Raw genomic sequence first — 144,179 nt, forward strand, 5'->3', positions numbered from 1 at the left:
GAAGAAGTCCATGAGGGTATTTGTGGGACGCACGCTAGTGGTTTCACGATGGCCAGACAGATCATGAGATTTGGGTACTATTGGCCCACCATGGAAGGAGATTGTATTGATCATGCCAGGAAGTGCCACAAATGCCAAATTTACGGAGACAAAATACACGCGCCTCCTTCACCTCTTCACGTCATGACCTCTCCTTGGCCGTTTTCCATGTGGGGTATGGATGTTATTGGGCCAATATCACCAAAGGCTTCTAATGGGCATCGCTTCATCTTCGTAATAATTGATTACTTTACCAAGTGGGTGGAGGCTGCTTCATATGCAAATGTCACGAAAGCAGTAGTCAGCAAATTCTTGAAGAAGGAGATCATTTGTCGATATGGAATGCCTGAGAGGATCATATCCGACAATGCGATGAACTTGAATAATAGCACAATAGCTGAAGTTTGTAGCAAATTTAAAATTAAGCATCATAACTCATCGCCGTATCGTCCCAAAATGAATGGTGCAGTGGAGGCGGCCAATAAAAACATTAAAAGGATTGTGGGGAAAATGACTGAAACCTACAAGGATTGGCATGAGAAATTATCATTTGCTCTCCTTGCCTATCGAACATCTGTTAGAACTTCTACTGGGGCAACGCCTTTTTCTCTGGTTTATGGAATGGAGGCAGTATTACCCATTGAAATTGAAATCTCTTCTCTACGGGTGTTATCTGAGCTACAGTTGGATGAAGCCGATTGGATCCAATCTCGGTACGATCAGTTGAACCTAATAGAAGAAAAGAGGCTAAGAGCTATTCACCATGGGCAAATGTACCAGAAACGAATGATGCGAGCCTACAATAAAAAGGTTCGCCCCGAGAATTTCGTGAAGGGGACTTGGTACTAAAAAAGATTCTTCTTATGCAAAAAGATTTTAGAGGAAAATGGATGCCAAATTGGGAAGGCCCTTATGTTGTAAAGAAGGCCTTTTCCGGTGGAGCTTTGATCCTATGCGAGATGGATGGCAAAAGTTTACCAAATCCTGTAAACACAGACTCCGTCAAGAAATACTTCACTTGAAAGAAAGGGGAACAAAAGTGAAAACCCGTAAAGGGCGCTTTGCTTCCTAAAAAAAAAAAGGGAGACTTTGGAGAGGCTAAGGTGAAAACCCGTAAAGGGCACTTTGAGACCAAAGAGGGCTTGAGTCGAAAACCCGAAAAGGGCGACTCAAGTATTGGGCAGGATTGGAACATCAAGACTTGAGCGGATCAAATTTTGATCAGGGGCATATGATGATCTTGCTTTACCAATAAGAAATGATATGCAACGTCTTGGAACATTGACAGAGTATTGCAGATCTCCTGAACACATGTCAAACTTAGAAGGGTCTTCGGAAAGTTTGTACAGAGAAACTCAAGCGGCGATAACTGGGGCACCTAGTTCTTATGTGTATTCTTGAAAATACATTTTTTTATTTTCTTTCTTTCTTCCTTTCCTTTTGTGAAAACGCACATTCTCAATCCACTTCTTTGTTACCTTTCTTTCGCCACCTTTGATGTTTTATTCGAGTTATGATCAGAACTAGCTTTATTCTTATCCATTGTTATGATCTTTTTGCAAACATGTTGCATAGGAATATTGATTAACGAACCAATAAAACTTTCAGGAAAGAAGTTTTGCATATTACTCTGAAAAGTTCTAAATAATATAGGAACCTGAAACAGGACTAATGTTTAGAACACGCCAATTTTAAAGGTTGGAAATCTAAGAAGGAAGAGTCTAAGTTAAAGACTATCCTTTCAGATTTTGTCGTCTAAACATTGATTGAACAAAATGACAAGCTGTCGTGTTAATTACAAAGCTTAAATGAACAAGCAAGCAATGATCATCAGGCAATAGGAAGAGGTTACCTCGGAGAAGAGAGCCTTCACTTGCGCATAAGACTTTGGTACGACACCTTGAGAATGGTGTAGGAAACCAGAACGGTTCAGATCCTATATCCCCGAATTGTGATAAAAGAGGACAGAGGAAAAGCCACATATTTCTACCCTTAGATTACTGTGAGAGAATGATGGTACAAATTTTGGCGTCCCAGTGGATATAACTTTGAGGTTTACAATGGGGACAGTCTGGCTAAATGTTTCTTCAGAAAAATCAGTCAAGCGAGAAGGCGTTGTAGCACATCAGTCACAAAACCTTGATAAACTTCGAGTAGTGATAACCTAAGCGAGCGAGATCATTCTCAGAAAATAAAATTCTGCATTCATGCAAACACTATTCACATATGTCTAGTTAGGAGCATTTGTTTCATTTTGATCATGTCATCCTAATCATTAGGCATAATTAGGTTTATTATACAGGTCTTATCTCCCTGAGAATACAGTGGAACAGACCAAAGAATTTCAGATCTTATCTCCCTGAGATTACAGCGGAGCAGATCAAAGATAGTAATCCTATCTCCTTGAGATTACAATGGAGCGGATTAAAGGATCTTATCTCTCTGAAGTTACAGTAGAGAAGATCACATCATGTCTTATCTCCCTGAGATTACAGTGGAATAGACCAAAGAATTTCGGATCTTATCTCCCTGAGGTTACAGTGGAGCAGATTGAAGCCAGAGATCTTATCTCCCTGAGATTACAGCGGAGCAGATCGAAGACACTATCCTATCTCCCTGAAGTTACAGTGGAGCGGATTAAAATAAAGGATCTTATCTCTCTGAGGTTACAGCAGAGTAGATCGCATCAAGTCTTATTTCCCTGAAGATGCAGTGGAACAGACTGAAAACAATAAGGCGTGTCTCCCTAAAGTTATAGCGAAGCGGACAGAAGATAGTGATTCTTATCATGTCTAATCTTATTCCCCTAAAGTTGTAGTAGAATAGATGGAAGCGAATCACAAACCTTGTCTCTCTGAAGTTGCAGTAAAGCAGGTTGAAGTCACGAATCTTATCCCCCTGAAGTTGTAGTGGGGCAAGTTGAGGATATGAGTCCGATCTCCCCGAAGTTGCAGTGGAGCGGGTCAAAATGATGGACCTTACCCCCTGAAGCTACAATAGAGTGGATTGAAGCTACAAGTTTTGTCTTTTGGAAGTTACAGTGGAGTGGGTCGACGCAACAAGACACAGTGGACTAGAATAAAGTTACTTGAAAAGAAGCGTTAAGAGAAGTCAATACTCGGCAAAGACTGGGCAAAAATTGGTCTTTCTTAGTCTTTGCTCTGTTATCGTCACACGACAACGAGCAAAGAGGGGCAGCTGTACAGCCCAATTAACAGAGCCCAAGCACCAACCCACAAGCCCAAATACAACCCAAACCCGATGCCCAAATTCGGAGCTCAAATAAAAAAAAAAAGAAACCTAATCCCCCTAACCCTAGCCTAGCGCCGCACGTCCCTAGCATCGCCACCCACCTGCTCCACCGCCTTGCAAACGTTGCCCACACGCCACCACCAACTCCTCTGGCACCTGTAATCAAAAGAAAAAGAACAGAGCAGAGCAAGGCAGCAAGCAACAGTAGCCACATTTTCTTAATATTGTAATCGGCTATAAAGCCTAAAGGAGATCAGTTTGAAAAAAGGAAGAAAAAACCGGATCAATACAGAAGCAAATATAAAAAAAAACAACAAAAAACAAAAAGGTTGACTTCAAATTTTTCTGTCCTTGCATTTTTTAGTGTTTGTTTTCTACCTTTCCTGTTCTTGCATTCTTGATTATTTCATTCTATTTTGTTGTTTGCTTGCTACTCTTTTAACAAAATGGAAAAAGAAGGGAAAGGAAGCACTTACCGGTCTCGAAAGTCGTCGCCGGAGACTTTCGGCGTTGGAATCGGACCGAAAAGGAAGTGAAAGATCCCTCCTTTCTTGGCTTTTTCGATCAAGAGAATAGGGCCTCTGATCTAGATCTAAAGAGGGGTCCAAAAGGCTGATCTTTGCCTAGATCCGACTACCGCCTGCGACGGCGCGGCCGTTCGCCGGTGGTGACCACGGCCGGAGGAGGGAAAGGTCTTTAAAAAGGGGGAAGGGTTCTGTTTTTTTTTTGTTTTAAAACAGTGACAGAAATGATTTTTAAAAAAGGATTTGAGTTTTAATAACCATTGCAAAACGGCGCCGTTTAGGCCCCATGACCCGCGCGCGATCCGACCCGCTCCAGGGGGATCCGCGTGCTTTCATGAAATGGGCTATTTGTGCAATAGGTCCCTCCGCTTTTGCAATTTGCTTCAATGTGGTCTTTTGTTTTTCTCAGATTTTGGCCAGTGGATTTTGCTTCTATTCCGATTTGGTCCTTAGACCAATTGCTGCCCATGGTTGAAACGCAGCGTTTCAGGACGGGGAAATATTTCCCCACAAGTCCCTCACGCTTTAAGCGTGTTTCACTTTGATCCTGTATTATTCCTTTTGTTTATTCCATATTCAAGCCCCGAAGTTCGTTTAAAGTTTTAATTTAGCCCTTTGTATTTTGTTTGTTTTCTTATTAAATAATAAATTTGATGTCATACTGTTATCATTAATTATTATTGCTGTTATTTGTTTATTTATATCTTTAAAATTTCAAATTTTATCATATATATATATGTATATACTTATTTTTGTATTTGTTTTATATTTCATAATTTGAATCTATATATCTATATACATATTTTTTTCTAAATATATACGCATACTTGTATGTTTTTACATCTTCATATAGTTTTATATACATACATATTCCTACGTACGCATACACACATTTTTATACTTTAAAATTTTAACTTACCTATATATGTATTATATGATAATTTTAAAATACGTACATGCATATATTTTTCATATTTTCATAATTTTATGTATATACACTCATGTATATGTTTTATATTTTATAGTTTATATATTTTCTTTGTTTGTTTTTATTATTTATTTATTTATTTCATTTCCATTATTATTTTGAGTGAATGTTTAACTTTATTCGTTTATATACATGGTTATTTTAGTATGTTATAGATCTGACTTTTTATTTATTTTTTTATTGTTGCTATTGCTCATATCATTTTTATATTTTTGTATTCATTTTAATTTTGCCATGCATAACAACAATGCAATTTGCTTTCACATTTTTTACTTGAAATAATATTTCGCGTTTAGATTCGAAAGGATCGCACCCTAACTTACTGGGTTTCGATTTTCATAATAAATCTAAATACACGAATCTTTTCAAACTCAAATTTTTAAACGATCTCGGAAATCAAGAAAAGATCGTGCCTTAACTTACTGGGCCTGATTTATTTCTAAAACCAAGATAATAAAATATCTTTTAAATAAGCATTTTTTATCCGCGTATCAGGAATTTGAGACATTGTGTCCTAACTTACTGGATATGATTCTCTTTCTCGAATAACGTGAAATACCCTCCTTTTCTTGGAAAATTTTCAACGTTTTAATACAAGGATCGTATTTTTAAAATTCTTCAAAGTTTTCAACATTCGACATTAAGACATTAACTAATCAACTAGGTACCAATTTTGGGCGTTACGAGGGTGCTAATCCTTCCTCGTACGTAACTGACTCCCGAACCCGTTTTTAAATTTCGTGGACCAAACTTGTTGTTTTAATAAAATCAAATCGTTTATTAAAAACAACCACTTTTCGAGGTGATCCAATCACACCTCATAAAAAAGGATTGGTGGCGACTCCCGTTTCATTTTTCAAAACCCAAGTTGACCCCGTTTTCATTAAAAAATGGTGCCAACACCAACTAAACACACAACTTATTTTCTTTCCACTTTTCCATTCTCTATTCTCATCCCTCCACTTTTCCACCCAACCAATCGCACCTATAATATTCAATTTTTTAGATTTATAATATTTTGTATATATTTTTGAAGCTATTTAAAACTTTGAATTTGTTTAAAGTAATGGAAAATGTTTTTAAAAAAATTATAAAATATATAAAATATATATTTTTTAAAATATCAAACAATGAAATTATAATCAGTAAACAGATTTTATAATTAAACAATTAATTTTTCTATTTATGAAACAAAATCTAATTATATCAAATTAAATAAAAAGATTAAAGCTCGGGACTAAAACTAAAATAACCCAAAAATCCCTTTATAAAAAATAATTCTCCTTATCGCCATTGGTGGACAGTGAAGGAGGCGCCAAAACCAGTAACCTAATCTTCCGAAGTACCCACCGGATAAGGAACAACTCCGAGTTGAGCTTTAAGGAATTCACCGTTAAATCTTGTACCTTTTTGCAGTGCCTAAAGCCAGAAACAAAAAAGAAAAGAATAGTGTGAGCTTGTTATGGCAATAACAGTGGCTAACTGCTGCTTCTCCGCACTCAGCTCTACCTTCAAATCCCGTTATTGCCACCTACGTTTCGCCACTTCCCCTTCCCATTCGTACTTTGACGCCCGCTCTCTTAAAGCCACCAATAATAAGAAACGAGCTCTCAAAGGAAGCTCCTCGTCAGCATCTCCGCGTAAATCCAATGCCGAGGTAAGTCAAGTGATTTATCAAAGCTTGCAGCAAGGAAAGTAATTAACCATTTTGTATGTCATTGTGAAGTAGGATTTGGGAAGTTTTATCATTTAGGAGAATATATGGGTAACAATTTCAAATTATGGGAACAACTGGTGTTAGTATGGACCTTTTGTGTATCTTCTGTAGATTTCAAAGGAAATTTATACAGCGGGTCAAGTAGATCCTCTTTTAACTAATCTACTGGTGTATTATGTTTCATATTAAGAAAGATTATGTTTTTACAGAAGAAACTTCCGGGAAGATTGAAAGATGACAAGTCCGGTTTATATGCTGATGGAATTAGTGGTCAGGGGGACATGGGGCGTCCTCAATCAACAGGTTTTAAATCATTTGGTACGCAAAGAAAAGACAAGAAGGAGTTTCAGCTCGATTCAAGGGAGCAACAGGTACACTTGCAAAACCTATAGTTTGAAGGGAATTTGTTTTTGCTTTTAATAGTTGAACGTGAAGGCCTTTGACAGTTACAAGATTGGGTTATTTTATATTCATCCATTGCTTGGCTATTTACTAAAGCAGCAACCCCAAGGTTAAGCTAAACTTTCGCAGATGCAAAAACCCCATTTCCAACCATTTATGACACTCGGGGTCTAATTGGTTAGCTTAACTTACTTCTCAAGAAACTTGGACTTCATTATGACTCTCACTTTTAATTGTTCATGAGGCAGTATACAAAGTCACTTGACTCATACATGACACCCCAATATCTACAATGAACAATGTGCTAATCTCAATAATGTTGGAAGCCCGTGAAACTTTCTGTGGACTTTTTAATTCTTTATCTGGGATTGTTGTCATTTTTTTTTTCAAAATTTCTAGAAGTGTGCTTGCTAAAATTCTTAGCAAACTTTTCATAATATAAAAAATACTACTACATTAGTTTTCCTCATCATTTGCCCACTCTTGTTTCTTGTGTACACTCAATTTGCTTTTGTGCAACACTCTATTTGTTATTCTCTGTTTCCATTTCATTTTCAGGTTGAACCAGGGAGTCTTCAGGATGCTAACTTTCTCAATGCTGTTGTGAAGGTTCGGAAATGATTAAAGCAAATATATATATGTTATGTTGGGAATGTTCAATCTGTTTAGTTTGTTAAACAGTAGAGTGCTGTATTGCCTCTATCATACTTGACATTTCTAATTGTTGCATATTTGAGTGCCTGCTGTGCATATCTAAACAGCATTTGTGTCTGTCCTTTTTTTAATGTAGATTCTGGTCATGTTTATTCTCTAGATGTATTAGAAACATTTCTTGGTAAGTCATTATTTACAGAATCTATCTGCTATTTGTTTATGATAAGTCTCATATCTGATCTAGGTTTACTGCACTCATACCGCACCTGATTATTCCCTTCCTTGGCAAAAGCAACGACAATATACAAGCACCGGAAGGCAAGATTCTAACCTGTTTCTGGCTCTGAGGCAGATAGACAGCTTTTAAGAAAAAAATCTTAGCTGGTTCTCAAGCTTTTCTTATTCCAATCAAGTGGTTTTTCGTCTGTCATTCATCTTGTGTTGTATATTAGGTATTAAATTTCAATTTAGAGTTATATTCCCTTTTTGTAATCATGCAGCGCTTTCATGATTGGGGATGGGAAGCTCTTAACAAATGCACATTGCGTGGAACATGATACACAGGTATTCTATTCAAGTTCTGGAGTACATAATAGATGCTAAATTATCTATAAAACTTAGGGGATGCAGTTGAATCATCACACAGCTGAATAATATAGCTTTTGAATTTGCTGGAGATATTATTACCAATTGTCAAAGTTTTTACTGTTTATGTGATCCTAGAAAGCCACATCTATCATTTCTTATTGATGAAATTAGAGATGAATACTCTAATGTATTGAGGAAAAAACTCTCTCAAAGTATGTATTTCTTAGAAATATGTACAACTATATATACATAAAAATTGAATCAACTTAAGGAAAGAATATCTCTTAATGAGAATCTCTAAAAACCAGTTGTAATCTCTAAAGATACTACTTAATGCTATCAAATAATCAAAAGATTCTCAACACTTATCCAACTTCAACATGTAAATGAGGCTACTATTTAATTTTAAGGGATATTTAGAATGATATTTGTTTGAAGATTCCAGATTTTAGGTTCTGAATTTACCAACCAGAAACAGGTCAGCTTTGGTTCCCTACCGCTAAGAATATAAGCCATTTAGACACCATCTTTGGCATCCTTTCTGCTTTTGTGTTCTTATTTAAAATGTGAAAGAAGAATGGCATATAAAGGAAAGTGAAGATCATGTCTGGATTGATGTTCAGAGTTAATAATTTAGAACTCATTTATTTTTAGCTCCCAATTTGTTGGATTTGCATTGTGCTTTCATTCCGTGGATTTAGATGCATTTAATTTGGGATTTTTAAGCTATATTTGTTCAGATAAGTTGTGTCATATGGACATCTTGACCTTGGTTGTCAGTTGAAGTACATAAAGTCATCAGGACTTGCATATTAGCCATATCAGTTTTCTTTCAAATAACTTGGAGCTGGATCTTTTTTTTCATTATTTCTAGCCTGCTTTGATCGCATTTTACCATTCTCTTCAGTTGATTATTCATTCTCTTTGTTTTTATCTTTTGTGACAACAGGTTAAAGTAAAGAGAAGAGGAGATGATACCAAATATGTAGCTAAGGTATTATTCCTAATAATTTTTTCATGATGTTTGATCAACAGCGGTGTCTTATATTTTATTAGTGCCTTATTAGACATAAAATTTTGAGAGAAAGTAATTGACTTATTTAGTTTTCTCATTGAATAATAATATCCTACTTCAAATTAATATTTATTTAGGATACCTATTAGCGGGATAAGTATATCAAATGAATATTTCTGCATGGTAATGCACATCATTGGCAAGCAAGGTATCAGTTGAAAATATGACAAGGAATCATAAGATGTTCAAGTCATGAGTTGTGCTGCTTGTTCAACATTATTAAAGTCTTGCAGCTTAATATCGTCTCATGATTTACTGAACAGGTTTTAGCCAGAGGTGTTGATTGTGATATAGCTTTGCTTTCAGTAGAGAGTGAGGAATTCTGGAAAGGAGCTAAGCCACTCCACTTGGGACACTTGCCGCGTCTTCAGGTTTTGAATAGCCCTTCTACCTTTTTTGATCATAGATTATTCTCTCAATGCATTTTGCAATACCTCATGCTTCATCATGAATCTTAAAGACATTCCAATTGATTAATTGCCTTGATGAAATTAGCAATTTTCAGATTCAGCAGAGGAACCATGATAAAATAATTCCAGTAGTCTTCGGTTTTTGTCTATTTTAATTTTTTTTGGGGGGGTGGGGGTTGGGGGATTCAGTGATATGATTTGCTATCAATACAAAATGATTATAGCTCAATAATGAAAAGCCTAACGCCACACTAAGTAGTTACTCCATGTTTGATGGTCATGTAAGGTCATAATAAGCTGTGTGTACCTGTAATGTCTTTGTGAGAAATTCTACAGACCTGCCTGATCTGTATGAGGCATGAGATGACTTAGACACATGAAATCTTAGTAGCTTAAACTGATCTTCAAATAGAAACACACAATGTGCTCCACATGTCCTTCTTTCAACGTGACATTCAAAGTCCTTCATTGTTCAGCTTTATCCTAGTTAGATGAAAGAGTTTGAAGCTTTAATGACTCATGCTAGGATGGTTATGACAAATTTCTTTTTCAAGTTTTTTGAGCTGTTTCTGTTTTGTTTTGTTTATGGGCAGGATGCAGTAACTGTTGTGGGATATCCCCTAGGAGGAGACACCATTTCAGTGACAAAGGGTGTTGTTTCACGTATAGAGGTTTGGTTCACCCCTTCAAAGTGATAATGACAAGCATCCATCAGATCTTGCCTTGCCATATAATAACTTTGATGTCCATATCCATTTATTCCTTTTTCTTGACAATATGTTAAATAGATTACTGTATATAATTTGCTTTCTGAAATTCTTATACTTCAGGTCACATCATATGCCCATGGCTCATCTGATTTGTTGGGCATTCAAATTGATGCAGCAATAAATCCTGGTCAGTAAGTCAATGAAATTTGTATACCTAAGCCTTTCATCATCTCCCTTTTTGAAAGGTGTTATCCATATCATTGTGATAGTCATTGCTTATACTTGGTAGATTTTAGGTAATAGTGGTGGTCCTGCATTCAATGAGCAGGGAGAGTGCATTGGGGTTGCATTTCAGGTACATCTTCTGTGTCAATTTTGATTGACTTTCAAAATTTTGGAATTATGCCAAAATATGTTATCAAATGCTTCTTTTTAAAAAAAAAAATGGTTTAGTACTATTTATGTTTTCTTTGTTTTCATGATGCCACTGCCTTCCATTTTTCCCTTTTGAGTTGTCTCAAAATGTTTTTCATGACTAGAACAAGAATTAACTGTTTGTTTATGGTGTTGTACTCTTAGTTGAATTAGTTATTAAGGTAACTGACAATAGTTAGTGACAAAATGTATAGACTATGTAAAAGCAAAAAGCACTCCTTAAAACTGTAAATATGTCAGAGGAATAACATTATGTGACAAGGGGTGATAGTACTTCTATTACTTGCGTCCTTTAAAATTTTTAACATGTTTGACCCTATTTTAATTTACCAACTTTTGTTCTTTTCTTCACATGTTTTTGCTTCTGCTATGTTTAGTCCCTCATAATCTTTCAGACCCCCCTAGCTACCATTTATTAAATTATGCATTAACGGGAGACTTCCTTTAGGTTTACAGATCCGAGGAAGCTGAAAATATTGGCTATGTCATACCAACTACAGTTGTATCTCATTTTCTAAATGACTATGAGAGAAATGGAAAATATACAGGTTAGAGTCTGGTCATAACTTATACTTTTGGTGCTTTCATGAGTATGTGAAATATGTATTATGCTTGCATGTAAATCTGTGTGAATATATTTTGAGTTTGATAACTAGTGCATTAGGTACCCTCTTCTCTTTCACAGTATTGCACAGGGTTCATCATTTTTGTTATTGTTAATTTATGATACAAATTCATTCCTGTAGCTTCACCATATCTGTTCATATCCTTCAAGTTGATACATAAAGTTCTTAGTGTAAGTCCAATGGTTCATGTTATTTCCTTCCAAAGTACACTACTTGGAGCTACAATTAGATTTTTGCAACAGTTTCTATATCCTCATCACATAACTGCATGATGAACAAAGTATATCTTAACAGAGTGCAATGCTTTAAAATGAATCTAGCCACTTGCTCTGAACAAGCCATATCTTGTAGCCTGCCAGTTGCTTGAATTAACCATTATGCTAAATATTATTTTTCAATCGTTGACTATCATTCTGTTACTGATTTGTGATTCACACCTAGTAATTAATGATGAATATCAAAGCTACGTGGTATTTTCTTCAAAAGTAAAATAAACAAATGAAGCCATTCATTGAGTTCCAGGTTTCCCTTGCCTTGGTGTATTGCTGCAGAAGTTGGAGAATCCAGCACTACGTGCGTGCTTACAAGTACAGTCTAATGAGGTACTTATGCTACAATTGACTCAGCATATACAGCATAATGCACAAATGCACTTGTACACATATTTCTAGTGTTTTTCCAATATAAAATTTGACTTCCACAGGGGGTGCTTGTTCGAAGAGTTGAACCTACTTCAGATGCAAATAATGTTTTAAAGCAGGTATGCTGACAATGTTCACAAGTATGAAAGCATGTTGCACCTTTAGTTCTATTTTATTGTTCATCTCAGTTTTTTGTGCTCAAACCATGAATGGCTGAGAATTTGATTGTTATTTGTTTCAAGTTGTTGTCATGAGAGTCCGATTTCCTCACAGATTGATGAAACTAAAGATGAATACTCTAATATATTGAAGAAAATCTCACTCAAAAACTATATATTTCTCAAAAATTTGTACGGATATATATACATGAAGCATTGAATCATGTAAGGAAAGAATATCTCTAATTAGAATCTCTAAAAATCAGCTATAATCCCTAAAGATTAGCTATTCAATGCTGTCAAATAAACCAAAGATTCTCAATACTTCCCCTGAAGTTGGTGAGTAGATGTCTTGCGTGCCCAACTAGCAAAGAAGATTATGGTAAGTCTTACAGCTAAGCCTTTTAGTAAAAACATCAACCAACTGTTTTTCGGATACTAGATAAGATAGACTTAAGACACCACTGGTTACTTTTTCCTTGATAAAATGACAATCTATTTCGATGTGCTTGGTCCTATTGTGCTGCACTGGATTTTGAGTTATGCTGATGGTCGCTTTGTTGTCACAGTACAGGGTTGATCCATTTTCATTCAACAACTTTAGCTCTTCCAATACCTTTTGCAACCATAAAAGCTCACAAACACCTTGAGCCATGACCTTATATTCAACCTCTGCACTTGATAGAGCAACAACACTTTGTTTCTAGTGACTAAGTTTCCTCCCACAAGAGTATAATAACCCGTTATAGACCTTCTATTATCAAGAGAGCCAACCCGATTTGCATTTGTAAATACTTCTATCTTGAGATGACTATTTTTGGAGAAGAGAATACCTTTGCACGGTGCAGACTTCAAATAAGACAAAAGTCTCAATAGTGCCTGCATATGGGCTTCACGAGGATCATGCATAAATTGACTTACCAAACTAACTGCATAGGCTATATCAGGTCAAGTATGAGCGAGATAAATCAATCGTCTGACGAGTCTTTGATATCTCCCTTTATCCACCATTGCATCGGTCCTTGCTTGTAACTTGTGATTACTCTCAATAGGTGATTTTGTTGGTTTGCAACCCAACATGTCAGTCTCTGTCAGAAGATCTAAGACATACTTTCTTTGAGAAATAAAGATTTCCTCTTTCGATCTGGCCGCTTCTATTCCAAGGAAATATTGTAACTTTACCAAGTCTTTGATTTTGAATTCTTGAGCCAATTGTTTCTTAAGCCAGACCATTTCTTTCCTGACGCCTCCTGTCATAATTATGTTATCAACATAGACTATAAGAAGAGTAATCTTACCCTTGTGATGTTTTATAAAGAGGGTATAATCAACATTACTTTGTCGATAGTCAAACAACACCATAGCCTTACCAAATTTGTCAAACCAGGTTTTGGGAGATTGTTTTAGTCCATATAGGGCCTTTTTCAGTCTTCAAACCTTCCATTTTGTATCTTTAGCCTCGAATCTTGGAGAAACTTTCATATACACTTTTTTTTCCAGGTCTCCATGTAAGAAGGCATTCTTTACATCAAACTACTGCAAGTCCCAGTCGAGATTTGCTGCACATGATAAAAGGATCCTAATCGTGTTCAATTTAGCAACCGGAGCAAATGTTTCTTGATAATTCATTCCATATGTCTAAGTGAATCATTGCGTTACTAATTTGACTTTTGAGTCTTTCAATTGAACCATCAGCCTTATACTTAATTGAAAACACTTATTTGCAACCAACCATTTTCTGCCGCTCAAAAGAATAAGGCAGTTCCCATGTTTCATTTTTTTGCTAAAGCTCACATGTCTATCATAGCCTTCTTTCATCTTTGATCAGTGATAGCTTATCTCCAATCCTGTGGAATAAATAGAGAGAACAAGGACAAAGCAAAAACTCTATAGGATGGGGATAATGAATCATAAGAGATAAAGTTAAAGATAGGATATAAAGTGCAAGTTCTAACACCTTTTCGTTGGGTTATTGGTAATTTTAAATTAGTAGCAAATTTAGGTAAAAAAGGACTGATTTGACAGTGAAGAGTAGGGGTGTGCAAATTTCGGGTAAAATCGAATTTATTCGGTTAACCGACCGAATTCGGTTAATCGGTCGGTTAACCGAATTTAATAAATAATATTATAATATATAAGTATTCGGTCGGTTCGGTTAATTTTTTGGAAATATAATTTAATCGGTCGGTTAAGTCGGTTAATTTTTGATATGTTTTATACTTGTTTTAACCAAAAATAAAAAAATATATATATAAATTTCGGTTAATTCGGTTAATCAACCGAATTAATCGAAAAAGTTTGGTTCGGTTAGTTTTTTTTGAAAAAATTTTGATTCGGTTAACGGTTAAGGGTTTAAAAGGGTCGGTCAATTTGGTTAATAGTAGTTCAGGTCGGTTAACCGGTCAGTTAATTGATTGAACACCCTTAGTGAAGAGTCAGGGCACAGAGTAGATTGTATGATGACATCTTTTTTCTTGCCTTTTCTAGTGTATGTCCTTAAATTAGGCCTATCCAACAACCATCCACTATTCTTTTCTTGAACCAAAGTCTCTGTTGGAACTCAAATCTCCCTCGGAAGAGTAACAGAGCAAGGTGACATCTTTTCATTTTCAATAGCTTACTCCTGAAGAGATGGTTGTGATAAAAAAAGAAGGTTCATCCTCACGACATGTTACATCCATACATAATATTTTCTGGATGGCGGATGATAACATTTGTAACCTTTTTGTGTGGGAGAGTATTAAATGAAAACACATTTGACTGCTAGAGGATCCAGTTTGCTCCCATGTCGAAGATAGATAAAGCAAACACAACCAAATACCTTCGGTGAAACCGGGTAATTCGTCTTGCCCTGTAAAATTTCTATGGGACTTTTAAAATTAAGGACTCGAAGAGGCATCCGATTAATGAGATAAGCAGCAATCAAAATCGCATCCCCCCAATAAGGCTTTGGGAGGTTCATAGTAAACATAAGTGATCTAGCATCCTCCAAGCGATGTTGATTTTTCCTTTCGGCAACACCATTCCGAGCACTTGTATCGGGACAACTGGTCTGATGTAGAATCCTATATGATTCTAAATGATCATTAAAGTTATACTCAATTGCATTATCAGTTCGCAAAATTTTAACCTTAGCGTCAAACTGAGTAGCAATCAATTTATGAAAAGAACGGAAACATGAGAAAACATTACTTTTGGATTTTAATAAAAGAATCCATGTCACCTGAGTACAACAGTCAATAAATGTAACAAACCAACGATTACTATATAAATAAGTAAAGCGAGTAGGGCCCCAAACATCAGAATGAATAATCTCAAAAGGAGTAGTTCTTTATTATTACGTAAATGATAACTTTTTCTTGTTTTCTTAGCAAACTCACATGCATCACAAACTAAATAATCCATCTTAGTTCTTGAAAACAAAGTAGGAAACATCTTGGCCAGAACAGTAAAAGATGGATGTCCTAATCGACTATGCCATTGAATTATCTCTCGGTTGACATTTTTATTCTCTCCGAATAAGACTTGAGACATACTGGACGATCGATCCAGAAGAATAAACCATCACACAATTTACCACTGCCAATCGTCTTCCTTGTTTGGAGGTTCTAAAAGACACAATGATCGGGAAAGAATTCAAGTTTATAATTTAAGATTTTAGTGATAGAACTAACAAATAAAAGGTTAACTGAAAATTTAAGGACATGGAAGACAGAGGATAAAATGATATTAGGAGTACAAACAACAGAACATGTTCCAGAGACGAAGGTAAGGGAGCCATCGGCTATTCGCACATTATCTTTAGATGGACAACTAGTATAGTTAAATAAGTTTTTGTTTGACCCTGTCATCTCTATTTGCACCGGAATCAATAATCCAAGATTCAAAAGTAGATGGAGCATTTAAAATAGTACCTGATTTCGCATGATTAGACTTAGCACCCGAGGTAGAGTCCAATTGAGAAAAGAAATGCTGGAGATGTTGAATCTTGTTCGAGGAAAAACTCTCAGTAAAAGTGGACTTGTCCTTTGTTGTCACAGAGTTTGACAAATTTGCCTGAGACTAAGAATTACCCCCTCGCTTTCCAGCACGAATTTTTAGTGTGCCAAGGCTTACCACAATAGTCACATGTCAAGTGATCCTTGTCAGACTTACCACCCGATGAACCATCCTGATTAGCAATGAGACCAGCTTTCCCAATAGGTGGATTATAGAGCATAACATGTCGACTCTCCTTCTGTTGTACATAAGAGTATGCCTCATGGAGAGAAGGGAATGGAGTCTTGCCAATAACTTGAACCCGAATCTAATCATACTCAGTATTCAACCCAGCCAAGAAATCAAAAACTCTCTCCTCCATCTTCTGAAATTTCCCAGTATCACTGGTACAAGTCACTTGAAAATTTTAATAATAATCAAATTCCTTCCACAAGCCACTTAATTCAGCAAAATATTGAGAAATCGTTAGCTCCCCTTGTTTTGTACCAGGGACTTTATAACGAATCTAAAAAATTTGCGCATCATTCCCAATACGAGAGTAGATAAGAGCGGCAACATTCCAAATCTTTTTCGCAGTATCAAGTGGCAAATAAGTTTTGGAAATATAGGGTTGCATAGAATTGATAAGTCATGCCATAACAAGAGAGTTCGTTGAATCCCACTGACTAAAAGTTGAATCAGTGAGTTCAAGTTTCGATCTGGTACCGGTAATATATCCCTGCAATCCACAAGCCTTGATAAACAAGAAGCAGGACCTTGACCAAGCAAAGTTATTATGTCCATTAAGCTTCACAGGACTAATTTGCAACTAGGGATTATCGGTTGGGATCACGAGCTTTTCGTCATTCGACATAATGTTGAAAAAAACAACTAATACCCAAAAAAATCTGCTTGGAAAATTTATAACAAAAACTACTCTAAAAAACACAAAAGAGATCCCACATAAAAAACTTAGTTGAAATACACCACCAATTAGAGGAGAATGACCGGGAGGGAGCAGAGAGCATTGCGACGGTGTTGGAAAAACACAACTGCAGTAGGTGAGGCTACGCACGGCGCGTGAAACAAAGAGGTAGAACCTTGTGACGACACGTGAGGCCCACGCATGGGTCTTTTGGTCATCGGACTCTGGTGTTTCGCTAGCAAGTGGATTCCGACTCCAATGGTAGGGGCGGTGAGAGAGAAAATAAAAGCTAGGGTGGAAAGTACCAATTTAGTGTTTCTAGGGTTTTTGGAACAAAACTTTGAAAATTAGAAAAAAAAATTTATCCAAAAAACTCACTCAAACTATATATTTCTCAGAAATATGTAGAGATATATATATACATGAAGCATTGAATCATGTAAAGAAAAAATATCTCTAATTTGAATCTCTAAAAATCAGCTAACCCCTAAAGATTAGCCATTCAATGCTGTCAAATAAATCAAAGATTTTCAACACAGAAATATGTACAGATATATTAGAAGCTTAATGATAAGGATTTCTTTGGCCTTTTATAGACATTGTGTGTACTTGTATGTTATGAAGATAAATTTTATTTTACATCCATCTTTCCAGGGCGACGTGATTGTCAGTTTTGATGATGTTCATGTGGGTTCTGAAGGAACAGTTCCTTTCAGATCAAATGAGCGCATTGCATTCCGCTATCTCATCAGTCAGAAGTAATGGTCCCTTGTTCTCTATAAAATATCTCATAAAAAGCTGCATGTCATGTTTTCTACTCATTTTAGCAGTTTAAGCAATATATTGCAGAATAAACATTCTTATATCATCTTATCCCTTCTTTTCTTTAAGCATTCATTCTATATTCCTGTAATATAAGCTAGTCTGGTATCCAATTTAAGCTCTCTTACAGATTTGCAGGTGATGTAGCAGAGCTTGGTATTATTAGAGCAGGCAAATTAATGAAAGTTCAAGTAGCGTTAAATCCAAGAGTACATTTGGTATGCAATAAAAGTTTTGGCTCTGAACTGAAATGTACAGCTCCAGAATATCGGTTACATTTGCTTTCATTTTAGAGCTAATGATTTAGATCCTTTTGTGTTTGGTATTCTAGGTTCCCTATCATATTGATGGAGGTCAACCTTCATATCTAATTATTGCTGGTTTGGTGTTTACCCCACTTTCAGAACCATTAATAGAGTAAGTGTGGAATAACTCGGACTGTTTATTCAATTTTTTGATGATTGGATTTAAAAGGATATTAAGACTGCACGTGAATTTCATGTCCAATTTTCAGGGAGGAGTGCGAAGAGTCAATAGGAGTAAGTTAGGGAACTTGTGAAGCATGATACTAAATACAGTGCATGTTGATATCAGTGTTTTTGAGGTTTGACATTTAATTTTTGTCATTCTTCTTCTTAGTTGAAACTGCTAGCTAAGGCACGATACTCTCTGGCAAGATTCAAAGAGGAACAGATTGTAATCTTATCACAGGTATGCTGCTTATAATAATATTTCGTTTGATATTGATAGCTAAGGCAAACTCTCCTACATGTGTTATAAAGATCAAAGGTTTTCTCAGTGGTTAGAAATTGGAGGTTCTAGTTCAAATTTGGAATACGGGGTTCAGATTTAAAAATTGAAAGAGGGCTATCTCTTGTCATAACCATACTTCTAGATTAACCTTCTAATCTGGGAGTAACCAAACTGCTATTTGAAACCATTGACTTCATCTTCGTATCATAAAGCATGGCTTTTCTTTAAAGGAAAGTTCAAAACGGTATTTTGGCGCATGGGATCTCACTTGTTTATCTTGTCTTCAATAGGTCTTGGCAAATGAAGTGAACATTGGATATGAGGACATGAGCAACCAGCAGGTTCGGTTTTTTATATCCTCCTACCATTTATATCTTCCAATTTATTTGCATGTGCTAAATGTAAAAGTTTCAGGTTTTGAAGTTTAATGGAACTCGAATAAAAAACATTCGTCACCTGGCACACCTTGTTGCTTGTAAGTCCTAACATCCAACCAATTGTCGTCATCATCATCATCATCATCATTCATCTTTTTGTTAAATAATTCTCATGGCAACCTGTATTCTTGGTCAGGTTGCCAAGACAAGTATCTGGTTTTCGAATTTGAAGACAATTACCTAGCTGTTCTGGAGAGGGAAGCAGCAATGGCCACCTCATCTCGCATTCTCAAAGATTACGGTATTCCATCTGAAAGATCTGATGACCTTTTAGAACCGTATGTTGAATCACTTGGAGACAACCAAGCGATAGAGCAGGACTTTGGGGAGAGTCCCGTTTCGAATTTGGAGATAGGCTTTGATGGACTCCTTTGGGCTTAATTATTAACGTTTGCGAATTCAGTTCGACAAAAGGTCAGGGGATAAACGAAAATCATCGCTCGGAAATTATGGTCGGTTTTGCGAGCAGCTTCAGTTGGCCTTTGCCAAGTCAAAGTTTCAGAGTAGCTTATGATGCTGATTTCCATGGAGCCCTTAGCAGAATAACAGAGTGCCATATCTTCCTTCCTTTAACCCTGTACTTTGGGTTATCCCATTTTTCTAAAAAAAAAGAAAAAGAAAAGAATTTGGTTGTAACAGTTTTCCAGAATTCTTGAATGATTAAAGGGAGAATAATAGCATGGTAGCATGCACAAAATCAGAATTAGGCTGCATTTAAACTTCGAGAGAGCATTTGATGTAAAATTTTTAAACAATATAGGTGAATGGTTCGGCTAAATGGTTAATACATTCTATCATTATTTACTGATGCTTCTTCACTGAATTGGGATTAGCAAAAATAACTTGGAATAAGCATTTCTTACTAGATCCGTACATGAATCGAATTTGAGCAATTTTTTCTTTTATATCTCGAGTCTGCTTTGCTTAAATTCAACAAATTCATCAGGTGCCAATTGCAGAACATATAGCAACCGAAGAATTAGAAACTCAATACTTGGAGAAATTTTCTACAAGGATTTTTTATTATTGAAAATAAAATACTCAAACTAGAAAGCTATTACAATATTATTATTGAAAGAGTTTTTTCAAGAGCATGCAAAAACTCCTCTCAGCCTATGAACTCAAGACCAAATTAGGCTATTCACATGAATACATATAAAGACAAGTAAAACTAGGCATGAAAAGCTTATGAGTTTCCAACAAAAGTGACGGGTGTCTAGAAACTCTTGACAGATGGGGAAATACATAAAAAGACAAAATGTGACGGAATACACAAGAAGACGAAAATTTCAAAAATAATATGGAGTCTCAAAAATGACATAGTGGTCGTGCCTGGTCCAATCCTCATTTAACAGGATTTCCTGTTTCTTCTACAACTTGTGAGAAGCTTTTATTGTTCACAATGTTCTCATTTGTTTGGTATCTGTCAATTCTGCACAGGAGGTAGGCTTGTCTAACCCAGTTGATTAAACTTGAACGGGTCGAATCCATAGTTTCCTTGGTTTATCCAATATAAGTTGCGCGGGAAGATATAATATTAATAATTTAAATTTAATTTATAAAACTATATTAATATATGAATAGTTAATTGGACTGTCAAAGTTGGATCGAATTTAAGGGGTACACAGGGGTCTTAGAACCTCAAAATTGGAAAAATTAGAAATTATAAATTAATATATGTAAATTTTGGAATTCAGCCCTAAAAAAATAAAAAAATAATGAAACTATAAATTAATAAATGAAAAAAATATATTTTAATCTCTAAAAATTTTATAATTCAATTCTGACCCACTAAAAGATTTTCTGGATTCCTCCATGCAACCAACTCTGTGCGTGGTATCAGGAAGGCTACTGGATTCCATGGGGAGCAGAAGAACGAGGCACGAAAACAACAAAACAGGGTGAAGCTAAATATATTTTTCTAAAATCAAATGCAACACAAAAATCCCAAAAAATGAAAAACAAGAGAGGTAGGAAGGAAGTTGAAGATGAAAAAAGAATGTTTTAGAAGTATGGAAGTAGTTTGTTATAGTTTATATGCAGAACATTTAATGGTTTACATTTTCCTGTCTGTCTGGGTAGAAAAAGAATGAACATATTCCTAGTAAGTTTTGAGTTGAAACATCATAAAGCTACCTTAATCCCTAATTCTGAATCCAGAACCAGTACAAAATGTACCATCATCTCCCTACTCATCTCTTCCACTACTCTTTTACATCTCTAATCAGTAATATACTAATATTTACACCAGCCATGTTGATTTTATCCCATATATATACACTCACACTTAAGGCCGATCCTTAAATCCCCAGATATATTTTATTAGTGGAAAACTCATTCAGTGTATGGTAAGTGTCATCAGTGAAGAAGTGGTTCTGTTGGTGAACCAGGAACATGTGGCATGAAACCTCTCCCACCAAACATGGGACGCATGACACTATCATCAAACTTCCGCCAGTAGTAGTGGACGGTTCTAGTTGGTGTGGCTAAGAGCATACGTAGGCTGGTTGGACGGGGAATATTATTGCCGCCCACTTCAGCATCCCCATTGGCGATAAGTGGCAGATCTGTCATCAGCTTTGAGGGAAAAGAATCAAAAGATCCAGAGGACACACCTCCGCAAAGGTGCTTGCTTGGTAGCAGCAGCCTTATTAGAGGCTTTGTCATTAATCCAAACACCTGAAACGAAGAATATCAAACTTGTAAGATATGAACGTTAATAGTTACATGTGATGCATGGAACATTTTTGTAGAGCTTTCTTCTAACATATGGCAAAGTAAGCTGAGTCTATTGATATTTTTTTCCTCATCTTTTTACCACAATCAATCAAAAAATACCTTTAAACTCTTGCTTTGACCTCACTCGCAGTTTTCTTGGCCTAATTTGCTCTTTTATATCCAGAGCTCAATATGTCTATTTTTTCTTGCTTTTATAACAATTTTTTTTCCTTAATAGCCGTCTTTGCTTGCTTGTTCCACCATGATATGTCCTTACATGAAGATGTTAAGCCCTTTGGTTCATCAAGTTCTTCCTTTACCATTTAATTCTGGTGTTTATGACGGGTCTTGCTTTTCTATATGCATTCCAAAATGAACATCTAATGTAGAATGTTATACAAAGATCCCTAATACAGTTGTAAGATATCTACGCATGCTAGTAAAAGGATGGTTATTGACTTGATGTCAAGGAAATAATATACTATGGAGGAAAACACTTTACAATGATTCACTACAAAGAAAGCTTTTTTTAACAAAATTATGCAGAGATCATCTTTATCGATCTTATCATTGCTGAAAAACAGTCCCGACTAAGGATAAGTCCTTACCACAGTACTGAAAAGAACAACAGTGATGGTGCTGGTTATCATTATGGAATTTCCACGCAATTGTGTATGCCCCGATCTAGTAAACTGCATACGTCCAAATAAATAAAATAAGTTACAACATAGGTGGCAAGAACCAATCTAGTAAACATGCCAAAGCAAATGCACCTCTGAATAACTGCAGTAAATGGAAGTTTGTTGCCCAACAATTCACAATTTTTTGGTACAAATTTCTTAATTTATAGAAAAGCATGAAGAAACATTCATCTTACCATACATCATTGTTTGATCAGGCATTTAGATGCCAAAATTTTAACTATATTCACTGCAAAAAACCATCTTACTACTATTATCATATGCAGAGGTTTTGAAATCTAAATCCTATGACCTAAATTTACCTGATTATAAGCAAGTGCCACAGACACAGAACCTCGCATGAGCCCTGCCCACCATATTGTAACCTGTTTGACTTGAATATTTCAGTACATCAAGTATGTCAGAGGGAAGAAATCCTCAAATGCAACTCTAAATACCAAACTGTTGCTTCAAAGTAAATTTGTCACTCTCAGACCTTTTGAATAAATTGGATATAAAAGATAGAGGGAATACAGAAGCTGCCCTTCCAACTAGAACTAAGCCAAGAAGTATTGAGCTCACCCCGGCAGATGTTCCAGGACTACAGAAACACACAATATATCCAAATGAACAGTCATTCAATTGCTATTGAGAGACATTTCTTTGATATTCAAGTTAGATACAATTTGAAGAAAACAAGAAGCACACAATGATAACTGATGCACGTACTATATTGTTTCTATCACTTCATATGACACAATCAATTTCTTGAGATGGTTAAAGGCAATGGTAGAAAGATTTGATGCGAAAAATTATTTATACAACACGACAAGATCTAATGAAACCACAATTTTTGGCCAAAATATGGGAAATACCTTTTGCTAACAACTTTCCACTGCTCTATATCCAAAGCATCCATACCAACATACAGAAAGATAAAAATCTCTGATATGAATGATAATGTTGCAAAAGCATGCCTGCAATGATCAATAATCAGCATAGGAATGCCAAAACATGTCTAATTCAGTTTGACAAATAATACCTAAATAGAATTGGAGGGAGGGGGGGGGGAGTGGTAAAGAAGACAGTTTACAAGCAGCAAAAATTTTCAACATTTGGGAAATAAATTCCAGACTAACATACTTGGTGGTGATTCTTGAACTTTCAGTCACATTATGCCACGTGTAGTGTGACATAACAATGCCACAAAAGAACACTGTAAGAATGCTGCTCAAATTGAACAACTGAAAAACAAAATCATTATCAGAGAAAACAAGAATAAGACAAAGCAATGTAAAAACAGTACCTGAATTTTTACAAAGATAGATATTTAGGCACGCGAGTCATTAAAAAGAATACTTACTTCAGCCATCATATATGAGAGGTAAGCCATGAGAATCATGAGAGCAACTTCACGATCAGTAGAGTGCCTGAAATTTGGAAAAGCTTAGCTACTTAGTCAAACATGAAATTAGATGTTATTTGTAAAGAGTTGTAGGATTTTCATGTCATGCAGGAAGATAAGATGACAACAGTAAGCCATTTAGAGAGAGAAACAAATTTTAATGAGAGTCCTTAGAGGTTAGAGCTAGCATTGTGGTAAGATTCTTAGTATTTTTTAACCATCCAGAGCTCAGCCTAACATTATAATAAACAAGTACAACCTAAATTTACTGTCCTCAAGTTAATGATCTGTGACTATCATGTGAAATCTAGGTTGATGATAAGAAGTTGAATAAGTCTACAGTTCTATATGATTCCCAACATCAATAAATTCATAAGCACTTGACAATCAACACTACTAGATCTTGTTAAAGCTCTGAACAGAAAATGCCAAATAAAAGAGTTGTGGAACACCAATCCACACATTCAAACACTGTAACATAGAGCTTTAATGCTGCCTACAAAATTTTGCTTGCACTTTTAACACAAGTTTGAGCATATAAACATGGATAGTTAAGTTACTATATTTAGCATCATAAAAGATGAGACAACAAGAAAAGGTAATCGTTTGCCCTTAACATACCTGCCAATATACAATTTTTTTATGATGTACGCACTTATTAGTCCAACCTGCAAGTGAAATCGGAGTGATGTTATATGGATATATAAAATTAATGCATGTCTTTAATCTCAGATACCCAAACACCCTTGAAAAAGGGCAGACTCAACATGCAAAGTTAATTATCAATATGGCGCAAGTTCTGTTGGAGAAAAACCAAGGAGGACCTCTTTATGGTTCAAGTCAACATCAAGCAAAAAAGCCTAGAGTTTCTAAAACTAACTTAAAGCCAACAGCTATATCGTTAATAATCAAAGAATAAAGTGCTCATGTGATAGTAATTGCCATTATTTATACGAGTAAACACCAAGTATGTGTATTACATGCTATCAATGATAATAAAAAAGAACAATCCTATCTTATAATAAGTCTGGATTGTATTGAACACTGATTTAATCATCTCTTTAGGTCTTCCTTTGGAGAGACTAAAAGCTTAAACGAGAACTTCCTTTGACACTATGGCTTTGAATTTCTGGCAATAAATGGAATATAAAGATGTTCACTGCACTTATTTTTTCAGTTAATTATGATAAAAGTTTTAGCTGAGGTGAAGATATAATGTGCAAATACCAGATAGATGATTTAGAAGATTTTATGTAATGCAAACTTGAATATATAGCGTGGGTTTTACAAACAAAGAATATAAGATCAAATAATGATGAAACAAATTTAGCAACCATACAAGAAATGCAGATGCACATGGGAAAGCTGCAAAAAATTAAAAAAAGGACTCACCCCTACTCCAAGCAATGTGCTTGTAATAAAGAAGTATAAGAAGTTCCCAATGAATTCGATAAAAATTCTTAAGGTGATGTGAGAGAGGTCAAATTTCTGAATTGCATTGAAAAGTACAATTGACGTGGCATCATTTACCACACCTTCACCGAAGACTATACTGTACAGAAGAGGTGTCTCATCCTGATTAAGCACCTGTACAGAAAATACAAGATTTATAATAGAATAGATATTCAACTATTCTTTTCACTTCACTTCACTGTATAAATATTTTTACCTGCAAAGTGCAAACAGAATCTGTGGCCGAAAAGATTGCTCCAATTGCTAAAAGAAAAAAGCAACGTAAGAGCCAAGATAGAAATAGAGAACTAACCTGAAGAAACTAGTTTAACTACACAATAAATTGTGATCCTCTAATGAATGTATAACAAATCATTATGGAAAAAAGAAAATAATATAAGAATAAGACCTGGTTCCATGAAAAGCATACGCATCTGTAAGTATGTATGTATGTGGCTGTTTGTGTGTGTGTATGCATGTATTGGGCATAAAATATAATTTGTTCATGATTTTCATTAATGCAAGGATGAATGATCTGGCACATCTTTAAATGCTAGTTTCCTACGCAGAACTGTAATTAGTTAAAAGTAAGCTTTTAAATAACATCGGCAAACTATTAATGAGAGACATAGTTTACCAAGATAATCTCCAATGTCCAGGAAACCAATATCTAACTTCTTAAATAACTGCATGGTACCTGAAAAATATGGGTAAACATAAAGGTTACAACACAATTAGCCTCAAACACTTCCCTGGTACTAATCAGGGAAAAGATAAATTTACTAACAAAAGGTGGTATCTACAATCCAAAGGAACTTGCAGTAACCAAAGTCAATCTCTGTTTTGAACTATTCATCATTTTCAACAGTGTATCATGCTAAGATGCTGATTATAACTTAAACAAGCAACTGGATTTTTAGAGTAAGAGTTAACCTTAGCTTATTTAAGTAAAGATTATCTATGAACACTAAGAGCATCAGACATGTTACATTCCATGAAAATCCTGACAATATAAATTTAATACAGGACAATCTAACAATATGCATAAAAATGTCAGATAAGTTTTAATCTTCAACTTTACTTAGAAGCTTGTTATACTTGTGTGCTTTTGGGGTGTTCAGAGTGAAGAAAAAAACTTCAAAATTTTCGTTATCAACAAATCTTAAAGATGGTTATTCTTTTACTAAAAGAAAAATTACAGCAATCAAAAAGTAAGGTTCTATGCCACTTTTTTTGTAGTAGGTTAAATTATCTTTAAACTATCTTTGTTTGGTAAAAAAAAATTGGAGAATAAAGCTTAAACAACAGCCTAGCATTATGCATAAACAGTATAAACACTGAACAGATATATCCCAATAAATGCAACAAGCAAAAACGATCTGTCAGAAGAGCCTGAATATGTCAGTTGTCTTTGTGTATGCCTGGAACTGAACAATTGTAAAGAGAATCGGTTGAAGGCTAGAAAGTTCGAAGAAATTTGAATATACCTATGGATACGATGACAAATGATATCAAGTTCCAACAGCACCAAACAAAATTATCATCGCAAAGTTACGGAAAAATTGCTTCTTTTTTACCTGGAATCTGGTAAATTGAAATATGTAAGATTATCAGACATGTGATTCCAAAAGAAATAAAGATTAAAAAAAGGGGTTGTGTCAATTTTCAAGGAATACAGGTTGAAATAAAAGTATAAACAAGCCAGGCAATTAGTTTTCACGCTCTGCAAGATATTTAAAATAAAAAAAGAGTTGGGGGGGGGGGCGGCTGAGGAAGATGATGCATCATATTCAAATGAAATGACATTTATAATATCAATTATCAAAATGCTGAAGGCAATAAAAACCAAAGATTTGATAGCTTGATATAAGTCAGTCTTACCCGGCATTGAATATGATGGGAGGCAGAAGATATATAAAAAACAGCTCTTCATTAAATACTAGAATGTGTGATCTCTTTCCTTCAGTGGTCAACAGAATGATAATTCCGCTACAAAGCCCCTGTTAATCACACCCAAAATCATCACCAAACAAAAACTATTTCCCTGTTACAAAACAACAATCGAAACAAGACCAAGTGAAGCCTAACAGCATAACAAGGTTAATTAGTTAGGGAGTGACTGAACAACTCACAATGGCAAGGGCAGTTGTTGACTCATTAAACCATCGGTTTTTCTCCAGAAGATGACCAATCACAATGCAGGAGAAGAGAAGTGCCACAAATAGGGTAATAGAGTCCACCGAAGTTTGGTCGGGATCTAGTGCCATCCCTAAATGCTTGGGAAGAAAAGAAAAAGCCCTCAAACCCAGTCTAGCTGCCTCAGTCTAAATAATTCCACTGCTCGAAAAACAAAGATATAACTTAGGTATTCAGTTATTAAAATCGATCGCATATCACACAAGTAATAAATTCAAACATAAAAACAGAACTTCATTAAAGAAGTAAAGATAAATAATACCTTAGTGATAATTTATTTGCTATCAAATTATTAGCATAAATTAAGCGTTAAACTAAAGATACAGTTACCTTTTTCTGTTGCAGTAAACTTTAAACTGTTGAGAATTCTTAAAACAATCGAAGAGTCAATTCAAAAGTTTGATCTAAAACGGAGTTCATTTTACAGTACAACACGTTAAGATGAAATACATTAAAAATTTAAAATATTATTTTACACTATAATCACTCACCAGGTAAAGCCTAAAAGAATCCCTTAATGTAAAAACATAAAAAACTTGATTTTATATAAACTACTTTTCCCCATTGCGCTTTATTCTTTAATTTAAGAAGAAACTAAAAAAAGAAAGAAATAGAAATCAACGAAACTTAACGACCAAGTATCCATTCGGTCCTTCACTTTTCTCAGCATCCAAACAAAACAAAACAAAACAAAACAATAAAACAAAATAAAATAATAAATAAATTACCACGAAATTACTCTGAAACTTCGGAGGAACCAGAAACTAGAGATTATTACTAATTTTCTTTTCTTTTTTTTTCTAGGATTTAATGCGAAAATGTGTATTTTAAAGAAAAAAGAAGCAAAGAATAAGTGGGAAAATCAGGTGAAGAATCCGAATGTCTGTAGGAAACGTTGCAAATGCAAAGACCGCGAAAGGAATGAATGTGTAATGGCACTTTTATAACGTGTAGTGGCGGACACGCGAGACGGTTGTGTTTCATTGATTTCTAACCGTAAGATCATTGAAATCAAACCTCATGATTGATGATGGAATTGTGTAGAATCTGAGGTTTTTTTTTATGTGGGATGTTACACAATCTTAGTGTGGACTCTAAGCGAACTTTCGCTATTCAGTAAAGAAAATTATTATTTTAGGAAAATAAAAGGTTTTATTCTTAATTGGCTCTTGTGAACTATATCCAAATTCTAGATTGATCCTTAAATTTTTTATAAAACGATGCTTAAACTATTAATTTTATCTCATTTTTTTCAAAAAGCGTTTGAACTTAAATAAAAATATGTCATAGATCACATTTTTATTGATTGCTATTATTTTTGGTAAAATAGAATAAATTTTATAGTTTAGGTATTCAGGGACTAATTTACAAATTAAAGTATAATTTAAAGGTTAATTTACTAATAAATCCAAAAGAAAAAAGCCGGTAAAGATTTGAAGTTGAATTGTGTCGATCGTTGAAATTACTAATAACCGTTTATTTTGGGAGGTAGCCACGTGGCAATTCGCGCTGTTGGACAGTTATATTTTCCCTTTCCTCTGCTTCACTTAACTTTTTTTTTTCACTTATTTTTCTATTTGCTTTATAGTTTTATTAGTGATAATATCGAATGTTTGGATCAATTAGCTTCTTTTTACCCACAAAATTGACGAAATGATTTTATTTTTAATAATAAACTAATAATATTTTTATTTTCTAAAATTTAATTAGTTAATTTTAAAAAAATATTATTTATTCTTCTTATTTAGTTGACTTTATTTAAATTTTAATTATATTAATTAAGATTATCAATATCATACCGGTCCAAATACTTCTTTTTGCTATTAACATTTATATTGTATCAATGTCTTTCCATATGAATTTGAGTTTATTAGTATTCTTTAAATATTTTTAATATATATATATATTTATAATAGGTTGCTTATATTTAATTTCATTTGTCTTTTAATTTAATTTCACATTTTAAATAAATTATCATTTGTTTTACCCTTTAATTTAGCCATAATTTACCATTTTAAAACATAATTTATGAGGCATTAATACAAAATAATAAATTATCTTATTCTATTATTCAGATATGTTTCATCAATTAATTAAAGATGTAACTGATATTACTAACTACAACTAACATATTAATTATTATCTTTAAAAAATAGATGAATTATTTACATAAGTAAATAAATATTTTATTTAGCTATTATTAAAATTAAATAATTTATTACACATTTTTCATAATTCATATTTTTGAAAGATTTGACCATCTTAAAAATTCACACAAATTGATGGCTCCTAATTTTTTTTCTGCACGTCATTAGAGCAGGTTAGATTAATCTTTATTTTTATATAAACCTTTATTTGTAAACTTTAATTTTAGAGTAAATTCCACTCAAGATCACTTTAAAATAGGGTGCCTCCTATTTTAGTTATTATATTTTTTTTTCAATTTAATTAATTTAATTAAGATAATCATTCGAACTGTTCACTGCCATTAAAAATTTTAGTAATTCACTAACAGATTATTGACATAAACATTAGCCAATTGAATAATGACACGTGACACTTTTTTTTTACTTTTGAATAAAGTTTAGGGACCTCTTTATAATTATTCCAAAAACACTTTGTTTTTTTTGTTTCTTTCTCCTCTATAAATGGGGAAACCAGAATGCCCACCACCATTTTCTCTTCTTCCTTGTTCCATCACTGTTGCTGGCATCCACGAAAACAATGACCAATATATTTGTGTTGTTATCACCCGCACAAGGTAAAGACCCCAGATTTGTGAAAAGGTTGAAGACTTTGCGGAATCGATGTATAATTATGATTTTCTTTTCTTTTGAAGAGAATCTTCATTATTCATCATTTTCTTTTGTTTTGAAGACTTTTGTAGGCATGCAAAGAATCCTCACTATTCACCCCTTGTATTTTCTTTTGAAGTTTTTTTGAAGATTCTTGTAGGCAATCATTTCAAAAACTTTTCAGAGAATCTCATTATTCATCATTTTTTTCACTTCTTGGTTTTAGTGATTATCATCGTTATAATATTATCTGCAAGATCCATCATTTTCATTAACGATATTGAGGAATTGTCGTCTTCTAAATCGAAGTTCATTGAGCTGATCATTTCAGTCATGAATATTTTTCTATTCCTTTTTTGTATTGGCCTGAGGTAACAATGCATCGATAGTAGAGCTGTCCATGGACTAGGCCGAGCCTAAACAAGGGGTTTATAGATATTCTTTATGCCCAAGCCTGACCTGACCCAAAATATGAGCTTGATATTTTTCCAAACCTGACCCTATATAAAATATGGTAATTCAATCCTAATCGGCCCAACTTGTCAAAAGATTAATTGTATTTTTTGAACATTTCACTAACAATAAACAAAACAAGATTGAAGTACAATATGATTGTCTAGATACACAGGTATCTTCGTTACACCAGTTGCTCGTCCAAGCTAAGTATACTCGTATCAAGTTACCAATCCATGCTAAATATTTATAACGAAACATTCAATTCCTTGTCCAAGCTAAAAAATATACATGTCAGGTTACCTGTCCGAGCTAAACCTTTAAAATGGTATTAGGTTACTAATCCAGGCTAACCTTATGTCACATGTATCTTCAAGCCTGCAACAAATGTTGGATCTCGGTAATCATCTGTAATTAATCCATATAAGTGTGCACAAGACCCTATTGGCATGCCAATCATATTTTAACATTTACTAAGTTCAAACAAGCATCTATTATACAAATTAACATTTCTTTACAATTTAGTCCAAATCTTACCTTTCATACTAATTTACCACCAATTAGTTCACAATCAATTATAAATATACAAATAAAAAACATAATTCTTTAAACATGTAAATATCGTATGAACTTACTTGGTCAAAACAACTAGCAAATTGAATCCTTAAGGACTATTCGACAATTTTAGCTTTTCTCTTATTATCTCTAGTTTGATTCTATTATTGATCTAAACAATTATTTTAGACAATTCATCAATATCAAACATGTTTATATCATTCCATGATATGCATTAATCTATTTAATTCAATTTTTTTAGTGTCCCTTTAGTTTTGCATTTGATTCAGTTTAGTCCCTAAAATCGAAATAACAATATATTTCAAATTTGAGCTTTGGTTTCAAAATCAATCTCAATCACATTCATTATAGTCCCTTTACTATCTATTATTATCAATTTTTTACATCAATTTCACATTTTATTCACTTTAGTCCTTTTGTACAAAACTAACAATTTAGACATTACAATCTAGTCCTTTTTCACATCTAAGCTTAAAATATATTAATTTAACACCAATTTCTTCAAGAAATCATCAATGGAAATTTTCAAAAACTTTAAAAATTTTGCAAATTGGTACATGGGCTAGCTAAATTAAGCTTTTATGACCTAAAAAACATAAGAATTACAAGAAAAACATACCTGTTGAAACCACTTTTTAAAAATAAAAATTTTAGTTATCGACTTATTAAAAATGAAAATTTGGGAGTCGCCACCGATCTTGTATTGAGGTGTGATCGGATCACCTTGAAAATAATTTTAGGTCTGCGGATTTTGAGAAAACAGGTTCGGGAGTCGGTTACGCACGAGGAAGGGTTAGCACCCTCGTGACGCCCAAAATTGGTACCGAATTGATTGTTTAATGTCTTAATGTCGAAACTTTGAAAAGATTTTAAAATACGATCCTTTGAAAAGAAAATTTGAGTAAAATGAATTGGACGATGAGATTCACTTATTTCAAAGAAATAGATTGCCACACTTAGTTAGTTAGAGTGCAACATTTTAAATCCTCAAAATTAAAATTATCTTTCGTCTTTCAAAACTTATGCATTTTGAAAAGGATATCCGATTATTTGAGTCAAATGAGAAAATCAAAACCCAGCAAGTTAGGGTTCAATTTCACAAAATTCCTAAATATCGAACATTGCCTTTATTTTTAAAATCCTCGTCTCGAGAAAATAACATGTCATATCCAATGCGTTAGGACACAACGTGTCGAATTCCCGAGGGGTTTTTATTTGAAATTTGTATTTTTTTAAAAAAAAATTTGATTATTTAGATTCGACGAGGAAAATTGGAACCCAATACGTTAGGGCTCAATTCTCTCGAGGATTCCAAACTTCGAGTATTTTAAAGATTTTTTGAATAAATTGGTTTTAATACTTAAATGATATGAAACATAACCTTTTAAGCGAATAAAATGCAATAGAATAATAATGTACAATGCGAATTGATAATTCGTAAATTGAAATGTACACCAATGAATACAAACAATCCATAGATAAATACAAACAAACATAGTAACAATAGTCTCAATTATGCCAATTTCAACATCAACATTCAAAATAAACACTAAAAAAATAAATCAAAATGCATTAAATCATATACATATATTAATTTAAAGGAAGTAATACATAGGGAGTGAAAAACTTCATAATAATATACAATAGTATGTAAAAGGTTGGAATGAGTAAAATAAAATTGAGACTTTTTAAAGAAATGAAATATATATATATATATAATAGGTAAAAAATGAAATTAATAGCATATTATGTATATACATGTGTATAATAAAAATAATTAAATATAAATTGTATATATGCATGAAATGGAATTATGAAAATGTTATTGTATAAATAAAATTACAAATATATAAAAATGGAATTTATGAATATATTGTAAAAATAAAATTATAGAAATGTGTACAAATTAGTCATAAAGAATATTTAAAATAATATATTATGTAATTGAATAAATAATAATACATGACAAAGGAATAAAATACATAATGAAATAAAAGTAAATAAATATACAAACTAATAAGATAATAACATTTATAATAATAGTAGTAATAATAGTAATAATAATAATAGTATTATAATTAAAAATAAGAATAAAAAAACAAGGACAATTTCAAAAATAAAACAAAATATCAGGGTCTACTTTGAAATAAATATGGAGACGATCAAATTGAAAACCATTGCACACCAAAGGGACCAAAACATAAATTAAACACAAGGTTCTGGCATTCAAGTCCAAACAAAGGAAACGAAACAGGGGGCTTAAATGCAATCAAAGTTAAATGCACATTATAAATTAACAAAACAGAAGAAAACTGAATCGAAACGACACTGAATACAGAGGGGCCTATTGCGCAAATAGACCGTTGTGCAAAAACGCGCGGATCCTTCCCTTGGGTCAAGTCACTGCACAGGTCGAAGACCACCGGAACGATACTGTTTGGAAGCTACTGATACAAGCTTCAAACGGCGTCGTTTCCAAAATCAGCATAAAAAAATAAAAACATAAAACTAAACCTAATCTGCTATTTGAATCAAAAACCTAAGCAGACTCTTTTCCTCGCTGCGTCGTTTCGTGCCTTTGACCTCATTCCGGCTCCGATTGTGACGGAGTAGAAGGCAAGTCGGCCACCAGGTAAGTGTATCCTCCTCCTCTTCATCTTTTCTTTTTGTTTTAGCACATAAAACCATGGAAAGAGAAAGGAAAAGAAAAGAAAAAAAATAAAATAAAATAAAAACATGAAATCACCTTCAAAGACTGCTTTTTATTCCTTTTTTCAATCATTTTTAATATTCGAAATACATCTATTTTCTCTGCTCTTTTCTATTTTCCTTTTTCTATTGCCTTTTGTTTGCTATTCGTTCTTGTTTTTTCCCTGGGTACTGTTTGTTTCTGTTGCGTTGCTCGTTTTTGTCCTTTGCAGGTGTCGTACGAAGCAGTGGACGTGTGCGTATGGAGGCTCGCGCGAGTGGAAGTGGCGCACATGCGTGGCCAGAAATTGATTGCGGCTTGATGGCTTGCTGGAGCGGTAGCTGAGGCGTATGAAGGCTCGTGGGGCCGAGGGAAAGCCCTGGTGGCTGCGGCGCATGGGGCATTTAGGAAACCCTAGGGATTTCTAAAAATCATTCAAATCGGGCCATAATGTATTGGGCCTGGGGTTTTGGGTATTTTAGGTTAGAACGGTTTGGGCCACTATAATTGGATCTGGTGAATTTTTGTTTATTGGACTGTTTAATTGTTTTTTTCATTTGGTTTTATTTTATTAACGGGCCGGGCAAAAATGGGCTCTTACAATACCAATTAGGGGTCGAATGTTTGAAACTTTTTTAAGGGTTTTATTTCTTTCTTGTTTGGTGGAGAAAAAGATAAATGGAAAAATTGTTGTCTTTCTTTCATTTTTAACTTATATACTTTGATTAAACTTAATTAAATATTAATTAATTAAAATTTAATTAACCAAACCTTAAACTTAATTAGTCAAATTTAGTGGATTTTAATATCATCCTCCACCATTTGATGAAACAAAATGTTTTATTTACCATATTGAGCCTTTAGCTATTTAAAAATTCATAGCGATAAGACTTTTACAATTTAGTCATTGTACCTTACTTAAACAATTAATAAATAAAATTGAAGGACACAAATTTAATATTCTTTTATACTAAATCTATAAATATTCTAATTTAATATTTATGGACTCAGTTTATGAAAATGGGGTTCTAAAATGGCCTTTTTAGACACCACTAAAAATCAGGTTGTTACAAATATAATTAAAATTGCTTGTCATTTAGCAAAAAAATATTTTGAAGCAATATTTTGAACACCTTTTTGTAAAACTATTTTTGAAGATATGTGATCAATTCGTGAAAGAAACTTTTTGATTTAACAAATCACTTTGAAATTTTGTAATACACAAAAAAATCGATAAAATTTCTTATTCTTTTTTTATCGTACTATAATTTTGCTGAGTTGGATTTTAATGCCTAGAAGTAAACTAGGCTTCAATTCCCCGACACATCTCTCGGTACAATGTAGCCCAGGACAATTGATCCCAAACTAAGTCACCTGACTTCTTAAATGTAAGAGCCACCTTAAATGTATTAGATTTCGAGATTTATCTGACATTAGAAAACCCCCGATCAACCTTAGCATGAATGCTCGAGTGAATTGTTGTCTTTCAACCGCACTAGAAGAGTTGTTGAGATGTAAGTAATTATCTTCAAACCATTTCATATATATTCGGTTACTACTAAACTTGTTCGACATCTTGCCTAATAGTTGGTGGCAAATTGCGCTCCAATCACCAATGCGCACTACCCCCGTAACGATTGACCCATCAACTGGTAGACCAAATTGTAAAGCCACATCCTCGGGTGTAATCGTAGACTCACCGCACGGAAGATGAAATGTGTGTATTTTAGGTCTCCATCTTTCTAGCAAATCATTGATAAGTGCGAGCTCCAATTTAGTCCCGCTAAGCATACAGGACATGTGCAAGAATCTTGCCTCTTCCAAGTATTGTTCAATAACACATGATTCTCTCGTACTTAAATTATGTATATATGTTTCGATAATCTGACCTTCGCCCTGATTATATAAACATAAAAATTTAAAATATATATATTAACAACTTAATAATGATATTACTTAAAATAAAAAATATAATTATATTTTCTTACCATTTGTAATTGGATGTCGGAAATGTGTTTGTGGTCCAAACGAATTAGAGACGTTGACATTTTTAAAATCTTTAAGATGATGAAAGTCGAATAAAGTCCAAGAAATTACAAATGATTAGGATAAAAAATTGAGAGAAGAAGAATTTGAGAGAAAATTAAGATATTAGGATGGACAATTAAGAATAAAAGAGTTGAAAAAGTTGGGAGAATAGATGAATAAGATTGAATGAAAAAAATTGAAAGTGTAGAGGGTATATATAGGAAAAAACTTTTAGTCGTTAGGGATTCTTTTCAATAGTCGTTGGTCCCAACGTTTAGAAAATCAATGTCCCTTATTATCTAACCGTTGGCAATCCAACGATTAACATATAATTTTTTTTAAATAAATGTTGTGCAAGGCGTGCTTTTGTCACATGGCACACCTGACTTCTCAAAAAATGATCTATTTTCCTAAATTTTAAAAAAATTGGCCTAAAACCCTAAATATTTTTTTAAAGTGGCATATATGTCTAATTTTTCCCTTTTGATTTTCATATTTATTAATTTTTAAATTTATACATTTGTGACTGGTTAGGAATATTTTTTTTGGCTCGTCTTTTAATAAATATTTTAATTTCAGAAGATATTCTTAAGTTCTGACTGTTGGATTTTATCAATGACTTCAATTATAAATTCTTGGTCTTTGGTTAAGACACTTATTACATGTTCATCTTTAGCATAGAATTGGGATGTTGTATGTAATTCACCTATTTGCAATTCATCTGATTTAGTAGATGTATCTTTTTCACAGGAAGAGCTTTCTAGAATAATTTCATTGATCTTTTTGTTCTATTTCTTCATCTAGGTTTAAATTATTAATATTTCTTTTAATCTTACAATATTTTGAGACGTGTCCTAATTTTCCACATCTATAAAATTTTATTGTTTTATGCTTCTTCTTCTTTTTTTGATGCCTTTTTATCTTTTGTATATCTCCTATATTTTGATCTTTTATAATACTTATGATTTAGTATAGATGTGTTGTTATGATAAATTTGAACTCTAGTCTAGTGATCAACCTAAGAGCATGCAATTGTCTTTCATAACCTCTCAATAATCCATCTATTTGTGCTTCTAAAATGTGAACTTTAGAGCTCTTTCCCAACACCTGTTAAAGTTAAGTGCTAAACAGCTTAACATATATCAAACAAAGTTTTGGATTCAAATCAGAATTTTACCTTTCCATTTAAGGATATAACTCGACTCAACTTTAGATTTAGTTAGAACCCAGTTTAGCTACAGTTTGAAAGGCATGTGCACGGCCCTGGACCAAATTCACTTATTCCATCTTCAATCTTCACCACTTACCACCACTAGCAACACGATGCCAAACAGGTAAGTTGTAGTCTTGATAAGATATTCGCTAAAATCTTCAAACTATAGGTTGCATTGCATTATGTAGAAACATGGGAGTTTACTTGAGGGACAAGGTTTAAATTGCACTAGTTTATTAAGGAAGGAACCTACCAGTCAATTAAGCAAGTAGTTACTATTTTTCCATGGAAAAGGTTAACCAATACAATTAGGCATAAATTTAGGTGAAAGAAAGAGGTAATTAAAGGAAATGTTTTCTTTTCTTTTTTGAGTAATTTATAATTACTCTTAAAAAAAATTCAAATTTGAAATTTAGATATAATATTATTAAAAAACAACCACAACCATCAAAAAAATGAATATTTGCTAGCTATTACGTGGTTGCTTTGTAGCTAGAAGTTTTTGGGTGGGTTTTATTTACTAACAAATGATATTGACGTGAGTGGTTTGTATAATTTTCAAAGTGATAAGTAAGATATGTTTCACCATTTCTCATATTTAATGTACTAATTAATTAGATATTGTTTTTTTTTTAAATTTCTTAAGGTATCTATCAGAGCAAACCTGATAATTAATCTTTTACATTCTGTAGGGCTATTAAGGGGTAGATGTTGGTTACGAGTTTTAAAGCTGCTCCATACCAGGGTGAGGATTAAACCCTCGACCACTGATTAAGGTAGTAGAGACTCTTACCGTCTCACTTAACTCTCGTGATTAATTAAATATTATTTTTAATCCAAAGTCATATAGCTTTTGGAAAATTAAATATTGTTAGTTCTTTCCAATAAGATTAGTCAAGATTTTGATGCTAACGACCTCCTTTTACCATAAAAATTTCCACACCCGACTTGACTTTAAACAAATGCATTCTATTTTGAAGTAATTCCTTCCTTCCTTCTTCTTCTTCTTCTTCTTCTTCATTGGGGCATCAACAGGTTTTTTTCTTCATAGCGTTGGAGATGGGGGAGTTCTGCATAAACCTAGACGTGGATATCATGGGACTTGTCCTTGCACTTGTTATTGCCATCGCCCTCATGCTCACCTGTGTCAACCAACCTCCACGCGCACGCCCCCGCCCAGCTATGGTTGTCACTCATCGTATAGCTTGGTAAGGGCTCAAGCAAGGGCTCTTCTTCATCATCATCATCATCATCAATAGGCTTGTTTCTTTTCGAGTTTGTTTTTTTTTTCAAGTTTCATGGGATAGTTTTTCATGTTTTTGAGAATTGGGATTGTGCCAATGAACTGATAAAAGGGTTTAAAAAGTTGATCTAAATTTTGTAATAGAGTTTGCAAACTCCTTTAATGTTATTGTATTCTCAGATTAAAGTGAGTGTTTGTTGATGTAATGTAAGACAGAAATAAAAGAGGCAAAACAGTAAAAGCAAATTTGTAGTGAATAAAATTATTTGATGTCAAACATTTGTAACAAAAATCAACCAAATTTCCAATACACATATACTTTCAATACTTACAAAATCCCTCAATTTCAGTTCTCCCAACAGAGGTGGATGACTGCTTCTGGATCAAAATCCAAGACAATCAACTAAATTTTGAAATATTTATTGTTTATATATATAACCCAATTAAAAAAAAAATTCATTTAACAATTCTAAAATTTAAATTAATGGTTGGCCACCCGTCTAGGCCCGAAAGCCTATCCGAATAATGGGAGAGTTTGGATAAAAATATAGACTCGAAAAATGGGCTTGAACAAAAAATAAGGCTCATTTTTTGAATGGGCCAAACCTCGAATAAGATTTTTTTTTATCTTGGGTCTGGCCCGACCCGAATCTGCCTAAATTTTTTTTTCCTCTTGCTGTTGTTTTAATGTCATTTTGCTATTATATTGCTACTATTTTGTTGTTATTGTTTGGATATTGTATAACTCTTGTTTTATTGTTAATTTTGCTACTATTTTAGAGACATTTGCTTGCTAAGTTGCAACTATCTTAGTGTTATTTAAGTAAAGAATTTTTTTAATATATTTTCAATTTGTTGGGAAACATTTATTTTAATATTTTTAGTGTATTTGATGTATTATATTTTTTAAATTTATTTTTATATAAAAAATTTTAATATAGGCAGGCTGGGTCGGGCTCAGATTTAATATTTTTTATTTGGACCGAACTTGGGCAAAACTTTAGTCCATTTTTCAGGCCGAGTTCAAGCCTAAAAAATGAGCCTAAATTTGACATTGGTCCGACTCGACTTATGATCAGATCTAATACAATCTTTTTCAAAAGATTCAGCCATATATGTAATTCTCTTTATTTTATTTTTTAATCATTTTGACTTTAAAACTTTAAAATTTTATTTTATTTTTTTATTTTTGGACAAAAAAAGTTAACTGAACTGTGCACTGAATTGCAGCCTGCATGGCATGAATTATTTTTGAAAATAATTATGAACTTTTCTTTATAATTTATTGAATTTTTTTAATAATTTTTAATTTTTATAAAATATTATGTTAAACTGATTAAAACTTTAATGGTTTAGTTAATTTTTCGTCTAAAAAATTTCTAAAATTTAAATGATTAAAAAAGAAAAATTAGAACCATAAAAAGGTTAAACGCTAGGGACTAACAAAATTTATTTAAGCCACAAGTTTTAGGATTTTACATACGTAACTGATAATTTTGACAAAAATAGCTAAATTTAATGGTTGTAGGTACTAAGCCGATAAAGGTGCTATGTTATCTGAGTACTATTTGCTTATAGGTTGACACTTTTCCATGGCCACCCCCATTGAAGCCATTGGTTTCTTTTCTATTCACTACCCTGTAGACTGTAGTTATGGAAATTCCACATTTCACATCTAACCTATACTTTGAAGCTTCTTTCCAACCCAATGACACTGCACTTCGAATTAAAAGTTTTCTTTCTAAGAACCATTAACGTCCATGGAGTTTGCATCCCTTCCCTCCAACTCTTCTTACCAGAGATGGGAAAAGTTATTTGCTACAAACTAAACAAATACCAAGGCAACGGTTCATATGCATCCCACCACCTCCTCGGCGAGCTATGGTGGTCGCACCGCGTATAGCCTAAGAAGGTCTTTGTTCATTACTTGCTTCCCAAGTTAGCTGTCCTAGAAAAGCTTTACATAAGTTATGTTTAGTTGTTCACTTTAATGCCGAATTAATTAACCATCTATCATGTAGAGTTAAATACTTGTGAAGGGGGTTTTAAAGTTCATGGGGCTGCTCCTTACGTTGGTAGCACCAGACTCTGACGGCTGTTGACAAAGAGACAGACTTTTTCTGTTGGTTTTTTCGAAAACCATGCTCTCCTTGCATGTCCCTGTTACTGCTAAGTGGCACTACATGTCTTTCCCATGGTGTATGTGTTCTTATCTTTCAGTTCCGTTCAACATTACAAGTTACTAGTACTTTCTTGTTTTGCTTTAATGGCTTGGTCTGCATGGTTGGCTCCCACCCTCTTTTACACGTATAGTAAGCAAGTTTTAAACCCTGGATCTATCTGTCAATTAAGAGGTGAACAGGACCAGAGATATTTTGTGTCTGTAGATGTAGACAAAAACAATGACAAATGAAATGACGTCATGTTTTAGTTGTTTTACTCTTCAAATGCTCTCTAATTAGAGTGAACTCGTCCTACATCCTATTTAGCTTAAATGTTAATTGCAGATGAGTTTGACTTAATGGCAATGAAGACATTCTGAAAATTTTCAGTGACAGAATCAGGAATTTTATGCAACTGCATATCTTTTGTACCATTATAGTTTCACCATGATGAAAAACATAGGTGATTCATTTCAAATGCAATAGCAATTGTATCCACAGTTAGAATGTATTTTATTTTTTTATTTAAAAAATAAATAAATTTAATTTCGTACATTACATAAAATAGTAAATAGATCTTTTTTATTAAAAAATTCATTCATTTATATAATTAAAAAATATTATTGTTTAAATCGAACTGAACCTATCGGTTAGACTGAAAATTAGATAGAGCACCGATTTGGAGAAAGGTATTGAACCAATTGAATCATAAATCGATATGAATTGGCAATTGATTAGGTGAAACCGGGTTATTATTATTTTTTATCGAATCGATTGGATCGGTTGAACTAATCGGACTAATAAACTGGTGATCTAATCAATTCGATAACCAATCTGATTTTAAAAACATGATTAAAAATTGTATGATTGACGGAATAACCAAACAGTGATACATGAGATGGCACATATATGTAAGGTTGACATACAAGACCAATTTATTAAATTGTCTATTTTTAATAGAGAGTAAAATGAAATCCTCGAAATAAAGGTGCTTCCATGGCATTTTAATAAACAACAGCATGACTAGTAGTACCATTGTCGGTCAAAACTTCCAGAAACAAGACCGCAATATTTCTCGTCATCCTAGACGTCACCACAGGGCAGCAATCGCTGTCAGGATCTTAGGCCAAGATGGTAACTCGCATGTCCAATCGAAGAAAGACGGAATTTGTTTTATATGGTTGTTGGGGTCGTTGGTTTTGCATTTGGCTAATAGCACACGCCATATTCAACCTTCACAACAAGTCAAGGTTGATGAGCAGTTAAGAAGGTTGATGGGTAGTCATTAGGGGGCTATTAATGGTAGTGTCTAGTGTTGGTGAAATAGCAAAAAGTAGGTTCGGTGTCGTAATGAGTATTTAATGAACTTCCCAATGGTGTTAAATTTGTAGCCAAGCTGGTTGTAGAATCTCATTACAGTAAAAAATGGAATATTCTCAACATAGAACTCAAATTTCACTAACCATCGTTTTATTTTGCATGACATGATTGTAAAAAGTCCAAGATTCCAAATAAGGGCTTTCACTGCTGTGGCCAATAATCAGCATTTCAGTGCACAAACCATCAGCTTAAAGGTTAAAAAATAGCCTACATGATGTAATTATAGGTATTACAATTCAATATTTTACAAGAAACCTTGCATCTTACTAAGATTTTAGCTTCAAAGGAACAAAGAATGAACAAAGGAAAACATTATCTAGTTACAAAAATGATCCCTGCTCATAGCAATTCCAGTCTCAAAAGTAGTTCACCAGTAATCTCAATGCTCCAACTTCGCAAAACGTCCTTTAATTCTTGCCCTGCTTTCGGCTCTGACCTTTCTTGATTCGTACCTGATGTGCTTATCGAATCTGTCATGATTCAATGAAACATTGCTCAGCAAAATGCAGAAAGGAATATTTAATGTGTTAAAAGAACTTCCTGATCTATAATGTTTAATATGTACAAAACAAAGTCAAGCAATACCTCCTTGTTTTCCTTTTCTCCTTGTAGCGCGAGATCGCTGAGTCTCTTTCCTGGCTATTTAACTCGTGGACAGCGACCTTTGGAAGTGCTGACACGGTTCCAGCATCAATTTGATGTTGTTGGTTCCCAAGACTATCACTCACAGGTATAGTCCTACTTGAACCTAGATGTTTATCAGGAACCACAGCACATTCCTCAGTATGACCCCTTAATTCCGAGAAAGGCACAAAAACTTTGTCGGTCATCTCAACGTTGTCGCCGAAGAACCGTAGTGCACTTGACTGCATGAAGAGAAAAAAGATTAGCCCTCTATTTCTGGTAAACAAGCCAAAACTTTTAGATGCTCCACAAACACCAAAGAAATCTATTGGAAGCCATTCAAACCATATCAAAGGCTGTAATCTATCATCAACATAAACTGTAAGCCATATCAGACTTTACAGCCAAACAACAATATGCCTCTTTGCTGACCTAATTGTCAATTTAACCTCACCCAAATGACAACGAAGGCCAATAAACAAGCCTCTCAATTGTGCTACATATCCATGGCTAATTTGCAGCTGCTTCCGTTTCCAAAATAGCATCTAAAAGTGGTATATTTATCAATCAACATCCCATACAAAACTCAATGTATTATATTTCAAAAAGGATTATACAAATCTCTTGGAGAAAACAAGAAAAGGACATGCTCATACCTCATAAGCAGGAAATGAAATTGGAGCTGTATCATTTGTGCAACTTGTATGCACAGTTCCTGTCTGCAAATCATCAGTATTATCAAAGCTGAGGGTAGGTTCAGATTTTGCTAGTTCACGTAGTTGATGAAGTACTTCCTCTTTATGTTGTCCACAATTAGCATTACGATTCTGAATCAGAAAAAAACAAGGGTACAGTTATCCATGTTATTATGAACTTGAAGCCTCAATAAGCAGAACCCTAACGGGCATCAATGTCAAACAACTAATTCAAGACCTTTTCACAAGCATAGCAGTAGCATTCATAAAAAGGAACAACCTTTTTAGCTTCTTTACATGTCCTAGCCAACCAACATAGACCCAAAATAAATGCAAAAAAGGTGGAAAAGGTTCAGCTCGAAACCTACCTTGGGCAAAGGAAGAACATCAGTTGGCTTAAACCCATGATCAGAATCACTCGAAACAAGCAAATCATCAAAGCTAGAGATCACCGGATTTTCCCAGCTCAACAAATCCAACCACCCATCATCATATCCACAATCATCACCACCTTTCTTTTCACCCACATCCTCGATCCCAACAAAACTCACCAACTCATTCACCGAAGGACACCCAGTAAACCCTTCTATTGGCCTCCTATTATGCAACGAAGACGACGAAAACTTGTGGCTTTCCCAATCACAGTTGGAGCAAAACACCGATTGCTCTGTTTCGCAAAAGATGGAAGCAGGGGAACCATCACAAGCGTCACAGAGCTGTGACCGAGAGTGCTTAGAGAATAGTTGGTTAGCCGAGTGAACTTCCCTGTCACACGAAAAACATAGCTTGGCGGAGTCAGCTCTGCAATATAAAAGAGCTTTGGATTGGTTGCAATAATCACAGAGTCTCCCCTGTTTTTGGTTACTTCTTCTCTGATCAGTCATGTGTAATTGATATAGGTTGGGTTTTTTTAGGAAGGATTGGTTAAGAAGAAAAGAGAAGAATATATAGCATTTGAATGGCGCCAAGCTTTGGGTGCTTTGTCTGAAGAAAAATGGTGGAAATGGATAGAGGGGAGGGGTATAGAGTCTAGTAAGTTAAGGCTTTTCTTGGTGCGCAAGTTGTCTTTCAATGTGTTGTTGAATTTTTTGTTCTTTGCTCCTTTTTAATGGGAGAAAGTGATATTTATATTGTAGACATGTATACCCATAAATACTATTCGGTTTGGAAGTGACAGGCTGACAGCACAGGTTTTATTATATTATTATCAGTTATTCACGTAAAAGACCTTAAAAAATTTTGGCGTAAACTCAGCCAACATTATTGAATTATTAGTAGATTTATATTTTATTCATTTAACTTTTATAAATTATAAAATAGCCATTAAACTATTTAACCCTAGTTGAAGTATCATTTAAAATTTATTAGTCAGATATTTTTTAAAAATATTAATAGTTTAGTAATTTAAATAAAAAAATTTTAAATAGTTTAATGAATTAAATATAAATTTTCAAATAATTCAGCGAACATTTTGTAACATTTTAAAGTTTAGTAACCAAAATCTAAACTTACTGCTAATTTAATGACTTTGAGTGTAGTTTATCAAAAAATATTATACATAAAAGAATAAATATATGGTTAATCGAAAAACTTGTTGGCATTATCATGTTAGTTCAGATTTGATGTGATACATATTTAAAACATGTGAATTGAAATTTAAATATATATATATACTTGTCATATTAACAATTTAGATTTGACATTTAAAAAAATAATAATTTTCCTAAAACTTAATGAGTGCTTTTTTTCTTAAACATATTAGTTTCAAACTGTCATGTTTACCATTTGATCAATATGTTTTAAATATGTTACATGTCAAATTTGAACTGAATTTAATGCTCTTGTTGAAATGAATCAATTTGCTCAGTATCAAAATTTAAAAAAAATAACATTTCACCAAAACAAATTAAAAAAGATCAAATTTTGTTTACCAAATTTGGGAAATTATACACTACTTACAAAAGAAAAATATGGAAAATTTTGTAAAATCAAAGCATTCATGAAGTTGGAGGGAAAAAATTCCTTATAAAGAAGATATTGAATTAAGGAACAACTCCCAATGCCTTTTATATACATATAGTAGAACCATTACCTTAACCTTTTTTCCCATTCAATATATAATTATAGTGAAAATTTTTAAAATTATAAATTGTTCAATTTTTTTGTATTTTCCATCTATTTGGAATTTAATAATTTTATTTATATTTTTAAAATTTTAATTTCTCTATTTTTTTAATTTAAAAATTTAGGTTTATTTGTTAACATTGTTAGAATTCTTTGCTGTTGGTGTGACATTTTGAAAAAAAAATTGGTATCAACATAACAAAAAAAAAACATTATAAGGAACCAGTATTAAATAAAGAATTTTAACGGTGATAACAATTCTTAAAATTTCAAACATCATTTTAATTAGATTTAGACTAACTAATGGCATTATAAAAGTTGAGGCAACAAATTATATCAAATTTAAAGTATATATATTAAATCTCAAATTTAAACAAAATGTAAGAATCAAATTGAAATTTAACCATTCTTATAATCTAAAAAATAAACAGATTCATAATGTAAGGCTTTCATTATATATATATAGTTGTATAAATTATGAATGCATTTTCCTAAAATAAAAGCTAATTAAGAGGTCCAAAATTACAACAAAAGTCAAAATTCTATAATCAGAGTAAACTTCTTTAACTTCTTGTTTTATTATAATATTATCCTAAAGCTAATTTCTATTTACAAAAGAAAAGAAATAAATAAAAGGATTAATATAGCATTTAATATAAGTTTAATTTTTTAATATGACACTTGTGTTATTTATTGGTTCAATTTGATACTTATTTTTGACAAATGTTATATATTTTGATATTAAAAAATAACGGTATTAATACAATCTGATCATGGATATGATAAATTTTCATCAAATCAGCTCTAAAATTTAAATTAAACACTAAAAAATTAACATTGATATCTTTATATATTAAAATATATAACTTTTGTCAAATATAAATACCATATTAAATAAAAATAATAATGTCAAATTTAAGTACCAATTTATATATTTAAGCCTAATAAATTAATGAAAGCCAGATTCAATGAATGGTTTATGATAAGATTCGCACAACGAATTTCACGATTGATCACGAGAAATTGCTGTGAAGTATGTTGACTGATCAATTTGAGAAAAGTTAATATTGGATAAGGCTTAGGTCGATCAGTCGTATCAATGGCATACTTCATGCTAGAAAGTTTTGAGTTTAAAAAAGGACAAATCTCACATAATTCTAATGTGCAACTCGTGACTCATACTCAATAGTAGGTCCGACATCAACATTAATGATGGGGATTTATGTGCTAACAACAACCAACCCGACATGTCAAGTCTGTTGAATTTGAAAACTAAACTCAAGTTTTCCGTATCCAAATCCGATTCAATTTTGTCATATAGAAGGAGGTAATGACACCTACCTCACAATTCTAGCTTAAATCTAAAAATTTAACTCAATTAATCCGAATTCTTGAATTCAAATATGACCTAATTCAATGCTATTATAAAAAATCAACAACCTAAATTTAAAGATGACTCGAATTAAAAATTATCAAAACTTGAAATAATTCGAATAAGAAAATGATCAAAATTCAAAATGATCTAAACTTATAATGACTTGACCAGAAAAATCCAAGTCTCATACCTGAATGACTAGAAAAAAAATTCAAAATAACCCAAAGTTTAAACAACCCAAACACCCAAAATTTGTAAAGCCCGAATTGATCCGATAACCCGACTTGCTCAATTAATATATACTAGGCTGATTGCATGATTAACCAGCCCATCACTTCTAAAATTCTAAACCTTAACATGCTAGCTACTCAATAATGGAGCAATTAGTTATGGATACATAAAAAATGCCAAAAGGTAATTTGCTCAAACCTTGACATGACCATCTCTATCTGTCTCTGTCTGAAAATGCATTTGATTCATCTGTACAATCGTAGCTTTTACAAAATGTACTTCTGAATAGCCTAATTTTACTGATAAGAGGATGGTTACAGAACTCCGTAACCTGAGTAATCACAGTAACAAAGCAGCCACTATACAGATGATAAGTTGAAAAACTAGTGGGAAACATGTTTATGGATTAATTAAAGGATAACACACCGGCATGAATTCAGCTTCTGCATATCCTTCTTGCTCTTTTCTGCATGCAGAGCACCAAAACAAAAGGGCAAAACCAAGTGAAATTAGAGGAAGTTTAGAACTCATGACTTTTTTTCTTATCAAATTTTGATAATGGAACAAAGGAATTTAATTAGAATGCAAAAAGTATTCAACATGGTTAGATGAAATTCCATTGATGACAAACTGATGATGATAAAAGTTTATATTAACCAGGAATTGTTTTCAATTTTTAATTATGAACACAGCAACTAAAAGATTAAGATCAATAATGCATCCTTAAAGACAATTCAAAGTTAGAATCCTTTAACCTCCACTCCCCTTTAGGAAAAAAAACGACAACATAGATGTGGTGAGGGAAAAAGGCAAAAGGCAAAATAAGCCTTTGGGGCCTTGTTACTTAGGTGGGCAAGAAAACAAAACTTCAGCCTAACTCAGTTTCTTGCTTCTCCAGTAGCCTCACAACTACTTCATGAGGTTTATTAAAGGGATTGCTTTTTTATAGATTCCTTACTTAAAGTAGATAAATTAAAGAGATTCTTCATTTTGTTCCCCTTTTGTTTATTTATTTTCCTTGAGAAATATGTAACAATAAAGGGATTGGGGGGGGTGTTTAAATGACCAATATATGTACTATAGACTACATGTTATGAAGAAAATATAAACCTTTTGATTCTCGGTAATCTTAAATACCAACGAGATTTCATGAGATACAGTCTCCCAAACATTTTTCTTTTATAAGAAAGTGAACTTAACAAACCTGTTTTATTTTTTGCTATAGTGGGCTGCACCACCACGTGCATGGTGATAACACCAACAGGAAGGTCACCAAAGGTTATCCTGGAATCAGCGAGTGATTTGTTGTTTTCCAGAACTCTACCAGCATGTATGAGCTTCAAATCATTTATTGACTTTGGTATGACGGTTTTGTCTGAAAATACACAAAAGAATCCATTAACTCAGACAGCTGTTGCACGGGAGCAGCATCATCAAAGACATTTTAGATTCAAATTTGCTCCTTACGGACATGCCCCATATATGAGTTTGTAGACATGGCCAACATCACACCTTTTCTTCAAGCAGACCGGCATCATCAAATGAAAATAAAGGCCAATTCTGTTCACATGCATGAACACTGTGGCTAAACTATTTTCATTCAAATGAATATAAGCTATTACAATAATTTGTTTTTAAACATACCATGAAGCAATGTTATCACTATACTGAGACTAATCAATGATAATGCCAGCAACAGGAAACAGAGAAAAGAAACTCGCTAAAGTAGGGAGCAAGTGATCCTCAAACATGCTTAGTTCAAAAGTGATCAGATGAAAGATAGAAAGAAACATAAACAAAGACAATGAAACTGAGCACCAATGATGTTTAATCCAATTATGTAGATTTCGGAAAGGAATAAGTTAAGAGGAGGAAATATGTAAGCAGAAGCATATTAATAACCTTGTGGCCACTCAGCAACAATCTTTTGTTTAAGGGTTGCAACAGTCATAGAGGATGCGTAAGTACTATGTGCTATATCTGTTCCATCATAAATGCGGAACTTAAGCTCAATAAGCTCCTTGCCCTCAGCCATAGTAGTCTTTGTTCTCTATTTTCCAGCACACAGGTCGAATGTGATAGCAACCAAACAGTTTTAGTCTCAGAATTCAGTCTCCCTTCACCCACCTGCACAATAACTCCCCCGTCACATCGCTTAAAATTTAAACTTGCAATATTTCATAATCAGCTAAATTACCTATCCTAGTTTACCTAGGCAAACGCACAAAGAATTATACGTTATCAATGATATCAACTAGAAAGCGGAAAATGCAGAACTTGTTGTTACCTTTTTTTCTAAGATTGCTCTCGTACTCAAGTGGAGTTATGCATAAATCTAATTCAAATTGCAAAATATTAAACTAACCTCAATTAATCCTCGGCGAAGTTTGTTTAGTAAGAGTGCAAGTGAAACAACTTCAAGACAACGTCTCAAACAGAGTGAGCACTTCATATGTTCTGATAACTGATAAAGTTCCCGGTCAGTATCTCTCAACCAATGTTCCTTTAACAAAAATGCAGAACTCAACCTCAAAAAGAGAACAAAAATATTAATAAAATCTAAATATTCTGCTATCTTCTGATTGGAGAAGAAAATCGAAATCAACAACAAGGCTTCTATTAAATATCTAATTAGCTAACAAGAAAAGAGTAATTAAAACCTAATAGAAATTAATTCGGGTAAGATTTCCTTTTCATTTTCGTTTTATCAATTCAGAAAACTGAAATCACGACTAACATCACTTTTCCTTTTTTTTTTCCTATCTAATTGTTTCCGCTTTATTTTTATTTTTTCAATTTTTCTCACTCACCAAAGAATATGATAGAATCAAGGAAATTAATCGGAAATAATACATAAAAATAGGCAAAAAAAGTAATCAAGAAAGGAAATAGGAAAAAAAAACCTGAGCAAGAAGCCATTGATGAAAGATCGGCGAGATACAGATAGAATCGAATCGAGCAAAAGACTTTTTCTGGCCACACTGTCGGTGTTTGATCGAGAAAAAGAAGGGTGAGAAGTAGAAGTTTCCGTTCCTTTCTTTGGTAAATTAAAAAATAAAATTCATTTTAATTAATTTCCCCAAAATCTGTGATAAGATGTCGAAAATCGATATAAGATAGCATGGTGGATCCAATCCCCAAACTTATACTATTACCCCTTCTTTAAATCATTATCTTTTTTTTAAGTAATATTTCGGATTTAAATTTTAAAAATAAAAAAAATTAATCTATTTTAAAATTAGCTCAAATTTATCTCTTAAATTTTGAATTTAATCAACCAAAATAATTGTTTTTAAAAAGAAGGAACCTTTTTTTATCCTTAGGAGACAATATGTTAAAGCTCAAAATTTTTCCATTCTCTGTTTGCCATGTGGACTCAGAGATTTCTCGGAATGACTAATTTAACCTAACTTTACACTTGGCATTTAACAATTGGCTTCTTCTATAATTAAGGGGGATAACTATCCTTAGAGAAAAAGAGGTGGCCGTTACTGTTAGTTATTTTGCCTGAAGACCTGAAAACTTCAAAATTCATTCAACTTCTTAAAATTTCGTTTATTAGAAAAAAACATATTTTTATAGCAAAACAAATGGGCTGTGCAGCCAATTATATACATATAGTTTTTTCCTTATATATGTAGTAATTGAAATGTTTGGTCCATTAGTACAGCTTGGTCATTCCTGTAAAGCTAAGACAAAAGAGAGAAATATAATGCAGAAGATGGTGACTGTGACAACCACGATGCTATTGGTAGTTGTAACCCCACCAAGGCAAGTGAAAGTGGGTGGGCAGATCAAAGAGGGTGAAGTGGAGATGTCCATCATTGGTTGAGAGTCAAACTCGAGTATGGCATTATTGAAGGGTTAACTTTTTTAGAAGAAGTTTTTAAAATGTTAATTATTGGACAATCAATTGGTATTGTTAAAGTTAGTGTTTTTTGACGAGGGTTCTGTCTTTTGTACTCTATCATAAGACAACATAGCTCAAGTGGTATCATGATTGCAAGTAAATGACATATATGCCTCAAATTAATAGTTTGAGTCCCTGCATGCCCAAATGAATTCTATAATTACTACACACACTTGATACTGATACCTTTCCCATTGAATCTTATAGGTCCACCAACTGAGGTACTCTCCGCTTTGTGAACCAAGTCAACCGGGCTGCCACTCTTTGTATGCTAGCTCTCGACAGAGTACGGGAGACAAAACTCTCCACTTGGAGACAATACTTTCAGTTGCTAAAAGATTGATTGACTGCTTAATTTATTCTCAATGTAAAATTAGGCTTGAAGGCAACTTTTGAGGTAAATGGACTAGATTTGGAAGTTCAAAGTTAGAACAAGATGAACATGGGTTAAGGGGCATCGTACATGTGTTCCAAAACGTATCCTCATACTTAGTTAATAAAATGTGTAATCAGAGTAAAGAAACAAGAAAGCTTAAGCTAGTATAGTAAAGTTGAGAGTGTAGATATTGAAAAAGAAGATCTTACCATTCATTGGTTGATCGTCTAGTCATGTTTGCATGTTGCTTTGTCTAGTCACTAGTTACTCCAAGCTTTTTAACAAATTTGCTAATCCGTCTTAGAAACAAGGTTGTTGAAACTAGATCAAATTAGTAGGTTGGAATGACAAGATCACAACCGATCGAGAACACCAATCCAGAGTAAGGGAAAAAAACATGTTGACATGTGAACTTGTATGAACCAATTGAAATGAGATAAAAATTGATTGAAGTGATAATTAGAAGTGTTTTGTAATTTATAATTTTTAATAAATTATTTAATTAAAATCGGACCGGCAATCAAACTAATCAAATCGATTATTAGTGATCTAACTGGTTCGACCACTATTCCGATTCTGAAAATATTATGTAGAAGACAAGCTCAAACTAAGGGATTGGGCTGTATAAGATTAGATTTGTTTCTTTTGGACGGTAACCAGTTTCAAAGTTGGGCTTATAAGCTGGTACAACATATCTAACTATGTAGAAAAAAAGATTCAAAAACAGTGGAAAGGTTTGAGAGTCCCCCACACGGCATGATTAACAAGGCGGAGTATTAGAAAGTTGATGCGTTCCCAATGCTTTGTTTCCATTTACAATGGAGGAATCTGATTTACAATGGAGGAATCTGTTGAAGACACTATTGACAGCATAATTTATTATTATTATTTTTCTTTCATTTTCTTTCGTCTTTTGGATCCATTTAATAATATGCAATAATTAAAACATTTTATGAACATGTAAATGAACTATCTGTTCACTCAGGAAGATACCTTTTCCATATGTTATGCAAAGTGGGAGAATGGGGGGACCAGTCCCTATAAACCTAATTTCAGCTAAGGTTGCATACAACGAGGTTCAAATTGAATTAATTCTATTTATCAATTGGTCATTAAAATTAATTTGATTAAATATTTATCAATTGATTTAATTTAAAAACAATTAATTAATCGGAATTAATTATAAATAAATATTTTATATATAAAAGCCTAATAAAATAGATCCAAAAAGCTAATGGTAACATGTTATGGAGAAAAAGCAAAATAAAATTAAAATATGACAAAAACAAAAGCCATAACTCAAAAAATTGTTAGAAATTTTGTTTAATTTGAAAATTGATAGAACTAAATTCAATTAATTATTTTCATGAAAAGTATAATTCAATTAACGATTAAACATTTTAAACTTTCGATTAATTTAATTAATGATAGCTCAAATCAACTATTTAAACACCCTAATTTTAATGACTGAGGAACTTTGAGCTGATATTGTCCTAATCTTATAGCCTTCATGGTTAATATATATATGTGTATCTGTAAGGGGGACAATATAAAACAACAATCATCAAGTTCTCTTAAGGTGAGTTTGGATGGACGGTGCGTTTACTTACGGTTAGTGTAAAAATAACAGTGGCGGTGAGATTAAATACTGTAACGATACTGTAGCGTGAGACAAAAAGTAAGCTAAACGCACCGCACCGCACTGCACCGCATCACAATTGCCCATCCAAATCCACCCTTATTAACGCTTCAAAAATGTCACAATTCAAAGCCTATGGTTATAAGCCCTCCCTGTAAAATATACCAAAAAAAGAATTGTCCATCTTTTTCACCTTTAGAAAGAAGGGTGTTTACACATGTCAAGAATTTGTTTACAATACATTTCTGAAATAATTGAACCAATGCTGTAACTATTATTCCATTCATCCAATAAAGTAGAGGTGAGTGTTGGATCGAAATGAGTGAAAAGATTTTGAGTTAATCGAGTTAATGAGTCATATTTTATTATTCTAATTTGATTTGAATTTTATTTTTAAATCGAATCAAGTAAAGTGAAATTTGAGTCGAATCGAATCGAGTGAAATTATTTGAGTTAAAATTAGAAAAAGTAAACATATCAAATTAAAATCTTGTTACTGTATAACTAATTCCATATTGGAGCACATAAATTTGAAACCATATATATTTGAAAACTTTTTTAAGGCAAAAAAAAAACATCATTGATTAACTTATTTAGATTCCCAAAATTATTGTTTTAGAAATTTTTAAAATTTTTAACTTTTTTACATATTCTTTAGAATTTTTATTATAATTTTTAAAAAATATAAGTTTTAGAATTTTTAAAAATTATTTAGAATTTTTTTTTGTAATTTTTGTTGAGAGAGACCAATTTACTCATTTTCAAAATTGACAACGATCAAAGGGGTATTTACACCAATCTATTATTCGAATTATTTGAGTTATTCGAATTGTAAAATTAAACTTGATTCGAACTCGAATTACTTATTCCAGTTGACTCGAATAACTCAAATCAATTAACTTGAAATCCAAATTTTCTTTTAATTTTTTTAAAATCGAATCGAGTTCTGTTCACCCCTACAATTAAGTAACTTTTCTTTCCAAGACGTTAGCAATGTTGTCTCATTTGAGCTAAATAGAGCTCTGCTATTCAATGTGCTAAAGGTAAGGAATACATATATATATATATATATATATCACTTTTTACTTGTTAATGCCTAAGTCCAAAAAATTCGGAAGTGAAAACCATCTTTACAGTTTTGTTGTTTCGAAAAAGTTGCCTCGTAAAGAAAAATGGCCCTTACTATATATAATCAGAGTCCAATCTTTTACCAGTGGATGTAAAATCAAAGTAAACTAAACTAAAGAATAAAAAGGCAAAGGAATGTAATACCTTTCTTTATATGAGATAAAGTTTTCAGAATTTCTTTTTGCATGTGTGGAGGAATGTAATAGGGGTTTCCAAAGTTGAGGAACTCAATGAGAAACTTCTGGTATTTTGGGAGTTTTCTTTTTTGTCTATTTTCGGACAACCATTAGTGTTTGGTTTTTTTACATTCAGAACTTTACGTAACTCCTTGTCAATTGTTCATAGGATGCGACTATGGAAGGATTAATATATATCATGAGGGGGGCGGGGGGAATTTATGTAAAAAGCCAATCACTGAGGTGGTATAATTTGGTGGATGGACCATTAAAATAAAATAAAAAAAGATGACTTTTTGCATGGCATATTGCTTTTGCAGAAACCATACATCAAAGTTTATTCAAAAAGTTTTATGGGGTTCATAATTGAAACACACACACACCCACTCACAACCACAAATTATATTAAGTTAAACTTCATTAAGAAATAGGAAGTGATTACATGGTAGAGACTTGGGAGCTAATCCAAAGCTGTTACAGGTACACATAGAACATAGATGATTACATACAGAGTAATACAATCACAGCTCATGACTAGTATTGAGCCAATTTTATTCTTACAATGTGATATTTTTGAAGTTTTACTTTTTTATTTAACATAAAGTCTGATAAGGTTTCAGCATAGGTAAGAGCCCTCCACTTAGATGGAGGGACATAACTTCATTGGTGGAACCCACTAGCTTCCCACCAATGAAGATGGCTGGAACGGGACCATTACACCCTAACCTCTTGAGTGCTTTCTCCATTTCCCAGCCTTCAGGGTCTTGATCTATCTCATGAACCATAGGGGTTACCCTAAGCTCTTGGAATAGGATTTTGACCGCATAACACATGCAACATGAGCTCTTGCTGAATAGCACTACCCCTTTCTCTGAGGCCAAACTTGTCACCTTTTCCATGCTGAAAAATCCTGGTTCACAATGTTCTCTGTATTGAACACTGTTAGTAACAGGAGAAACTCCCTTGATTACCTGTAGATATTTCATGTTAAGAAATGGCTTAAAATTGGTAGTGGATTGTTGTTGTTGGTAGTGGGTTGTTGGTGGTAGTGGATTAGTGGATGGTTGTTGGTGTCCATTTTCAACCACAAATCTTTGCCAAAGTTTTGGACAATTATGTCCTTGAACTCTCTTATAAATAGAGAGGTTCATTAGCCATATTCATCATCCCAAACCAAGAGAGAGCAAAGCTTGTTCTTTGAAAGCTAGGATTTTAGCTTTCGGGTTTTCTATAGGGGTTGAGAGTTGTGAGGTTCTCGGGTTGTGTCTTGAGTGTAAAACACTTGTAATCTTCATCTTGTTATAGTGAAATTTCTTTTCGCCTCTGCCCGTGGACGTAGGCATTAAAGCCGAACCACGTAAATCCTTGTGTTCACTTTATTTTTCGTTCCGGTCAATTTACTTGTAGTCATATCGGAGTTCTCGAATCGATCCTTTCCGCAACAAATTGGTATCAGAGCGTAGTTGAAGGAGTGATAATATTTTCTGAATTGCCCTGTGACTGCAGCTTTGTCTGATCTTTCACATCAGGAAGAAAATATTATCATTCATTCAAAGGTTCCAAATTATGGCTACAAGTGTTTCATCGACTAAGTATGATGTCGAGAAATTTACCGGGAAAAATAGTTTCAGTTTATGGCGCATCAAGATGCGGGCAGTGCTGGTTCAACAAGGATTGCTAAAAGCATTGTCTGGTAAAGATAAATTACCAAGCACGCTTTCGGAAGAGCAAAAGGATGACATGCTAGAAAGAGCACATAGTGCTATTCTGCTATGTCTAGGAGATGAAGTGCTACGAGAAGTAGCGGATGAGAAAACCGCGTCCGGTTTGTGGCTCCGGTTAGAGAGCAAGTACATGACGAAGTCATTGACGAACCGGCTCTACCTCAAGCAAAGACTCTATGCCCTGAAGATGGAGGAAGGTACACCTGTTTCCCAGCACCTGGATAAATTCAATTCCATTATCATGGATTTGAATAATATCGATAACAAAATCGATGATGAGGACCAAGCAATAATTGTTTTGTGTTCTTTGCCTCCCTCGTATGAGAATTTTGTTGATACAATGATGTACGGTCGTGATGACCTGACTCTAGAGGAGGTGAAAAATGCCTTAAGTTCCAGTGAGTTGAGGAAGAAAATCACTGGTAAGGTGGTCGAAAACAATGAAGGCGAAGGCTTGGTTGCTCGAGGAAGATCCAAGGCAAAGGGTGGAAGTTCAAGTAAAAGCCATCCTAGATCGCAGTCCAAGAAGAGAATACAGTGCTACTACTGTAAGAAGTACGGGCACATGAAGGTAGATTGTCCGAAAAGGAAGGAGAAATCAGAATCACAGGAGCAACAAAATGATCGTGCGAATGTAGCTGATGCAGATTCTTCAAGTGATGCCGAGATCGTTCTTGCAGTATCCGACTCTTACGCTGGTGGGAGATGGATTCTTGATACGGGAGCTACATTTCATATAAGTACTTCGAAAGATGCATTCTCAACATACGAGAAGCATTCTGGTTCAGTACTAATGGGAAATGACCACGCATGTCAAGTCATGGGGATTGGCACAGTTCGTATAAAGATGTTTGACGGTATTGTTAGAACTCTAACTGATGTTCGGCACATTCCAGAAATGAAGAAAAATTTGATCTCTTTGAGTACGTTGGACAAGAAAGGCTTTCGGTACTCTGCTGAAGGTGGAGTTCTCAAGGTATTCTCGGGTGCTTTGACTGTGATACGTGGTAATTTGGAGCGGGGCCTTTACTTCCTCGATGGTTCCTCGGTTACAGGTGTTGCGGGAGTGTCATCATCAGATGATCTAGATTCTGACACCACGAAGTTATGGCATATGCGGCTCGGGCATATGAGCGAGAGAGGCTTATCGGTGCTAAGCAAACGAGGATTATTGTCTGGGCAGTGTACAGGAAAGTTGAATTTCTGTGAGCACTGCGTCTTCGGTAAGCAGACTCGGGTAAAGTTCAGCACTGGGATTCACAAGACAAAAGGCACAGTGGATTACTTCCATTCTGACCTTTGGGGGCCTTCTCCGACAATTTCTAAAGGTGGTTACAGATATCTGCTTACCTTTATCGATGATTACTCGAGAAAGGTTTGGGTGTATTTTCTGAAGAGCAAGTATGAGGTTCTCATCAACTTCAAGCAATTTAAAGCTTTGATCGAAAATCAAACAGGAAAGAAGATCAAGCGATTCCGGACGGATAATGGCTTGGAGTTTTGCTCAGGTGAATTCAATGAGTTCTGCAAAAATGAAGGAATAGTGAGACACCGCACTGTTCGTCGAACACCACAACAAAATGGAGTTGCAGAACGCATGAATAGAACTCTCTTGGAGCGAGCTCGTTGCATGCGATCAAATGCTGGGCTCGGTGAAGAATTTTGGGCTGAAGCTGTTAATACTGCTTGTTATTTGGTTAACAGATCTCCGTCAACAGCTATTGAGCTGAAGACTCCTGAGGAAGTATGGTCTGGTTCTCCTGCTGATTACTCTGGTTTAAGAGTGTTTGGCTGCCCTGCGTATGCTCATGTAAATGAGGGAAAACTCAAACCGAGGGCGAAGAAATGCATATTTCTTGGATACGGCCAAGGGGTGAAAGGATACAGGTTGTGGTGTCCTGATCCGGTTTCGTCCAAGTTCATCATCAGCAGAGATGTGACTTTTGATGAGTCATCCATGCTTCGATCCACCACAAATTCCCGGGAAAAGGAGGAGTCAGATAGAATGGGAGATCACGGTGTTGAGAAGCAGGTGGAGTGTCAGGTGGACGCTCCAATTCCTACGGAAGGTACTTCAGTCCAGGATGATCAAGTTGAGGTGCAAGATTCCGATGAAGATGAGTCACCTCAAGAAAAACCATATAGCATTGCCACTGGAAGAACGAAGAGACAAATCAAACCAAATCCGCGTTACGCTAATCTGGTGTCTTTCGCGCTCAGTGTGGCGGAGTCCATTGGTATAGAACCTTCCAGTTATAATGAGGCTGTCACGTGTGATGAGTCGGCACAGTGGGCAATTGCTATGAGTGAGGAGATAGAATCTCTTCACAAGAACCATACTTGGGAGTTGGTTAAGCCGCCAAGTAACCAGAAGATAGTTGGTTGCAAATGGGTCTTCAAGAAAAAGGAAGGCATCCTAGGGGTTGAAGCAACTAGATTCAAGGCACGATTGGTTGCTAAAGGCTTCACTCAGAAAGAGGGGATTGACTACAATGAAGTTTTCTCCCCAGTCGTAAAGCATTCTTCCATTCGTGTATTACTTGCCATGGTGGCCAAGTCTGATCTAGAACTTGAGCAGCTTGACGTAAAAACGGCGTTCTTGCATGGTGAGCTCGAGGAAACAATCTACATGCGTCAACCAGAGGGTTTTACAGTTCCTGGTAAAGAAGACCATGTCTGTCTATTAAAGAAGTCTTTATATGGATTGAAACAATCCCCAAGGCAGTGGTACAAGCGGTTTGATAGCTTCATGATTCAGCATGGTTACACAAGATGTGACTATGATGCTTGTGTCTATCATCGGAAGCTCTCAGATGGTTCGCACATTTATTTGTTGCTGTATGTTGATGACATGTTAATTGCTTCCAAAAACATGTCGGAAATCAACAAGTTAAAGTCGCAGTTGAGTGGTGAGTTCGAGATGAAGGATCTGGGTGCTGCCAAGAAAATTTTGGGCATGGATATTCACAGAGATCGCAAGGCGGGCAAGCTTCGTGTGTCGCAGAAGAACTACATTGAAAAGGTTCTTCAACGCTTCGGCATGGATAAAGCGAAAACTGTGAGTACTCCGTTGGCACCACATTTCAAACTCTCTGCAGAGTTGTCACCACAATCTGATGAAGAAAAGCAGCAAATGTCTCACATTCCATACTCGAGTGCAGTTGGAAGCGTGATGTATGCAATGGTTTGCACTCGTCCAGACATTTCACATGCAGTTAGTGTGGTCAGCAGATACATGAGTTGTCCTGGCAAGGAACACTGGCAGGCCGTGAAATGGATTCTCAGGTACTTGAGAGGTTCTGCAGATTTATGCTTGGTATATGATCAGAGTGACTGCACTAGCAGTGTCACGGGCTATGTGGACTCTGATTATGCTGGAGATCTGGACAAAAGAAGATCTCTGACGGGTTATGTTTTCACTTATTCTGGAGGAGCCATTAGTTGGAAAGCTGTGTTACAGTCTACCGTAGCCTTATCTACGACTGAGGCGGAATATATGGCGTTAGCAGAAGCAGTGAAAGAAGCATTGTGGATGAAAGGTCTAGTAAGCAGTTTGGGTTTACAACAGGATTTCACTGTTGTATTTTGCGATAGCCAGAGTGCCATACATCTGACTAAAAATCAGATGTTTCATGAACGGACCAAACACATTGATGTCAGATATCATTTTGTTCGGGAACATGTTACGCAAGGTGACATTGTTATCAGCAAGGTTGCTACCGAGAAGAATCCTGCAGATATGTTAACTAAGGTGATCCCTGCATATAAGTTCAAGCATTGCTTGGACTTGATAGGTATTCGGGATTGATTAGCGCCAGAGAGGCGTTTGGAAGAGGTGATCCAGTTCGAGGAATTCACTATGATGTTCAGCTTGGTAAATTTCAAGCCAAGGTGGAGATTTGTTAAGAAATGGCTTAAAATTGGTAGTGGATTGTTGTTGTTGGTAGTGGGTTGTTGGTGGTAGTGGATTAGTGGATGGTTGTTGGTGTCCATTTTCAACCACAAATCTTTGCCAAAGTTTTGGACAATTATGTCCTTGAACTCTCTTATAAATAGAGAGGTTCATTAGCCATATTCATCATCCCAAACCAAGAGAGAGCAAAGCTTGTTCTTTGAAAGCTAGGATTTTAGCTTTCGGGTTTTCTATAGGGGTTGAGAGTTGTGAGGTTCTCGGGTTGTGTCTTGAGTGTAAAACACTTGTAATCTTCATCTTGTTATAGTGAAATTTCTTTTCGCCTCTGCCCGTGGACGTAGGCATTAAAGCCGAACCACGTAAATCCTTGTGTTCACTTTATTTTTCGTTCCGGTCAATTTACTTGTAGTCATATCGGAGTTCTCGAATCGATCCTTTCCGCAACATTTCACTTAAATGTTAAAAGCACAGCATTCGAATCCGATTGTAATCGAAGGTTGGACTTTTAGAAGGTGAATTAAGAAAGAAATTAAAGAAGGGTTCAAAGGTTAAGGTTGTTGGAACTTAAGCTTCCATGCTAGAGTATTTATAGGGACTTATAGATGCTACTTTATGGGATGGCGGACTACCGTGTTTCCATTGGCTTAACAAGTTGGCTAATTCAAGTTTCTGCTATGTATTACTCAACTTAAAACATGTTCTGATATAATCACTTCTTTAAATAGATGGTTCAAGAGAAAAAAGAAAAAAAAACCCAAGTAGCAACAAGATTCATGTTAGCTTGATTCGGCGACCTACGTGTTTAGCCTACAAACCATATGTATTCCAACCTTTTTGGTAGATTTTATGGGATTTATACTTTCTAATTCCTATCAAAATGTAACAAAATTCTGAGGCTGGCAAGTCAATTTACACCAGATTCACAAAATCACTTCCCTTTGAATCCTTCTGCAGAAAAGATTACGAATGAGATCGCGAATGAGATCGCGAATGGTGATGTCCTTTTTTGTGCACTACAACTTGCAACGATTCTTCACACATGTGAGCATACACATAGGCTCACTTCACTTCATGCATAGCTCTGCTGCTCTTAAACATATAGCAACCCTTTGACATGCTCGAGTGAAGCCTGCGAATGACGAATGGTCATACGTGCAAATGACAACAACTCTTCCTTCATCACTGGTGGGGGCAGGATTCCCCATTCTCAGCTATCTTACTGCAAAGAATAAAGTAATTAGCTTTACAAGAAGTGCTCATTGTATAATCATCCATGAGTTAGGTACAGTTAAAGGTTACACGTTTGGAAAAAAACCCTGAATAAATAATTAACAAATGGTATATATATAAGTATCCATATGCCATCTAGGAACTTCCAAGCATGTTAAAATAAGTTTTCTATCCTTTAAGGTTTTAGATGGGGTGGAATAGAATGGAAGCATAAAAAAGTTCCAACATCACCTTTCTGTCTCTCAGATAAGTCCATATAGATATCAATTTGATAAAGAAATCATTAACTAAACTTGTTAATTGATACTGTCATGCCAAGTGTTTGTTCAATGGAGGTGACATGGCCAGAAAAGTCAAGAACCAACTAATTTGATATCTCTTTTAGTACTAATTAACACCTTAAAAAATGAAAAAAGGCACTGAAAACCTGCAATATCCTAGAGAAATTTCATCAGCTTGATGTTGCTTGTGCAATAGTTTACTCATAATGCATGTGATTACTTTTTGTAAGTGGGTGAGTTTTCTATTGGGAACATATTTGAGTACCAGAAAGAAGAGCCATGCATTTTGGATGTGGGAGCCTTTATTCTATATATTAGTTTAAAAATATTCTTCAGTGAGAGCTCCATGAACCACCGTGTGAACCTAAATTTGATTTTAAAAAAACCAGGAATTTATGTCTGTTTCTGATAGTATAGAATCCTACAAAGTTAAATGCATCATTATATTATCATATCCGTGGAAATGGAAACAGTATATCCATTAAACAGTAAGCATTTAAGATACTACATATCTACTAAGTGTCATTTTTATACACAATTTTATTCAAGGAACTGAACACATAGCAAAGCCCTTTATACAATATATCCCTTTCAACATGGAGGGATATTACAACCCTTCTGCAGATTATTGAGAGGAGGTCAGATTTACTTGGGGAGAAGTCTGCCAAGTGTTGTCTGGCTAACAAACCCTAAAGAGGTCCGGTATTGGTCCAGGTATTTGTGCTTAGTTTTATTCTCAGATTTCAGGGGGTTTACGGAGTGAGAGCGTCTCTACTCACTAAAAAAAATGTCAACATCTGTTTGGTGGGATTTGAACCTATGCCCTTATATGAAATTTATGGGTAAGATAGTACCATTCACCGAGGGCTGACGGACCCCTCAACCGGGACCGAGACACCGGGTCATACCCTAGCCCTTTTAAGCCAACTCTGCATCTCTCCCACTAGGGTCATGGTCCAGCTCATCAACTATAGGGCTAGCACCAAGCTCATAAGGAAGCGTGTTGATGGTATGGGTCACGCAACATCATGAGGTCTTAGTGAATATCACATATCATGTCTTCCATTGCTCTCATTGATTTTGTTGGACACAAATTCAGTCTGAAGAATTATAAGAAGTTACTAACAATGCAGATAAGTGGCAAAAGAAGCTGAAAAGAAGGTCTAACTGAAGTAAGCTTGAAAAAGAAAAGGTGAATAGGCAGACTAGGTAGAAGGGCCTTTAGTGTAGGAAGCTTATATGTGCTAAGGCTTGGCTGTGGTAAACTAGGAGATTTCATCATCTCTTATTTATAAGCACTAGGAAGAGAGAGAATCTATTATATAGAAAAATTTCAGCTTCAGGTTGTAGAATCACAAATAAAAATGAAAGATTATTACAAACTTAGATTTAAATGCAACAACGAAGATAAAAATAATTACACTTTTAAGGACTCTCTTTAAAATGATTTTAAGTTAAATGTTGAATATGATATCAAGTTATATATATATATTAAGTTTAGCACGTAATAAGTTATTTTATATTCACTTAAATGTTTATCTATAAATATTTTAAGTAGCATAAGAATTATGATAAATTCATAATATGACTGAAGAAAGTTGGTCACCCATTATCAAATTGACATTGTCTTAATTCACTGTGTTGTAAAATCTTTAAGTCATCTTAAAAAAATAACATTTGAGTGTCCATTTAAATGGATGGTGAAATTGATTCCGAAGTTATTGAAAACAATAATAATAAAATTAATTACTTTTGTGATAAGGTTGAATATTATAACATCAAGATTAAAATCAGAAGTTGTCTCGTAAAGTATTTTGATCCATTTCCTATAATGGACAAGGTGGGACAAATAGCCTATAAATTGTAGTTACCTTCAGGCTCGCGCATTCATTCTACTTTTCATGTATCTCAATTGAAGAAGTATGTGGGAGCAACGCCAGTCCAAGCTCAGTTTCCGCTAGTGGATGTTCATAGGGCCTTGCTTAAGGATCTAATTAGAGTTTTGGTTCATCGAGTTCCTTGTAGAACGGGCAAACACATTTCCTACAGATACCACTTAGGAACCATTGCAGCAACTACAGGCCACTTTTCCTCATTTCGATCCTTGAGGACAAAGATCCTTTTTGGAGAGCAGTATTTGTTACGGGGTTTATGGAATTAAGAAGATAAAACTAGGTTAAGTAAACGGTGCATTTAAGGAATGATTCGATGAAACAAAAAGCGTAGTGTTTTATGTCAGTTAAACGGTGGTATTGAATGGAAAAATTTTAGTTAATTGAGTTTTCAAATCTTATTTATCATCTTAATTTAATTTAAAATTTTTATAAATTAAATCGAGTGAAATGAAATTTGAATCAAATAGAATATATTTGTTTGAGTTAAATTTAAAAAATAACTTTGGTGTTGTTTATTTTTATGTATTTTTAAAAAAATATTTGTCTTTAAAATTTTGTTCCTGAATTTGTCATTATAAGGATTTTAATTTAGGGGTTTGAATGAACTGATGAACAAGAAGAAGAATAGAGAGTTTAATTTAAGGTTTTTGAAAAAAAAGAAGGAGAAGAATTGATTTACGGTTTAATTTAGGGGTTTTAAAAAAGAAAAAGAAATTTGGTATTTGAGAATCGGGAGTTTCAAGTTTGAATGGAGAAGTGAACATAGAATCTTGACTTTTGGGGAAATTGGGATGGCGCTTTGGGAAATTGGAAAAGTGGCAGATGGGCTTTTGAGGGGAAATAGGGTGGGTTTGGGCTTTGGAGTAAATGAGTATTGTAAAAAGATTTAGGTTCAAGGAGTGAGAAATATAAATTTAAAATTTAAAATTATATAATTTATATTGAGTTTATTTAAATTATTTAAATTTAAAATTTTAATTTAATTTAAAATTTTAAAAAAATGAATTAACTCGAATAATTCAATTCAAATAATTTAAAATTCAAAATCTTTTTCGAATATTTCGAGTGGAATGAATTTTACTGAAGTGGTTTGAGATTAACTGCTTGAGCTGTGAAGAGCTAACTAACTCCCCAAAGGTTATTTTCTACCAGAAACTGTTATCCAATTTGTTAAGCACAATTTCAGTAAACTTCCTATTTCTCTCGGTCGGTTCTTCTCCTCTCTTTCTCTATTTTCTCTGTCAATTTTCTCTTTCAGATTTCCAGTTTCATCAAAAGGTTTCTTCGTTACGCTAACTCTGCAGGATTCTTCTCTGCTAAGGTTAGCTTTTTCGCTGCACTTCGTTTATTATTCTAGAAAATTGAAGAAAACAAGAGAAATTATCAAAGGGAATCCTAATTGTATGTTTTATTTGCTTTGCTTTGTTTTTTTAGAACTAAGCTCCGATTCCTAGACACGATTGGCCAATTCTGAATATAATTTTCTAGTTTGAGGTTTTTTTTTATTACCGATGATTGGTAGGATTTACATGAGATTGGGATTTGAGTTTGCGTTAATTTACTGTTTGATTATAAAGTAAAAAGAAAAAAAAAGAGATTTCCATTGCCTGTTGCTGTTTAATTTCAGTTTAGTTCATGTTTGAACCAATAAATTGCTATCCTTTCTTTTTAGATGAGAATTGAATTTAGAGTTCTGTTTAATTTGTCTCTTTACTCAAATGTGAAACTTCATCAATAGAAACAATTATAAGAATCTTAGGAAAAATGCATGGATGTAGAGTCCTGGAAAGAAGTTGAGTATCTAATCATTTTTTTGAACTTGGTTTATCAAAGTAGATGTTATATGTTAAGGAATCTATAAGTTCATGTTTGCAAAAATGTCGGTTGTCTTCATAGATAGATAGGTAATCAATTTCGTTTTGTAAATAAAAGACTATTTAATCTGTTTTGCTGCATACTTGTGGCTTAGACAAACATAACCTGTTGTTTGATTTTAGCATGTTCTTTACATGTCACTATTAGTTCAAAGTGATCTGGATGTTCGTATTGTTTCTTGTATTTTGAAGTTCAAGGTTACCATTTCCTCTGTGTTATTGTCTACCAGGATCTTAGGCGTGCTCAAAATGGCAGATGTTCAAGACATAGATGGCAAACCATGTGAAGAAAAATTGCCCTCTACATCCCTAAAGCATGAAACTCGTGAAATGCTTTCGAGGCACAGGTAAATTCGATCACCATTAATTTATGTTTCAATTATTCCTATAGTCCTATCGATGGTTTTATGAAGTTGATTAATGTGGATGTTTCATTCTTTTCTTTTATATTTTAATCTAGTTAATTAATGTGGCTTGTATCGTTTTGCCAAAAAAAGAATTAGGCTTATATCCTGGCACAATGTATGGTTTAATAATAAAGTATATTTAGTTGTTATTATGAAATAAGGCCGATACGTGCATAAATATTACTATCCCCTGATTTGGCAAATGTATTTTGGACAAAAAACTGCAGTTTTCTTGCTAGGATTTTGCCCATTCCATGTTTAGTTGGAATTAGTTTTTCAAATAAAATACGATCTTTTTCTTTCTCTATAATACTTGTTTTATTCACCCTCTTCTGCAGGAAAGAGATCGCAACTGCAGAACAAGGAAATTGAACTGAAAAAGGCAGCAGCGAAGGGTAGGCTGAACAGAAGGCTAAAAAGAAGCAGGTGGAAGAAGAGATCTCTCAGCTATCTGCTAACCTAAAGGAAAAGCATGCTGAAGAGCTTGCTTCACTAGGCTTCAGTCATAATGGAAATGATAAAAGCAATACGGACAACTTGGTGAAGGCCATCGCTGGGGTGTCTGTTGCCCCTCAGCAGGGTCACCCAAACACCAGCAAAGGTGCAAAGAGACGAGAGAAAAGAGCTCAGCAAGAAGCGGCAAGAGAACAACGAATACAAGAAGAGCAGAGCAGCATCATGAGCGATAGAATGATTGAAGGTGAGAAATTTGAGAGAAAACTCAAACCTTTAGGATTCACAATCAAGGAAATAAAGCCAGACGGACACTGCCTCTACCGAGCTGTTGAAGATCAGCTGTCCCTTCAGTCAGGAGGCTCTTCTCCTTATGCATATCAAGAGCTACGGGAAATGGCAGCTGCTTATATGAGGAAACACGCGTCTGATTTCCTCCCGTTTTTCCTATCTGAAAATGCCATTGATGGAGATTCAGACGACTCACCTGCAGAGAAATTCGAGGACTATTGTAAAGAAGTGGAGTCAACTGCTGCATGGGGAGGACAGTTAGAGCTTGGAGCTTTAACCCGCTGTTTGAGAAAACATATCATGATATACTCTGGATCTTTTCCTGATGTGGAGATGGGGAAAGAGTACAAATCCGATGGAGGGTCCAGTTCATCAACTGGGACTATCCGGTTGTCATACCATAAGCATGCCTTTGGGCTTGGAGAGCACTATAATTCTGTTTAACCAGATTTGAACATACAAGTCTGATCAAGGAACAAGGAGCATCTTCTTTTTACCAAAAGTTGAAACTTGATTTTGATTGAAGATAGTTGATTTATTATCTGTCTTATTTTTGCATCAAGTTCGTCAATGAAGTAGTAGAAGATTTACTAGGACGGTCCCAGCATATAACACTGGAGGTTGAATATAAGACTTAACAGAAGGAAGGACAGCGGCCTAAGTTCTAATAAAAAAAAGCTGCTAATACTATGATTGGGAAATTAGGCCACATGCGTATCCATTTAAAAGCATGTACTATGACATGCGTATCCATTTAAAAGCATGTACTATGTTGGAAAATAAGGTAACCCCTGCATGTAATGAGCAAACAATGAGTGGTATGGCTGCCGCTCTCCCCCTCCCTAATGTTCCCTTCTGCCATCCTCGGAATCGCTAGACGAGATGTGATGGAGCTGCGATGTCTACGCACTAGATTTGTAAGTTTGGGGATGGGAGCCATATTCAATGGTGATCCTAACCTATGTTGTTTTTCCTTTTGATTCATGGTGGTTCTAGTACCTGCTTTTGGGGTTTTATCGCGGAATGGCCTCCCTTGTTGAATGCTAACATTCCGATGATGGTTTACGGTGGCTTTAAGCCCTTACTGGTTAGGTAGTCTCTCCCGTTTGTGATTTTAGGATGTTCTTAATTTTTGAGCTTTGGGTTTTGTTGGCTCATAATTTTTTTGGTTTATTATTCTGCGCGGTTTGAGTTTTTTGGGAAGTCGGAATTTTTACGATAGTAAAAATATATTTTTATTATTTTAATAGTCTATATTTTTATAATTTTAAAACGATTAAATAAAATTTTTATCATTTTTTTGGGTCAAAGTATAATTTTTATCATTACTGATTTAAAATTTTATAAATTATAAAATTATCTAAATAAAAAATTTCCCGAATGGTCCTACCAATGGCTTCACCACTAAGAGCACGTTTGGTTCGCTGTAATGGAATAGAGATGCAATAGAATAGAGGCGTAATAGTAATTCAATTGTTTAGATGCAATAGAATAGAGGCGTAATAGTAATTCAATTGTTTGGTTGACTGGAATGGAATAGAACTATAATAATATTTTTGTGTTTAGTTTAATAGAATGATGTTGTAATAGTATAAGAAAAAAACTAAAATGACTAGAATACCCTTAGCAGGAATTTTTTTTAGGTAGATAATTATTGTTATTGTTATTAAATTTTAATAAGATTATTAATATAAATAATAAATCATTTAATCATATTTTAACATAATTATTATTAAATATAATTTAATAAAAATATATAATTTAATAAAATTCTTAATATTAAATATTCTTATATGAATTTATTAAAATCATAATATATAATACTATAAAATATAATTTAAAATAATTATTATTAAATATAATTTAATAAAAATATATAGTTTAATAAAATTCAATATAATTATTCTTATATGAATTTACTAAAATCATAATATATAATACTATAAAATATAATTTAAAATATTTATTATTAAATATAATTTAATAAAATTCAATATAATTATTCTTATATGAATTTACTAAAATCATAATATATAATACTATAAATATAATTTAAAATAATCTACTTTATTATTTTTAAACTGCAATACATATTTAATGTGCTAAAATATCATTAGTGAAACAAATAATTTAATTATTCTACAATAAAAAAATATTAGCAGTAATAAATAATTTGAAAATTATATTTTGCATAAACATAATATTCATATATTAACAAAAAGTTACATGAAATTCATGAAATTCTATGTCATAATCCATACGCTATACAATTTTTCAACATAAAAAAGTTAGAACATTGTAATAACATACTATCCCAAATATTACAAACTTTATTCGGGTCAATTCACTAATTAACAATGATTCATATGACGAGAACACAGATGAAGTGAACTAAAAAAATAATTGTTGATGCTATTCTCTCTGGTACGGTTCAGCAAGAAAGGGCTTGAAAGTCAATAGCAACCCAATAAATTGAACCACGTTTAGCGCAAAGAAAACCATTTGATCACCCGTTTCCAAAATCCAAAAATCAAAGAAATGTCTTGTATTAAATACCCACATGTATATATAGTAAATCGATCCGAGCCTATTTTGAAGCTGTATTATTAGGATTCAACTACCAACCTGGAAGAAAAGAGGCAACTTATCTCTCTTGTGTCCAAGAAAATCTACATTTTCATGAACGAAAAAAGGTTGATAAGACCCTTATTGAGTCAAGAGAAAATAGTAGTTCTGGTATATAAATTGGCTAGGAAGAAAACAAACATTTGCTAAATTTAAGATTGAAATAATCTTTGGTTTTGTCTCTCTAAGCAAGGAGTAATAAAAAAGGTTGCGGCTTTAGGTTAAGGGAAGAAGTTGCACATTGTAGGAATCGAACACTAAATCTACTGCATTACTTTTTAAGGGTGACCACATGCATCAACTTGACCTAGTTCAGGTTCTATAGATTTCATTTTAACAATATAATCAACCATAATAAGAAGCCCTCACATTTGGCCTTCAAGACCTTTGAAATTTAAGAATTAATTAAGTTCAGCGTTTTATCAACAATGTAAACTAAGACCTCTCCATCAAAATCTCGAATATGCCGACGATATCGTGGCACAAAAGCATTGTCAGTTTGTAAAAATTGAAAGTGCTGAACTGTGCAGATTTTGCTGCTCAAATAGACTAGTGTAATTCATATGTAAAAAGCTAAAATACATACAGAAAATGGAAAGAAAAAAGATACTTACAGCGCTCCTCCTCCTGCTGGACCAAATGCTTTGAAAACAGACATTGCAGTTATTGAAATGGCATTAGCAGCCTCTCTCTGACTCTGAGGCTGAAACAAGAAAAAGAATAAACAAACAATGTTGAAACCAGAGAGAGGAATGATAATTCATGTATATACAATCAAAGTCAATTAATACAATTGTTTTTCTCAGTGTTTCTATGTATTTGGAGGGTTGTATGTCCACCCCCATGTCTGAAAAGCAAAATGAAGGGTTCAACATAGATTTAACATGAAATATTTCCCAAAATATGGGCAGAAAACATTACCACTGCATTGTTCAGCAATATGAATAATCCAGTAACAAGTAAAACCTACACGATACCAATGAATTTGCCCCATAAATCAGACGGTTTCAACCGAAAAGAACAAAGAAAGAAAAACAGTTTAAAAGAAACGTGTCTGATTCATTTCAGTGTATTCATTGGATTCAGAACCTGGAGTTCATGTGGAATTGTAACCAATACTGATCCGCCATAAGTCAAGTCAAATATTTTCTAACATTGATCCAAGAAGTGAGGATTTACTATTGGTCAATGAAGTTACAGGTCAGCATTTTATTTAACAACATCAGTCAATTTGGTTTAATTTACTTGATGAAAATAAAATATAATAATTTGATTATAAATTTTATTTCTCTTTAGGTGCCAAATGGTTAAAAATTAAAAGGTGTATCTATAGATTAACCCAAAGAAAAGAAGTATAGGAATACAGTGATGTGGAAGTAGGAATTTACAGCTGAAAGGCGTGTAACCATGAGAGGCCCAAGGCGTCTCTCAACTGGTGGATACAACAGCAGTTGAAACAGTAGAAGACCAAATCCTGGAAATGATGGAAAGCATGCTATTAGACTAACGCTTTCTGAAAAAGAAAAATTCAAATAGGAAATTATTGCAACATTGAAAGTTATGGATATACCAGAGATAGCAAGAACTTCACCAACATCTTGGGATGAAAAGCTTAATCCTCCATATTTTTTATCACTAACTGCCCAAAGTGAAAATATCAGCAAAGACATGTCAAGTGTCTTATGTAAAACACGAACAACTCTAGCACACACACACATATATTTATCAAGAATATGTGAAGATCAGATCATGATGAATCCTAGACAATGTGAGAAGTTTGTACTTAAGTCAGATAGGCATAGGGGATGACAATAAATTGTATTTAAGGGATATAACTTACTTCAGAGTAAGCCATTTCTTGAAGTGAGAAAACGCAGTATAGGATGATTGTAGACATTAGTGGCCAGTTTTTTAAGAGATTTGATTTGTGAATCTGTTTATCTTCTAGTTCTACTATGTTATCTTTCTGGCCGGAATCATTTGAAGAATGTTCTGAAATATCATGTAAATCAGCTCTCTCATTTGCCTTTTCAGCATGCTTGTGTAATGTTTCCTGTGTAAGTGTTCGTCACCAGAAAGGAGAAAGAAATAAACAACAGAAATCTTATAAATCGCCTATATAAGAAGCATACCCCATAAAAGGATTAAACTTGTCTCAGTGCCTAATGCAATATTTTTTTTCTCTAAGAATCAATCATAATGTGCAAACTGGAGGCAAATGCATGCATATAAACCAGTAAACAGCCAATAAATGAAAAACATATTGAAGACTGAAAGAAATAGAAAGTAAACTTAATCTTAATGCGCAGCTATGTTGCTCAGACTTAGGGATGAATGATGGATACCTGTGTCTAATAGTCAAATATCCAAAGTTCAAACCTATAGAACAATGTCTTTATTGATCATGAACTTCTATTGTAATTACCAATTCCCCAAGCCAGAGAGGGAACAAGAAAATGCAAAAGATGAGAAAATGAGTTTGAAACTTACTGGAAGCCATTTGCAGGCAACAAGAGATCCAACAGCATAAACTGATGTTATGAGGCATGGTAGGAAGTAGGTAAATCTGCAATTGTATGCACATCAAAACACCACCACATAAAGAGAAAATGGGAAAAAATATGACATGTGGATAAAAAAAAGCAATGTGGACTACCTCACGAAAATGGAGCTTTCCGCGAAAAGATTTGGATATTTCTCTACAGGCTAAGAGGCCATACTTGAAGTAATAAATATGGTTAGAAGGCAAGAAAATTTTCTTTAACAATCTGCGTAAAGAGTGGAGCGATGGAACATCTCTACCTGTGCAAAGAATCCTCCAATAGCAGGGCCAATAATCAGTCCTATGCCTCGCGATGTACTAACCTGAAATGCCAAGTCTGATATAAGTATAATACTGCAAAAACCAGATGATGTACCCAACCGACTACAAAATCAATCATCTTACAACTGAAAGTGCCAAAGCCCGATACTCTTCTCCACACACTTCAGAAGCATAAGCCTGGAAGAACAACCAAGAAGGTAAAGTATTGAAGTCCTCTTGAGTAAGTAATACTCGGAAATGCTTGTTGTGAAAGTAAATGTATATGAGTTCAAAAATGCAGACCGAGAACACATACCCTTGCTGAAGACAAAAACCAGCACGTACCTTTGCTGAAAATGACCCGTACGGGCCACCAAATAAGAAAACGATGGAAGAAGAAGCAGAATTTACCTCTGCAATATCGGTGGAAGAAGAAGCAGAAAACGATGAGGCAGAAAAAGGAAACGAAAATAAGAAACGAAAATAAGAAACGGGTAAAGAATCCCTAATCAGCGCTGAATGGGGGAATGCCTATTATGTGATGCGGGCGTATTAGGGACGGAATGGATTCGGGGGAATGCATTCCTATTCCCCTAACCAAACAGCCCGTAATTGTAATACAAAAATTTTATTAGTGAAAAATATATATTTGAAAATAACATGCCAACCTTAGGAATGTCAAAAAACATGAAAAATAAAAAAAAACAAATTGATAATAAAATTCAATGTCTTAATGATTTAGACTTTAGAGTTTTCTCGGCTTCCGCACAGAACACTTGGACATGCAAGCACAGTTCGTGATGTACGAGTACTAGAAGTTTCAATGGAATACCCCAATAAAGATGTTTTTCTTGTTGCATTGAAGCGGTACAACATCAAGAATAATGTGAACTACTACATCATGAAATCTCGCTCCGAGAAATTCGAAAGAAAGTGCGCAACGAAGGACGGAAGGTGTAAGTGAAAAATCATGGCGTCTTACTGGAAGAAAATCGGGATATGGACGATAAAGAAATATATCGATCCCCATACATGTGTTACGACTGGTGCAAATTAGGACCATCCGAGGCTAGAGTCAGACATGATTGTTGACATTGTTCTGCCGATGGTGAAGGCCTATCCGCAGATTGAAATATCAGTGTTGATTGTGAACATACGTAGCCAGTACTAGTACATTCCAACGTGCTACAAAGTATGGGTTGCAAAACAGAAGGCTACGGAAAAGTTGTATCACGGGTGAGAGGGTTCATATAACTATTTATAGAAATGGTGTCAGGTATTAGATCGGTACGTGCCAGGTTCCATAACTGATCTTGAAATGCATCCAGGGTACTGTGACAATTAGATAGTCCCTAGGAAAAGAGTATTTCATCGGTTCTTTTGGACTTTCGAGCAATGTAGAAAGGCATTTCAGCACTATAAGCCTATGGTCCAAATTGACGGCACCTGGCTGTACAGAAGGTATCAAGAGCGTCTATTGCTTGCCGTTGCTTAAGATGGTAATTGGAAGATTCTGCCTATAGCTTTCGCAATAACTCCTAGAGAAACGGCAGATGACTGAGATTCTTTCCTAAGCCGATTGCACCACCTCGTTTGCCTGCAGACCAACATATGTGACATATCGGACAGGGGAACCAAAATACTCTCGGCGATTGATCATCATAGATCCCTTTGGGATCGCACTCATCATTAGTATTGCATACGACTTGGTGAGATCTACTATAGAAAAAAATCTTTCGATGATTGAGTGAGACCTAGTCACCGACTTGGGTTTGTAGTTCCAAATATGCATTCACTGCAAATCAAATTTTCAATTATATGGTTATTTCATTGCACTAAACAATATCTCTTTATCGACAAGTTACAAGCTTGTCCAATATGTTTTCCATCAAAAGTTGAACAACAACCATCATTAATGCCTACAGTGCGACATATGTTTCGAATATACCGTTCGAACAGTAGATGCAATCGTACGACAGTGGTCTACAATACGGGCACATGACGTCAAACTTGACGGACTGCATTAATTCGTTACTAAAGAGGATGCATTATTTGCCGGTAACATCGCTTGCCAAAGAGATATACTTTCGATTGGTTGTCTTGTTCCCTAAGAGGGAGTCGGCGTATGCTGGACAAATAGCGAGCAGCGGTACATTCTGCTATGACATGATGAAAGAGATTCGGTGAAGTACAGCGAGAACGAACATGATGTATGTAGTGTGCCACTCACATCGTAACCTCGATTTTTGAGTCACCGAGCATGTTAGGCCCGACCAAGAAATGTCAGGTGCATCCTATCGTGTAAACTTAACGGAAGAGACCTGCAATTGTGGGAGCTTCCAAGCACTTCGGTTCTCATGCACATATGCAATTGCTGCTTGTGAGAACATACAGATTGAGTACGCACCTTACATCAATGACGTCCACCGACTACAATGCATTCGAAGTGTGTGGAGTCCTAAATTCCCACCGGTCTCAAATGAGAATATATGGTCACTTGTGTCCAGCGCACCGTTCGAGATGGTGCCAAATAAAAACCTATGTTACGTCTCGAAAGGTCACCCGAATTTCGCCTAAATAAGGAACAATATGGATATTCGGGAGAGGCATGATCAATAGAAATTATGCGGGTGTTGTAGAAACTCAAGGCATACGAAGCCTACTTGTTCTTTGTACAGTGAAATGTTGGGGCCCCAGCATTAATAGCATTGCTTTCAACCATTCAATGTTGTCATTCCCCCATATGTCCACATTGTGCAGTTCCTTCAGGTCTTGCGGTGGTGGTGGAATTCGTTGCCTCCACCCGAATTGCCTCAACACCCTGTCTATTTTGTGCATTTCCATTGTCGCATACACTACCAACGGCATATTCACGTCTCTCATCTATCTATTTCTCAAAACTTTCGGCGAGATGCAGGATATGACATCGATGTCGACGTACAACATCCATTTAAACTGATAAGTAAAATTGTAAATATCATTATTTATGATTTTTTTACGAATTATTACGTAATTAATATAGGTTTGAAAGAATAGGTAACTAACCTTAGCTCCCAACCGTTGATATAAAAATAGCTTAATATCTTCTAGAACCTCGAGCAATCCCACGTAGCTCGACCTATAGTTCCACCTGTACAAGTGATATGTTAGTCAAAACGTATAATAATACAAATTATTGTACAAATTGCGTACTTGTTAATAAATGATGTTTACCTTATCACCAATGGAAACATATATGGGTCGGTCACCTTGAGACATAAAAATGGTAGTCACTACCAAGCCCACGACTACAACAAAAGCAGACAACCACCGATCGATGCTGACCTCAATTGCGTGGCCCGACACATCTCTCGGTATAACGTGGGCAATACAGCAGATCCCCAACTTAGTTTTTTGTTGTCATTGAAGTCCACTAGTTGTAGTAGCCACCTTATGTGCACCAAATTTTGAGATTTTTCGGGCATTAAAATGCCCTCAATTAACTTCATGATATATGCTCAGGTGTATTTTTATATTTCCTCATCCGTTCAGTCTTTAAGGTCTTCAGGGAGCTTGTCGAAATTATCCTTCAACCAGTTCATTAATATCTGACCACCTTCAAACTTCTCCAAGACCTTCCCCAACAGTGATCGATAGAGGGTCACTTTGTCCGAAACGATCCCAAATCCCGTGATGACTGGTCCATCCACTGGCAGATCGAGTTGTAGCGCTACTTCTTCGAGTGTGATTGTACACTCGTTGCGTGGAAGGTGGAAAGTGTATGTTTTGGGCCTTCATATTTCCACCAATACGCTGATTAGTTGCAAGTTGAGTTTGTAGGCCTCAGACATACGAGACGCATGTAAGAATCCAGCCGCTTGCAAGTGGCCATGAATTTTAAGAATCGCATGCGGAAATATAATTATACTAAAAATTAAATTATAATAAATATAATTATGTGAGACCAATGCAAACATGTTCTGGATGAAGCCTTCCAGAACACAATCATCCGTCTATTTACACACAAAAATATAATTATAATAAAATTTAAATTTAAAATTATTTAAATTTAAAAAAATTAAACTCCGATCTTACCATTACTAATTGGGCGGCGGAAATATGTTTGTCGTCGAAGCGGATTAAGGAGGCAGCCATTCGTGAGAAATCAATTTAAAAGAATAAAAACGAGATAATTTTAAAAAAATATTTTTAAATAAAGATATCAAAAATTATTAAAAATGAGAAACTTGAGAGGGTTTGAGAGAATTGAGAGAAGGATGTGAATGAAAAAATAATGATATTTGAGGGATATTTATAGGGTAAAAAAAAGTTACTGTTGTTAGAGTTTATTCCATTGGGATCTGATGGTTAGCTAGAAAGCGCCTATAAGACTTATTTTGCCGATTTTGATATGGTTTTTAAAATGTGTATTTATTATTCAATATTGCATTTGGGTTGGATTGACATTACTCATATTTGAAAATACAAAAAAAAAAAAGCTTTTAAACATTTTTTTTTGATAAATAACCGGGCTGGTTTAATAAAAGAAACAAATCAAAAAAATAAGTCTGAGCCATCAAGGCAACCCAGTAAACAAGGAAGCCCAATCCGAAAAAGCAAAAGAAGCTGAAAAAGGAAACATTTTAAAATAAGTAAATAAAGGAATATTTTTAAAGTCTGATGAAAAGTAAAGCCTTTAGCCATAAAATACGATAGAGGTTTTATTGATCATCATTAACCAAAAAATATCTTTATCGTATCTCAGTGATTCACTTGAATAGTAGATTTTTAAGTTTGACTCTAATGACATCGATTAACTCCTTTAATAAATTTATTTATTTATTTATAAACAAGTAGCTCATAACTAAATATTAATATTTTAATTTTAATTTTTTTGATAACACGTAATTAATAATGTATCGGTTTTGAGCATCACGAGAATGTTAAAATCTTTCTCGTACATAATCAACATAAACCCAAAATTATCTTTTAAAAGAATTTTCAAAATTTTTATTTTTTAAAACCGATTTTATAGATATCAAATTACACCTGATCATAATTCCTTATTTTAAAATAAAACTCTTATTTTAATTTTTGTTAAGCTATATTCGAGCTGATTTTTAATTAGTACCGGATAAAAATGGGATCAAATCATATACTTATCTTTATTTTAATTAAATTAACCAATCAAATGGGTCTAGAAAGTGATACCAGTTAATCTCCATGAAGTCACCATCAACTTTCACGTCGAGGCATGAAGATAAGAAACATGGAATAGTGAGGCAAGTGGTTTAACCTAAAGAAGAAAACAACAACTGATCCATCAAACATGAAAGATGCATACATATATGTATAAAAATATATGCCATCACCCCCATGCAGCTGTTGCTGTCATTGGGAATTTTTGTGCCACTGTAAAAGAAATTCAGCTTCCAGTTCAAGACGATTATCAGTATTTGCAGAATAACACTTTAGATTTTCATCAACAACAGTAAAATGATTTTTTTTTTTTGTACCTTGATATGGGAAATCTTCATAAACAAATCTTCCTAACATGCAGTACTGATTCAAAGAACGTTAATAAAAATTCATGTTGCTGTGATGCCAGGAGCCGCCTTCGTATTCTTCTTTCTCTTACTGCTTTGTTTTAGTGGTTCAATCAAGTACTACTTCAGGTGAATCCACCAAAGTTGACATTCTCGAACTGTCGGTTTCTTCACCATATCCATGTGTACTTGTTGTCTTCGTTATCACTCTCTATTATCTCTTTCATTCAAATCAAAGAATATATCTTTTATATAAATACATGTATATAAATGTGTGATGGAAATTTTTTCTAGTGTGCTTAAAATGAATGGTTCTGCAAAAAAGATATCAGAAAACAAAAAACGAAAAAGTCTATATCTTTCTCATTTTTATATTCCTTGATAAATATTATTAGTAGCATATAGATCAATTCATGCAGGTGCTGAAGTAAATTGATATGAATTCACACATTTATCTGTTAACTGAATATGTCCATTAAAAATATTACAGTGAATCCAGGGGTTTTTTTTAAAGAAAAAATCTAAGTGAAATGGGTTAAAGTGACCCTGGCCTTTGGGTTTATCATGAGCCAGGGTAACGGGGCAGATATATATATATATATATGCCTGGCTGGCTGGTGATAATATTACGTGGTGATATCTGGTACGTACTCAAAGGTTGTATATATATAGAAACGTACAACGCGTTTTACACTCAGAAAAACAAAAGTCATAGTTTTGTTGATGCTGTTATCAAGAGACAAAGAAGAAAAGCAGATGCACCATAACCGTGATTCACTTTGGTGGGATTGATATAGTTGATGGATAAAGCGATAGATCATGATATGGATCCAGTTGTTGTAACATGATGAGAATATATTCTGAGTACTTATTAAATTAACACCAATATATATATATGCAGAGATGATGCTAATATTAGCTAGCTTCAAGTCGAACCCACATTCTTGAATGGGAAGTCAAAGGACCAAATACCCCCATTGTGGAGTGTTATCAACACAATGACTGCATCCCCCACAGTTTAAAACTTTATAAAACCTACTAATGGATCATTAGCTTCACATGCAATCCACTAAATTGAACTAGAAAGAGCAAAACAAGAGAGAAGTTATCATATTAGAATGTTTAATAAACAACTTTAAAATTTGTGATCAACGTCATTTTTTTAATAGATATGACAATAGAAGTAATGAATGGACTAGCTCTTCTCAGCTTTAGTCAAATTGAAGATAAGGGGCAAAGATATGTTAAGAATCCTAATCTGGCGATTAGCCAACCCCCTTTTTCTGTTGATAATTTAATGTTTACTATTAGCAGCATTTGAAAACAAACCTATTAAAATGATTTCAAATCGCATGAAAAACTATGCTTTAGACTAAGTCGGTGTTGATGTAATATGCTATACTAATTAACCAACGATTGGGTGCATATTTCAACCTAAATCATAGGGCGATTACTATTAATGCAAGGCATTTCTCAACAGTTGAGTGCACTAACAATGGCGGTTCCAATGTGGTGGAATATCTCAGCTTCATTACATTCTGTTGCGGAAAGGATCGATTCGAGAACTCCGATATGACTACAAGTAAATTGACCGGAACGAAAAATAAAGTGAACACAAGGATTTACGTGGTTCGGCTTTAATGCCTACGTCCACGGGCAGAGGCGAAAAGAAATTTCACTATAACAAGATGAAGATTACAAGTGTTTTACACTCAAGACACAACCCGAGAACCTCACAACTCTCAACCCCTATAGAAAACCCGAAAGCTAAAATCCTAGCTTTCAAAGAACAAGCTTTGCTCTCTCTTGGTTTGGGATGATAAATATGGCTAATGAACCTCTCTATTTATAAGAGAGTTCAAGGACATAATTGTCCAAAACTTTGGTAAAGATTTGTGGTTGAAAATGGACACCAACAACCATCCACTAATCCACTACCACCAACAACCCACTACCAACAACAACAATCCACTACCAATTTTAAGCCATTTCTTAACAAATCTCCACCTTGGCTTGAAATTTACCAAGCTGAACATCATAGTGAATTCCTCGAACTGGATCACCTCTTCCAAACGCCTCTCTGGCGCTAATCAATCCCGAATACCTATCAAGTCCAAGCAATGCTTGAACTTATATGCAGGGATCACCTTAGTTAACATATCTGCAGGATTCTTCTCGGTAGCAACCTTGCTGATAACAATGTCACCTTGCGTAACATGTTCCCGAACAAAATGATATCTGACATCAATGTGTTTGGTCCGTTCATGAAACATCTGATTTTTAGTCAGATGTATGGCACTCTGGCTATCGCAAAATACAACAGTGAAATCCTGTTGTAAACCCAAACTGCTTACTAGACCTTTCATCCACAATGCTTCTTTCACTGCTTCTGCTAACGCCATATATTCCGCCTCAGTCGTAGATAAGGCTACGGTAGACTGTAACACAGCTTTCCAACTAATGGCTCCTCCAGAATAAGTGAAAACATAACCCGTCAGAGATCTTCTTTTGTCCAGATCTCCAGCATAATCAGAGTCCACATAGCCCGTGACACTGCTAGTGCAGTCACTCTGATTATATACCAAGCATAAATCTGCAGAACCTCTCAAGTACCTGAGAATCCATTTCACGGCCTGCCAGTGTTCCTTGCCAGGACAACTCATGTATCTGCTGACCACACTAACTGCATGTGAAATGTCTGGACGAGTGCAAACCATTGCATACATCACGCTTCCAACTGCACTCGAGTATGGAATGTGAGACATTTGCTGCTTTTCTTCATCAGATTGTGGTGACAACTCTGCAGAGAGTTTGAAATGTGGTGCCAACGGAGTACTCACAGTTTTCGCTTTATCCATGCCGAAGCGTTGAAGAACCTTTTCAATGTAGTTCTTCTGCGACACACGAAGCTTGCCCGCCTTGCGATCTCTGTGAATATCCATGCCCAAAATTTTCTTGGCAGCACCCAGATCCTTCATCTCGAACTCACCACTCAACTGCGACTTTAACTTGTTGATTTCCGACATGTTTTTGGAAGCAATTAACATGTCATCAACATACAGCAACAAATAAATGTGCGAACCATCTGAGAGCTTCCGATGATAGACACAAGCATCATAGTCACATCTTGTGTAACCATGCTGAATCATGAAGCTATCAAACCGCTTGTACCACTGCCTTGGGGATTGTTTCAATCCATATAAAGACTTCTTTAATAGACAGACATGGTCTTCTTTACCAGGAACTGTAAAACCCTCTGGTTGACGCATGTAGATTGTTTCCTCGAGCTTACCATGCAAGAACGCCGTTTTTACGTCAAGCTGCTCAAGTTCTAGATCAGACTTGGCCACCATGGCAAGTAATACACGAATGGAAGAATGCTTTACGACTGGGGAGAAAACTTCATTGTAGTCAATCCCCTCTTTCTGAGTGAAGCCTTTAGCAACCAATCGTGCCTTGAATCTAGTTGTTTCAACCCCTAGGATGCCTTCCTTTTTCTTGAAGACCCATTTGCAACCAACTATCTTCTGGTTACTTGGCGGCTTAACCAACTCCCAAGTATGGTTCTTGTGAAGAGATTCTATCTCCTCACTCATAGCAATTGCCCACTGTGCCGACTCATCACACGTGACAGCCTCATTATAACTGGAAGGTTCTATACCAATGGACTCCGCCACACTGAGCGCGAAAGACACCAGATTAGCGTAACGCGGATTTGGTTTGATTTGTCTCTTCGTTCTTCCAGTGGCAATGCTATATGGTTTTTCTTGAGGTGACTCATCTTCATCGGAATCTTGCACCTCAACTTGATCATCCTGGACTGAAGTACCTTCCGTAGGAATTGGAGCGTCCACCTGACACTCCACCTGCTTCTCAACACCGTGATCTCCCATTCTATCTGACACCTCCTTTTCCCGGGAATTTGTGGTGGATCGAAGCATGGATGACTCATCAAAAGTCACATCTCTGCTGATGATGAACTTGGACGAAACCGGATCAGGACACCACAACCTGTATCCTTTCACCCCTTGGCCGTATCCAAGAAATATGCATTTCTTCGCCCTCGGTTTGAGTTTTCCCTCATTTACATGAGCATACGCAGGGCAGCCAAACACTCTTAAACCAGAGTAATCAGCAGGAGAACCAGACCATACTTCCTCAGGAGTCTTCAGCTCAATAGCTGTTGACGGAGATCTGTTAACCAAATAACAAGCAGTATTAACAGCTTCAGCCCAAAATTCTTCACCGAGCCCAGCATTTGATCGCATGCAACGAGCTCGCTCCAAGAGAGTTCTATTCATGCGTTCTGCAACTCCATTTTGTTGTGGTGTTCGACGAACAGTGCGGTGTCTCACTATTCCTTCATTTTGCAGAACTCATTGAATTCACCTGAGCAAAACTCCAAGCCATTATCCGTCCGGAATCGCTTGATCTTCTTTCCTGTTTGATTTTCGATCAAAGCTTTAAATTGCTTGAAGTTGATGAGAACCTCATACTTGCTCTTCAGAAAATACACCCAAACCTTTCTCGAGTAATCATCGATAAAGGTAAGCAGATATCTGTAACCACCTTTAGAAATTGTCGGAGAAGGCCCCCAAAGGTCAGAATGGAAGTAATCCACTGTGCCTTTTGTCTTGTGAATCCCAGTGCTGAACTTTACCCGAGTCTGCTTACCGAAGACGCAGTGCTCACAGAAATTCAACTTTCCTGTACACTGCCCAGACAATAATCCTCGTTTGCTTAGCACCGATAAGCCTCTCTCGCTCATATGCCCGAGCCGCATATGCCATAACTTCGTGGTGTCAGAATCTAGATCATCTGATGATGACACTCCCGCAACACCTGTAACCGAGGAACCATCGAGGAAGTAAAGGCCCCGCTCCAAATTACCACGTATCACAGTCAAAGCACCCGAGAATACCTTGAGAACTCCACCTTCAGCAGAGTACCGAAAGCCTTTCTTGTCCAACGTACTCAAAGAGATCAAATTTTTCTTCATTTCTGGAATGTACCGAACATCAGTTAGAGTTCTAACAATACCGTCAAACATCTTTATACGAACTGTGCCAATCCCCATGACTTGACATGCGTGGTCATTTCCCATTAGTACTGAACCAGAATGCTTCTCGTATGTTGAGAATGCATCTTTCGAAGTACTTATATGAAATGTAGCTCCCGTATCAAGAATCCATCTCCCACCAGCGTAAGAGTCGGATACTGCAAGAACGATCTCGGCATCACTTGAAGAATCTGCATCAGCTACATTCGCACGATCATTTTGTTGCTCCTGTGATTCTGATTTCTCCTTCCTTTTCGGACAATCTACCTTCATGTGCCCGTACTTCTTACAGTAGTAGCACTGTATTCTCTTCTTGGACTGCGATCTAGGATGGCTTTTACTTGAACTTCCACCCTTTGCCTTGGATCTTCCTCGAGCAACCAAGCCTTCGCCTTCATTGTTTTCGACCACCTTACCAGTGATTTTCTTCCTCAACTCACTGGAACTTAAGGCATTTTTCACCTCCTCTAGAGTCAGGTCATCACGACCGTACATCATTGTATCAACAAAATTCTCATACGAGGGAGGCAAAGAACACAAAACAATTATTGCTTGGTCCTCATCATCGATTTTGTTATCGATATTATTCAAATCCATGATAATGGAATTGAATTTATCCAGGTGCTGGGAAACAGGTGTACCTTCCTCCATCTTCAGGGCATAGAGTCTTTGCTTGAGGTAGAGCCGGTTCGTCAATGACTTCGTCATGTACTTGCTCTCTAACCGGAGCCACAAACCGGACGCGGTTTTCTCATCCGCTACTTCTCGTAGCACTTCATCTCCTAGACATAGCAGAATAGCACTATGTGCTCTTTCTAGCATGTCATCCTTTTGCTCTTCCGAAAGCGTGCTTGGTAATTTATCTTTACCAGACAATGCTTTTAGCAATCCTTGTTGAACCAGCACTGCCCGCATCTTGATGCGCCATAAACTGAAACTATTTTTCCCGGTAAATTTCTCGACATCATACTTAGTCGATGAAACACTTGTAGCCATAATTTGGAACCTTTGAATGAATGATAATATTTTCTTCCTGATGTGAAAGATCAGACAAAGCTGCAGTCACAGGGCAATTCAGAAAATATTATCACTCCTTCAACTACGCTCTGATACCAATTTGTTGCGGAAAGGATCGATTCGAGAACTCCGATATGACTACAAGTAAATTGACCGGAACGAAAAATAAAGTGAACACAAGGATTTACGTGGTTCGGCTTTAATGCCTACGTCCACGGGCAGAGGCGAAAAGAAATTTCACTATAACAAGATGAAGATTACAAGTGTTTTACACTCAAGACACAACCCGAGAACCTCACAACTCTCAACCCCTATAGAAAACCCGAAAGCTAAAATCCTAGCTTTCAAAGAACAAGCTTTGCTCTCTCTTGGTTTGGGATGATAAATATGGCTAATGAACCTCTCTATTTATAAGAGAGTTCAAGGACATAATTGTCCAAAACTTTGGTAAAGATTTGTGGTTGAAAATGGACACCAACAACCATCCACTAATCCACTACCACCAACAACCCACTACCAACAACAACAATCCACTACCAATTTTAAGCCATTTCTTAACACATTCTTTTCCACGTGCAAGTACTAGATAACGTTGTGGGTCCTCAAGGCATCTTCTTCGTGCTTCTTTGTACGGTCAATACCTTCGCTTTCACTGTTACCTTTCGGTTTTCCTGAATTGGAACTTATGCGAATCATTGGGATATGAAGGAACCTAAAAACGATCACAAAAGTGCTATCTCGTATATTGGATAGACCCACCTTCTTTTTCCGGTTTACATTTACATGTGAAAGATAATTAGAACACAAATGTATCAAAATTTATATAAAGATAGAATGTCTCGAAAAAAATCTTGATAAGCAACCAAGTTGATGTACTCAAAAGTAGAAATAATATCTCATGGCTCATGCATGGAACACTTTGCCCTCCCTCTTCTCTAAATGTTAAGGATAGTGTAGCCGTTTTAAATATATATATATATATATATACATATGTTGTATATTTATCATACTGTAACTGCTGTGCAACTTGTTAGTACTGAATGCAAGGACTAGGAGATATGGATGTCCTTTTCAGTTTAATCATCAAGATCTTTTGGATTATTTTATTCCAATTCTCAGCATCTACTGTTCATGGACATTATAAATATGGTCTCCAGGGGTGGTTAGTTCCTCATCAAGGCTTAAGAAGTTTAAACATATTCCCAATAAGCTTCATTCAGCTCTCACATTACCAGGAACTCTTTTCTCTGCTGCATATATAACAATGGATGTGGTCACAAGTATGGTTGCTGACAGGCCAGTGGTCATTTTTAGCAGGACCACCTGTTGCATGAGCCATACCATCAAGACTCTCATCAATGGGTTCGGGGCGAACCCCACGGTTTACGAGCTCGATGAAATTCAGAATGGGCAACAAGTTGAAAGGGAACTGCAGCAGATGGGGTGCAATCCCAGTGTACCAGCTGTTTTCATAGGGCAGCGGCTGGTTGGAGGTGCTAACCAAGTCATGTCCCTCCAACTCAGGAACCAGCTTGTCCCATTGCTCAAAAGTGCTAGAGCTATATGGATTTGAAAGATAAAGTAGACTTTCATTAACTTAAAAGTTCAATACCATGCATGCTATTCAGCAAAAATAAAGTGAGAAATGGTTTTGTTGTCTGTGTCCACATATATTTGCAGAGCATAGTTGTACACCATTTTTGGGGCTGAGCAGGGTCATAGCATTTTCCTTTTACTAAATTTTAACTAGGTGGAACTTGTAATTTAACTTGCTTATGTAATATCCCTTATCTATTCTAAATAAAGGTATATCTGCTATTAGTGGCTTGAACCTTGACTTGGCGTGCAATGCAGCATGAGCTGAAAATCAATTACTGAGGTTAATTACTTGTTTTAACTAGGTTGATCTTTTAATGGAAAAAACAATCAAGTATCAAATAAGCTCTTCATTTGTAGGCATCGATGACCCTTTAATATTGTAAAACAAAGTAAATTTGTTGATGCTATCAACAGACAAAGAAGAAAAGCAGATTCAAATTGGTGGATTGAATGTTGTTCTAACATGGCCACATATTCTGACTTGATAAATTAATACCAAAAAACTGTGCAGAGATTATGATACTATAAGCTAGCTTACTTGAGATAGATGGATGTAGGGATGGCAATGGAGGGGTGTTGAGGCGAGGATTGCCTTACGTTTCCATGAAGCACCTTACTATATTTATTACTTAATTTTCAATTTAAATTATACATAATTTTTTCATTCAAGTTATATATCATTTTTAGGTAAAATAGTGATTTACAAATTAGAACAAGGTAAAGCGAAATAAGCATTTACTACAATTGTCCCATTTCATCACATACATTCACCTTTTTAAAAAAAAAATTTCTTCATTTGAAATGAATCAATGCAAAATTCGTGGAGTGACTCGAATTTTACCAGTTCCTAAATAAATGATAACAAAAATGTGTAATTTTTTTAAGAGAAATAAAAGGACTTAATAAAAGTAGTAACCCATTATTATTATTATTATTATTATTATTATTATTATTAATCTTTAAACAAGTCATGATATAAAATATGTTTAAGTTTGTTCAAACCGAAATTTTTTTTGTTGTTATAATGGTAACAGAGTCAACTGAACTAAAACTTAACCGGCAGTAGTAATTCATTATTAATTCATATGATAAACATTGTGGAAGTATCAAACACAATTGTTAACGCTTTCTAAGAAAGTTCTAAATTTGCTTCCCACAGTAATAAAAAACTTCATTAAAAACTGCAAATCTACCATTACCTTAAGATGCTATCCATTGTAATCATGGTGATTACTATTAATTCAAGGCATTTTCCAATAGTTGAGTGCACTAACAATAGGGTTCCACATGTGGAGGAATATCTCAGCTTCATCACATTCTTTTGCAAGTAAAGAACGCAATTAATGTAAAGAGGAAGTACTAGATAATGTAGTGGGTCATCAAGGCATCTTCTTCTTGCTTCTTTGTACGGTCATTTACGTTTGTTTTTTGGTTTTTTTCTTATTAGTCCTTCAATGCTATTAAAGATCAAGGTTCCATTTTTCTCTTCCTTTTTTCCGTTGCTTTCTCTAGGAACTTATGCTAATCATTGGAATTTGAGGGGAAAATTGGATAAACCCAACTTCTTTCTCCACTTCAGCAGAGATGCTGCAAAGATGATAGAGAGCAGAAAATTAGTCATACCAGATAGACTTTGTTAACATAATACGAGAAAAAAATAATTACAACACGAATACATGAATGTGTCAATCTATATAATGCAAATTATTAACGTATCAAAGGTTATCTCAAATATAAAATCTTGAGAAGCGACCAATTGTTCTTCCATATTTTGAGAGGTGTCGAAGGAGAAATATCTCATGGCCCATGCATGGTTTCACTTTGAGTATGTTATGGATGTCCTTATCAATTTAATCATCAAGGGGGCAAATATATGAAGGAAGATATTTTGGATTATTTTATTCTTTCTCAGCATATCTACTGTTGATGGACAGTATAAATAAGGTCTCCATAGTGGTTAGTTCCTCATCAAGTCTAAGCAGTTTAAACATTTCCCAAGAAACTCTTTCTCTGCTGCATGACAATGGATGTGGTTACAAGGATGGTTGCTGACAGGCCTTTGGTCATCTTTAGCAGGACTACTTGTTGCATGAGCCATACCATCAAGACTCTCATCAGTGGGTTTGGGGCGAACCTAACGGTTTACGAGCTCGATGAAATTCAGAATGGGCAACAAATTGAAAGGGCACTGCAGCAGATGGGGTGCAATCCCAGTGTACCTGCTGTTTTCATAGGGCAACAGCTGGTTGGAGGTCCTAACCAAGTCATGTCCCTTCAACTCAGGAACCAGCTTGTCCCACTGCTCATAAGGGCTGGAGCAATATGGATTTGAAAGATAAAAGTAAACTTTCATTAACTCAAAATTCAACACCATGCAAGCTACTAAACAAAAATAAAGTTATAAATGGCTTTGTTATGTGTTTCCCTACTATCACCATCCTTGTACACAATTTTTGGGGCTGAGCAGGGTCATAGTATTTTCCTTGTACTAATCTTTAATTAAGTGGAACTTGTATTTTAACTTGCTTTTGTAACATCCCATGTCTATGATAAATAAAGGTGTATATATATATGCTATTATTTGCTGCATTTAGTAACCTTGACTTGACAGTGTAGTTTCATTATGTCCTGGGAACACTTGGCACATAAAAATATAGGAGTAGAAACAGGACAATAAGCTTAAGGGTGAGCAGGCAATGTAATAGCAGCATGAACTGAAAATCAGTGAGATTAATTACTTGAATTAACAAGGTCGATCTTTTAATGGAAGAACAGTGGAGTATCGAATGAGTTATTCATTTGTAGGCATTGATGACCTTTCAGTGGAAAATTAATATTGAGACTTGTGTTAACAATGTCTGTCTTCTGCATTATGGTGAGATCATCTAGAGTTTCAATCAACAAAAAACAAGTTAACCCCAGTTTAATGAACTGCTTCATATTGATTTTCAATCACTAGCCTTCAAAAACTTCATAGCACATGTTTCCAAATTTATCTCGTTTGTGTACCCAAGGAGGTCTTCAGCAGCAGCAGTTATTGCACATGCCATATCATAGAGAGACTCAAATTTGACTTGGCGGCATACCGTACTGCAAACCAGCTGAACCAGATTCTGAATACTAAGCAACAGTTGTATTCATAGGGCAAGATCTCATTGGAAGTCTCCATCAGGTTATATGGTCCTCCATGTGGATCATCAGCGAGTAATATGAACATGGAACACATGTACTTTCTCAACTAGGCTTTGATGCCGAGTTGCAAAACAATATAAAGACCATGACTCTCTTCTTTTCTTTTCTTTTCTTTTTCCATTTTGGCATGATGAAAATGGATACCTATTGATAATTTTAGATACTTCAGACACTGAAGAGACTCCTTACCTAGTAAACTTTCTTGGGAAAGCAAGATTCCTCATGTAACACCCCTGGCCTATGCTTTGAATTACATGCAACATTTAATGGCATAAACATGGATTCGAGTAATCAACCTGATAGCAATACTGGATCAATTATCTGAAACAACTCGCAACAGAGAATCGTCCACGGACTCTTTGCAGATATATGTCAAAATATGGCATTGGAAGCATCCCAAAGTTTTAAGGCCAAGAATTCTTAGAAGCATTAAGATACAGACAAAAGATACCTGCTGAGATTAAATTCAAAGCAGATAACTGCATAATGATTTTAGCATTGTTCCATTTCTTCCCAAGGATTAAAAACCAGTTTTTGGTCATTAATACAATCATTCACCGAGTCCGGTTAAGAAACACATGAACCAGTAAAATGAAACAGGTAAATGAACTTCTAACGTCTGCCGAGATAACCACTCCGAACGAAATTCATCTTGCCACAAATACTGATAATTTTTATTAACTAGTTAAAAACCAAACAAGGGGTCACATTGGTTTTTGTTCATTCTGTTTCAAAGATCTTAACTTGCAATGTATTAGAGGATTTTCCCCTATATTTGAAAGGGCAGACCAATTTACAGGAATAAAAACACTGAAAGGAAAATTTAATAACTTTATTCATAACTGATAGCAAAGTCTACATACCGAAATAAACACTAACCAAAAAGGTTTTACTTTTTAACGTATCTCTACAAAATTCCTTCCTCAATCATCAACTGAAAATGAACACAGCGGCATGATAATTGTTCACTTGTGAATGTAATCTTTCAAAATGCCATTTCTGTGCTCTATAATTGCATTCCTCCGCCAATTCTCGACGGCTTTACGAACCGTGGCGTTTGCTTCGCGGATTTCTTCAGCGGAGAATTTATGCTCGATGATTCCCAAGGGTCCAGGTTGTAACACCTTGATAACAGTTTCCATTTCTTGCTCTAATTGCCTGAAAAAAGAAAATTCGAGAAAAAAAATTCAATCTTTTTCGAGATTTTGGAATTTGGAAAACCCTAAAAACAAGGAAATTCAAAGGGTGAAGTTTGTAGTACCGGAAGAGCGTGGGAATGGGCAAGATATTGCCCAGTTGAGAAAGAGAAGCCCGCATCTCGTCGGCACCGTTCTAAAGCCGATAGGTCGAGGGAGACAATGCAGGTGGATTACTCAGCCTTCGTGTCGCAATCAAAGAACCGGCAAACCAGAAGGACACTCTGACCATTGATACTATAGAACTGGAGGTATGAGTAGACCTGTAATGGACCGGGTGACTCCACTGTCCGGTTTACATCGATTTCAATTTAAATAATAAAATATTTTAATTTATATTCATATTTTAAAATATATAAACATTAAAAATATTTTTAAGAATTTTATTAATATATAAATAGTAAAAAGTATAGTTAATATAAGATATTTAATTCTTTTTTTTTAATTCGATACGATCTGAAATATGAACTGAACATCTTATTTAAGAATAATTTTATATAAAATATGATAATTCGAGTCTAATTCGAACCAATTGTACTTGTTCACACTTTGCATCAATAATAAACTAAATAGGATTGAAATATGAAGATTATCTAATTATTTTGATAAGATCTAACTTTTTAAGTAGATAAAATACGTATGTGGAATAAAATCTTTTTATAGCCAAGATGTTATAACCTCACATGAATAAATAAAGAAAATTTTAAAATTGTATTAAAAAAAATTTAATTAAGATTTAACTTTGATTATTCGAGTATTTTTTTTATATTAAAAACTCATAACTATAAAATATAAAATATATATTTATAATACACATATATATAATTTGATCAAGCTTCAAAAAAAAAAGTCCAAAACTCAATCCGATTAAAAAATGGGCTTATATTTTTTTTTACTTTTGGAGTTTTGTCTACTTGATCACACCCTTCAATGTTTCAGGCGGGTCTTCGAGCCCAAGCAGGTAACCCAATCTTTAGAGCTCTAAATTTAAGTAAGAGTGATTTAAGTGAATATATTCCTATTGATCTTTTATTGCCCTCAACTTTAGATATATAAAATATTTTCTCTGAGTAAATTTTCATTAATTAATTTAATATATACTCGATTAATCCATGCCTACTATACAAGTAAAAATTGTAGGTATTGCATTTATGAAAAATATATATGAAAATTAAATGTAATTTTATTTGAAATAACAAAGTTGAGATAATAAATATTTTGATGTTTTGGAATCAAATACTATATTTTTTTAGATTTTATATAAAAAATAAAAATAAAATGTCTTTGATAATTTTGCACCTGAATTAGAAACATATAACACTAATTCAATCAAATTCTTAAGTGACAATTTATGTCAACAATAAATTAAGCAACTTAAGTCATTTATCATTACATCTGTGATTAGTTCATCAACTTGAATTTTGAGCTAAAAAATTGTGACTTCACGTAACATTTTGTTTGAACAAAATGAACGAAATGGTGCCCACCACCAAGCATGGTTTTCAAAACTAACTCGATGGTCGATCAAATCATCGACTCTAGGTTGACCGATTCACTATTAAAATATTTAAAAAATCAAGAAAATAGAAAAATTTTGCAAAAGAAAAGTCAGAAAAATTCATAAAAATACTTAAAAAATTTTATAAACAATTTAAACAACAATAACACTTTTAATTTTCTTTTGGATTTGGGTTGGGTTTGGGCCAATTGATTAGTGGGTTTAAGGTTGGGTTCCATTCATATTTTTATCAATTTATTTTGGGTAAACTACATTTTTTTCGATAATTGAATTGAATTTCATTACCCAAAAACAGTTGACTACTACAAACAAAACCATACAAACATAGAAGAAACCTATACAATATATCAAACCCCAAATTGAACAAATATGAATATTAAGAGCATCTACCCCATTAATTTGCTTTCCCATCAACCTAATATGTATAGTTTGTTTAATTTGCATCAAGATTACACACTCATTAGAATGAGGTTTGCCAAAATACCTCCCATACCTTTTACACAAAATTGAATGAATATATGTCAATCTAAGCACAGCAACAATAAAGGACTTGCCTTTAAGCTTAGAAATAGCCCAAGCTAGCTCCTGATCCCAAGTTCCAACAGCTCTGTTAATATTACAAAGCTGTTATACCATCTCTCAAACCATCAAAGAAAATATGGTTTCTAGTTCCAACAAAGCAAGCAACATTGAGACCAAAGGAACTTAAATGATCCCTAGTAGGCAACTAATCCAAAACTGCCATCCAAGCAACAATAGAATGTTTAGGAATATATGTAAAAGGAACCACAACAATCGATGCCAACACACTTTCCTCCCCTTATCTCTAATATCCTCCCACTATCTTGAAGAAGCAATCTTACTGCTAATAGGAATTCTTTGCACACTACCAGCAGCAAGCTCATTCAGCTTCCAGCTACTTGTAAAATTAGGAACAACATTCTAAAAGCTCATCCTCTTCATAACATACTCTTTAATCCAAGCAATCCAAGGAGAACCTTCCTCTGCAAGAATACTTTGAATATGCTGTAAAATGCAAACCTTATTCCATACTTCAAGATCCCTATAAAAGTCCAGCTAACTCTAGCACTATGTGCAACACAATCCTGACCTTTCCAGAAGAATTGAACACAAATTTGAGTGATCTTCCTAAGAACAACTTTTGGAAGAAGAAATTACCTACATCAGTAAGACTGCATACTGGAAATAAAAACTTTAATAAGCTAAGCCTACTAGCATAACTCTAATATCTAGCAGACCAGCCCGTAACTTTACTCAATATCTTACCAATCAAAGCACTACAGTCTGAATGTTAGATACTATAGTATTTTATAAGAACATAGAAAAAATTGAGAGAGATGAATTTACTGAGAAAATTACTTAGTATTCTTTATCTACTTGAATCAGTACAATGCTAGTGTTTATATACTTGTATATGATTAACTGCTGCTAACCAACTACATACCAAACTAAGTAACAGAATGATATAACAGACTAACAATCTTTATACTCTAACATTCACCCAGCTTCTCAATAGGTAAGACCCGAAGTAAACTTCGAAATCGAGCAAAAGTAGAGACAAACAATGGTTTTGTGAGAATATCGGTGACCTGGTCACAGGCTGGCACTTCGCTGACAACTAGTGAACTATTAGCCACATTTTCGTGAACAAAAATAAGTCAAGCTCGACATGTTTGAATTTAGAGTATAAGACCGGATTAGCTACAATAGCTACTGCGCTGGAATCGTCACACCAAACAGCAAGATGATCAGTAGAACTGATTTGTAATTCTGTTAGCAGAGAAACTAACCAAGCAATATCACTGGTAGTTGCAGCTAAGCTCCGATACTCAGCCTCCGCCATAGATCAAGAAACAACTTGTTGTTTCTTAGAACACCATGAGACAAGTGTATGACCAAAGTAGACACAATAGCCTGTCGTAGAACGGTGGTCATCAAAATCTAAACCCCAATTAGCATCAGCATAACAAACTAAAGATAGTCTGTCGGATCGGTGAAACACCAACCCGTGATTAATAGTTCCATGTAAATACCTCAAGATATGTTTTAATGCTACCAGATAAACTGTAGTAGGTGCATGCATGAATTGACAAACGCGATTTATCGCATAAGTAATATTCGGTCGAGTTAAGACTATATATTGAAGAACACCGGCAAGACTTCTGTATTCAGTAAGGCCAGCAAGTCGATCGCCCTCATCTTTAGACAAAACAGCGTGTGAGTACTCAACGTGTAAACACTCTTTGCATTAGTTAGAAAACTCCTACCAAGCAGGTCCCGAATGTATTTGCGCTGGCATAAGTGGAGACTTCCAGTAGATGACTGGTTGACTTCAATACCTAAAAAATAATAGAGGTTGCCCATGCCTTTTGGAGAAAATTCATTATATAGCTGCTGAACAAAATAGTTTATTTCATCAGTCGAACTTTCAGTAATAATAATATCATCCACATAGACCAAAACATAAACAATGGACTTGGTTGTAACTCTAACAAACAAGAATGCATCAGATTTAGATAAAACAAAACCAGTAGAGACAATGAATTGTTTCAATTTGTTAAACAGGCACGGGGAGCTTGTCGTAATCCATACAATGCCTTTGTAAGACGACACACCAAAGGCTCACCATTTGGACCATATTGAACATAGCTTGGAGGTTATGCTCATTGAACACTTCATCAGTGAGATCCATTTAAAAAAGTATTGTTTACACTGACTTGACAGAGTTGCCAACCATTGGATACAGCAATAACTAATATGGTTTGGATAGTAGCAGGTTTGACTACTGGACTAAACATTTCCTTGAAGTCACATCCAGGTATCTATAAACAACCTTTTGCTACCAACCGTGCCTTTCGTCGATCAACTGACCCATCAGGATTCTTCTTGATTTTGAAAAGTCATTTGCACCCAATCGCTTTTCTACCAGGAGGTAGAGGAACAAGTTCCCAGGTAGAGTTAGCCATTAAGGCATCAAATTCAGCTTGAACTACTAATTTCCACTCCTTATGAGTAAGAGCTTTCTCAACAGTGCGTAGCTCAAAATCTACAGCTTCTACTAACAAAGCCTTGGGTTTAAAAATTTCTGCCTTAGACCGAGTAACCATAGTATGAGTATTTTTCGGAGGAACATAATAAATATTTAAAAACACAGTGGTTGGACCGAATGGACTAGCTTCAGCTGACGGAATTGCAAGACGATGCTCCTAATGATCAGATATCAATTCAGCTAACGAATCAACTGAGACGGTCTGTATTGGACTACATGTAGATGGTGACTCAACTAATACAGACTACACAAGATTGCCACTTGAAGCAAAAGATGAAGGTACAATGGGTAAAGGTACAATGGTTCTGCTAGATTCTGTGGTGGATCAGACAGAGGAAGGTCGAATGATAGGAACATATATGGTGACACATGAAGGAGACTAAACGGTAGCCAAAACAGATGAAGGAAACAAGAATTGACGCTCATAAAAAATAACATGTCGAGAGATAACAACCTTACCATCTGGTGTGAGACAATGATAGCCCTTATGTTGAGAGCTATACCCAAAAAAAAGTACATGGCTGGGAACAAAAATCCAGTTTGTGATGCACAAATGGGCTCAAATACAGAAAACAACAACCAAACACCCTTAAGTGATCATACTTAGGTTCATGGCTATGAAGAGCTTGATACGGAGATTGACCTTTCAAGATCGGAGTGGGCAGACGATTGATAAGATGAGCAGCACTGCAGAATGTATAACCCAAGTAATTCATGGGTAGATTGGCCTGAGCTAAGAATGTAACACCAGTCTCCACAATATGTTTGTGTTTACGCTCAGCAACACCATTCTATTCTAGTGTATATGGGCAGGAAAGAAGATGAAGAATTCCATGACTAGCCAAAACCGATGCAAAAGCGCGAAACTTACCGTCCCAATCACTTTGAAATTTTTTAATATTCTTCCCAAACTGAGTGAAGACCATCTTCTAAAACTGAATGAAACACTTAATCGTATGAGATTTACATTTAATCAGATAAACCCAAGCAAACCGACTACTCATGTAAATAAATGAAACATAATACAGATTACTTCCACAAGCAACAGAAGCTGGTCCCCACAAATCAGAAACAACCAAGTTAAATAATTTTATATATTCAGTATTAGAGTGTGCAACGGCAATTTATGTGATTTCCCTTTCTGACAGGCAATACAAACATTATCTAGACATTTCTTATAGGAAACAATTTGACACTTATCAAGAACAAGTTTAACAATTGCGGCAGAAATGTGACCAAGTCTTTTATGCCACAGCGTAAAAACATCATTATCTAAAAGGTAATCTTGGATTCCGGTGTTGTGAATAGAAGAAACTGTATCAGATGAACTAAATGGACCAGCTGAAAATTGATAGAGACTATCACAAGCTTGGCCCCGTAGTAAAATTTCTTGTGTCTGGATGTCTTTAATAACACAACAATATGGATAAAATTTAAAAAATACATTATTTTCAATAAGATGGATGAAATTTAAAAAATACATTATTGTCATTAGCAAACTGGGAGACAAATATAAGATTCTTTTGGATACTCGACACACACAAGACATTAAAGAGATGTAATAACTTCTCTTCGTAGGCAAAACAGAATTTCCAATAGACGAGATTTTAGTGGGGGCCTCATTCCCCATTAAAAGAGAAGAAGTACCTGAATATGGAGTGGACTCATTTAAACCAGAGGCATTTTGGCAAACATGATGAGTAGCCCCTGAATCTGGATACCATAACGAAGTCCCTATAAGAACAGGAACATATGAATCATTATTTTCAAAATTGGACCCATACTCAGTGACGGTCGAAAAATTAGATGCATGAAAATTAAGGATACTGGGCAGTCCAATACACGGTGAGGAGTCAAAATTAATGACATGTACTCGAGGTTTAGTCTGCTATAGGAAGCCAGACCTATTATTTTGCGTAGAAGTCGTGCGACCAAAACCTTATTTTGCATAGAGCCCTCAATGCCAACATAATTAGCAGTAGGCCCAAAAGGATTGTGCCCAAAATTTAGACTAGCAGTGGCCTGCCCACTAGGACTAGACAGCCCAATAGTCTGGCCTGCACCATGCGGTCTGTGGACACCAACAGACGGCCCAAAACGACGCTGACCCAAATCGTGCTCCATGGGGATTCTGTCATATAGGGCATAAAATACACTTGGGCCACTAGCAGACCCAATCATATTACCGTATAGTCCACTAGCAGACCCAACCAAGTGACCCACCTCATTCATTTTGTTATAGGTAAAAGGATTTACAACCCTAGGCTGCGGGAAAAGAACCCCAAAGTTCTGAAATGATGGTCATCCTCCCCAAGAGGCGCCACTAAAAAAATACGCTAGAATAGTCCTCGCCGAGTCAGCATGCTACCCAGGTCCACTGAAACCAGTAGATCGTCCATGCAAATCACTGTGTAGCTCTTGTCCATCATGAGCAGAAGAGAATCGCACCGTGGTTAGGGCAGTCGGACCGTCGTAGTCGCGGTTGAATCGGTAGAAGTAGCGTTGCGCCAGATGACTATAACGGCTGTAGATCTGACACTGTATTCGAGGACGAAAGACACGCCCACGTGAGCCATATGTGGAATGACCACTATGTATATCACGCAGATCTGACTCGGTCATCGCTGTAAGCGAAGGAGCTTGAACCATATTAGCATGCATCGACACATCATGCACCACCCGTGTCTGGCGGCTCTCAAACTCCAACAACACGTCGACTATTTTTTGAAACGGAAGAGTCTTCGATAAGAACGATACCAGAGTCAACACCGCATCAAAGTCCGGCAAGAGACCGGCAAGGATAACTTCTACATTTTTGGCCTCCGAAATGATAGATCCAAAAGCCTCAAGCAGAGCACAGGTATTCTGGATCTTGGCAATATACTCTTTAACAATTAACTCACCTTTCTTGATAGAGTGCAGTTCATGTTTAATACGGGACATCTTAACACCAGTGGAGGTAGCGAAAAGATGATTCACAGTACTCCAGACTTCACATGTCGTTTTACTGGCTATAAAACAAGACAACAAAGAAGCACTAATTGTAAAGGGTAACCAAGAGGCAAATAACTTATCTTGTTGAACAAACAAGAACGTATCTGGATTTCGAGTCAGAACACCATCTTAAGATGCCACAAATCTAGGTGGAGCAGGTAACATGCCTTCTGAAAAACCTTGCAACTCATATCCTTCTGTGATTAATCGAACATGTTACTGCCATTGCACAAAATTTCCTTCATCTAATTTCACGGTGTCAAGACGAAGGAAAGACTGAATCAAACACAAGCTGGCAAAAGTCAGGCTAGTATGATCAACAGAAGTAGAATCTGTTGAATTAGCCATGGATCGGTAAGGGAAGCAGGCACCAGGAAATTAGGCGACTGATACCATGTTAGATACTATACTATTTCATAAGAACAGAGAACAAATTGAGAGAGATAAATTTACTGAGAAATTACTTAGTATTCTTTATCTAATTGAATCAGTACAATGCTAATGTTTATATACTTATATATGAGTAACTGCTGCTAACCAACTACCTACCAGACTAAGTAACAGAATGATATAACAAACTAACAATCTCTATACTCTTAACACTGAAAAAGTCAATTTCCTAGATACAAGAGGCACTCCGGAATATCTCACAAGAAACTGACCAATCTTGAACCCAGTAATGCTTCTTATAAGCTCAACCTCCTCTTAAAAAATACCAGTAACAAATAGCTCACTTTTTGAAGCATTAACCTACAGCTTAGAATACCTATAAAACTCCTCCAGTAAACACCAAATACCAACTACCGAGTCAAAAGAACCCTTGACAAATATAAGAAGATCATCTGCAAGAGATAGATGATAAATCTTAACACGAAGACATTTAGGATGATACTTGAAAACACCACATTGAGCTGCCTCTTCTAAAATCCTGGACAGGGCATTCATTGCAACCACAAAGAGATAGGGAGACAGAGGATCTCCCTGTCTGATTCCTCTTTCCCCTCTAAAAAAAAAAGATAAAGCCCCTCAAAAGAAATGAAAAACCAAGGAGTAATGATGCAAGTAGCAATCTACTTGATGAACAGCTCAGAAATACCTATAGCAGGCCCCATTTCAAAGAGTCAAAGGCTTTCTGTAAATCCACCTTCAAAGCACACCTAGGTGAAATATACTTTCTATTATAGCCCCTCAACAACTCATGAACCAAAAGAGTGTTATCAGTAATACTCCTACCCTTAATGAAAGCTCTCTGGCTTTTAGAGATTAAAGCATACAAGTACTAAGTAATTCGATTAACAAGTACCTTCAAAATACATTTATACACAGCACTACAGCAGGAAATAGGCCTAAATTCCTTGATGTGCCTAGGATTCTAACATTTAGGAACCAGAGTAATGATGTTAGCATTAAAAGCAGGCAAAAGCTTTGAAGAAACAAAGTAAAACTAGGGCAAATTTGAAGAAAATGCCAATTTAAAAAAAATTGAGGGGAATGTGTCACTTTTTTCAAAAAATAAGTCGATTTTGAAGAGTGAAAGTAAAAGCGTGCCATATAGGGTGCGTTTTCATTGTGAAAATTTTCTCATTTTTTTAACATATCAGCTCCTTTAGTCAGATGGTTAAATGTTAGTGGTTTTGTTATTGAGATTGGCTTTGATTCCTCTCCTCCTCATATTTGTATTTTTAATTTCATCTTTGTTTCAAGATTTTTTTTATTTTTAATTAATATTTTTATCACATGAGTTTCTCTAGTTACATGGTTAAATAATAATGATTTCATACTTAGTTCTAAGCTTGATTCCTCTTCTAAGCACATTTGTATTTTTTATTTCATGTTGTTTCAATTTTTTATTTTTAATTAATATTTTTTCAATTAATATTTTTAATTTATTTTTTAATTAATAACTCTTTTATTTATAAAATCAAATAATTATTTCAAATATCATTATTTTTAGTAAATATAATTTTTATATGTGTAATATTTATTTTCAATCCACATCATGAGTGTTGTAAATTTTAGTATTATATATTCTTGTATGTGTATTTCAAATAATTATTTGAAATATTTCACATATAAACGTAATGATATTTGAAATAATTAATTCATATATAAAAATATTTGAAATATCATACCCACAATGTAGATGAAAAAAATAATACTTGAAATATTTTACATATAAAAATAATAATGATATTTGAAATAATTTATTTTATTTTATAATATTAGAAATCACCATACGCACAATATAGCTGGAGAAAATAAACATTTGACATATAAATATTATATATATAAAAATTAGTTCATGTTTTTAAAAAATAAAATATATTTAGCATAATGATAAATATCAAAATTATATATTTTTATTATATAATTATTATAATTATTAATTTATTTATATAAATAAAGGAGTTATTAATTTCAAATATTTAACATAAAGATATATATAAAATATATTTTTAATATATAATTACATATTTATTATTTGATTTATGAAATGAAAGAGTTATTAATTAAAAAAAAACTTGAAACAATATGAAATAAAAAAATATAAGTGTGCTTAGAAGAAGAATTGAACTTAGGACTCAATAATGAAATCATTATTATTTAACCATCTAACTAAAAAAATTAATATAATAAAAATATTAATTAAAAATAATAAAAAGTTTAAAACAAAACCACTAACATTTAACTATTTGACTAAAAGAGCTTATGTGTCAAAAAAATCAAAAAGCGGACATATTTTTACATTCTTTCTCTAAAATTAATTTATTTTCTTAAATTTTAATAAAAACAACCTATGTCCCTATTTTTTTTTTTAAATTGGCATTTTCTTCAAATTTACCCAAAAAATTGCGCATCATCAAGAAAATACTCCCCGACAATATCCCATGCTGATTTGAAAAAATAAGCCGTAAAATTGTGCAGCTTTCTCTTTCCCCTATTCAAAAATACCTACCTTAATTTCATCCAAACTAAGTTTTTTTTTAGTTGTCTAATTATGAAAAGTTACAAAATAGTCATTAAATTATTCAATTTTATCTTTTTTATCACCCAATTATCTTAGATTTTTGAGTGCTTTTCAATTTTATACGTTAGTCAACTGGTGATTTTTAAAAGACAAAATTAAATAGTTGAGTGACCATTTTATAACTTTTCATAGCTGGGTGACCAAAAAAGAAATTTACTAATAATTAAGTGTTCATTTTGTAACTTTTCATAGTTGGGTGAAAAAAAAAAACACCATAACTAGGTGACTACTAATATAGTTTACCCATTTATTTTTTTATTGATTTCTTTTAGATTTAGGCGGTCAGTTGGGTTTATAATTGAACTTGTTTTTCTCTGTTTGGGCTAAGAATTTTTGTCCCAAAACATTTAAAAAAACCGATTCTCAATTTGCAATCCAACCGCAATTTAAAATGGTTTCTCCAAACCAATACCCTACCTAGTCTTGATTCAACTAGTCTCACCAACTAATTTGGTCCAATTTAAACAGCAATGCTGTCAAGAATATATGAATAACAAAAAAAAAAAAAAGCTTAAAAGGCTGTTCCTTGGTCCTACTTTGGTTCATACATAGATTCTCAGCAGTCAACGCATTTTAACATACACCAGTTTTGACTGAGCAATGCCTCTTCTCTCAAGACTCTTTTCAAAATGTCAAGGCAATGATCTCACCAAACAAAGCAACCCCAGAATCCAACACTCCAGAAAAAAAACAATGTAATACATACATACATGCAAACATACATACATACATAGCTACTATCAACCCTGCAATTAGACCACAAATTTCACACTACATGCACATATAATTTACCCTATACACTCTTTCAACTTATCCACACGTAGTTTAAAAAAAAATTTATGATATTGAGTGACGCCTTCTCCTTTGGAACAAGAAACGAGATTCTGCATTTGGTTTACTCCCTATTGGCTTCAAATTATTGATCCTGAATAACGAGTTGAGTTGCTTGCTTAATTTCTTAGTGAATGATTTGAATATCTTGTTAGCAGGGTGTGACCTTACCAGCTCTTGTTTCATTGACACATGATCTTTTTCTAAATCCGTTAGCCTCATCCTCATCCTTGCCACTTCGAGTTTCAGCTCTCGGTTTTCTCGTCTGACCGACGCGTAGTTGTCTCTAGGCGAGATGGCTCCACTCCCTGCACCACTGCTCGATCGTTGAGGGAACTGGCTGTTGATTGTGCCAAAAAAGAATTGGTTGTGACCTCCGTTCATCGCGTTCCGGAGCCTGATTTGCTCGAAATATAACACCTGGACCGCCATTTGTACAGGTAACCTTTCGTTCTGTGCTGCATGACTACAAGCTTCTTGTGATAATTTCTGACAGTCTATTGTTTTGCATAGTCTATAGCGTTCTGAGTCCTTTATGTTCGGATGAACCTGTAAAGCAGATAGCTTAATGTTAAACTTAGTCTATGGAAATTGTGGACTTTTTAGTACTTTCTTGTGAGACGATCACCTTGAGGAAGATATCGACGGCTCGGTATAGCCCGTCGCTAATGATCCGAGCATGATCAGGAAGTAACTCTGCAAGTGCTATGAATTTTGATGGCAACAAGTTTGTGTCCAGTGCAATTTCTGCAAGGTAAGTGTCAAGTAACTTGGATACTTTGAGGATTGAACTTTGTTTTGGGGATCCAGGACTGTCAAAATCATATGCCATTTCACTTTCATCTCTCATGCGATTATCTTCATCATCATCCTCATCCAAGTTCAAAAATATGGAGAAGATCCTCAAGATCGACTCCGTATCATACATGGTTCCATGATTGTTACCATATGAATTAGCTGGTATAAGGATATCTTCAAGGATTGCCTGGTCTAGTTGCAGGCCTATCCTCCTCTCTAGATCAGATCTGCATGAAGTGGATGCTGATGAAGCTATTGCAGTTTTCAGTAAACTGGACAGGAAAGCCATGGGAACTGAGCTCCTCCTTGATTGAGTTGGCAGTAAGCTAACCATGGCTTCAACAATGACCCTTTGTTTCTTTTGCAGTTCCATGTCCAACAGGCTTCCCCTTACAATGTGAGGGTCCCTAATGACCAGGCCTTGAAGAGAATTATGGGTGTAATTTATCAAAATCTTGCTGATCATATCCTGTTTTAGACCCTTAGACTTCACGGCCGTTAAAACTCGTTGGAAAAACTCAAGATTAAGAACCGACAGTGACTTTCCCCACCAGTCAGATGGCGTTTCCGGTTCGATGTTTGGCATAGTTTTCATTGGAAAGTTGTGATCAAGTTTAAGTAAGCCTGAAGCAAGCTGCTCTTTGCATGCATTATTGGCAATTGCATTGATAAGCCTATTAACCAAGTTGATCTCTTCGGATACAGGCGAGAGGCATTCGCAACGGTGAAGAACAGATATCGAGTTTGATATGTTCGGGAGTACCGTGTCCTTCAGATACGCTTCTGTACGAGCTTCCAAGTTCTTCTGCACAAACTCTTCCGTCATTTCCAAAAAATGCGCTGCACATCGTAACATCGCGACGTTCGATAATGTAATCTCGATATTTATTCCATAGCAGAACTTTGCAGCTAGCTCAAATGCTTCCGGTCCACCAGGAATCAAAGAGAGATTCATACGCGAAATCGTTGCATCCTTTGCTTCGATCAACAGTCTACGAATTCGTCCACTCCGAGAAACTAGAGGGAACTGAAAGCAAAATTTACAAATCACAATGGTGCAACAAATTCTTGGTCACAAGGGTAAACATCTTTCAAACACCATCTACATAGACAACATGATAGATTAAATATTACCTTGTGAAGTGCAAAGCTTGATGATCCTATTTCAATGGTAACATCACTAGAAACATCAGAAATAGGCCTGCAAGATTGAAAAAACTAGGTCAAAGCATGTTGCATAGAGACTAAAGCTATAAAACGAAACAAGAACAAAAACAAAAAATTTAAACGACAGATAAATGAAATTCTACATGCTTGCTAGTGCCAAAAATTTAGATATCATGATGTTTTGTTTGGCATAGTCCTGCAATCCCATGCTTGAACTCATTAATTTCCCCACTGCTTCAGTCAATATGTAAATTCCATTGAACATCTCAATCAATAGAAAAAAAAACTATATTTGGTTCCATGGTTGGACAAGGAGGACCCATGTGGGAAAACTAACAACTCAATAATTATAGCATGAGTGGTGGTAAAAATTTTCAAAAAAAACAAGCATTGAAGAACTGGTTTTAGTTGTGGAAGTGGAAAACAAGTAAACTATTTCACTTTCTTTCATGGATATGAATTGCTAGGAACCAAATGGGACCCTTAGTTTGTGTTGGATAGATGTGTGTGTTTTTTGTTGTTTTATGGGAGAACATATCAATAGGGCAGCTTATGAGAATTTTATAAGAACACATCCTCAAATCCGACAATCTAGCCTCGTGGTACCATTACTTGGTATGGAAGAATTCTGAGGCCAAGATCTTAAGCTCAAAGGGGTTAATCTGTCACAGTCAAACATGTCTGTATTCCAGGGCTTATCAACAACTAGTGCTGTCTAATTTTAATTTACTTGAGGGACGTTATATGAACATGATAATTGACTGAAATCAAACTTTTAAGAAAAGAAAAAGCTGAAATTCATGTACTTCTGATAACAGTTAGTTCTTTCAGATTATTGGAAAAAAAAATTATTATAGAAAGAAAAAGATTGCACTCTTTGCATAAAATTATGAACCTCGGAAATAATACAAAGCAAGATATATATTCTGTTGATCTGTTCTTGTCAGATATGAAGAATGAAGTTGGAAAACATCATTTTCACAATTAAATGAAAAATCTGAAACTGTCTGACAAGTAAAACTCAATGGTCTAAACTCAATTAAACAGTAAGATTTTTTCAAAGTTTAATATATTAAATGCAAAAACAACCCACCCAACTTAAATTCTAGTGAAAATCACTCTGCAACAAAATAAGAACAAGAAGGTTACCATTCGGTGGCAGCATGCCTTATAGTTGAACTTGGACGAAAAGATCTCTTCCCAGATATACTTGTTTTAAGTTCACCAACTGTAACAACACCCATCTTCACAAAAACCTGGAAAAAGCTCAGATTTTTAGCCTTAAGAAAGTTGTAATCTTTGGCAAAATATCTCTTTTTTGTCAGTTCAATACTTCATGGTTTGTGCTGCTGACAGGTGGTTTAAAGATTGTATTATGAAAGAGGAAGGGGTGGATTATGGAGTGAGGTAAAAGTCACATGAATTCATGCAGGATTAAAGGGTGGTAATGGCTTTTAAAATATACTTTTTTTAATGGTGTTAATGTAGAGAATATGCCTAATCTAAAGTTTTAACTATGAACTTTTCGGTGAAAGCCAGTGAGAAGGTGGCCTTTTTCTTTTACATGGTGTTTTTGTTTATGAAGAAGAAAGAAAAAAAAATATTGCAGGAATCCTGAAGGGTTGCAGTGCTTTTTGGGGATATAATCATGGCTATTGAAAGCTACCTATATAAAAGATTAAGCTTAATTAACTCTTTATATTATGTGTAAAGTCTTAGTAAAGTAAGGGTATTAAGAAGATGAGTTGGATTACATGATATAATTAGTACCACACTCCTTTGCCCATATTACATCACCCAAAAACTACTTTTTAAGTTCTGCAGGATATATATATATAAGTATTATATATATAGCCTATTTTAAGTCCTAGCTAGAAGCCAAGGCCTTCAACTATAGGCATTTTCTTTGCCACAATCACCATGACATTACCTTAACATGCTACAGTTTCTTCAGATGACATTCTTTCTCCCTTTACACAAACTTTAGTGAAACATTTATAGTTTTGCTCCATTGATTTTGGAAAACATTTGAATAGCACTGTTTTCGATATTAAATACGAAACCTTACTCAAGAAACTTTTGGTTGATAGGTTAGTAGTCTTATCCGTCACATAAGAGTGAAAATATAAATTCGAACTTCGAGAGAAAGAATTTTACTTTTAAATACTCTCGAAACCAACAAACCATACACGATATGTACTACAAAAATATCATGGTGTTGGTTTTATTGTGTCAAGCTCCACTTTACAGAGTCAAACAAATATACCCAAAATTTTATTGGGCAAATTGAGTGTATATACGTACTCCGTTGGCTTAATTATGACCTAAGATTGCATGGATCAAGTGATAATAATGACCCCATCAATTCATGCTTTTTTTTTTGTGTGTGTGTGGCTTGAGTAAGTGGTATGCAGTATTTAATTAGCCTCAAAGTTTGCTGATCAAATGCTTTTATTTTTCTTTCTTGGTTAAGCTTTGGAGGCAAAAAAATTAAGGTAAATGAACATAATTTGCAGTTAATTGTTTATATTATCTCTTAGGTAGGTACATCATGAAGATGTTATAGGTCTCTTGTGACAAAGACATCTTCGTTTTCATTTTTATTTTTATTTTATTCCATTTCTTTTTAGCTAAACCTTTATATTTTTAAAAGTTTTGAAAACACATTATCAGATAGATTATTGAAGGTGGCATAAATTTAATATACCAAATATTGGTGTAGCCACTCACAGTTATCATTGTATATATAGATATCATCCTTTAAATATTATTACGCCAAACATATATATGTATATATAAGTGGTTGATCTTCAGTTTTACATCAGAAATCCCAGTTGCAGATCACTAAAAAAAAACAGATATATACAAAGTAAAAAGTATAAAGAATGGTGAGGATCTTGCTTCCCTTTAATCTGTATCAGCCAAGAAAATGGGAGTATAGCCCAGTGCCAGACATGGATACTAAAAGCCAAAAGGGAATTTCCTTTTCTCATATATATATATTTTTTACAGGTGAAAGCAGTTTTGAATCATTAGTGCAGCAAGGTGATGAACAAAGCAAAGTTGGTGGCTACAATTATAGTTACAGAAAACATGTGAGCCCACACTCTTTTGAAACCCTTCTCCCTTCCTTCCCCATAATAGCCATTTACTTTACTGATTAGCTCCCCTATTATCAAATTAAGGGTGGTCGATGATACTTGATCGTGTGGGTGGGTGTGTATATATTTTCCTTAATTATGATCCTACTATTAATCATTTTGTTAACCTGTTTTGCACTTACTGGTCTTTGCCATGTTAGAATCAATGGGTTATTTTCAAATCATTGAACTATGGAGTGTTCCAAGTGTCTTCTTGCACGTGGGTTTGTTCAGCTAGGTTTTCTTCATATCCAAGCCTGCTGAGGAAATTATTTTCGTCATGTATAAGTTTTGTAAAAGCTATTCCTTTTAAAAACCAGCAGTAATGATGGTTATAAGGGAAACTATACAGTTACTTTCATGGTTAAATTGGTCAACAAGGAAAACACGGGTGTTTCTTTATAGCTTTTTTTTACAAGAAGAAAAGAAAACCCGTTACTTTAAAAGTGAATTGTTGCGCATGCTCAACTTCAGTAAGTGATTTGATGAAATAAGGTTAGAGTTATTCAAAGAATGAATGTATGCGTGTGCCCCATCCAAGTTGTTTTTGTTCATTGAATCTGGTGAAAACCCAATGATTAACTTTTTTTTAACTCCACCTATTTCATTTACGTTGCTTAATTTTGATGGTTTAAAAAAGATAAATTCAACCTCCTTACTACAATGGATAAACAGTGTACTGATTGAAAATGTTACTTTCCTAAAAAAAATGAAATTTTTTTTGTTATAGAATCAAAATCTTGAAATCTGATCGATTAGATCAATCCGAACAGTTTAAAATAAACTATTAAAAAATAAAAAGTATATAAAATTTAATTACACTGTTTCAATTGCTAGTTCAATCGATTTACAAGTCCATCAATTTTATATCTCATCAAATGAATACTCTGACCAATTTCTGATCCCATCCAGCTACATCACCAAAAGCTTTGTAAACCTGTTGAAATTAGATACCAAAAGTGTGTTTCATGTACGTTATAACCTAATGAACCTAAGATGGGGTTCTAAATGTTCATGTTGTAAAACCTAAAGAATCAAAGAAGAGAAAACTTTTCCATTATTGCCTTGTTAATAAGTTGACCCATCAAAGACGGTACAAATTTTGTCTGCAATGAAACGCCTCTATCAAACCATTCAAAGCTTTTTAAGAGCTACACCCATAAAGGAAAGCAGCAATACCGACACCTTTTTACTATTTTGATATTAAAAAACAAGCACACCAATGGTCCAATAGCAAAGTTGAAAGTCAGCTAAAAGAAAAAGGGTGGGGGGGGCATGGAGAACATTTAAGCAACTTGCAATCCACCTCTTGCAAAATGATGAGTAACAAAAAAAAAAAAAAAACATCAAGCTGAAATGCTAAGTCACAGAGCTAACCTGATATGATCGCCTGATATGATCGCTTTATATTGTGATTATTTGGAAGAAAGGAATAGTAGTTCATACTCTGTTTGCTACAAAGGCTTATTGTAGATAATATTTGATGATAATAAAAGACAAGCTAGCCATTAAATACAATCAGTCCTACTGTTGAGGTAAAGCAGATTGGTTGATAAACCTTGCTGCTGAGAAATGTAACTTTGCACAATTGACTATAATTTACCCAGATCTATTAACAGAAAAGCATATCATGGTTGGTGAAAACCACATCTGCAGAGATAATGAAGAATGGCTCTAGCATTTTACATCAATTTGTGCGACGAACCTCACCACCCTGTCTTGTGCTTCTGCTACTGCTTAGTGGAACCGAACTCTGACTTGAAAGCTGCAAATCAGAAAGGGGAACAGAACCTGTCTGCGAAAAAATCAAACCAACTGAACTACTAGATGTGCTAGCAGAAGAAGGGATTCGGCTCAAATAGGAATCCTTCTTAGACGAAATCAGCTCAGGCCGTAAATCAGAAGAAGAGGAAGAAGGCGCCAATGTAGCCAGTAAAGACCCAACTTGGTAAGGAGCAACTGGCATGTCAATGAAAGATGATGCTGATGGATTATATCTCATTGGTCCTACTGGGTGGTCGAATTTGCACGTGGATCCAAACTTGCAGTGTCCATTCTGCAAGTAGAATGAACAAGGCTGCACCCCCTGTTTACAAGAAAGAATAAAATCCATGTAAAAACTGAAGTCTAATGTCTTAGCATAGACACTGCATGTCAACAACATGAAATCATAAAGGTAATAAACTAGCAGTTCAAGATAGCAATACCAAAGTTAAGCCTGAATTGAATTTATTTACCACAATAAGTAGTCGTGGATAGATAATTATCATTTCTTGACCCACACAGACTGAGATATAAAATGAATCGACATGGTGAAGTCATGATGAAATTGTTACCAAACTAACTTTTAGACAATGCCTATTTCCTTGTCATGAACAAGGAATGAAATAATAGTAAAAAAGAAAAGTTACATAAGATCAAGCAGTTGCAATGGACTAAACATGAAGGCAATTTAAGAATCAAATGACATCACTCCAAAAACCCCATTCCCTGTGTCATGTAGTCGAGTTACTAAAGCACAAAATGGTACATAATTGCTAAAATAAAGTTTACAATACATATGATCACTAAGGTCATAGTTCATCGGAAAATAGGGGATGTGAAAACTATAGTGAGAACTTGCAACTGTTGATTCAAAATAGCATTCTTATACCTCTGTTTCCATCAAAACACTACAACTTGAAGTAAGCATGTCATTCAGTAAGTATATTATCAGGCAAATACAACAACTCAAGAAGAGTCAAAAATATTTTGCAGCAAAAAGGAAACATTCTCAATTGACTAGGTAACAGATATTACCAGCAAAGTAGAAAGATCTATGTTAGTGATAAAATATCTAATAAGTTAATGAATCACGACAACTCCATTCTATATTTCTATGCAAATTTGATCATGAAGAATCTACTTGATTCTCTCCTTAACTAACCTTGACTCGCATTAATACAAACAATATAAAGAAATAAAAACAAAGATTAAACACATACACCTCATATAGACATGTATGCATATTTCTCAATTGGGCCAAGTTGACAAGAGTGACTGAGACCATAACTTATCAAAGCCACCACTGGATTAGGAAGGGTGCAAATAAGGACCTCGGTATATAAAGTTAAAGGTAGCTACTAATTTGAATGCTAGTTTTTCCTAGTCAAAACATACTAAAAATATTTAATAAGATTAATAAAAACCTTGATGATGTCCTCTTATAAGGCAATGGCCAAAAGGTCATCACTTTCTTTCTTTACCCTAAGTAACTTAACTTCCAACTCCATCGCAGATAAAGTAAAAAACAAAATTTTGAACTTATAGGGCAGTCAAAGTCAATGTCAGAGGTATTTAAATATATTAATCTAGCAAACCATTTAATCTAGTGCAACATTTTGAAGGTCAAGATCCCTATAAAAGCCAAACCCAAGTGCCAGGAACATAACAAGATGTCATCTTCAGCATAAAACACAATATAAAGGGCAAACTAAGACAAAGAGATTAAGAGTGTTAACATACTGGACGTAAAGGAAGTCCCATTGGACTGAGGATGCAATTTGTTCGTGGCACAACCCTATCTCTGGGATGATGATACCTACAAGTTGATCCAAATTTACAGTCACCGGTTCTCAAATAGTATTGGCATTCAGGTTCACCGGGTCTCTCTGGAAATGTTTGATCCTTCTGGTTACTGCTTGAAGGGCCAGTGGAAGAGGGCAAGGAAGGATATGGTCCTGCAAGTGAAGGTGTTGAAGAAGATAGCTGCGTTAGTCCATAGAGAGAAGTTGCTCCAACAGCGGGTTGCGCACCAGGAGAGAGGACTGGGCTCACAGGTGCCTGCACCAATTAAGTTAAAAACAGCTTCAGGAATCCCTATACTTTAGCAGTACCTTAATGCAACAATGCTGATTATCCTACCGAGTAATGACTCCAGCCCGGAATAGGAACCACTCCAGGGGAAAAGAGTACAGGACCATAAGCCCCTTGAACATATGAACCTGGTAATAGTGGAGGCCTAGCCACTCTCACACTGGTGGATGCTCCCCCATACTGTTCAGGCATAGGAACTGAAGGAGACTGCACCGGCTGATAAAATTGAGGTGCAGATACTGGCATTGATGTACCAGCAGGTTGAGGATGATGGAATTTACAAGTAACGCCAAATTTGCACTGCCCCATTTTCAAATAGTAGGAGCATTCTTCCTCACCCTGTTATATACGCATATCAAACCAGCTCTGGAAGTTTTACGTATACTCAAAAAAGATTAATTTAAATTGAGAAAGAAAAGAAAACAAGAAGAGATCATCCAAACCGGTCGTAATGGGTATCCATATATATTCAGTGGAACATGGCTAAAGGATCCACCTCCATGTTTTGGATGGTGAAACTTACAGGATGCACCAAATTTACAAGTCCCAGTTTTTAAATAAAACTGCAACAACCACAAAAGCATAAGTTAGAAGAAAGAAAGAAAGAAAAGATCTTCCCAGCATTAATTAGCAAAGGGGTTCATTCGTTAACAACGATTTTGCATTTTCCATAAACAATTTTTCTTTTACCTGGCATGCAGGTTCCCCTGGTCGTTCAGGGTACTCCCCTGTAGCTCTTACTGCAGCCTCAACCTAAATGGCATCACAACCAAATAAATATCTCCGACAAAAGCCTTAAAACAGAGTGCAAGACAAAAGATCAATCAGCCTAGACAGCAGACACGTCATTAAGAAACAGTGTAAGAAAAGGGCTGCTCATATTACCAGTGTTAGGGAAGATGATGAAAAAATACAGACATAAGTTGCAGGCAATTTGTTTAAATCTAGAGCAGAGTATGTCAATCATAACTTGTAATTCGAAGTACTTAGCTTCTATTTTGTGATAAATATCACATTAGAAATATCATCTCCATCAAAGTCCTATGAGTTAAAAGCAACAAAAATATATACACATGAATGGAAGTATATGGGGAAAAAACCACTTATGATAATAACTACTATATAAGAGTTTTATTGCATTGTTGCAGCACATAGAGATTATAACCAGAGAAGGTTGCTTCATTTACCCACTACTACCGTGCAAGTTCATTATTCCTAGTGCATTTTGCACTTTCATAGTCGGATATTAAATTATTAAGTATACTTAGTTACACCCCATCTGTCGCCAATAACAGTCAAATTCAACAACATCAACGTACATTCTACATGCTATTTCCATAACTCAATATCAGTTCAATGCAAAAAACCAGCCATTGCAAACGGAATCAAATAAAGAAAAGGAAAACCCTCATTAATTGAAGCAAATGATAAAAGGAATATACCGCAGCACGGTTGCGAGGGTGATTGTAACGGCACCTACTACCATATCCGCACAAACCGGTTCGCATGTAGTAAACACAATCAGGTACCCCGGGCCGTTCCGGGTACGATTCGGGCCCCCTCAAAGACAATTGCCACATCGATTCTGCAAGTGCACCAAAGAAAGATGAATAAAACACCTAATTCGCACTCCGCATGGTAAAAACCCTAAAGCCCCAAATAAAAATAAGCTTAACCGAAGTGATATCGTTACAATGCGGATAGACAACCGAGGAAAAAACACAACGGAAAATACCTTCCAGGCCGGTTCCGGGACCGGCGGGGCTCCATTCGGGTTGGTGAACCGATTGCGACCCATTCCGTCCCGGGTTTCGACCGTACAACTCCATCGAAACGGGTTCTATTTGGGGCGGGTTCTGATACTTGGTAATACCTTACCGAGTTCACAGAAGAAAAAAATTAAGAAAAAAAATGGAAGGTTCTAGAAAGAAGAATGGAAGGTTCTAGAATGATCGGGGAGAGGTCGATCGATAGTGGAAATTTTGGGAGTAAAGGGAAGAAGAAGAGAGATAGAGATTCTTTGGTATTCCCTGTATTCGAGCTTTTTTTTGTTTTCTTCTCTCTCTACTCTCCCCCTTTCTCTCTCTAGTACCGTACGTCTGGGTTCGGGGCCTTTTTTAGCTTTGTTTCTTTTCTTGTGGTTTAATTGTGTCCTAGCCCTTGTACAATTTCAACTTTAAAATTTAGTCATTTTGGTTTTTTTATAAGCATAATTATAAATTTAGCCTTCAAGTTTACATATTTTATCAATTTAGCTCTCTTTTTTTGTTTTAGTTAAATTTCATTCCTCATCCTTTTAATCAACCTTCTAGAAAAAGTCTAATTCTTATTTTTTTTAATGAAAATATAGACTAAAATGTTAAATTTTTTAACATGGTAGCCTACATAGCAATAAACATGTACTTCGACTATAGCAATTTAAGCTTTTAGTGGCGTTTTTAGTAGCATTTGGATCTAAAACACCACAAAGGTTAAACTTTTAACGGTGTTTCTATTGAAAAACGCCACAAATATATCCCATTAGTAGCGCTAACCTAAAAAATGCCATAATAAGACGTTATATAGTGGCGTTTATGGAAATAGCGTTGCAAATAATACATATTTAGCGGTGTTTTATGCTACGCGCTGCAAAGGTACACAAAATGGGAGCAGCGTTAGTGGTGTTTTTCCCATATTGATGTGTGAGTCTTAAAGATCGAAGACTATATTCCTTAAAATCACACTATTACCACATATTGATGCAAGATTTATTGTTAGTTGCTTTACTCTGTTGTATGTCAAAAAATGTGATGTCTTGTATAATTGAACTATCCAATATAATGAAAGCTATTTGTGGCAAAGTTTTGATTGTTGAAGAACTTGAGAAAATACAAGATCTAGTCGCATTGACTTTATGCAACTTGGAGAAAATCTTTTCACATTCGTTTTTCACAATTATGGTGCACTTGCTAATCCATCTCCCTCATGAAGCAAAACTTGGTAGACCGATTTTCTATAGTGGATATTTTGCAAAGTTTTTGTTCATTCATGAATATAACTTTAATTACAACTTTTGATAATGTTGTATATCGTGTTTAGGTTCCTATGCAAATTGAAGTCTTATTGTCGTAATAAGCATTATCTAGAAGGATCAATTGCTGAAGGTTGCTTAGTAGAGGAGTGTATGACTTTTTGCTCTAGATATTTAGAAGATGTTGAAACAAGACTGAATAGACCAAGTAGAAATGTTGGGCTCACTAATCATAACTTAACTGAAACTTATCTATTTTGAAGTTATGGACAACCAATCGGTAAAGTTGAAATTGCATACTTAAATGATAGATCTTGGGTACAAGCACATCAATATGTTTTTTTTCACCACGATTCAATTGAACCACTATGCAAGTAAGTTTTAGAACTTGATAAATATTCATCTTTTTCATTTATTTATTTTTAACCAAGTAATCCACTTTTTAGCATAGTGAGTTTAAACAAGTCTTGAGATCTCGTTCACGCTCCCGAAGATTAAAACATCGAGAGATTCATAACTTATTCACAAAATCTTTTCATGAATGGGTAGGGCAGACGGTATGCAACTAAAGCTTTCAATGAAAAATAATAATGTTTTCGTATAACATTATAATTAATCAATTTACTTTCAATTCAATAGGTTTGGAGTGGAAAGGACGTCAATGAAGAAGTTGAATGGCTTTCCCAATGTCCGAATAGAGTAGTAAAAAGATATAATACCTTCCTCATTAATGGATTTAGGTTTCATACAAAATCTCACAAAAGATTGAGGAGGACTCAAAATTGTAGAATAGTTGTTAAATCTTCAATTACAAGTTATACTAGTGCTAGGGACAGTAATCTTGTTGAGGGAAATGTGGAGTATTACGGACTCCTTATGGACATTATTGAATTGGATTACTATGGCAAACGGAAGGTGGTCTTATTTCGATGTGATTGGGCTGATGTTAATACTACTCGCGAAATTAAAAAAGGTCAATTTGGTTTTACAATGGTGAACTTCTCTCAATTAATTCACACTGGACAACAATTGATAGACGAGCTGTATATATTTTATTCTCAAGTTAAACAAGTTTTTTACTCGAAAGATCCAACTGATGAGGGTTGGTACGTTGTACTTCGTAACACCCCTAGAGACTTGTTTGACATGGGCAATGGAAGTAGAAATGACATCGACGAAAGATCAGAAACTTTGCCTTTTTCAAAACAAAACTTAAATAAAACTATCTCTAATACTAGTACACAATTTCAATAGGTTCACCAGTATGTGGATGAAGATATTTACAAATCATGATGTAGTAAGATTTTACGTTTTTTTAATTATATGTAATATTATAATTTAAATCTTGATCTTGTTAAATATATTCATTACTATTATTATTGTAATTAGTTACTAATATTTCAACTATTTTATGTGTACTGCAGATAATATGCCTAGAAGAAGATTGCGAGATCTAAATATTATTCAAATTCCTCCAAATTCGGAAGAAACAAATAGTGATCAACAGACTGCTATTGGATCTTCGAATGTTCCGAACACAGTTGACGAACCTGTAGAAATTCAAATTAATGTTAACTTTAATTTACATGCATGTTGACTTTTATTGTTAATTTTTGTTTCAAATTCTCATATTATCATATTCAGTTTTTTTAGCTGAAAATTGTGGGAGGCGCAAAACTCGAGGACGTACGCTATTAAAGGATTTATACAATCTAAAATTTGTGGAACGTGTCAAAGTATCTAGAAACAGTCATGGTCAGCTTATTGGATCAGAAGCTCGAGTTTTAGTAGAATACTTGGGCATTATAGCACGAAATGCCAATCTATTGCCAATCAACTACGAGTCATGGCATCATATGCCTGATAGTAACAAAAATCATGCTCTGGATAATATTAAGGTACTTATGTGAATGTAATTTATAATACTTTGGTTTAATTTTCATTTATATTTACTTTCTAAACTTATGTTATTTGCAGGAGAGATTTACTTTAGAGGTCTCAAATAATTATGTGAAAAAAGCATTAACAAATAAATGGAGAGACCATAAAAGTACTTTAAAAAAGAAATATTTTAAGAAAAATATAAGCCTCAAAGAGAAATTGCGAAATGTCCCGCAGGGAATGCTAAGATACCAATGGGGAAGATGCAATTAAATTTTGGAATTCAAAGAAAGGAGAGGTATTATGTACTTCCAAACTCTTATAATTATTTTAGTTTATAGTATTTACTATATACGTAATAAAAATTTCGTAATGTAGGATCGTGAGCGAGTTGAAACTACAAGTAGGCAAAAACAAAAATTCACGCACACAGCTGGGTCGAAAAGTTTTGCTTGTGTAGCTGATGACGAGGTATTTTGAATATATTAATTGTGTCAAATATTAATTACTTTCTACTAAATAATATTTTTCCTACTATATTGTAGGAACTGTCGTCTGGTCAAAAAGTTGGATGCCTTTAGCTTTTTGACATACACATAGAAAGAAAGATTGACCTCCTATGACTACTGAAGCTGCAGAAATTATGGTATATTTACTTAATAAAATTTGAATTATTTTAAATATTTATCATGTTTAATTATAATAGTTTAATTCGTCATTTGTAATGCAAATAATGTCAAGTTATGTTGCATTTGCTTGATTATATATTTCGTTTCTAACTCCTTAATTTATTTATTAGGAGAAACTAAAGGATAAAAGGGCGGAGTGTGAAGCTACAGCTTCAAGTGATAGTTCTGTTAATTTGGACGACATTGAAAACCGAGTTATTACTGAAGTTTTGGGTCTTGAAAGGTATGGTTGGGTTCGATTTCTAAGATCTTTCGTTAGCCCAACCCAACATTTTGGATCCAACTTGCAGTAGTACATGCCTTCGATGAATTAGACTCAAGCTGAAGTTTAGAGGTTAAGAGACCAGATGGCTCAGATGCAAGCGAGCACAGTTAAGCAAATTGCTTAACTTAAAGCAAAAGCAACATCGAGAGAATTAGAGGCCAAATGAAAATATGATGAACTCCAGCTACAACTTAAAGCGGAGGCAGCATCAAGGGAAGCAGAAGCAGCAGCAAGGGTAGTAGAGGCAATAAGAAAATATGACAAAGTCTAGCTACAGCTTCAAAATATGATGAACATATTTCAACAGAATCAATCGTAGAATCTGTCATCTTAAACTTTTGTTTTCTTATTGTGAGAATAACTTAACAATATAACTTTTGAATATATATTGTTATTTTAGTTATTAATTTATATCATATACATATCTATTTTGTGATAGTGTCATTTAGATTTGAAGTTTGTTGTTGGATTTGAAGTTACAGGAAAATATGTTGAAAATTTGGGTTCTATATGAAATAAAATGGGTTGGTAAAATCTATTAATGTTAGTGGCATTTTCCCACAAACACTGTTATAGAACATGATCTTTAGCGGCACTTTTACTACAAATGCCGCTAAAGAACATGATCTTTTGCGGCGCTTCTAGCTACAAATGCCACAACATGCTCGACTCTCTTGCAGCATTTTACCCCATAAATGTCGCAAATTTTAGCAGCGCTATCTAAAACGGCATTTTTTGCGGCGCTTATTAAAGCGCTGCAAACTAGGTGCTTATAAGCGCCGCTATAAGCCCAAAAAAATTGTCGCTAAAAACATGTTTTACTGTAGTGTTCATGTTAATTTTTAGAATTATTATGAACTATTTATATTTTTTTATTTTTTGAATGTTCTATAAATTTTAAATTATTTGTTGATATATAACAAATGGTGTCGTGTCAGCATGAAGTACGTGTAGACTGCTGCACAAGTTGTCATGCCAACATTGTTAAAAAATAATATTTTAGTCAAAATTTTCTATAAAAAAACTATTTGACTTTTTTTTTGAAAGGTTAAAGGCCAAATTTAACTAAAAAAATAAGAACCAAATTGATAAAAAAAATACAAATATTGAGAGCTAAATTTATCATTATGCCTTTTCCATACATATGTAATTTTTTTGCCCTTAGACAATTAGATTCATTTTAGTGATTATTACTTTTTAATCAATTTTGACACTTAAACTTAACAATTAGATCTATTTTAATACCTGTAGTTCTGTAAAAATGTGATGACATGACAGTTTAAAATCATATATTATCATCATTTGGATTTATTAAAAAATTTATATAAAATCTAAGCAAAATTATATATATATATATATTTAAGTTTCATCTACAAGCTCAGTGTCACATGATTGCAATTTAATGAAATTCAAATTCAGGATCAAAATAAAATAAAAAAGTTATCAAGTTTAAACACTAAAGTTGACCAAAAAAAATACAAGTAGCAAAATCAAAGTAATCACTACACAGTACCACGCTGATGAATGACTTTTTTTTATATAAGAATTGGTGTGTACCTATACCAATTTGCTTCGAAGTATCATTATGAATTTATTGATATTTTTAAAAATATTTAATATATGTATATAGAAATATTTACAAATATCAAATGAATTATATTACATAAATTTCAAAAATAAAATATTTATGTATCGACTATGCACAATGCTTCAATAAAAGTTTTTATTATTTATTATAATAATGATAAAAAAATAGAAATTTTATATTTTTAATATTATTCATGCACCAATCAATACACAATGTTTCGACTAGATTGATTAGAATTAAGTGAAACGAGTCATTATAATTAATACAGACAAAAAATTTAACCTGCGGAAAAGAAAATTAATTGCACTAATTTATTATTATAATTTAGAACTACGAGAACCGATACGAAACCAACTACACCAACTAGATTTACATAAAAAAAATCACATCAACCCTTTTATATACAATCTCTTTGTTTTTAGTTTTAATAATGTAGTCCAAAACTAAAGACAAGTTATAACATTATTAGTAAACTTCGAGGGTGACCTTTTAAAATTCAAATATTTAATTAAATATTAAAATCCAATTGATTTTTTAATATTTTACATTAGACTAATAAAGTGATTAAATTTCTAAATTTAAAAATAAGACAAATAGGAGATAAAATTGCACTTTTTTTTAATGTTTACTGATATTATAAACTAATAAAAGAAACATATATTTTATAAAAATAATTAACAAAGATTATTATATGAGATTTCCCTTTTTGTGTACGTTTGGTTCACTGTAATAGAATAGGGTTGTGATTGAATAGAGCTGTAATTAGTAATTCAATTGTTTGGTTGAATGGAATGGAATAGACATGTAATATCATTCTTTTGTTTGGTTGAATGGAATGATGTTGTAATAGCATAAGGAAAAAAACTAAAATGACTAGAATACCCCTAGCATAATTTTTTTAAAAAAACTAAAATGACTAGAGTACCCTTAGCATTTTTTTTTAGGTAGATGATTATTGTTGTTGTTATTGTTATTAAATTTTAATAAGATTATTATTAAAAATAATTTAATAAAAATAATAAATAATTTAACCATATTTTAACATAATTATTATTAAATATAATTTAATAAAATAATATATAATTTAATAAAATTCTTAATATAATTATTGTTATATGAATTTACTAAAATCATAATATATAATACTATAAAAATAATATATAATCTACTTTATTATTTTTAAACTACAATACATATTTAATGTGCTAAAATATCATTAGTGAAACAATATTTCACATTCAAACATAATATTCATATATTAACAAAAAGTTACATAATTTCATTAGTTTAGATGTTATATCCATATGTTATAAAATTTTACAACATCAAAAAGTTACAACATTGTAATGAAATTATATCATGTCATTATACCATCCAAATATTACAAACACAAAAAAGTTATCAAAATATTATCAACACAACTATGATTTTTAATGGTCAGCAAGAAATCTTCTGATATTTCCCCCCTTCTTGTTGCTACCTTCAACCTTTCTTTAGGAGTTACAATAATGACCAATAAATTGATATCACTTGTGTTAAAATATTAAAGCTCCAAATGATAAAAGAAAGCAAAATTGCAGAATAATGTATTAAATGAATACATTTTAGTCTAATAGAAAAGCATTAAAATTCCACAACTTAATAGTAACAGACTAACTTTCTTTAAGATTAAATTTGGTGTTGATCAATGCCTGGATTCATCAATTTTCATATTGGGTCTGCAAAGTGTAACAGACTAACTTCTATAAGAAGAAATTCCATTTAAACTGTATGAATGCTGAATAAATAATGAAAATTTAACAAGCTCAGAAAGATCTGCTCAACCAAAACCAGTTGAACCAAAGCAAATAATGAGAAAAAAAGTAGGAAGAGTCCCTCAAATGATTAGAGGAAATGATAATAAATTGAATATTATTATCGGCTATAGAATTATAATAAAATAAAAATTAATTTTAAAATGATGAATTTGAAAATATTTAAGGAATAAAGGTTTGGCAGGAAGGCTGATGGAATTGTAGATCTATAGGAGAGTGAAGAGGTGGGTTTCAAATAAACTAGACATTATATTAAATCAACTCTTTAACACATCCGAACAACTTAAAATACATCATTCGAATATCATAAATCACAACTTTCAGATACCATAAATTGTAGCATTTAACACCTAAATTTTTAGCTTACTAACATCATCAATTCATATCCATTTGGACATCATTAGTTAATATTTAACAATTTAGTTTCACATTGTTCAGACCATTTTAATTTTCTCATTATTTGGATGATCTTTAATTATTATTTGGACAACAATAAACAACCATCGATCAGGCCACCTAAATTGGTAAGAAATTAGACAGCGTGCATACAAACTGCATGCTTCAGCAGCTCCCTCAACAACTAGAAATTTCACTAAAATTTCTATCTTTTGGTCAATTAAATTCATCGACAGCATGCAAACTATCTTTTCTATCTTTGCCTAAAAAAATTGATAAAATATTCGTTTTTATTTATTGTACTCAAATCTCAAGTTTACCCAAGAGTTGAATTTCCCTCGAAAAACTCTTACATTACTGCTAGCATTAGCATAAATGCACAAGGGACTAGGATAGGATGTTCCCACCAGCATAGATATATGTTCCATGTGCCATAATCTTAGTACATTTGTCTCATAATGTAATCTTCATTTCTTTTTGTAATTTATACTAACATGTTATGAAAATTATTTCCTTGTCCTTATAAACCAACAAAAACTACCAAACTCATCTCTTGTTCCAAGTATATTAGATATACGCAAATTAGGGAGTTGACTTGAGAAAAAATTGGTTGATATGATCAGCCACGAAGATTAGTTATTAAGCTGCTAAATGAGTCTTTCCTATAAAACAAGTAAAAGTTAAATTGACCACAAGATGCAAGGGACATGCAATAATGTAAGGCTGTAATGTAAGGCTCCCTCGACAGTCTGTCTGAGCAGTGACAGTGTACTAAAACTGTTGTAATAACATCCAATAATTATAATGATAAAGGGAATAACCCAGAGCACAATAGAAACAGATCACAATCTAAACTTCATGCTTCATGGACAATTTTCAAAGCTAACTTCAATAAACGTAAATTGGATAATTTTTTCTTCTTTTTTTTTTTAAAATTCAAAGCACAATATAAACAGATCATTCAAGAAAAATACAGAAACCATCTCCAATTGAAAATTTCAACAACAGATTTACATGCAATTGCAAAGTCAAATAAAAGGAAATATAGAAATATATATTACCACTAAAGCCAGATTTACATGCAACAACACAAGGAACTCTCTACTTCGGCAAGATGGAGAAAGAAAATGCAAGAAACAACGAAACATGCTGTCGAAACTGATAAAATGAAGAAAAGAAATGGGTTTTTATGTTCGTTTGTGAAAGTTACTGATCCACTTAAATGTTCAGATCAAAGAAATATAAAAAAAAAATCATTTTTCCATTGAATTCAGATCAAAAAGACGAAGAGAAATATCAAAGAAAATACAAAAAAAAATATGGATAGAGCATATAACCTGAAAATAGCTGCCGATAAAATGAAGAAGCACTTGCCGAAACAGTTGGGCCGGAGATCTGAGACGGTGGAGTCGGCGAAAGATGCCAAGATGAAAGTGAATCGGGAGCGGATGGAGGTGACTTTGCTGGCAACTTCTGTTTCATGTGTTTTGAGGCTTTTGGGTTGGGAGGGTAAAACAGGGTTGAATAGCTAAACGGTGATCTGGGAAGGGAATAGAAATCTCCCAGAAATCAGTCAATTTTTGGCATACACCCGTAATGGAATAAGCCCGTAATAGGGGCATTCCATTGAACCAAACAGATGATTAGGTGGGCCCATGGAATAAGGCTGTAATGGCATAGCCATTATACCCAACCAAACATGATGCAAATAAGGCGTACTGGGAAATTGATAAAATTTCCGCGGAATCATTTAAAACCCGATTTTAGGGTACGCTTGATTCACTGTAATGAAATAGAGCTGTAATAGAATAAAGTTGCAATAGAATAAAGCTGTAATCAGTAATTCAATTGTTTGGCTGAATAGAATGGAATAGAGTTGTAATAACAATCTTTTGTTTGGTTGAATGGAATGATGTTGTAATAGCATAAGGAAAAAAAACTAAAATGACTAGAATATCCTTAGTAAAATTTTTTGTAGGTAGATGATTATTGTTATTGTTATTAAATTTTAATAAGATTATTATTAAAAATAATTTAATAAAAATAATAAATAATTTTAACATATTTTAACATAATTATTATTAAATATAATTTAATAAAATAATATAAATTCTTAATATAATTATAATATGAATTAAAAATTCATAATATATAATACTATAAAAATAATATATAATCTACTTTATTATTTTTAAACTGCAATACATATTTAATGTGCTAAAATATCATTAGTGAAACAAATAATTTAATTATTCTACAATAAAGAACAAAATATTAGAAGTAATAAATAACTTGAGAAGTATATTTCACATCCAAACATAATATTCATATATTAACAAAAAGTTACATGATTTCATTAGTTTATATATCATAATCCATATCTTATAAAATTTTTACATTTATATACGAGTCATTGGCTTGCAATCTTTTGCTCACATCAGTGTATAGCCATTTCATCCATTCACCAGCAAATTTGAAAGCATAGGCAGAGGCAAGCAAATGAAAGAGTCGACTTTGCTTAGTTTTATAGTTAATCACCTGAAACAAATTAAATAAATGTAAAAGCATTAGATGCATCAGCCTTTGGGACATGTAAAAATTAGTCTGAAATATCAACAGCAGTAGCAACCAATACTTTTCAATAAAAGTCTTTGGAAGTTTCTATGGGAAAGAACAAGCCATTAGAAGTGATTATATAATAAAAGGTTGCTGTGTACAACAATCTGTACTGGAAATAATATGTATAGGTGTATCAGTGTATGCAGTCCAAAAGAAAGTAGTACCTGGGTCTCTAGACCACCATTCTCTGAACCAAATTATCTACGAACAGCACTGTACCTAGTTGCAATACAAACTACCATTGACAAAGCACAAGAAGCTTTGGATACAATTATTTGTCGGACATAGACCATAGAACCATAAACCAATTGGCGGGGAACATCAAATTGTACATATTTCCCTTCTCTTGTAACCTGGGAAAGATTGAAACATTTGGCGAGGAAATAAAGAAGCAAACATCAGAACAGTCATCTTGTTTTTGCATGAAAATCACACTATATGAGCAGCACTTCAGCCTAGGTTATCACTTTTGTGGCTTCCTTGTTGGTCTTTTTCTTCAATTGACGAAAGATACTTTTATAAATTTTAGGTTTATAAGCACTCTAAAACCTCTCTATTGTTAACTGACGTTGCAGAAAATTTTGCAGCCTTGCAACTTCAGTCAAGAAAAAACTGCTCATTACAGGAACTATCCAGTAAAGACTTTTTCAAAAGATACTTCCCACCATGGCTGCACTTTTATTCCTCTACAAGGTGGGCAGACAGATAAACATTAAACGAGAGAAAAAATATTGGCCTTCAAAGAAAGCAGCAGACAAAAAGATAAAGACAGATGGAGGAATGGTTACAGAACAAACCGCATTAGCATTTGGTTCCTCAGGATGCGCACATGATCAAATCTCAGAAGACCATTGTCCATGCTGTTATATGCCCCACTTCCAAATTTCATTCCAATATCACCAACTGTTATGCCTGGAAGAGGAGAGTGGTCATCCAGACTACGCAGCTGGATAATAAAACCTGAAAAAGAAAGTATCTAAATTAATATTTGCAATACCAAGCTAAAAAAGTAAGTTCATGAATTAGGAACTTACCATGCACTCCATAATCTTGTCCATCTGTTCTAAGACGAGCATAAACCACAGCATGTGTGGACACTTTACGCAGTCTACCAGGTCACCACTACAAGGAGATCACTATAATATTACAATAAGTCATGAAGTATACAAAGTACGCATAAGAAAACTATGCATTGTACACAAGAAAAAAGAGGAGAGAGGATACACTTAAGGATGTCTGAGCCAAAGAAGAAAAATACTGAGAATGATTATTGAAGCAGTTCTCAGGATATTGCTTACTACAAAGTATAATTGATCGATATCAAAGACAAAATTGATCAAAGGATTGTCAACTATTTTCTCACTTTGCTTGAAGTCAATGTGGGGCTATGAATGACAAATTCATCAGTCTGAGGATCAAATGTTGCGGTAGTTTCAAGCGCTTGGACATTGGAGCCATGACCAAGTTCAGTTTGTGCATAGCATCCAATGATTTCTATACACATTTTTCATTACAAACACGAAATGCTATTGAACTTCAAACCCAAAACAAACAATAAAAAACCAAAATAAAAAGTTAAACTTACCAAAAAAAAGCCCCAAATCAATAGAAGAATCCAAACCAATATCTTGCATCCAATTAAAGAAACCTTTTGATAAAGTCTTGCTATCATGCAGGATATCTAGGCCTCAAAGAAAAGTTCAAAAATCAAATTTGCAATCATATTCAAATGCTACCACTTACAAGAATAAAGAAATCTTTCGTCTTACTATTTTCCTCATCAATATGGCGATCCAAGCTATCTCCTCGATTAGCACTGTTGACACCATTTTTTTTTATGAAACGGGGTCGATTTGGATTTTAAAAAATGAAAACGAATATAGGAGTCGCCACCAATCCTTTTTGATAAGGTGTGATCGAGTCACCTTGAAAAGTAGTTGTTTTTAATAAACAATTTAATTTTATTAAAACAACGATTTTGGTCCGCGAAATTCAGAAAAACACGTTCGGGATTCGGTTACGTACGAGGAAGGATTAGCACCCTCGTAACGCCCAAAATTGGTACCTAATTGATTAATTAATGTCTTAGTGTAGAAGATTGAAAATTTTGAAGAATTTTAAAAATACGATCCTAAAAAATTTTCGAATAACATGGGTTGGAATTTAGGATTCTCTTGTTCTGAAAAAAAAATATCACATCCAGCACATTAGGATACAATACTTTAAACCCTCAAAACCAAGATCGCCTTATGGTTCCAAAACCCATACTTTGAAATTTTAAGAGGATATTTGGCTATTTGGTCAAACGAGAAATCGAAACCCAGCACATTAGAGCACGTTTTCTCGAATTTCCAAACACAAAATATTGCCTTAATTATTTTTTAGAGAAATCATCATATCGAGAAAACAACACGTCATATCCAATACGTTAGGACACAACGTATCGAATTCCCGATACGAGAATACATGCCAAAAAATTTACTTCCTTAAGAAAATATTAGGCTATCTCAGATTTAAAAAAAAAAAGGTCATGCCCAGTAAGTTAGGACACGATCTTTTCTTAATTCCTAAGATCGTTTAAAATTTGGGAAAAATGGATCATGCCCAGTAAGTTAGGACACGATCTCCTCATAATTCTTGAGATCGTTTAAAACTTGAGTTTGAAAAGATTCGTGTATTTAGATTTATTGTGAAACTCGAAACCCAGTAAGTTAGGGTACGACCTTCTCGAATCTAAACACGAGATTTTGCTTATTCAAAATCATAATTTATGGATTGAATAAAATTAATCTAACATGAAATAGTAGAAATGAAACTCAATATTAATAAGCGTACAAAGCAATAATGAATTCGATAATGTTAATATGAATAATATGAACAATCATCAAAAATGAAATAAATAACTATAAGAGACAAATCAATCATATAATTGCAAATAAATAAATGAATAGAATTAAAACATTCTTTCAAAATAATAATGAACATGTAAATAACAATAAAAAAATGAATACAATTAAAAATGTAAAGAGATATATAGGTATATAGATATAAATTAAAAATATGTACGTATATGTGAATTATAAAATATATATAAAATATATATATATAATATATATTTTAAAATATAAAGAATATATATAAGTATGTACATGAAGTAAAAATATGTGTATATATATGTAGGTATATAAAAATTATGAAATATGAAAAATATAAAAATATGTATATATATGTATACATTTATAAAAAAATATGTGCAAACAAAAATAATAAATGAATAAAAAGGGTACACATAAATATATATAAAAAAATTGATAATAAATGAAAACTGTATTAAATTGAAGTTAAAATAAAATTGAGAGCCCAAATTAAAAATAAAACGCGAAAGGGACTAAATTGAGAGAGAAATAAAATTAGAGATCCAAATTAAAAAAACGAATTAGGGCCCCAATGTAACGCGCGTAAAAATGGAGGGATCAAAATGGGAAACATTCCCGCCTTCCAAAACACTGCGTTTCAAGGTGGACCAGATTGTAAGGAAAAATAAATTACAGGGCGAACTTAAAAAAAAAAGAACTTGATTGCAAAATCATTTAAAAGCGGAAGGGCTGAAAGCGTAATTAGCCCTTTCGCTCAAAAACACGCAGATCCTGGCCTGGAGCGGGCCGGGTCGGGTTGGATGGCACAAAAGGACGCCGTTTTGGTGCTTGAGAGGCTTGCCCAAAACGACGACGTTTTGGGGGCCTATAAAAGCCAAGTTTTAAACAAAAAAAATTATTTGGTCCCTGGTTTCAGAAAAAAATGAGAGCTCTCCCCTCTCCCTCTGGTCGGAGCCCAAGGTCCGACAAAGGCTCTGGCGCCGGACCACCGCGATGGTCGCCAGTTGCCGGCGACGGCGCCGCCGTCCACGGTGGTCGAAAAATTCGAAAAGATAACTTTTTTCTTTTTTTTTTTGCTATATATTTATGTGTATCTATATAAACAAACGTATAAAAAAGGAGTTCGAAAATAAATAAATAAATAAATAAAACCTTTGGATTTTCTTTTTTTCAAATCTCTTTCGTTGCTTGCTTTTTTTTATTGATGCTTGATCTCTGCCTTTTATTTCTCTAAAAAAATTCTCCCTTTTACAATCTGTTTTTGGGCTCTTTATAGCCAATCTACAATGTATTTTATCTATTTTTTCTACTGTTTTGCACTGTTTCTTGCGTGTTTGCAGGAGTGGTTGAGCGGTGGAGCAGTTGGCGCTGATGTCGGCGGCGGCAGGTGCAAGTGGGCGACCCTAGGTGCGGTGCACCTAGGGTTAGGGTTACTTTTTCTGAAAATATGTTTTGGGCTAGGACTGTTCGGCCTCGGGTTTGGGTAGTGGGTTTGGTTAGTTGGGTCTGTAATTGGGCTCGTAATGGGTTTTGGGCCCCGGTAAATGTGGGCTTGTACAAGCACTACCAATTTCAAAGTAGTTAATCCTATTGGTGCCCACCAGTTGCATAATAATAAAGGAATGAAACTGAGCAAAGAAGAGAATCGATAATCCATATAAAAAAACATGAATGAAGTAAGGATTAAATATTATGGAATACCTTCGACCAATCACAAATCGTATCACTACTTCTCTTTCCTCTAGTTTTTTTAAAAGCATCACCTATCAAAAACCATAATAATGCAAATAAGACATGCTTTCTATAGCAAAGTATATGTTATATTGATGCAATAACATCATAGCAGAAAGACTAGTGAACACCAGAAATGAAAGTAAAAGCCAACGAAAAATCTAAATTAAAGCTTTAGAGTATAAGAAACCAGCAACTCACTTCTAGGCATCCAAGAACCTCTAAATGTATTTCGTTTCAAGTAACTACCAAATCCAGTATAAACTCCAATAACTACTAGAAGCTTTCGTTGTGAAGAAGACTCACTTTGTGGCAACTAGTGCTTGAGGTAGCCTTGACTCTTAGCTAATGTCAAATCCATCTCAACTTCTACAATCCTCCTCTCTAGATCCCTAAATATCAAATTAAGTATTCCAAATGAGGGCTGAATAAAATCAGAAACAGTCCAATTAGACCATAGAAAGTGTGAAAAGATGATAAGAATTAGAAATAAAACTATTAGCTTATCTTCAATGGTAAGAACCTTTGGTTTCTAGCAATACAAAAACAGAAACATTAGAGGTAAAATAGACACATTATAGTTATTAAAATTTTATTTAATAGTAAACTACGTTTCTAGAATAATCTTATAAACGTACACACAAAATTTTTACCAACAATAGAAACAGAGGAAATAGGATCAAACAAGGAGAATTTGTTTGGCTTCTGAGTCCTAATGAAAACATCACAGAAAGAAACCTGTTTAACGTTCCTCTTAAGAAGATTAGTAAGCAATTTTATGTTCTCTGCATCTTGCCACAACCTAATTTTCACCAAAATTTTGCAAAATAAACAAATCTAGCTTATCAAATTTGTTAGGTACGAAAATTGATAAAGGAAAAACGAAAAAAAATAACAACAATACTAAGCTGATTTAATTGAATATTTATTAGGATTCTATGATCCTTTTTCTTTTTTTTTCTCCCTAAATATGATCTAGAAAACAAAAAGTCTCCAAAAAACTGGTGTATTGGAATTGAGAAATCAGAAGCAAAAATAGAGAAAAAAAATGAACCGTCCAGCAACATAAAGCCAAGTGGCGCAAGAGAAAAAAGCCATGACCAAAGAAGGGAGGAGATTTTCGTCTGAAATAAAAGAAAAGCTATTACGAGAGGCATTGAATAGGCATTCAGAGCCTAACCCTCTGAATGGATATGTAGTGTTTAGCCCGCACAGAATAGCGATTCGGCGGTCAAATTTCAACCAAACAAATGTGTCCTTGTAGCGCGTGGAATAGGGACGAAATGGAGGCCATTCCGTCGAACCAAACATGCCCTTAGTAAAAGTAAAATAGGTAACCGAGAGACACTTCTACTTTGTTCCCACCTTATCAATCAATTGCATTATACTTCATATATTTATTATATTTAAGCTTTTAAACTTATTAACAAAAGGGGAAGAGTTAAAGTCATGTAATTTTGAGTATTTAGATACAAATATATATATTGGTACAAGAGGAAAGGATAAACCATAACTACCAAGCCATTCCAAAGTAGTCATTTTACATTAATTTGAGCACTTTATCCGACGGTTGTATGAAAATATATCTACCCAACGATTTTGAGAACGCCATTAAAGCCAAACCATCAGCAACCCTATTGCCCTATCTGAAGATATGTTCAATCCTAACCATCCAAGAAAGTTGGAGTAGATTCTTAATGGTTCGACTTAAAGTAGAATATTGTTGTTCCGCTTCAGTTGCTTGAATCACTTGGATCGCTTCAGTGCTATCCATCTCAAGAATTACTCATTCAAGCCCAAAATTCGAGACTAATTGGAGACCTTCCAATGCACCCTAAAATTCGATAGTGATGACCGAACAACAACCAATATTTCTTGAAAAACCAGCAATCCATCTCCCATGCTTGTCATAGATTAGTCCATTTGTTGACACATACCAAATTCTATTACAAACAACACTATTTGTGTTCACTTTTAGCCATCCATCATCTAGCGAAATCCATCTTATTAACCTACAAATTTTATAACTTGTATGCCTTAACAGACTTACCAACCAATGATTGGAGGCCAGATAATACTCCCTCATGCAATAGCTCTTCTTTAAGACACTTCCACTTTCCACGAAATCTGCATTAAAAACATAATTGTTCCTTCTGATCCAAAGCTGCCAGCAAATGATGCTAAAAAGTGACTGCCAGTCAGTAGGATCACACGTAAAATATCGAGGGTCAGAGAGATTAATCTCAAACCACTTTACAAACCCAATAGAGAAAAACTCGCATCTCTTTGCAGCCTTAGGGCCAGTTCTTCATTGCTTTTGAAAAATGTTGTGGAAAAGTGCTTTTGAAAAGTTTGGTTTAAAATTTGAGTGTTTAGCATTGCTGTCAAAAAGTGTTTTTGAGAAATAAAATGTCCATTTTAGACATGTTATTATCAAGTAACAAATATGTATTTAAATAATATTTAAATTAGTTAATATTATTATATTTTAGTAATAATATAAAAAATTATTATAACTTGTTGTTAATATTTTAATATATAAAATATAAATTGTAAATATTTTTAAGTAATAAATATTAATTATTTATAAAATTTAATTAGAATATATAAACTATATTTTAAATATTTAAATATTTATAATTAGTATTTTAAAAAATATTTTTTTTAATTAATGATTTTAACACAATTGTAATTAAACATCAAGAAAAAAATACTATGTTATTGGAGGGGTGAAAAAGTAATTAAGCACCAAAAGTACTTTTGGGAGAGGAAAAGCTAAAATTTTTAGCTTCTCTTTTTCAGCTCCTTTTCAGAAGTACTTTTCAAAAGCACTTCTGAAAAGCTAAAAATTTCAACTAAATTCACAGCTTTTCTTTTAAAAGTGCTTTTTTTAAGCAATGAAGAACTGACCCTTAATCACCGAATGTCAAGTTGTTACAGCTGAGGTACACATATGCAGTACGTGATCGGCGCTGTCAGATAGGCTTCTACATATCTTACAACTTGCATCCAAAGTTAGGTGTTTTCTCACTCGGTTCTCATTAGTGAGGATATTGTTTAAAAAAAAGCTAGGCAAAGAAAAGCACATACCTTTTGAGGTCCCAGATTATGCCAAATTTGATGCCAAATGCTACCGTTTCTAGCCATTTTCATTCTGCAATTAGTGGAGTAATCAGAACGAACGAAGAAAGTAGACCTCTTCTCATGCCGCCACCCAATAAAGTCATCCACATCAAAAACTGATAGAGGTTTATAAGAAGAAATGCTCAAAAGAACCTGGGTTGGTAAGGCCAAACTAACTGCAGACCAATTCCCCTCCCCATTCAGCGTAACAATATTTTTAACAGGAACATGCTCTGTAGGGACATTTTTGGATTGAGTACACACATTAATAAGTGGTCCCCAATTTTTAACCCAATAATCTCTTCAAAAATCCACATACGACCCATTCCCAACATTCCATATAATACCATCTCAATATGACTCACTACACCAAAACAGGTTTTTAGCGGCGTTTTTTTAGGCCTTTAGCGGCGCTTTTTAGTGCCACTAAAGGCATTTGCGGCGCTTCCACAAGCGCCGCAAAAAATGCCGCTAACGACAACGTCGCTAACGTTTGCAGCGTTTACAAAAATAAGCGCCGCTAAAGGTCATGTTCTTTAGCGGCGCTTAAAAACAAAACGCCGCTAAAGAACATGTTCTTTAGCGGCGCTTTACTCATAAACGCCGCTAAAGAACATGATCTTTAGCAGCGCTTTTATCACAAACGCCACTAAAGAACATGATCTTTAGTGGCGCTTTCATCACAAACGCCACTAAAGAACATGATCTTTAGCGGCGCTTTTATCACAAACGCCACTAAAAGTATGATTCTTTAGCAGCATTTATGGAAAAACGCCGCTAATTTTGGCAAATTTGTATCATCCGATTTTTCATCCATATACAATCCTTCTTGTAACATAAAATCCAACCAAAAACGACAAATTTAAATGATACTTCAAATTCAATGAAAGATATATGATATAAATTGATAACTGAATTATATAATTCAAAATATTATTACAATAATATTAAAATTAACAATGTTAAAAATATTCTTACAATAACTAAGTTACTAAAACACACTAAAATGTTTACACAATCATCTCCTACAAACAGGTGCAGCAGTAACCACAAGAAAAAAAGAAGAAAAATACACAAATCCAGAAACAACAGTTTTTGACAATCACTTTTTCAGGAGTAATACCAAAAAAAAAACCCCCAGGTTTCAACAAAAATGACACATTACTTAGAAGTCTCCTTTGCTTTATCTTCAGTTTCAAATCTTAATTGCAAATAGAAGAATAGAAATGCATTTCAGATTCATCATATTTGTTCACATGACAAATCAAAACCCAATGTTCATAACTTAAACTACACAAAATACCAGCAAATGCTGCAAGCAACAGACTAGATCAGCCTGAATGTCCTTCTCTTGCAATAGGGTTTCCAAATTATCCTGTCAAATGAATGTGCTGTCAAGGGCAGGAGAAGAGAAAAGCATTGAATAGATTCAACCTTTTTAAAAGTTAAAGGCTAAACTGCCACTTTTACCAGAATATTTTTCTCTCTTTTCATAAAATAAATAACTTAGAGAACATTTTTCTGCATCAGCTCCGCCGCAGCAATACAAGTCGCAGACCTTCAATATTTACAAAAAGGAGTTAAAATATGAAAAATAAAATATACCCATTTGCAAATAGGAAGTAAGGAAGTGAGAGAACCAAATATTTCAATCCTTCCCAGAATTCAAATCTTTCAATAACATGACAACAGAAGGAGACAACCAAATCTAATTCAAAAGAGAACTCCACATAAGCCAACCTAATCTTTCAATCCTTCCCAGAATTCCTCATCTTTAGAGTAAATATTTCGGGAAAAGTTTACATACTTGAGAAATAGAAAAACAAAATTATGCACCCAAAAAAATTGAAAAAAAAACATTATAAGAAAACAACAATAAAGTGGATACAATTAGGGATTCACCAAGAGATTTCACATCAGATTGCTCAGATAAATGTAAATCTGCTAATTTGGCAACCTATCCCCTTCTATAATCGTGACGCATTTCTAGCAGATAAAACAGTAGGTAAGTGACCCTTCCATTTGTATTTAGATCTAAACACTTAACCCAAAATTACTCGGGGTTTTTGATAATATTAAAACCAATCTTCACGAGGAAAGCGTTATTGAGGTAGTCGAGCTTCTTGAAATTAAGGCCCCCTTGTTTTGTATCTTTGCAAATATCATCTCACCCCATACAAAATTACGAATGATCTTCTCCATTTCATAGCAGACTCCCTTCAAAATAACTATCGATTGCATAGCATAAATAGGAATAGCTGCTAAAATAGCTTTAGCCAACGTAATCCTCCCAGCTAGCGATAGCAGTTTAGTCTTCCACCCTGCTAATTTTTCCTCATATCATCGATGAGGTACTGAAAAGAGACTTTTTTCACTCTTTGATGTAAGAGCAGAACCCCTGAGTACCTCCCCAAGTTGTCCACATGAAAGAAACCAATACCATAGTTAATCTACATTTTCAACTCTTGGAGAACATTTTTAGAGAAAAATATCTGAGTTTCTTATGCATTGACTTTGTGCCCAGAGCTAACACAAAAGTTTTCAATCACTCTTTTCAAAAGCACCATTTGTTCAATCGTCGCTTCACTGATTAATAAAACTAAATCATCTACAAAAAATATGTGAGAAATACTATGCTCGTCTTTTGAAAGTTTTATAGGTCCCCACACTCCTTTCCAGACTTCCACGTTAATAAAATAAGCCAATCGCTCCATACAAAGTACAAAAATATAGGGCGATAAAGGATCACATTGTCTTATTCCATGAGACGGGTTGAAGACCCTGATAGATTCCCATTCCAAATCATCTGCATGGTCGATGAGCTAACACAATGCATAATAATATTTTGAATAGTACTTGGAATGCCGATGTCAGTTAACGTATCTTCGTTGAATCCCCAATCAAGTCTATCATAAGCTTTTTCCAAGTCAATTTTCAGCGCCATCCATCCTGATTTTAGAGTTGAAATTGTTTATATTAGTCACCATATCAACATCCAAAGCTCAAGAATCTTTCAACACCGAATCAAATTGTTCATGTTTCAACCAAGTAGAAATAAAGCAAAATGGCCTTCTTTTAATGGATGAGGCCTGCACACTCGGAGATAAACAAATCGATTAGAACCAATATGTTGAAGATGAGCTATAGAGGAATCAGGGAAGCTCTCCATCCAATCAGTATTGCAGATGAACCTGTCTAGGCATTGACAAAGTGAGCCTTGACTCCAAGTGAAAGTCGGACCTTAGAACCTCATATCGAGTAGACCATTATCAAACAAGAAATCACGGAATAAATGGTCAATGCCCACATGATTCTCTACCCCTCCTTTCCTTTCCTCACTAGAGACAATAACATTTAAGTCACCCCCGAGGAGCCACAGTATACTATCCTGGGGAGTCAAGGATGCAAGGTGGTTCCATAACAGTTTTCGTTTACCTACATTAGGACTCTTATATATCGTAGTGAATAAAAAACTCTTTTTCAGACCTTGACTAAGAACCTGAAAATGGATTAATTGATTGGAAATCATAATAACCTTCACTACCATCTTATCCCTCCAGAAAAGTTAGATACCTCCCGAAAAACCCTTCAATTCAATCATGTATGAATAAGCAAAAGAAGTTTTCTGTATGATATCGTCAACCCTTTTCCCACTAATTCTTGTTTCCTTCAACACTATTATATTTTGTTTCTGTAACTGCAAAATATTCTTTAAAACAACATAAAATTTGGGACTAGTCGCCCCTTGGCAGTTCCAACATAGAAATTTTATATCCATAAAAAGGAAGAAATAAAAGAGAAGGGCACACTTGCTATGAATGTGACAAACCTGCAACTTCAATACTTACCTCTATTCTTTGCACAACATCCTGTCTATATTGTGTTTGATCTCACACAACCGAATCCTCTAACATATCGTTCTCACCTAAACCATCGAACTCCCTAAGCACTGCTTCCGTAGGAACTTCGTGCTTGAATTCGAAACCGAGAGCCTTAGCCAACACATCAAACTCGTTTAAAAGTGATTCTGCCCATTCTGTCATACCTTGAGTAGACGGTCTTTTGTGTTCCACCCTTTTACGTACCTTATGCCCTTTCTTAGTGGTTTCCTTCATGGCTACTGCTTTATGTTTTAAAACCGTAGCTTTCTTTGTTTTGCATGACCCATACACACTACGATCAGATATATTTTAGGCAGTACCCTTTTCAATTATAACCACTTTGTGACACGTACTTTGTAAACTTATGGGTTTTTCAATAATTGGTCCCACTTGACCCACCTGTTACATCTTTCAAATATCATTTTGATTCTTTGGCCCACTACTTGTCTTATCAATCCTTGGCCCACCACTATGTCCTCTTCTCTTAATTGCACAACCGCCTCATGTTTTTTATTCTTTCCCTTGTTTATAGTTGACGAGCCTTTCATTTTCTGGTTATTTTTCCTTTTCACGATGCTCTTAAACATTTTCCGTTTCCAGTAGAGAACCAAAATTTTTGCTCTCATATCCCCGGTTATCTTCCTCAAAACCTATTTCCTCTAAATCAACGAGGATATCAAAACGAGAATTTTTCGGAGTAACTTTATCATCAGTAAATTTCTTTTCGTTTCTGTTTGTTACTTTTTGCTGCATCGGTCGTATTTTCTTGCCCTGAGCTTGCATCCATGGATTGAAACAACTATGACCAGCAGCCATTTTTTCTGCCATAGGTGGTGAGGGTTTAGTCGTACTCGCTGAGGGATGACTCATCTCCATGTTTTTAATCAACTTCAGGTAGTTTTCTTGAGTATGTCCATAGCATCCGCATTGGTAACAAATGGATGACAGCCCCTTATATTCAACACAGTAAAAAGTTCCATTGATACCAATGAAAGCTTTCAGCGGTTTCTTCAGATCCACAACAATGGAAAACCTCACGAACTTCCTTATCTTACCTGTCGTGGTGTTATAGTCCACTTTGATCACTTTCCTCAATGTCCCTGTTAGATATCTTAGAAGTTTTTTATTATAAAATCTATATACGGGAGACCTGGCATCCTTATCCACACCACGATTTTAGAGGGATGTTGTTTCTACATGAAAAAATCGAGGCTCCATGGTTGAACCGTTAGGTAATTCTGTACACCACCAAGGGACCCTCTGTCAACGCTTTAGTATAATCTTGGCTCATTGAGAATTTTACCAAAAAGTAATCATTCTCGACGTCAATCACCTGGAACGAACCTGTAGGTTTCCAAAGGGCTTGTATTCTATTAAGGAGTAATCTGTAACCGATCGCTCTACCCAGTAGTCTCACCATCACCGTCTGCTCCATGCTTTTTCTAATATTTCCTGCACACGGTCAGATAGAAAAACATCAGGATATGGATCATCCGTTGATACTCTAAAATCACCTTCCATTAATACAATATCATCATTTTCCTCAATCGAATCTGCAACACCACCATTGCTCTCAACATTAGCCATCATTTTCTCTTTAAATGATTCTTTCCCAGAAATTGTTTCTTCCAAGGACAGGTCCCTTGGAATAAACTCTTATGTCTCCTTATTCCGGACTTTCTTGGTTGCTTGATCAATCTCCTAAGGAAACGATGAGCCATGTCGCTCAAACATAGGCAAGGAACTTCTTTGCATACTACTTTAGATAATTTTATATTTTATTTTAATGTACCAAAAATATATAATTTACATAATGTAAGTGAACGAGATAATAATAAATTATTTGGTATTAAAAAAACAAGTCATCAACTATCATTTTAGGTAATATATCACTAATCAAATTATTAGTTTTCGGGGTGTAAGAATTTAATGAGAATTTCTTTTAATACAAATTTAAGGGTTAAATTAAAAAAAATTATAAATTAATGAGAATTTTTAAAATTTTGAAGAGCCTAATTAAATTTTTTTTCCAAAATTTTGGGGTTGCCTTTGCCAGCTTATAGAAAATCAAATATAACAACCACTAAGTTTTTTATACAAATTATATTACAAATCATAAAACCCAAGCCGTAAGGATAAGATGTCTCTCTTTCTTTCTCCTTTTGATTTCTTTTTTTTTTGAATTTTTTCTTCCTGATTTCACAAGTCTAAGGGTGGGTTTGGATGGGCGGTGAGTTTACCTGCGGTTAGTGTAAAAATAGCGGTGGCGGTGAGATTAGATACTGTAGCGATACTGTAGCGTGAGACAAAAAGTAAACTAAACGCACCACACCGCACCCAATCGCCCATCAAAACCCACCCTAAGTTCACTAAATTTGGAGCCCCCTCTTTCTCTTTGAAGCATGGTTGTTGTTACGCAATTTATTGGTTGAATTTTTATTAAGTTTTAGGTGAGGCTTTAACAGTATCAAGGGCTAGAAGATGGAGTTAGGTAATAAGTTGGGGGACCATGGTTGTGGTTATGGGAATGGAATGGTGCTTTTAAGATTGTGTGGTTGTGTAATGACTCGATTTCTAGTGGTGTCAAAAAAGGTAATTTTGGGATCCTATTTTTGGGAACCGAGCCCATAAATATTTAATAGAGATATTTACGGAGTTAGTGTATTAATAAATTGAAATTTGGATAGTCAAATTTAGTCAAGATTATGGTTAATTAAGGCCCAATGATTAAATTGTAAAGTCCAACCGCTACAGATTTTTAATTAGTAAATGGCTTGAGGACTTAAATTACAATTAACCAAAGGTTCAAAACAGCAATTATACCATGTTAAATCATATGTTAGTGGACGACATGCTTAATTGGCTATTAACTTAGTTTGATTAAGGATTAATTAGTAAAAATATGATTAATTAAATTAAATTATAAACTAATCCTAATATACACATGTATATTGGTGGAAATTACTTTTCTCCACCGATTAGAAAGAAATAAAAGAAGAGAAACTCCATAGCCAAGGGTTTTCAAGCTTTTGGCTCTAATTTCAAGTAAGTCTCTAACCATTTTTCTTTGATTTTTATGGAAATTGAATCACAAGAGCTTGATCTAGCTAACCCATGTACTAATTTGCAAAAATGTTGAAGTTTCATAAAGTTTCCATGGTAGATAATTGAATGGTTTTGGTGTTAAATAGCTAGAAATTAAGCTTAGTATATGAAAATGACTAAATTGTAAAGTTCAATTGCTAGTTTCATACAATAGAGACCAAATTGAAAAAAATGAAAAACTATCATGAATTATTGGTATGAAAAAAAAATAGAGGGTCCCTAATAAGTTTTGGTGGAATCGGATTTTAATCCGAGGCTTTAAATTGAAAATTACAATTGTCCCGATTTTAGGGGCTAAATTGAATAATTTGCAAAATTTGTAAAAAATTGGTATTTGATTTTGTTTCAATTGGAATTTGATATTGGGATGTGTTTTATGATTATTCATAGTTAACATCGACGCGAAAACGTCGAGAGGGAAAGGAAAAACGAAAGTGATCGATGAGTAATCAAAAATTTTGATTTGTGCATTTATAATTTAAGTCGTATAAATTGTTTTCATTTTCATGTTTCATGTATACGGGAGTACTAAGGTAAGTATATAGTAATTATATAAGTTGTTGGATAGAGTTTAAATGCGAATTCTCAGAATAGAGGACTAAATTGAATAAAATAGAAAATAACATATATTATTTGAGATATGAGATATGCCATGGAATTGATTAAGAATATTATTAATGATATGAAATATACATGTTATGTTAATGAATTGAATTGTTATTGTGCATATGATTGAAAAATTGATATGTGTACTAAATTATAAATGGAATTGAAATTGAATACCCTATTAACTAGTCGGGCTGAGTCAGATATAATTGGCATGCCATAGGATTGGACTGAGTATGGGATTATGTGTTTATGCGTCAGGATGCACTTCATGTGTTAGATTCGCGCTTATACACCAGGATGCACTTTGTGTGTCAGGTATGCGTTTTATACATTAAGATGCACTTCGGTACCAATTTAGTGTGTTGGTTGGATGATCCGAGTATTCTTCCGAGTTAGATCAATAGGGGTTAATATTATAACTTGGTGAATGATACAAATGTGAATAAATGATGTTATTTGAATGATTTGTACTTAAATGCGAAAGACATGTTGAAATCACACAACTGAGTATACAAATCAAATAAAATTTAGCCCTGGGGGTCGAAATGAATCCAAATGAGTTGGTAGACTTCAGAAATGAATGAATTATGTGATATTATAAATGGTATATCGAAAATAGGAATTATAATTAAATTTTTGACATTGGCATGTTTGAAATATTGTAATTATAAGTAAAATGAAATGTATATATAGGTTGAATTAAATTGGGATGAAATAGTGTTTGTTTTATGTACTTAACATGTTTGGATTGAGGATGCAAAGCTTGATAACTCTTATAAGCATATGGTTTATATGTACATATAGTTATACATGTTTACTTTAAGATTGATTTGTTAATGCTTATATTATATACTTGAATTATAAATGTACTACTGAACCTATTGCTCAGCGTACAGTTTGTTTTCTCCATGTGCAGGTTCAGGTGTTTCTCGAAGCCCCAGAACTTAAAGCCAGCATCCAAACCATTGTTTATGACTCAATAAAGTTTTTACATTGTTCTACATTTTGGTATTATGGCATGTACTTAGGAATCTTAGGCTAATGCATTGAAATGGTGTTTTGGATATGTTCATTTAGTTATCTTTGAAGCTTAAGGTTGGGAATATGTTTTGGTTGGTTTTTGGAAGCATGTATAGTATGTGGCAAATTGAGTAGTTGATATTGGAGTTAGTAGTTGTTGGTACTTGGAAGTGCTAAATTTTGCACAAAATGCATTTTATGCTTTGATAGATAGTTGATATGGTAGTATAGAAGGTACTAAAACTTTTTTTTAGGTCATTCAAACTTGTACTAGGTTCATTCTTTTGAAAACAATTAGTCACGTCGTGACATGAAACCTCTGACGTCGCAACAAGAAAAAAACCAAAATTTTAGGTGACGACGTCGTTACTAAAAGTTCACGACAAGCTTCAAAACAAAAAGTCACATTGCAATGATGGACTTTCGGCGTTGGGATGAGACAAAACATTAAGTTGCGTCGTGATGAGGAACCCCCAACATCGCAACATCAATCCAATTTTTTTTTTACAATTTTGTCCTATTTTGACCTCAAGTTAGTAAAAGAGCTTTCGTAAGCTTGTATTAGACTTGGAAATGGTTATGTATCGATGTTATACACTTGTATTAGTACATTTAAATGTATAAAGGGTTTGGAAATGAATTTGAATTGTTAGTAGTTTTTTCGGCAACGAATGTGATACCTTGTAACTTGGATCAGACAATCGAGTCGAGTATTAGAGTGTTACAAGATAGATGGTTAATGTAATGGTGGTGGGTAGTGAAAGTTGCAATGTTGTTGGTGTGAAGATGGTGTGGGAGTGAAGAGAAAGGATTGGATGGTTTAAGGGATGTGAGTGGTTGAGAGTGAAAAGGTTTATTGTGATCCAAACAGAAGAGAAATAACAAAAAAGACAAAGAGGCAAAGGAGAGAACGAGGAAGACTCCATTGGTGCCAGTGACCGAAGTAAGTCACCGGAGGTGTGGCCGACCATAGCTACAGCAAAAAGGGAGTTAATTTAGTTTATTTCTTTTTTAAAAATGATTTTGACCTTAAAAATAAAAACGATATCATTTTTACCAAGTCCTTATGGTCAGCACGTTCAATTTTTTTGTTATGGCCCACAAAGCCACGTAGAATTATAACAGCGGTCCACATGTCAATTACCGTCAAAACTTAACACAATTAATTTGAAATATCAAAGTGATAAATGGAAAAATAGTACAAGCACTACATTGGACAATTCAAAAGTTAACACGCGGTAATTTAGCCCCCTTTTTTATAAAAAAATTATAAAATGTGTCACATGCATAGTAAACTTATCTAGTATGACAAATCACTTTTGAAGATAGAAAATCTACAACATTTTTCTAAATAATTTAAAATCACTCATTTTTCTAAACATTTTTTTTAAAAATAATTTTTTTTACACTAATATTTAAATATATATGTACACTACTATCGAAAATTTTATAAAAACAAAGTTGAGAACTTGATTTAAATGTTTGATGCTATTGGAAGCAAACTATAATAAAATTAAGGGTAAACTATCAAAATATTCACTTTTGTTTATATTAGATTACATTTTAGTTACTTATGTTTGAAATGTTACATTTTAGTCACTTACATTAACATGTTATAACATTTTAGTCACTGAGCCGTTAATTGTTGTTAACGATGTAACGGTAAGCTGATGTGATACGTTAAATCATCATTTCAAACAAGTTTTAGTTTAAATTATACAATTGGTCCCCATATTTTTTCGTTTTGAGCAATTTAATTTTTTTCTTTTATGTTCTTTTAACTTTTTTTTCATTCTCTTTTGCTTCTTTCTTTGTTTTCCTCATCTCTTTTAATGTAGTTTTTCTATGTTTTCCATTTGTTAAAACTAGTTCCTATACTTTTATTTTTTGAACAATATAATTTTTTCTTTTTATTTCTTTAATTTTCTTTTATTCTTTCCCTTTAGTTTTAACAAGTGGAAAACATAGAAAAACTATATTAAAAGAGATGAAGAAGGGAGAAAACAGAGGAAGAAGCAGAAGAGAATGAAAAAAAAAGTTAAAAGAACATAAAAAAATAAATTGCTCAAAACGAAAAAATATAGAGATTAATTGTATAATTTAACTAAAAAAATTTTATTTGAAATTATGATTTTTAATGTATCACATCAGCTTATCGTTACATCGTTAACGACAATTAACAGCTCAGTGACTAAAATGTTACAACACGTTAACGTAAGTGACTACAATGTAACATTTCAAACATAAGTGACTAAAATATAATCTAAGATAAATAAAAGTGATTATTTTGATAATTTACCCTAAAATTAAACATTGAATATTCATAATTTTTTATCCAATTATTTTTTAAAAACTGAAAAAAGCTCTAATATTTTAATTTAAAATGTAAAATATCACAAAATTTAAAATATTTGTTGCCATCCTCCTTTGCGTCGCTACACTTCTTTGTTTTAAATTGATTTTTCTGCTTTGGAATTGACGGAGACAGAATTGGGACTGGGCGGCTAATGTTGACTGTGACATGTCTCCTCTATTAAACTTTTAATCTAAAACCTACACATGTCGTGCCTAGAGATCTCTTGTCTATGAAGTGAAACAAACTTTAGCTTCTAAACTGAAAACGACTCTTGTAGATTTGAATTTAGAAATACCCATCTTCTAACCGTACGGGATTTAGGATCACGACAATCGCTCGATGAATTTCGAACCGATTTGATATAAAATAATTATGATATTTGATTATTTCATCTCGTTCTATTATATGAAATTATTCGTATATTATAATTATTAAAAAGATAAAATGTAAAAATGTGTTTTAAAAAATTCATCTATTTTATGTTTAAATATTATTTTTGAAGAATTATGTTTCAATATTTATATGCTTTTAAAAAATGAAAACATTAAAAATAATCAACAAAAGTTAAATTGAAGTGGGGATAGATATATCCAACCTCCATAGAAGTGGTAGTGGTGGTGATTTGTAATATTACAAATTCATAGTGAAGTGAGGTGGATGACGAGTCAAACATGTCAATTGTGGAGTGGTAATGGGTTTAACAACATTTACTCCATCCTTAAAGATATATCTACGGAAGTACAAGTTAGTTAAAAGCTAATAAATGTATGATTGAGAAAGTAAATTTGACATTTGGTCGAAGAGACTAACCCTTTTATCTTGAGAAGAAAAGACTTCCAAAGTTCAAACTTTAGCATTGTTCCCCTCCTAATAGTGTTGTTGTCTTAGTGATTGATTAGTTCTTTATCATTTCTCTCGTATGGCATAATCTCTTTGTTGTTGCGTTGTTTTATCCTTTTTCTTTTTCTTTTTCTTTTTTTTTTCCTTTTCCTTTGCTTGAGGGGTGTTTCAATGGCCTCCTCTAGTTTATTAGTCATTGTTGGCCTTTTGTTGGTGGAAGCATTGCCTTCCTTTGTGGGGGAGAGCTTGCAGCTGATGGCTTTCGAGTGTTTTGTTAAGCTTTAACATTTTCTCTCTTGACCTTAAGTTCTTTTCATTTTTTTTCGACATGATAACACGTCATCATCAACCCATTGGTCGCAAATTTTGCGCCTTTCCCCCTTGTTGTGGGTGGGGGGATCTAACTCCTTTGATGCATTTTGTCACTACAATGTTGGCCCACTTGTTGGTGATTTTGATTCTTGATTGATTTTTTGAGCCTTCTCATGACTTGTTCTAATGTCTCTGAGCTTTCTTTCTCAGTTGTTGTTCTAGCTGTGTAGTAGTTATCTCATTTGCCACGTGGCTAGGGTCTAAAACGAGGCTTTATCAAATCAAGGATGCTTTTCCTTGTCGTGATGGTTAATCATCAATATTATCGACGCTGAGCCCTCCCTTGCTTCCATTTTTTTTCTAGCAAAGATGGTTGCTTTCCTCTACAAATCAATATATATATATATATATATTGTTACTTGCAAATGTTATAGTAATATCCTAAGCATGTAAGTCTTGAGATAGCTTTCACCAACGTTACAAATGAACAAAATATTCAATATATGGTTTATGAATAGTTTTGTTTCATTTCGTTTATCAAATTAAATAAATAAATAAAAATATAATTTTAAAAGTTTGTATATTATATGAATTGAACACGAACAAAATTTATTTTATTTCCTTTATATTTATTGAGAATCTCATTTATTCAAATAAAAAAGAGCAAACAAGCTTGTTTATCTTATTATGTTTCGGCTTGTTTTATTTACTTATAATATAATTATTTATATTTATATCTATATGTGATTATTTCATACATAAAAAAATATATGTTTACTTTTTTATTATTCAAAAACATTAATCATGTACTTGTTGAATTATATATTTTTAAAAGTGAACTGAAACTAAGAATAAATAAATAAAAATTATTCATTTACATTTACGGCCTATTTTTTTTAATTATCTTTCCGTGGAAGAGCCTCTCTTTTTTTCTTTTAAGATAAAAAAAAAAAGAAGAAGAGAATATTAAGAGCTTTAAGAAATATTAAATAATATATTGAAAGGTCAAACTGAACAAAAGGTCAACTATCAAATTACGACACGTTGTACAAAAGAAAAATGCATGATTTAATTAACATTCAAAGAAAGAAAGACTGTGCTTTGTTATTACAGCATGATTCTAAAGAAGACAGTTGTAAGTAGAGGTGTTTATGGGCCGGGCCAGGTGACGGTCAGCCTAAAATATGAGAGGGTTTGGGTAAAAATATAGGTCAGAAATATGGGTTTGGACAAAAAAAATGAGGCTCGAGCACCACTTTTTTGTTCCGGGTCTGGCCCGGCCCGAATATAATAAATATTTATTTTTTATTTTTTAATTTTAAAATATTTTTAAAATACTTGTTTTTAATTTTTTTATTTTTAAAATAAATTTTTGGTGTTTATTAAAAAAATGGGCCGGGCCGGGCTCGGACTTAAGAATTTTTTCCTAGGCCGAGCCTGGACAAAATTTCAGGTCCATATTTTAGGGCGGATCAAGCCCGGACCTAGGGCGTGGGCTAAAATTTTTAGGCCCGGCCCGGCCCATGAACACTCTAGTTCGAAGGGAGACGACATTTCAAATTACTCTCATGGTATGCTGTTGTACCACCGTTTTGGAGGAACATTGGGACATCACTTTCCACATAAGGCTTTTTTTTTATAGGAATGATATAAAAAAATTAACTAATTACAAAAATAGATGGATGAATAAATTATTTATGAAAATAGACTGTTTGCTACAGTATTTTTCGGTGTTGCCTGTGTATCTAGGGGTAAAGTTAGAAATTTTTTTAGAGTGGGTCGAAATGAAATTTTAATTTTTAATAGTCTATATATTATAATTTTTAAAATATTAAATTAAATTTTCATAATTTTAGAGGGGCCAAACTGTAATTTTACCTTTGCTAATTAAAATTTTTAAAATTTTTTAAAGGGTCAAAACAACAATTTTCTATTTTAGGGGAGCCGGGCTCCTACCAGCCCCCTTAGATTCACTTCTAGATAAATCCGACAACATCACTCCCCTTTTTTCAATCAATAATCATGTAATCATTAGACTTTTAAAAAGTAATAATTTGTTTGTGTCGTCATTGTGTCTAGCGGCATCCAGATATATTTTTAAAATACCTGTAAAAATATGAGTATACGCGATGAGAGAAAAAATAAAATATATATATTTTTATAAGTGTTGTCAGGC

The 144,179-nt window shown here is 34.1% G+C and overlaps 10 protein-coding genes, 4 long non-coding RNA genes and 2 pseudogenes across 17 annotated transcripts; 6 read left to right on the plus strand and 10 right to left on the minus strand.

Annotated features, from left to right (window-relative positions):
* The first annotated feature begins 6,082 nt into the window (after positions 1–6,082).
* LOC107936847 (protease Do-like 2, chloroplastic) lies at positions 6,083–19,938 on the plus strand. The gene is made up of 21 exons (XM_016869615.2): positions 6,083–6,460; positions 6,730–6,891; positions 7,481–7,531; positions 7,821–7,894; positions 8,077–8,140; positions 9,114–9,158; positions 9,503–9,610; positions 10,243–10,320; positions 10,480–10,546; positions 10,656–10,714; positions 11,243–11,342; positions 11,943–12,022; positions 12,124–12,180; positions 17,777–17,880; positions 18,075–18,162; positions 18,276–18,361; positions 18,459–18,483; positions 18,584–18,655; positions 18,988–19,038; positions 19,112–19,172; positions 19,271–19,938. The coding sequence occupies exons 1-21, from the start codon at positions 6,266–6,268 to the stop codon at positions 19,513–19,515; spliced, it is 1,872 nt and encodes a 623-aa protein (XP_016725104.1). The 5' UTR covers positions 6,083–6,265; the 3' UTR covers positions 19,516–19,938.
* Positions 19,939–21,145: 1,207 nt separating this feature from the next.
* Positions 21,146–28,500, minus strand: LOC107936812 (sodium/hydrogen exchanger 2-like; annotated as a pseudogene).
* A 9,469-nt stretch (positions 28,501–37,969) lies between these two features.
* On the plus strand, positions 37,970–38,886 carry LOC121224605 (uncharacterized). Its single transcript, XR_005922184.1, has 2 exons — positions 37,970–38,115; positions 38,375–38,886. It is a non-coding gene; the product is annotated as an uncharacterized lncRNA (long non-coding RNA).
* Positions 38,887–42,197: 3,311 nt separating this feature from the next.
* Positions 42,198–44,608, minus strand: LOC107936815 (zinc finger protein CONSTANS-LIKE 13). The gene is made up of 4 exons (XM_016869587.2): positions 43,812–44,608; positions 43,405–43,575; positions 42,710–42,990; positions 42,198–42,594 (listed from the first exon to the last, which is right to left on the minus strand). Exons 1-4 carry the CDS (start codon positions 44,325–44,327, stop codon positions 42,504–42,506), a joined length of 1,059 nt encoding a protein of 352 aa, XP_016725076.1. The 5' UTR covers positions 44,328–44,608; the 3' UTR covers positions 42,198–42,503.
* Positions 44,609–47,398: 2,790 nt separating this feature from the next.
* Positions 47,399–50,778, minus strand: LOC107936813 (membrane-anchored ubiquitin-fold protein 3). 4 transcript variants are annotated; one of them, XM_016869583.2, is made up of 5 exons: positions 50,077–50,778; positions 49,539–49,676; positions 49,076–49,300; positions 48,378–48,548; positions 47,399–47,639 (listed from the first exon to the last, which is right to left on the minus strand). In XM_016869583.2, exons 3-5 carry the CDS (start codon positions 49,206–49,208, stop codon positions 47,584–47,586), a joined length of 360 nt encoding a protein of 119 aa, XP_016725072.1. In that variant the 5' UTR covers positions 49,209–49,300; positions 49,539–49,676; positions 50,077–50,778; the 3' UTR covers positions 47,399–47,583. The 4 variants fall into 4 exon arrangements, with proteins under 4 accessions (XP_016725072.1, XP_016725074.1, XP_016725073.1 ...); XM_016869585.2 differs by having other exon boundaries at positions 49,539–49,637; positions 50,077–50,335; XM_016869584.2 differs by having other exon boundaries at positions 49,539–49,701; positions 50,077–50,335.
* A 4,024-nt stretch (positions 50,779–54,802) lies between these two features.
* LOC107936851 (glutaredoxin-C13) lies at positions 54,803–55,381 on the minus strand. Its single transcript, XM_016869619.2, has one exon. It carries the CDS (start codon positions 55,299–55,301, stop codon positions 54,996–54,998), a length of 306 nt encoding a protein of 101 aa, XP_016725108.1. The 5' UTR covers positions 55,302–55,381; the 3' UTR covers positions 54,803–54,995.
* Positions 55,382–64,557: 9,176 nt separating this feature from the next.
* On the plus strand, positions 64,558–66,972 carry LOC107936850 (OVARIAN TUMOR DOMAIN-containing deubiquitinating enzyme 5-like; annotated as a pseudogene).
* Positions 66,973–68,655: 1,683 nt separating this feature from the next.
* Positions 68,656–74,766, minus strand: LOC107936829 (probable peptide/nitrate transporter At3g43790). The gene is made up of 13 exons (XM_041107867.1): positions 74,562–74,766; positions 74,220–74,272; positions 72,310–72,429; positions 72,043–72,096; positions 71,898–71,960; positions 71,752–71,801; positions 71,586–71,661; positions 70,936–71,148; positions 70,666–70,753; positions 70,484–70,569; positions 70,017–70,061; positions 69,710–69,798; positions 68,656–69,139 (listed from the first exon to the last, which is right to left on the minus strand). The coding sequence occupies exons 1-13, from the start codon at positions 74,764–74,766 to the stop codon at positions 69,115–69,117; spliced, it is 1,167 nt and encodes a 388-aa protein (XP_040963801.1). The 3' UTR covers positions 68,656–69,114.
* A 9,924-nt stretch (positions 74,767–84,690) lies between these two features.
* LOC107939344 (monothiol glutaredoxin-S1) lies at positions 84,691–85,326 on the plus strand. Its single transcript, XM_016872675.2, has one exon. It carries the CDS (start codon positions 84,764–84,766, stop codon positions 85,070–85,072), a length of 309 nt encoding a protein of 102 aa, XP_016728164.2. The 5' UTR covers positions 84,691–84,763; the 3' UTR covers positions 85,073–85,326.
* A 1,766-nt stretch (positions 85,327–87,092) lies between these two features.
* On the plus strand, positions 87,093–87,666 carry LOC107939336 (monothiol glutaredoxin-S1). Its single transcript, XM_016872664.2, has one exon. The coding sequence runs from the start codon at positions 87,116–87,118 to the stop codon at positions 87,428–87,430; it is 315 nt and encodes a 104-aa protein (XP_016728153.2). The 5' UTR covers positions 87,093–87,115; the 3' UTR covers positions 87,431–87,666.
* Positions 87,667–89,101: 1,435 nt separating this feature from the next.
* Positions 89,102–89,816, minus strand: LOC121203620 (uncharacterized). Its single transcript, XM_041108120.1, has 2 exons — positions 89,552–89,816; positions 89,102–89,448 (listed from the first exon to the last, which is right to left on the minus strand). Exons 1-2 carry the CDS (start codon positions 89,605–89,607, stop codon positions 89,256–89,258), a joined length of 249 nt encoding a protein of 82 aa, XP_040964054.1. The 5' UTR covers positions 89,608–89,816; the 3' UTR covers positions 89,102–89,255.
* Positions 89,817–100,605: 10,789 nt separating this feature from the next.
* On the minus strand, positions 100,606–105,353 carry LOC107936837 (BTB/POZ domain-containing protein At1g03010). The gene is made up of 4 exons (XM_041108121.1): positions 104,043–105,353; positions 102,856–102,927; positions 101,557–102,760; positions 100,606–101,477 (listed from the first exon to the last, which is right to left on the minus strand). Exons 1-4 carry the CDS (start codon positions 104,135–104,137, stop codon positions 100,935–100,937), a joined length of 1,914 nt encoding a protein of 637 aa, XP_040964055.1. The 5' UTR covers positions 104,138–105,353; the 3' UTR covers positions 100,606–100,934.
* On the plus strand, positions 101,226–106,437 carry LOC107936839 (uncharacterized). The gene is made up of 4 exons (XR_005922186.1): positions 101,226–101,368; positions 101,535–102,344; positions 102,432–102,806; positions 105,906–106,437. It is a non-coding gene; the product is annotated as an uncharacterized lncRNA (long non-coding RNA).
* A 979-nt stretch (positions 106,438–107,416) lies between these two features.
* LOC107936838 (zinc finger CCCH domain-containing protein 32) lies at positions 107,417–111,990 on the minus strand. Its single transcript, XM_016869606.2, has 7 exons — positions 111,624–111,990; positions 111,331–111,473; positions 110,579–110,641; positions 110,332–110,451; positions 109,937–110,227; positions 109,538–109,855; positions 107,417–108,119 (listed from the first exon to the last, which is right to left on the minus strand). The coding sequence occupies exons 1-7, from the start codon at positions 111,715–111,717 to the stop codon at positions 107,721–107,723; spliced, it is 1,428 nt and encodes a 475-aa protein (XP_016725095.1). The 5' UTR covers positions 111,718–111,990; the 3' UTR covers positions 107,417–107,720.
* Positions 111,991–118,654: 6,664 nt separating this feature from the next.
* Positions 118,655–121,132, minus strand: LOC107936822 (uncharacterized). The gene is made up of 2 exons (XR_001694500.2): positions 120,869–121,132; positions 118,655–119,039 (listed from the first exon to the last, which is right to left on the minus strand). It is a non-coding gene; the product is annotated as an uncharacterized lncRNA (long non-coding RNA).
* A 9,735-nt stretch (positions 121,133–130,867) lies between these two features.
* On the minus strand, positions 130,868–131,958 carry LOC121224606 (uncharacterized). Its single transcript, XR_005922187.1, has 3 exons — positions 131,783–131,958; positions 131,351–131,438; positions 130,868–131,255 (listed from the first exon to the last, which is right to left on the minus strand). It is a non-coding gene; the product is annotated as an uncharacterized lncRNA (long non-coding RNA).
* Positions 131,959–144,179: the final 12,221 nt, after the last annotated feature.

Source organism: Gossypium hirsutum, chromosome D12 (genome assembly GCF_007990345.1).
Source record: "Gossypium hirsutum isolate 1008001.06 chromosome D12, Gossypium_hirsutum_v2.1, whole genome shotgun sequence".
Lineage (NCBI taxonomy): Eukaryota > Viridiplantae > Streptophyta > Magnoliopsida > Malvales > Malvaceae > Gossypium > Gossypium hirsutum.

Coding starts and splice junctions, on each gene's coding strand:
- LOC107936847 (XM_016869615.2), top strand. CDS start 6,266: ATGGCAATAACAGTGGCTAACTGCTGCTTCTCCGCACTCAGCTCTACC. Junction 8,141..9,113: donor GCGTGGAACATGATACACAG/GTATTCTATTCA, acceptor TTGTGACAACAG/GTTAAAGTAAAGAGAAGAGG. Junction 12,023..12,123: donor TACAAGTACAGTCTAATGAG/GTACTTATGCTA, acceptor TGACTTCCACAG/GGGGTGCTTGTTCGAAGAGT.
- LOC107936815 (XM_016869587.2), bottom strand. CDS start 44,327: ATGACTGATCAGAGAAGAAGTAACCAAAAACAGGGGAGACTCTGTGAT. Junction 42,991..43,404: donor TTTCATTTCCTGCTTATGAG/GTATGAGCATGT, acceptor CTCTTCATGCAG/TCAAGTGCACTACGGTTCTT. Junction 42,595..42,709: donor GAGAAAAGGAAAACAAGGAG/GTATTGCTTGAC, acceptor GAATCATGACAG/ATTCGATAAGCACATCAGGT.
- LOC107936813 (XM_016869583.2), bottom strand. CDS start 49,208: ATGGCTGAGGGCAAGGAGCTTATTGAGCTTAAGTTCCGCATTTATGAT. Junction 48,549..49,075: donor TGTTGCTGAGTGGCCACAAG/GTTATTAATATG, acceptor GTGTATTTTCAG/ACAAAACCGTCATACCAAAG. Junction 47,640..48,377: donor TATAGCAAAAAATAAAACAG/GTTTGTTAAGTT, acceptor CTCTGCATGCAG/AAAAGAGCAAGAAGGATATG.
- LOC107936851 (XM_016869619.2), bottom strand. CDS start 55,301: ATGGAAAAGGTGACAAGTTTGGCCTCAGAGAAAGGGGTAGTGCTATTC.
- LOC107936829 (XM_041107867.1), bottom strand. CDS start 74,766: ATGCCGTTGGTAGTGTATGCGACAATGGAAATGCACAAAATAGACAGG. Junction 74,273..74,561: donor TTTCACTGTACAAAGAACAA/GTAGGCTTCGTA, acceptor TCTCACAAGCAG/CAATTGCATATGTGCATGAG. Junction 69,140..69,709: donor CCAGCAGGAGGAGGAGCGCT/GTAAGTATCTTT, acceptor ATGAAAATGTAG/ATTTTCTTGGACACAAGAGA.
- LOC107939344 (XM_016872675.2), top strand. CDS start 84,764: ATGGATGTGGTCACAAGTATGGTTGCTGACAGGCCAGTGGTCATTTTT.
- LOC107939336 (XM_016872664.2), top strand. CDS start 87,116: ATGACAATGGATGTGGTTACAAGGATGGTTGCTGACAGGCCTTTGGTC.
- LOC121203620 (XM_041108120.1), bottom strand. CDS start 89,607: ATGCGGGCTTCTCTTTCTCAACTGGGCAATATCTTGCCCATTCCCACG. Junction 89,449..89,551: donor CCCATTCCCACGCTCTTCCG/GTACTACAAACT, acceptor TTCTTTTTTCAG/GCAATTAGAGCAAGAAATGG.
- LOC107936837 (XM_041108121.1), bottom strand. CDS start 104,137: ATGGGTGTTGTTACAGTTGGTGAACTTAAAACAAGTATATCTGGGAAG. Junction 102,928..104,042: donor AGGCATGCTGCCACCGAATG/GTAACCTTCTTG, acceptor TCAATCTTGCAG/GCCTATTTCTGATGTTTCTA. Junction 101,478..101,556: donor CCGTCGATATCTTCCTCAAG/GTGATCGTCTCA, acceptor TCTGCTTTACAG/GTTCATCCGAACATAAAGGA.
- LOC107936838 (XM_016869606.2), bottom strand. CDS start 111,717: ATGGAGTTGTACGGTCGAAACCCGGGACGGAATGGGTCGCAATCGGTT. Junction 111,474..111,623: donor TCCCGGAACCGGCCTGGAAG/GTATTTTCCGTT, acceptor GTGCACTTGCAG/AATCGATGTGGCAATTGTCT. Junction 110,642..111,330: donor ACCCTCGCAACCGTGCTGCG/GTATATTCCTTT, acceptor GATGCCATTTAG/GTTGAGGCTGCAGTAAGAGC.